The sequence below is a fragment of the Periophthalmus magnuspinnatus genome, chromosome 12 (assembly GCF_009829125.3).
Source record: "Periophthalmus magnuspinnatus isolate fPerMag1 chromosome 12, fPerMag1.2.pri, whole genome shotgun sequence".
Lineage (NCBI taxonomy): Eukaryota > Metazoa > Chordata > Actinopteri > Gobiiformes > Gobiidae > Periophthalmus > Periophthalmus magnuspinnatus.
The window spans coordinates 1758838-1882500 of NC_047137.1; the positions used below are offsets into that span (position 1 = coordinate 1758838).

At 41.9% G+C, this 123663-nt stretch overlaps 5 protein-coding genes across 6 annotated transcripts; 2 read left to right on the plus strand and 3 right to left on the minus strand.

The window, feature by feature from the left end:
- Positions 1-22752: 22752 nt before the first annotated feature.
- phax (phosphorylated adaptor for RNA export) lies at positions 22753-24715 on the minus strand. The gene has a single exon (XM_033976226.2). It carries the CDS (start codon positions 24463-24465, stop codon positions 23257-23259), a length of 1209 nt encoding a protein of 402 aa, XP_033832117.1. The 5' UTR covers positions 24466-24715; the 3' UTR covers positions 22753-23256.
- Positions 24716-24966: 251 nt separating this feature from the next.
- pmpcb (peptidase, mitochondrial processing subunit beta) lies at positions 24967-41532 on the plus strand. The gene is made up of 13 exons (XM_033976049.2): positions 24967-25069; positions 26458-26595; positions 27264-27350; positions 27868-27997; positions 30798-30996; positions 32048-32127; positions 32704-32816; positions 34369-34512; positions 35346-35506; positions 38343-38428; positions 40035-40123; positions 40300-40375; positions 41444-41532. Exons 1-13 carry the CDS (start codon positions 24986-24988, stop codon positions 41506-41508), a joined length of 1452 nt encoding a protein of 483 aa, XP_033831940.1. The 5' UTR covers positions 24967-24985; the 3' UTR covers positions 41509-41532.
- Positions 41533-41562: 30 nt separating this feature from the next.
- dnajc2 (DnaJ (Hsp40) homolog, subfamily C, member 2) lies at positions 41563-58697 on the minus strand. The gene is made up of 16 exons (XM_033976048.2): positions 58498-58697; positions 57154-57344; positions 56526-56601; positions 55520-55618; positions 54233-54455; positions 51608-51673; positions 50466-50557; positions 50055-50176; positions 47991-48140; positions 46913-47001; positions 46763-46832; positions 46360-46541; positions 43784-43884; positions 42963-43073; positions 42144-42298; positions 41563-41714 (listed from the first exon to the last, which is right to left on the minus strand). The coding sequence occupies exons 1-16, from the start codon at positions 58550-58552 to the stop codon at positions 41646-41648; spliced, it is 1851 nt and encodes a 616-aa protein (XP_033831939.1). The 5' UTR covers positions 58553-58697; the 3' UTR covers positions 41563-41645.
- A 457-nt stretch (positions 58698-59154) lies between these two features.
- psmc2 (proteasome 26S subunit, ATPase 2) lies at positions 59155-66311 on the plus strand. Its single transcript, XM_033976249.2, has 12 exons — positions 59155-59318; positions 59589-59626; positions 60034-60115; positions 61289-61388; positions 61695-61826; positions 62280-62352; positions 62622-62717; positions 64286-64450; positions 64724-64811; positions 65280-65482; positions 65889-65985; positions 66068-66311. Exons 1-12 carry the CDS (start codon positions 59249-59251, stop codon positions 66223-66225), a joined length of 1302 nt encoding a protein of 433 aa, XP_033832140.1. The 5' UTR covers positions 59155-59248; the 3' UTR covers positions 66226-66311.
- A 2200-nt stretch (positions 66312-68511) lies between these two features.
- On the minus strand, positions 68512-121312 carry slc26a5 (solute carrier family 26 member 5). 2 transcript variants are annotated; one of them, XM_033976317.2, is made up of 18 exons: positions 121188-121312; positions 118474-118759; positions 117392-117531; positions 114464-114574; positions 102594-102772; positions 93248-93412; positions 92587-92822; positions 91573-91720; positions 90427-90540; positions 85821-85898; positions 85156-85251; positions 83696-83802; positions 82827-82896; positions 77162-77254; positions 76349-76453; positions 74077-74307; positions 72233-72287; positions 68512-71814 (listed from the first exon to the last, which is right to left on the minus strand). In XM_033976317.2, exons 2-18 carry the CDS (start codon positions 118662-118664, stop codon positions 71672-71674), a joined length of 2262 nt encoding a protein of 753 aa, XP_033832208.1. In that variant the 5' UTR covers positions 118665-118759; positions 121188-121312; the 3' UTR covers positions 68512-71671. The 2 variants fall into 2 exon arrangements, with proteins under 2 accessions (XP_033832208.1, XP_055081730.1); XM_055225755.1 differs by having other exon boundaries at positions 69943-71814; positions 121179-121306.
- Between the last annotated feature and the right edge of the window lie 2351 nt (positions 121313-123663).

Here is a 123663-nt window from a genome sequence, read left to right on the forward strand (position 1 = left end):
GCTCCTCCTGAATCTGAGGTTTGTCTATCGGTCAGATTCTCTTCTCCAGTACCCTGGAATAGACCTTACCGGGAAGGCTGAGGAGTGAGATTCCCCTGTAATTGGAACACACCCTCCAGTCCCCCTTCTTATACAGAGGGATCACCACCCCGGTCTGCCAATCCAGCAGCACTGTCCCTGACCACCACGCGATGTTGCAGAGACGTGTCAGCCAAGACAGCCCCACAACATCCAGAGGCTGGAGGTACACAGGACGGATCTTGTCCACCCCCGGAGCCTTGCCACTGAGGAGCTTGCCGACCCCCTCAGTGACTTCAGCCAGGGTGATGGGCGAGTCCGGGTCCCCGGTCTATGCTTCCTTCTCGGAAGACATGACGGTGGCATTGAGGAGATCCTCAAAGTATTCCTTCCACTGCCCAACAACATCCCCAGTCGAGGTCAGCAGCTCTCCACCCAAACTCTAAACGGTGTTGGTGAAGCACTGCTTCTCCCTCCTGAGGCATCGGACGGTTTGCCAGAATCTCTTTGAGGCTGTCCGATAGTCCTCTTCCATGGCCTGCTTGCACTCCTCCCAACCCCAAGTTTTTGCCTCTGCAACCGCACAAGCCACGGCACACTTGGTCCGCTGGTACTCATCAGCTGCCTCAGGAGTCCCACGAGCCAGCAAGGCTCGATAGGACTCCTTCTTCAGCATGACGGCATCCCTTACTTCCAGTGTCCACCACTGGGTTTCGGGGATGGCCGCCGTGACAAGCACCACAGACCTTACGGCCACAGCTATGAGCAGCTGCATCGACAATAGAGGTGGAGAACATGGCCCACTTGGAGTCCATGTCCTCAGCCTCCCCCGGGATCAGGGAGAAGCTCTCCGGAGTAAGTGTGAGTTGAAGACCCCTCTGACAGAGGGCTCCACCAGACGTTCCTAGCAGACCCTCACGATGCGTTTGGGCTTGCCAGGTCTGTCCGGCTTCCTCTTCCGCCAGCGGATAAAAAAACACAGCTCGGGTTCAGATCGGGGAGGCCATTCCTCCCGATCATGCCCCTCCAAGTGTCACTGTCATTACCCACATGGGCAATGAAGTACCCCAGGACAACAACGGAGTCCCGGGTTGGTGCACTGTCTAGCACCCCTCCCAGGGACTCCAAGAAGGCCGGGTACTCTGCACTGCTGCTTGGCCCGTAGGCCAACATAACAGTGAGAGACCTGTCCCTGACTCAGAGGCGCAGAGACACGACCTTCTCGTTCACCGGGGTGAGCTCCAAACACATAGTGGCTGAGATGTGGGGCAATGAGCAAGCCCACACCAGCTCCCCCGCGGTCCCCGCGGGCAACGCCAGAGAAATGGAGAGTCCAGTCCCTCTCAAGGGGTTGGGTTCCAGAGCCCATGCTCTGCATGGAGGTGAGGTCGATATCTAGCCGGTAATGCTCAACCTCCTGCACAAGCTGAGGCTCCTTCTCCCCCAGTGAGACCCCTGGCAGGGTTACTCATGGCAAACAGGTCCTGGGAGACAGGTCAGACTGAGAGCGGTTCAGAAACCCCACATGACAAGTAAAAGAACAAAGCCAGTTATGTCGCCCGGACTGGCGTTACCGGGGCCCCACCCTGGAGCCAGGCCTGGGTGCTCGACAGCGAGTGCCTGGTGGCCGGGCCTTTCTCCACGGGGCCCGGCCGGGCCCAGCCCGAAGGAGCATCGTGGGGCTGTCCTCCCATAGACCTACCACCTGCGGGAGGAGCTATGAGGGGCGGGTGTAAAGAGAAGGTGGTTGCCTCAATGACCGGATCTTCGGACATGGAGACTGGCTCTGGGGACATGGAATAACCAAAATTAACTTAAATAAAATCTAAATCGTACCTGAAATATACTCCCATAAGGTTGATGTCAGAGAATCACAAAAAAGTATTTAGTATTCCAAGTTTGTGGCACTGTAAGGCTAAAGCCAGCATAAACACGAAACAAATTCTAGTTCATCGCCAGTTTTTTGCATTTATTTCATTAATCTGCACCTCTATGCTGCATTTGGGGATGGCTATTGCCAGTTGTATTATACACTGCAAATGTAATTTTTTTTTATTTTGACGGGAGTGGCGTGCATCAATAACAGGAAACTAGATAGCTGGATAGGTCTGTTTTTTGCCAAACGGGTCACAGGTAAGTTGCAATCGCTGGAAATACGGCAGTGTATCACAAGATAAAGTCAGTGTCTGGTGAGAAACTATTATTTTATGTTTATACCTGTATAATGCAATCTTAATGATGATCGTTTAGCTGAGGAATGTCACATGCGCTGCTATGAGCATGCTGCTGATCCTCCAATGACTGTGTGGATGTGCATCCAGTCCCAACTCCTGTGAACTCATTGTTGTACCATTGTTGATTTGATGTAGTACAGTTTTGTTTTTTGTTTTTTATAGCTCCTGCGCCCCCACATCTGGCTGTGTCTTGCGACCTGTGTCACACCCAAAAGTGTCCTGAGCTGCTTGTGCCTGATGGAGTGAGCTTTCCTGGGGAATGCAGAGGAGGCGCCCATAAAGGAAAGATGGAGGAAATATGGAGGAGAGGAGGACAGAAGGAGGTCCACAAGGCCATTGAAAAGAGCAGGAGATTGGGAACAGGGGGAAAAAAACAAAATTGAGGAAAGATGGGTCTATGGGTTTCAGAATGTCACCTATAACAGGACACTGATAGGTAGACAGCCCAAAGGAAAGGTGCACTATGTAAAGTTTCTAGGAGAGGGTCCACCCCCAGCTTGTCTCAAATGATCTGACCTATTACTAGTGGCATCATCTCAGTGTGAGTGAGAGTTCACCCATGTCCGTGTTGTGATGTCACCAAATACTGGAAATAGCAGAGGCTATTGAAGGCAGCACGCACTTAGATTTATCCATTTATGACCAGAAAGTTGCAAGTGTACCTATAGTTTACACTAAAATTGCTTTATAAAATGAAAGAAACAGTAGATAATGCTATTAAAACCAAATGCACAGTTTAGTAATGAAAAAAGTGGATTTAGTTTTTAGTTCCACTTTAATATATCAGCGTTGGTTCCACTTGTCACACTCAAACATGTGTCAGAGATATAGAGTAGTGCATTCACAGAGACTGATAGCTTCATAAAGGTTCTGTTCAGAGGCCTATTATCATAAACAGGAAAGAGCGTTTGATGGATGGAGTCCTCTTCTCTTCAAGGGCAAAATAAACAGGAAAAATGAAGCTCACACTCTAGAGTTCTCATCCAAAACAGCAAAAGAATACATTTCTGTCGTGTCGACAGGTACAGGAGCGGACCATGGAATGCAGACTCGGGGCAATTTTACAGTGTTTATGAACAGTTTGTGAAATAATATGAGTCAATAGTTCATTAAACACACGGGAGGCGAACCAGGCGTGCGGAGTGTTGAGCAGAAACGGGGAACACCAGGACCAGACGAAGACAGGATCGGACTCAGGAACAGAGCAAGCCAAGCGGGGGTAGGGGAGCAGACACGGAGACAGCCAGGGCCGGAGTGAGACAGGACCGGAGACGAGACCAGGGGGAACCGGGCAGGAGTAATCCAGAGAGCGAGGACCAGGGCAGGAGACGAGAAGCAGGCCGGAGACCAAGACAGGACAGGAGGTGAAGACGAGGGGTGGACTGTACCGGAGCTGGAGCGCAGGTTCAGGAGCAGGAGCGAGCAAGGGAGCAGGAATCTGGGAAAGAGCAAAATCCAGTAAGACACGAGTAGGCAGGTAACGGGATACAAACTTGAGCTGGAACATTCACGTTTACACGCGGACAGTCTGGCTCCGAGTGTCATCTGCCGAGCCCTCATATACTCGACAGCAGGTGGTGATGATTGTGCTAATGCGCTCCAGGTGCGCACGGGAGGAGTAGGAACTCCGCCCAGCTCCGGATTCAGACAGGTAGGGGAGGGAGAGAGCACACAGGGATACAGAACATACAGGCTTCATGACAATTTCTTATCATGAAATTATTGGTTATAAATTAATTCTTGCCTGGCAAATCCAGACTGATATCTCTGTATTTTTTATACAGAGGGATCAGTCTGGTCACCGCTCCCTTTGTTGCACCTTGAAAAATACAGAATACAATGATTTGCAAATTCACCCTAACTGAATAAACTACAAAGACATGATATTTAATGTTCAAACTGATAAACTTTAATTTTTTTATGCAAATATTCACTCATTTTCAATTTGATGACTGCAACACGTTCCAGTAAAGCTGGAACAGGGGCATGTTTACCACTGTTTTACATCACCTTTCCTTTTAACAACCACCAATAAGTGCTTGGGAACTGAGGACACTAATTGTTGAAGCTTTGCAGGAGAAATCCTTTCCCATTCTTGCTGAATGTATATTTTCAATTGCTCAGCAATCCAGGGTCTCCGGCCCTGCACTCTTTTACTACGAAGCCATGCTGTTGTAACACCTGCAGAATGTGAATTGGCGTTGTCTTGCTGAAATAAGCAGGGACGTCCCTGAAAAAGACGTTACTTGGATGACAGCATATGTTGCCCCAAAACCTGTATGTACCTTTCAGCATTAATGGAGCCTTCACAGATGAGCAAGTTACCCATGGCCACTAACACACCCCTGTACCATCAAAGATTCTGGCTTTTGAATTTTGCACTGATAACAATCAGGATAGTCCTTTTCCTCTTTGGCCCACACGACACAACGTCCATGATTTTTTCGGGCCCAGAAATGCCGGCGGCTGGTACGGTTTTAACTTGCACTTGGAGATGTAGCGACGAACTGTGTTAACTGACAATGGTTTTCTGAAGTGTTCCTGAGCCCATGTGTTAATAGCCTTTACACATTCATGTCTGTTTTTAATACAGTACTGCCTGAGGGATCGAAGGTCATGGGCATTCAATGTTGGTTTTCGGACGTGCCGCGTATGTGCAGAGATTTCGCCAGATTCTCTTTTGGTGATATTATGGACCGTAGATGATGAAATCCCTAAATTCCTTGCAATTGCACATTGAGAAACATTGTTTTTAGACTGTTGGACTATTTGCTCATGCAGTTGTTCACAAAGTGGTGAACCTCACCCCATCCTTGCTTGTGAATGACTGAGCCCTTTGGGGATGCTCCTATTATACCCAATCATGACACTCACCTGTTTCCAATTTACCTGTTCACCTGGAATGTTCCAAACAGGTGTATTTTAAGCATTTCTCAACTTTTCCATTCTTTTACCCCTGTCCCAGCTTTATTGGAACATGTAGCAGACATCAAATTGAAAATGAGTGAATATTTGCATAAAAACAATAAAGTTTATCAGTTTGAACATTAAATATTATGTTTTTGTAGTTTGTTCAGTTCAATATAGGTTGAAAAGGATTTGCATTTTTATTTTATTTTTTTGCATTTTTTTATTTATTTTTATTTTACACTTTGTTATATATCTTTTGAAAGATAAAGTCCTCAAAATGTAACTCACAGAAAGTTGAAGACCAGGTTATATTCACATTCTAGAATTTGTTGGGTGAAGCCTATACACTGTTACTATGGGAGATTCACTGTTTTTGAAATAAATCTCCAAACTGAAATTGAACCCAGGACCTTCTTGCTGCATGATGATTGCTAACCACTCCACCGTCTTGAGTAGCAGATTTTACCTGCCTTGTTCATGTGAAAAGGGACAGTGATGGTCGGCCATGTTGCTTCTTCATGAGCATCAGGGCCTCAGCAACCGTCACCTGGCAACCACACCTGTTGCTTGGAAACAACTACAAACTAAGTCAAACTGGACCGAGGTGAAACATTTTTTTAATTTTTATTTATTTATAGCTGTGTTGATGAGATTTAGGTATGATGCAAAATACAGAAGGCAATTACACCCTAGGAAAAAGAATGTTGTCTGTAAATGTAGCTCATGTGTCTGAATTTTCCATTTTAAATATTTGTGTTAAATGAAAATATCACAAATTGATACTTTGCAGTGACATCAAGCTGGGGTTATTTTATACACTGCCTGACCAAATAAAAGTCACCACCTGGATTTAACTTAGCAAATAGGTACGAGCCTCCTCCAGTTGCTCAGAATAGTATGTGCTCAAAGAATTAGGTCAGCTGACTACCTGAATATACTGAATGACCAGGTTATTCCATCAATGACTTTTTATTGCCTGATGGCATGGGCATATTCCAAAATGATAATGCCGGGATTCATCAGGCTCAAATTGTGAGTGATTCAGGGAGTATGAGACATAATTTTCACACACGGATTGGCCGCCACAGAGTCCAGACCTTAACCCCATTGAGAACCTGTGGGATGTGCTGCAGAAGACTTTGTGCACCGGTCAGACTCTACCATCATCAATGCAAAATCTACGTGAAAAATTAAACTGGATGGAAATAAATCTTGTGACATTGCAGAAGCTTATCGAAACAATGCCATAGTGAATGCATGCCGTAATCAAAGCTAAAGGCAGTCAAATGTTATTGTGTGACCTTTTTTTTTGGTGGCGACTTTATTTTTTTGGCCAGGCAATGTATGTATGTCTGTGGTGGAATGGCAGTAGTTATCATATCGACACAATGCATACTGTTGGCTAATGCTAGCTTGTTTGTGAATGCAATTGTATGTGTGAGAGACTTATTTATCAGCAAAAATCAGCTCACTTTTGTAGTTCCAGCTAAATCAGCTTCCTATTCAGGTTGGGTTAAAATAAAGCTCAGCTTAAAGTCCAACAGAGCCCCCCCCCCCCCCCCCCCCCCCAAGGAATGTTGACGACATCAGCTGCAAAGTACTAATACTAAAATCCCAAGATTTGCTTTGTTAAAATCATAATAGTGCATATGTGTCTTTAGGGCCCCACGAAAAACATCACAAACCCTACCCCTGTAAACATTGGTGTAGCACCCTTAAGGATTTGGCATGAGCACAAGGTAAAGAAAATGTAGTTTCTTCTTCCCTTTGACAACCCATGAGAACTGTCATGAAAGGAAATACAATAAAATAAAAATATTTAAAATGAAATTCATACAATACATTACATGAAACTTAAACACACAAAATAAAAGGTACGCAGTGTGGTTTTCGTCACGGTCGTGGAACACTGGACCAGCTCTATACTCTCCATCGGGTCCTCGAGGGCTCATGGGAGTATGCCCAACCAGTCCACATGTGTTTTGTGGATCTGGAGAAGGCATTCGACCGTGTCCCTCGTGGTGTCCTTTGGGGGGTGCTCTGGGAGTATGGGGTCCGGGGCTCTTTGCTAAGGGCTGTCCGGTCCCTGTATGACCGGAGCAGGAGCTGTGTTCGCATTGCTGGCAGTAAGTCAGACCTGTTCCCGGTGCATGTTGGACTCCGCCAGGGCTGCCCTTTGTCACCGGTTCTGTTCATTATATTTATGGACAGAATTTCTAGGCGCAGCCAGGGGCCGGAGGGGGTCTGGTTTGGGAACCACAGGATTTCATCTCTGCTGTTTGCAGATGATGTTGTCCTGATGGCTTCTTTGAGCCAGGACCTGCAACAGGCACTGGGGCGGTTTGCAGCCGAGTGTGAAGCGGATGGGATGAGAATCAGCTCCTCCAAATCCGAGGCCATGGTTCTCGCCCGGAAAAAGGTGGTTTGCTCTCTCCGGGTGGGTGGTGAGTCTCTGCCCCAAGTGGAGGAGTTCAAGTATCTCGGGGTCTTGTTCATGAGTGAGGGAAGGATGGAGCGGGAGATTGACAGGCGGATCGGTGCAGTGTCTGCAGTGATGCGGTCACTGTATCGGTCGGTTGTGGTGAAGAAGGAGCTGAGCCCAAAGGCGAAGCTCTCGATTTACCGGTCAATCTACGTTCCTACCCTCACCTATGGTCATGAGCTCTGGGTAATGACCGAAAGGACAAGGTCGCGGATACAAGCGGCTGAAATGGGCTTCCTTCGCAGAGTGGCCGGGCACACCGTTAGGGATAGGGTGAGGAGCTCGGTCACACGGGAGGAGCTCGGAGAAGAGCCGCTGCTCCTACACGTTGAGAGGAACCAGTTGAGGTGGCTCGGGCATCTGCTCAGGATGCCTCCTAGACGCCTCCCTAGGGAGGTGTTCTGGGCATGTCCCACCGGGAGGAGGCCCCGGGGAAGACCCAGGACACGCTGGAGGTACTATGTCTCTCGGCTGGCCTGGGAACGCCTTGGGGTCCCACCGGAGGAGCTGGAGGACGTGTCCGGGGTGAGGGAAGTCTGGGAGTCCCTGCTTAGACTGCTGCCCCCGCGGCACGGCCCCAGATAAGCAGAAGAAAATGGATGGATGGATGGATGGATGGATAAAAGGTACGCAAACCTCATGAACCAACATCCACAAGGGGCTAATTGCTCATCTAGGGCTTTTTCTTGTGAGTGTGCCAACATCGCCAATTAAGGTCGGCAGAACTTTATTTAAAATAGTTTGTTCCGTGTGTGTCACCACTAGGTAGCATAAACGTAAAATATAAAAGGACAAACGCTAAATTAAAATATGTGGGACTGTTACCACCAAATCACTTGTGAACTAGTTATGAATAATTATTTTAGTTATTTTCATTTGAATGGGCCTCTCCAGGTAAACAGGTTTAGAGATATGCTTTCCTTTTCCATCTAGAGTTGGATCACTCATTAGTAGTTTAACCTTTCTCACTCTCTCTCTCTCTCTCTTACTAGGATACATGTCAACAATCTTCGCCAACACTGGTGTTGTGGGGCTGTTTCATCTTGAAAAAGCACAATATCATTGATCTTGACGTTTCTGTGTTGTTTAGTCCATTTATATCTGCTTTGAAGATTCAGCAGGTACTCCTTTTTCCATCTTGTCCAACAGGTATTGGCAAGGAGTTGAACACAACACCACCTCTTTTGAAGATAAAGATCTTCCTTGATAAATTTGGAGAGATCGTGGACTTCATGGTCAGTATGTGGTTTGGTGTTAGAGGTTCTGGGCTTGATGGGTCACATAGTTGATCCATGATCAATGGTTGACTGTTTATCACTGCCATGACTTCATATAGGAATGTTCTTATGGAGGAACTGTCGAGTTGTGCAGCTGATTGTTCTAGAATTGTTGTCAGGACACTTCTTATGGTGCGTATTTGTCGTTCCCAGACACCACCCATAGACTTGAAGCTGGGGTGTTCATGAGAAAACCATATTCCAATTTTCCCAGTTTGGTTTGGTCCTTTTCCTTGAGTGCTTCAGCGAACTCATTTCTTGCGCCAAAGAAAGTTTGTATTTTGATCACACCTTATTTGTTGGACTGAACTTCTCATGGCAATGAATGCACACAGTGCGCAGATGAAGGCATCTGTGGTTAAATAATCAAGCATCTCTATGTGTACTGCTCTGGAACACACGAGGTGCTTAGCAAGCTGCAGTACTTCAGCTCCTTCCTGAGTTCCTTGACGTAAACAGGCCCAAAGCAGTCCATACTGCAGTAGGTGAATGGCACGGTGGTCTCCATCTGATCTTGTGGGAGGTCTGCCATCTTCTGCTGTTCTGTGCTTCCTTTCTTTCTTGAAGATAACTGACTTCACAGGATCTTTTCTTGTGTTCCCTTACCTCTTTTGCAAGCCACTTGAGTCTGGCAATGGCTTTGACCAGTCGGAGAACTTCTGGAAGCAGTCCAGGAGTGACCTTTGTTCTCTGGCTTGTGTCTTGAGTACTTGAACCTTCTTGACTTCTGGGTCACTGCTTCATAACTCTTCCACCTTGATTTCACTGCTAAACATGACTTTCTGCCAGAGAAGGTCTAGACTTTTAAACCAGTTTGAGGCTTCAAGTTGTTCAGCTGTAAGACCTCTAGAGGCAAGGTCTGCTGGGTGGTCTTCAGATGCCACATACCTCCACTATATAGACCGTGTGCTTTGTTTGATACATTCAACTCTGTCTGCGACGAACACATGGAACCTCCTAGTTTCATTTACAATGTATCCCACGACAACCTTTGAGTCCATCCAGTAGGTTTCTTGTGAGAGTTCAACTTCTAGTTCCTTTTTCAGCATATCACCGGTGCGAACAGCCACTACAGCAGCTAACAACTCGAGTCATGGAATGGTTGTGACTTTAGATGGTGGAACTCTTGATCTAACCATAACCCGAGAACAGTGGACTTCACCAGGTGTGCTGACTGCTCTGAGGTAGGTATAGATGCCCTATCCAGATGCACTTGCATCGGAGAAGTGGTTCATAATGCTCTGCCTTGAAGTTAGTTGGAGTGTAGCATCTTTGAATCTTTACCTTTGCCAAGTTTCTCAGATCAAGCAGTCAAGATTCCCACTGAGGTCAGAGACTTTCGGGTAAGGTGTCATCCCAGCTGAGTTTATCTCAGCACATCTGTTGCAAGATCTGTTTTCCTAACAGTATGAAAAGTGACATAAATCCAAGTGGATCGAACACAGAGGCAACTGTGGACAAAACTCCTCTTTGAGTCAGTGGATTTACCTTAACAGTCACTCTGAACTGGAACTGATCTAATTCCACACACCATTCCACACCTAGTGCTCTCTCCATGTGCAATTCACTTAATGCCATGTCCAATTTTTTGGCAGCTACAGCACATTCTTCTTTTGACAGTGAACCTAGGATCTTGGTACTGTTTGAGATAAACTTGTGTAACCGAAGATTGCTAGTAGTGCAGAGTTTGCGTGCCTCTTTGATGAGCTGTATTGCTTGACTTTCTGTATCGACAGTTGCTAATCCATTGTCGGCATAGAAGTTTGTTTAGATAAACTTGATGGTTTCCTCACCCCATGGTGTGGGATGTACCATGCTGGGGTCTTGGTGATGTATTGCTCAGGAATCTTCTCAGCCTCACCGTGAGCTATGATTTCCTCCAAGAACTTCTTGTAGTCCATGTAGTACTGTTTGTTTCTTCTCAGCTTTCTTTCCAAGCACCTAAGCCGATGAATGGGGCATGCTTTGTTGTCAGGCAAGTTTGGCTTATCACTTTTAAGTGGAAGTGGCATCTCAAAATGTTCATCCTCTTTGAGCCTAATACCTTCCTTCATCCTTGCAAGAAATCTGAGATCTTCTTGAGAGATGTCAATGTCTTCTGCAGCCCTTTCCACAAAGTCAGATTCCAACATCTTGATTATGTCAACAGATGAGACCATTTTCTTTTATTTCAGTCCTACATACGCAGTACACTTCACTGATGAAGTTTGCTTTTTTTTTTGCTTCGCAATGACTTGGTGGCTCACTCCGAAAGCATCTCCATAATCAAGAACTGGATTGCCAAAGCCCACAATACTCCAGCGCAGATCAGTCCTTTGTGCAAATGGCTGATTTTCATTTTTCAGACACCACCTGATGAGGAACGAGTGCTTGAGGGCAGTTGCAGCCAATCAAAAGGCCAACATCACAACTTTGAAGAGGAGCAAATTCATTAGCAATGTGTTCGAGATGGGGCCAAGCATTTGCAGTTCCTGGTGTTGGAATATGATCTCAAATTGCTGTAATGAAGTCTCTCGCTTATGCTACTGGCAGAGGAAAGATTTTGTTTGGGTAAAATTGTCTTACCTGCAAACCGGATAGCTTGTGACAGGACACAACTGTGTTTGTTGATGACATTGTGGTAAGTTTTAACTGAACTGGTTCACATTCAGTGTGCAGAGATCTTGCTGTTTAGATGAAGGTTGTGTCATGTTGTATCAAGGAGTGAGTTCACTAGAACTTTGCATTCTGGCTCACTTTCAGCTGAAACCCACACTGAAATGATAGAGGATTTGTGAGTATCCTCGACTTTCTGCATTACTTTATTAGAAGTTGATTCACTTGTTTGTGTAACATTGGTGTCTTGCGAAGTTGAATCTGGTTTCCTTTGCCTTGTTTTGTCACTGTTCTTTGCTTGATTGTTTTTTGTTGAGTTCTTTCTTCTTTAGTGTGAGTAACATGTTGGATGTTTTTTCTTGCATGTGTCACAGGTTTCTCTGTTTTCACAATCTTTGTACAAACTTCAGTCTTTCTTCAGTGTTCTCATTCATAAACTTAAAACACTTCTGTAGACTATGGCCTGCCTTCTTGCAGTAGATACAGCTTAGACTAGGGGTTGGCAAACTTTTTGACCACAGGCCACAATGGGTTCTAAAATTTGACAAAGGGGCCGGGCTATATATATAAAACATTAGAGATTTGGCCTGTAACATGTAGCAAAGCATGAATATGCAGGCTCACTGTACAAATTGTTTACCAAATGCATGAATTAAATAATAATAATTCATTTATAAGATTTCAATTAAATAAACACAGCAGAAAAACTTTGAACAAGGTTTACTTACCTTTATATTTTAATATAATTTGGTCACGTTTGGCGGGCCGGATTAATAAATCCAAAGGGCCGTGTGTGGCCCCCGGGCCGTAGTTTTCCCATGTCTGGCTTAGACTGACAGCCTTTTTATTGGAGCTTATTGCCATAACCTTTTGTTCCATGACTCCTGTTTTGTGGCACCTTTGTCTTTGGCTTCGCATGAGATGAATTGAACAAAGTGGCTGAAACTTGGAAATGTGTGGCTCTCTTCTTGCACTTCCATAACTTTTCTGTTCCACCTTGATGTGAGCCAGTCAAGTAGTTTTGCTAACATTTTTTTTGTTTTCATTGTAGTTACTAAGTACTTCGAGACCTTTACCTCTCTATGCCATGTTTCCAGCTCTCTTTGTTTCTGTTCAATTTCTCCTTCTTGTATTTCAGTTTCCTTTAATTGATTTTATTTGCAGCGACTTCAACTGCTGCCTCTTATCTTTTGATAGAATTCCTACTTGAATGCCTGGAAAGTGTCTTTACAAAAGAAGAGCTACTGTGGTGAGACCTAACACTCATCTTTACTGAGGCCACAGACTTAAACAGTGATTCTGTGTCGTTCAAGACTTCTTCATCTCCTTGACCTTCTGAACTTCTTGATTTTTTGGACCTTTCAGGAGCTTCAGTGATAGTCTTTTTACTGCATCACATGTGTCCATCCTGTATCTTGTGTCATTATCGGGAGAGTCAATGCGTCTTAAATCATCATATGCATTGCAGACATTGTTTGCAGCATTTGTTACCTTGGTGACATGTTCATGGAGAAGATCCTTTGAGCATTGCTGAAGTGCTGTGTGGCCTTCTTTACCTGCTCATCGTGCAGCTCTTGCCCTTTTTCCGTTAACGTACGGACTCTTTGGCTCCTTCGTGCATCTTGTGAGGTAGTGGCGATATCATCTCCAGTGCATTTAGCTTCTGGCGGTTGCTCATTTTACTTAAGTGTCACATCACCATCTTCACCAACTTCGGACAAAACATCAAATTCTGCCATTGTTTAGTTTTGTAGTGATTTAGATTAGTAAGTATTTTGTAGTAAAGGAATAGTTAGGCCCGAGCCCATACAGGGCGTAGGGCCTATTGCTTCCGCAACGATGAGTGCAATTTTCAAAAGTCAAAATTTGCTCCCGTTTGCGCATGCAAAGTCCGATTTTGGTCAAATTCAAATCAGTTGTAAAACTTTAGGGGCTAAAGCTAATCATTATGATAGAAACTAAATTGGCGCGATAGCGCCCCCTACAGAATAACAAATAAATTTATATGGAAGGCAGAAAATTTTGTTTTACCAAATGTTACCAAATTTGACACAAAATTCCATTGGGTCATCCCAATCAATAAAGTCAATCAGACCTATGTGTTTTATTGCTCCGTGTTTCCATGGCGATGCCCCAAACTGCCAATGTTATCCTAATGGGAAACCTCCCAATTTTTCCCATTCATGGGAAAAATATTAGTTTCATGGAATAATGTTAAATTTGGCACCATGACTCTTCATGTCATCCTGATCACAAAAGTCAATCAGACCCATGTCATATTTTTCACTGAGTTGTCATGGCGATGCGCGAAAGCGCCCATGTTATCCTAATGGGAAAATTTCCAAATTTTCGTACATTTCAAAGTCTTATAACGACTTATTACCGTCAACGACGAACATAAAATTTGGCACAGTGATTCTTCAGGTCGTCCCCGACAAAAAAGTCCAGGGGGCCAAGTTTGTTTGTTGCACGGTGTTGCCATGCCGATGCCTGGAAAAACCCAAATTTTGCCATTTTGTGCATCAGCACTTCCAATGTGTTTTGACTTGTTTGGTGACAATTGCAGCCCAAAGCCGCGATAAAAAAGGGACAAGTGGCACGTCAGCGCCACCCACAGGGAGTGCCGGGTTGGCCGAGTGCGAAGCACGGCCCGCGAGGGCCGTTCGATGCCACTTGCGGCTTTAATTAAATGTTGGTTTGCTTACTAATATACCTTTAATTTAAAGGCTCAGTAAATGTCTTAATATTATCTTTCTAATGTAACTTAAATTATGAACTCAATTCACTATATGCTATGAGCAACCGTTACGTGTCTTGAATAAACTAGTACTCTTCATATCATTACCATTACTGGGAGTCATTGGCTATGAACAATATGCAGGTTACTTAACAGATATATGTTACTATCCTATAAAAAAAACACTTCAACTTGAACAGAAGGAAAATAAAATCATCTCAGTCCTTTTGATCAAAACAGAAACAAAAATATCTTATTTCTTATTGCTGTCTCTTTTAAATTTGCCTTATTTTCTTATTAAATAATCTTACTGAAAGTCCTTGATGCAACATTCATTTTGGGAGAATCTGGATTTCCCACGGTTGTTGTGTCTTTGTGTGCGTTTGGCCGTGGCTAATGGAGGCGCTGTCGTCCCTCCCAACGCTGGCACTGGCATCGTCTCGTCTACCCATGTGGAGCAGAAGAGTTCTGAATGTAGCACCCTCAAGGATTTAGCATGAGCATGAGGTAGAGAAAACAGAGCAACCTGTGAGAACTATCATGAAAGGAAGTACAATAAAATAAATATTTGAAATGAAATTCATAAAATACATTACATGAAACTATTATGAAAAATCAATGGCTGAGTGCGCAACTAATTAGGGTCGGGTGGAACTTTATTTAAAATTGTTTGTTTCATGTGTCTCACCACTAGATGGTTCAGTGGTTAGAGCACTCATTCACCAACCAGAAGGTTGGAGGATCTGTTCCCGCTCGGACCACGTTCTGTTGCGCTGTCCTTAGGCAAGAATGTGGTCTGAGCGTTGGTTGTGGGACAGATTGGCACCCCAGAGAAGCTGTAGCTACAATAGTAGCTTAACACTACTAAGTGTAGAGTGAATGAATAATGCTCTGTAGGTGTAGGTGATTGTATGAATCCAATGCATTATTATTGCTATTATGTTGGAAGAGTATATATTCCCATAATGTCACAGAATACATCATTGCTGAATCCATGACTAACATCAATATGTCAGAGAAATGGGTCTCATCAACACCACCCACCTGTTGTTGGTGGGTTGCACCAGTGAGAATAGAACTACAGTTAACAGACAGACCCATTGATTAAATGTACTTACTCCACTTTATGATCCTGTAGTAGCCTATAAGGACCGCTGGTTGGGTAGCTATGTCGTCTGTGCCTGGTCTAGGCCAGATCCTGGTTTAGGTTAGATTAAGTACTAGTTTAGTTCTGGTTTTGTCTTGGTTTGTCTTGGTACAGTCCTAATTTAGTGCTTGTTTTGTCATGGGTTGTTGTGGTTTAGTCCTGGTTATTTTGTTACTTTGTAACCTCTGTAATAGCAGCAGAACACTGTACCTTTCATTCATCCAGAGAGAATCAGCATTTTGTGTGGAGTGTTTTTGATCAGATGCACATCCATAGTCAGGAATCAGAATCATTTCAGGGCGACTCTTTTCATGTGACAGACGTGACAAAAGAAGACCATCGGCTCAGTGAGACAAAGCTTCATTAGATCTGCTCCCTGCTGCGCTACAGTCACCACGGCCCTTCTTTCACAACAGTAGGGAATCAAACTTGCACATTTGTCAGATAAATAGAGACCTGTTTTAGTCCTGGTTTAGTCCTGTTTAAGTGCTAGTTTAGATCTGATTTTGTACTGGTTTAGCCCTTAATCAGTTGTATTGGTTTGACACACATCTGCAGACTACTGTCAACACACAGAGGGAATATGTAACTCACATTTGTCAGATAAATATAGAGATCTGGCTTAATCCTGCTTTAGTCCTGGTTAGATGCTGGTTTAGATCTGATTTAGTCATGATTTGGTACTGGTTTTGGTCCTGGTTTAGTACTGGTGTAGTCCTGATTTATACCTGGCTTTGTCTTGATTTATTCCTGGTTTAGGTCTGGTATAGTCCTGGTTTGGACCTAGTTTATACCTGGTTTCTTTTGATTCACATCTGCTGTTATCACACAGAGGGAATATGTGACTCATAATTGTCAGATAAATACAAAAACCTGGTTTAGAATTGGCTTAGACCTTGTGTAGTCCCAGGGTGATCCTAGACTAGACCTGCTTTAGTTCTGGTGTGGTACTGGTTCAGAACTGGTTCTTTTTGCTTTGACTCACATCTGCAGACTACTGTCAACACACAGAGGGAATATACAGTTGAAACCAGAAGTTTCCAATAGGATTGAGATGCTTCCAGCCATTCTCCATTTGGAAGGCCCATTTACACCTAAGCTTAACTTTCCTGGCTGATGTCGGTACAGTACTCGCTTCACTGTGAATAATGACAAACTCTTACCAAATTCAGCCAGTGTCTTCACAAGATATTTTGCTTTTGTTCTTGGGTTAATATGCACATTTCGGACAAAAGCACATTCATCACTGGGACATAGAACTTGTCTTCTTTCTGAGAAGTATGATGGCTGGACATTCCCATGGTCTTTATACGTGGCCATTTTGTGCTGGCTTGCAAGCCAGCACAAAATGGTGATAAGACACTTTTTATTAAAACACAGTTGTTAGTGTTTTTTCCCACTTTGGGTTTAGAATTTTACTTCCTGGTTGGAAATTATGATTTCCATAACTGCAGGCAACCATGTTGTAGAGTAGGCCAAAATAAATTATTATTTCACAAATGAAAACATAACAGAATACCTTAATATTATTAATGTTTAAAGTATTAGAAAAAATGTTACTTGTGTAAACTGTGACAAAATTTTTGACCAAATCCTCTCAGTGTGATGTCATCAATATATGTTTTAGAACTCTCTCGTTCCTAATCATAATTCTGAACAAAAGGGCAAACCAGATCACACACTATCTACATCGACATTTGCATGGCCAAAATGTCAATGGGAAGTAAAAAAAAAAAATGTGTTTGTTATTCTTTATGTGATCATGGGCAAAAAATTCTTTGGGGACCACACCCTACCACCAACATGAAGGTGGCCATTTTGAATCAAAATATGCAGATTTCCAAAAACTAGCTCTCAGACCTTAATATATTTGTCCTAGAGTTTTGATCCAATAGACTCCAAACACAGGCAGCATCATCTGGACTTATCTGGGATCAAACGTTTGTTAAAATTACATAAGTTTCAGATTGTGGTCTTAACAAACTCTTAACAAATAAAAATTCCTGTAACTTGTGCAAATATTGTTGGATTCAGACGCAGTGCAGTATGTATTTTGATGACCTGAGATGTGATTAACTTCTATTTTTAAACATGGCTCTCCAGCACCCCCTACAAATTTAACATGGGATGGAAACATGTATCTACAATATCACACCAGAATATTGAATCATGTCAGAATAGGGCTGACAGCCCTCCCACTGTAGCGTGCTTTTTGTAGTCACAAAGGTTGCGAGGGCCCTTTGTCAAGGTTTGCAGTTTTATTTCTTACCTTGATTTTGACTGCATGCATACGTTTATTATCTGTGCTTCATGGTGTATTCAAAAGAGTTCCTGTCTATATGACATCTGGGTAATGTGTCTCTGTTTTCATACAGAGAAACCAAAACATTGTGGTCTCCACAAGCAGAAATGTGGCAGCAGTCAGTCTGTTGAGAGCCAGGACTGAGAATGGAGAGCTATCATGATGTGGTTGGCCAACTAATCAAATATTTTCAACAGTGGATAAATCTGTACGCAGTGGTCATCCTGGCTTTCAGCTACCACTTTCTCTTTGAGAAAGATCTATTCTGCACCTGCACATTGTACATGGTTCTGCCATTGGGTATAATCCTGATGACTCAGCTGTGGATGGATAGAGCCTGTCAGAGGGGCTGTTGAGCCACAAGAGAGGCCCCTGTGGCTGCCCCTATGACTGCTTCTGTTTTTTATGTTCACGTTTCTGCAGTGCGATTTTTGCGAGTTGTATTTGGATCATTTCAGTTCTCATAGACAGAGACTGGAGTGTCTGCTGTTTTGACCACTCACACCACAACATCTCCTGTAAGAACAACACCCAGCACCCTGAGGAAGAGTGCGCTATTGTCAGAGGGATCAAAGATGAGTCCAGGGTAAGTCACTCTGTAGCTTAGGTTTATATGTTAAGAACTGCTGTTACTGTCTATATAATCCTTTTCAGTTGTATGACCTGTCTATTCTCCTGGGTTTATTGACTTTGGCATTTGGCTCCTGCTCGCTCACTCAGGTCTGCAGATCTTTTACTGTTAGTGGTCCCAAAAATGAGGAGGAAACTTTGAGGGGACCGGGCCTTCTCTGTGGCTGGTCCCAAACTGTGGAACGCGTTGCCCCTGCACCTCAGACAGGCTGAGTCACTCTCTACTTTTAAATCAGTTCTTAAAACGCACTTTTTCTTTTTAGCTTTTCATTGATATGTTGACTTTTATAGTGTACAGTTTGTAGTTATTTATTTGTATGTCTGTCATTTATCTGTGTTTTGCACTCTGGTCAACTCTGTTGCTTTTAAAGTGCATTAGAAATAAAGTTGGATTGGATTGGAAGTTGGATTTGGCATCATGTTGTCGTAACATCTTTAAGTGCTCACGAGGAGGGGACTGGCAGGAGATAGTTTTGGGGGAGAAGTAGGAGGAAAAGGTTGCTTCTAATGAACTGAGGAAGAAGGCCAAAGAGAAGCTAGAGATCAAACTGGATGAACTCATGAACAGACGAGAATGGGCAAAGTCTGAACGAGGTGATTAGAGAATTGGAATCTGCACCTCCTGAGGCGCTGTCTGGAAGTAATACTCCCACAATGCCCCCCTCTTGAACAGCTTCTAAAACAGCCCTAGTGACCCCCTCTGATACTGGGACACCTGGTGGGACCCCCCTCTTCTCTATCTGATGACAAGGACCTTTGTTAGTCTGATACTGAGTTTTTACCTGAGCACATGGAAGAAGATGATGTCTAATACAAACATGAAACTTTGGTAAGCTTCACCTGTATTTTTGATAGTTATAGATAAAGTTGTCTGATGAAAAGAAAAACAATGTAACTAATGCAACAAGAAAGACAGCATAGAAATAGTAGAGAAATCTGTCTCACTTAAAAAGCACTGATCACCAAGCTCTCATCCCAAGTGTTAATCCAGTGACGCACATGGCTCTTTCTTACAAGTTTGTAATAGATAAAATGTTTTATGATTAGATGAGGACAGTTTGCAATGGTCTGATTTTTGTCGCAAAATTTTACTTTTACAATACACTTGATGGGAAAATTGTGGTAATTCTGCAGAAAAATGTGCGAAAACTGTGTTTTAATACACATTTTAATTGTAAATTGTTAATTGTTTTTTGTTTCCAATCTATGCAACATGTATTTAAAAAAGTTTTTTTTAAGATATTTAGGAAGCTTAAAAATAGATAAATAAATAAATAAATAAATAGTAAAAGTAATAATATTTTTTAAGAAAAACAATGTATCCGTTACCATTTTTTTCACTAATACAGGTCAATGGTGGCTGCCCACTGACCTCCCACTGACTTCCATTTATTTTAGCAGCAATAAATATGGCCCATGCCATTGGCAGGGGTGCTTGATCACTGCTTTTAATGCTGGATAATAGTGAGTATTTTGTTTCAGTTGCATAAAAAATAAGCCCATGATATACATGCACATAGGCTATCTTTACTGCCTGCATTAAAAGTCCTGTAGTCCTATATTTGACAAAATTGACCCTTGTGAGCCTTAAGTCATGTTATAATGTTGTTACCTCCTCAAAAACATACCTGGAATTGTGTTGTGTTTTTCATTCATACATATTTAAGTAACCCTTTATTATTAGTCTGTCTACATCTCTAAGGCTTAAAATGCTCTGTTCCACCTTATAGTTTTCAAGTTACCTTTAATTCAGTAAAGACTGGAATGCTAGGGCTCAAATTATCCAAATGATTCTAGTGAAGGTGTTTGGAGTTTAAAAACACTATCAAGCACATCCTTTATTATTATATGACTTCATAAGATGACACAGAGTCTTTTCTGTTTGAGAGAAGAACGCAGCCTAAATATGCAGGGTTTGTGTGTTAAACATGTTTGAATGAAACAAAACACAACTCCAGGTATGTTTTTGATGACGAAACATTATAACATAGATCAGAAAATAGTGCAATATGGGACTTTTAAAACAAATTAGCAAAACAAAGCTAGAGGATGTTGGATATTTATTATTATCAATCTCAAACCGGGGGTCTCCCTGTTTTGTTTTTTGAAAATCTGGTCACTCTATGTAGACCTCAAAATCAGTGTTCCGAATTGGGGGCCCATTACCACTACCTGCTTATACCACTGGTAAACCTACTGCTATAGTCAAAAATACAACTATAACTTATTTGTGGCTAACTGTCACAAGACATGTATCAAACATAATTTTCATTGTCACCTGTTTTGACCCTGTTATTGTGGCGTGAGCATATTTAAACTTCCTCTTAGAAAACCTGTGCAGTTCTATTTTTGACGATCATTGGTTTAAAGACGAGGTATTGTACTTCTATAAGGTATTGTTAACACATAACATATTTAGCTTACTACATTTTGAAACGTTTGTTTTTATATTAAAAATGTTATATTTGCCGAAAAACATCTACACTGTAGACTTCAGAAAGAACAGAGACAGCTGTGTCCTGGACAAGTTCTCTGACAACTCTGCCATTGTCAGTCTCATCAGTACGATGACGTGGAGTACAGAGAACTAATGTGGGACTTTGTGGACTGGTGTCGGCAGAACCACCTCCTCATCAATGCCCTTTACATGTGTCATCCTCCTGTAGAAATCATGTGCAATACTGTAACAGTGTGAATCATCTCCTGTATAAAACACTGAAGTATCTTCAGTGTTTTATACAGGAGATGATATATAAAACACTGAAGTATCTTTAGCTGCTGTTTGTCATGTTTATAGGCTGCACTTCATAATCATAGACAAAGTCACTTATTGTTTATAATAGTGCTGTAGCCCTTTATCTTATTTTATCATACCTGCACAGGTGTATTTCTATTTATATTGATTTTAATACCTATTTCTATTTTCGTTCTTAAACTGTGTTGCAACACTGGAATTTCCCCATTGTGGGGCAAATAAAGATTCTCTAATCTTATATGTCCCCTTTAATATAAACACAAAAAACATAATTCTGATTTGGTTCATTATGTCTTCAGGTATAATTATAATCTAATAAACAGACCTCTGTTATGCCCTGACAGTTTCAGCTAAACTCAGAGAGTTTCACTCTTCCTCAGAGATGTCATGTGATGTTTAGTGGTCATCTGATGGTGTGACTTTCTCACACCTATGGTCACCCCGCTGTCGGGCTCCTGTGCCATACTGTTGCGCCACCTACAGATGACGATATTCTCTCTTAAAACTGAGACCTGCTGAAAGACAATAGCCAGTCTGCCATCTAGTGGCCACTGCATTGCCCTCCAATACTGTCATTTATTATTTTTTTTAACCAGACCTACTTTGCAAACTGGACTTTTCAGAGCTTTTAAGCATGTTATAGAAGTTTCCCTTCTCATTGACCCACTGAAGTTGTGTTTGGCGTGATTCATGGATGTTTGAGTAATCTCTGTTTTCCTGTCTTCAAGACCACATTGTTCCAATCTACGCCCATTTTCACCACCACTGCTGTACGCTAACTGTGACATACTTTATTTTCCAGTTTTGTCAATCGTTGGTGTGTATCCATTTTTGCTACTCGCTCGTGCGATGTGCATCTCCATAGGAGGGGCCGACAGCATGCAACGCTTTGTTGTGATGACGTTTACAGCAACGTCAGCTCCTATTGGGCATGGCACTTTTCTTAAGCCAGGGGTGCCCAAACTCTTTTCACCAGGGGCAATATCTTGAAAAATATTCGACACGGAGGACCACAGACCAGTGGTCAATACAGTGGATAATTCAGATGGGTGCATTTAACATCTAAAATGCTCACATTTTTCGAATCATTTAGTTCAAAATTTAAATGCTACTGGATATGGTCACAGATGGTGTGCCAGTTTTCCCTGTTTATTCATTGTTATTTTAATAAGAAATATCAACATTTCAGACATATTAAACCATATCATTTATATTCTATGCCATTTAAGTGGCCTCATAAGAATATTAAGAAAACCGCTGTGAGCCTTTAGACGTTTAGTCGATTAATGTGAAGCTGAAGATATGATATTTTTTGGCATTTATAAAAGTCAGATTAAACTCATTGCATTCGTAAAATATAGCAATAATGTCGCTGTTCTTCACAGCCATGCCGTTTATCACAAACATTTCTAATATCATACAGCTCCAGGTGTGAGTTCATCTCAACCATAGCACAGGAAATGGATTTAGATAAACACAAAAGGTAAAAACTATAACATAATATCCCAGCACATTTTATTTAGATTAGTAAGGCAGGATATTTCAGTGCATGTTGTTGTAAAGGGTAAAGACTAAGCTGTAGGGATGTCAAGATTGTTAAATTTCACCATTAATAAACAGCAACAGTAGAATAGTAATATGAACTTAAGAAACAAGAATAGGTAATTTACATATTTTATTTAGAAATGAACACACCTTGATGTAAAGCACGTTTAACATATTAGTGTGAATTAGGACTGTCAAAAGTATCAAAAATCAGATCAATATTGAAACTACACATTTCAGCAGGTATCGATACTGCAATAAATAATCTAGCAGGACAAAATTTGAGCTTTCCTGAACAGTTTTTGCATAATTATGAATTGTATCCGAACAAATACAAGACCTTACGCCAAGATAAAGAACTGATACTGTTATTTTGAAAATGAAAATAACATACTATTACTAAAAAGAAGCAATTGTGGTGTCGTAATCAGAGTGAATTCCTTAGTATTGAAAGAAGAAACTGAAATTTTAATATCGTGACAACACTAGTATGAATGTTTTTAACCAGTTTTTTATTATGTCAATATTATAATCACGAAAATTATTAAGTAATGTTTCTATGTGACCATAATCTAAACACAGTTGGTGACAACCCTAGTTCAGATTATGATTTAAATGAAAACATCAAAACACTTCCAGATCGGCCGCGCTGTACACTACTGGGTTCTCCTCCGTCCCTGCTGGTTTGGGCTCCGGGCTTCCTCCCTCTCCCTCCTCCTCTTCTGGGCCTTCTTCCAAAGCTTCCAGCGCTTCGTTCGTATCACTGGCAAATGTCTCCCGGGACACATCATCATGCTCTTGCAAATTCAACGTCCCTATGGCTTGCTTCATCTTCTTCGCCACTAGATGTCGCCTCCTCTTTTGCGCCGCTTTCTTGCTTTTCATCTCCTGCCTGTTCTCTTCCAAAAATATTTTCTTAAGTTGTGATTTGGTGATACTTGGGGTGTTTTTAAGTAGATTTAGGTACACTCCACCTGGCGTGCGTCGTCTGCTCCCATCCAAAGTATACACGCCACCCGTCTCTTCAAGTGTTGCAGTCTCTCCCAGTAGTTCAATAGCCTTTGCAGGTCCAATTACAGCGACAACTCTATCAATCAGATCTACTTTTGGCTCTCTTAATCTGTGCGCAATTTCGTCTGCAACTTTTTCCGGAGGGTCGTCTTCAGTTATCTCATACCTCCCCTTTATATCCATCTCCGCTTTAGAGCTCAAGCGCTCCTTAATTGGCCGCTTCCTCTTCGCATCACCGTCCCCTCTCTCCTCTGAGCCTCTCCCCTTCATGTAGTCGTCTAATTGTGCATCCAACATGTTAACCTCCCCATCACCTTTGATCTGTCTCTCCAACTCTCTCTCCTTTTCCATCATTTTGCGTGCCAGTACATAATTATACGTCTCCACGTTTCTACTAGACGTGTCCAGTTCGCCATCCATGCCAAATATTCCCAACTCTGCAGCCACTGCATCCTGGCACTGTTCTTGAACCACGGAACCCCAAATATTGTTTACTTTGCGTCCTGTTGATGGCATAGGGTTAAAGGCAGGGGCAGTCATACGAGTCGGTGGAGCGTTGTTGGTTACTTTCTGTCTTTTCCTGCGCCACATCGCTGCTTCATCATCGGAGGAGTCTTGGTCGCTGTCGCTGGAATCGGCGGGGACCGGGCAGCTGCGGTAGCCGGTTGGAGGCGCGTGCGAGGCGGCTGGTCTGCTCTGAAACACCTGCCCGCTGCACGCTGCTGCTGGAGGAGCCGCCTGGGCCGATCCAGGGGCCACAGCCCCGGGTGTCATCTCCGAATCAGACACGGAGAGCTCCCCGTCCTCCAAATCTGCATCCATGATTCGTTATTTTACTGCGGAAGCACAAATGTTGGTTTGTCACGATGCTAACCCCAGTGCATTGCTCAACGCAGCAGAAATGACATTAGCAGCTCCAGAATCAGAAATAAACCGGTTCTAGCGTTTGCAAGGCACAATGTCCTGTCTTGGCTTAAAATATAGCCTGTTTTATGCTTTTAAATTAGCTTTTACTTAGCTTTCTTGCAGAATTATTAGAAAAACTTCCACCGCTTCCTCACAATTTAATTCGCGCGAGAGTATGTCTTACTTCCTTCCAGTGTCAAATGGTCAAAATCTTACTAAGTAACTTTACGTACGGCTCAAAATACTCTTTACGCACCCCTAAAAGCTCATATAAAACTGCAGTTTCCTATTTCTACGTTTATATCGATTCACAGGGTGTCAAAGTGCAGATATATTGTTTTAAAAGGGTTAAATTAGCATGCATGATCTTATTTTGAAGTAATTGTTGTCCGTTGTCGGTGAAAACAGCGCATGCGCAGTTTGGGACTGACCCAACATGGCGGCGTGCTGGAGGAGTGTGGCGTCTGCGGGGAGGACGGTCCTAAAAAGACAGTTACTGGACAAGAACAATTTGAACAGGGTAAGCAGCGGGTTTCAAATCATCTCACTGTATATTTGGACAAAAAAGTAAATAATATGGAGGTGAAACACGTAACTGGTGATGGTTTCAAGGCTACAATGACTTTCATAATAATTCTTCTAATATATTTACTAAAATGCTATGGTAAAACTAGATCGTTACCAACCAGTGATAAAAATTGGGTTCGAGTATTTATATTTTTAGTACTGTTGTACTTATGATCCTATGCCAATTAACAATTTTATTAAGAAAGGAGACATTTTTGCCATTTCATCATGACTAGCAGTTTATCAGCTGATGGCTTTCTAAACAAATCTAATCTTCGACGAATATTGGAAATAATGATAGAATAATTAATTATTGCGAGAGCCATATAATGTAATCATCCCTAGTTCAAGCGTAGTAGTACCGGTAGTAGTAGTAGTGGTGGTGGTGGTGGTGGTAGATTAAATAACACAATTATTTGGATGAGCCAGATAATTTCTATTATTCCTGAATTTGAATATTAATAATGTAGTTTTTATCTTTTTTGCCAGATGTAGAAAACAAACAAAACAAAAAACAACTATAATACAAATTAAATAGTAAAAACATGTTGCATATAATTTGTAAGATAATTATATATAGTTATAATTTGAAAAAGCAATATTTACATAATGAACACCTTCTGCTCTTACTTGAGTAAATACTCTATTAGTGATTAGTAGAGATCAGCACTTATCAGTACAAACTTCCGTATGTGGCTCAGAATCTAATGCATCAGAATGTTGGTTATGTTTGCATGCTGTTGTGGAGTTTCCAATAGTAAAAACCTTAAAAATATAAAATAACAGAAAAGTTGTCTTGAATTGAAAAGTCTGGTTTATTGAATCAATGACAACTCAGGTAACCAATGAAAATACATACAGTTTATTTATACTATCAAAACAATCATACCTGTTTAGTGTATTTAAAGTGGCTGGAGGCCGCTAGATGCACAAAAACAAGAGATACACCTGTAGATAACAACAGATGGTATTACAAAGGTTAGGTAGAAAAGATCCATAACAATATAAATAAAGATTTAGGGTAAAGAAAGCCATAACAATTCCCCCCTTTTGATTATAATAAATCACATTTATTTTTAATCAACTCAATTTAAATATTTATTTTAAAAAAGATTTACATGAAAAACATGAACCCAAAATCATACTTGAAACAAACATTTATTTTGATTCATTATTTTGGTTCATTTTAAAAGTACAGGAATAACATAATTGATTAGTCATACCGATTATGTAACACATGAAAGAAAATTAAACTTGATTGGTAGTATCGATTGAATTACAAACGTCATTATAATTTTCTTTGAGTGTAAGAGTTTAACATTAGATGTATTTTTCTCATAGCTCCCAGCAGGTCTACACAGACAGTTGGCGCTGCAGGCAGCACAGCATGTGGCTTTAAACGTCCCTGAAACTAAAGTCACCACTTTAGAGAACGGACTCCGAGTGGCGTCTGAGGACTCGGGACTCTCCACCTGCACCGTGAGTCAACAGGGCATCATAATGCAATAGTTCTTCCAAATTGCAGTGGTCAAATTCATTACAAAACTATATTTGTTGCTATGGGACAGATAGCAGTTTGCACATTGATATAGCAGGTCTTAGGTTATAATAAAACAACTAATCTTTAAAGGTGCACTTTGTAACTTTTCTGGGGTCCTCCACCATCCTGTCTACATGGAGATGTTATTGCTTTGCCTGGAATGTTCCACTGTTTTCGCCGTTAAACTGATCTATCTTGCATTCATTCATCTCTAGATATTTTTTTTGCTCAAAACCATGCATTCTCATTGTGAGCATTGTCGCTTGTTCAGATATGATCTGTAACTTGGCGTAGTAGTGTCACCTGATTGTCTCTTTGGAGATGGACATGTTCAATGTCATACTGTGGAACATTTCCCAACCAGAAAAGTAATGATTCTGAAATATTAAATCGCACCTCAAAGTGTTTGGATTTCACGCAAGCAAACCATAAAATAAACTGGGGTTGAACGTGGACTAAACTAAACTGTAAATTGTACCTCTACCAATACCAGTTGTTAGCTAGAACAAAATCATGCCATGAGTAAGCCAGGACTAAGCCGGGACTATGGATTTGAGAACCTTACGGTTAAAATGTTATAAATAAGCTGACTGTATTCTTATTACAGGTTGGCCTCTGGATTGATGCTGGAAGTCGATATGAAAATCAGAGAAATAATGGAACAGCACATTTTCTGGAGCATATGGCATTCAAGGTGAGAAGAGAGACTTTTCATTCAAATACAGTGGTCTATCATTTATCGTGGGGGTTATGTTCTAAAAACAACCCCCAATCCACTAAGTAGTCAGCTTTATTTATTATATATGTTTTAAGGCTGTAAAACCCCTCACCACACCCTTTATACACTTTTCCTCACACAGGCATTAACATTTTCTCACATTTCTCTCTTGTTTAAACACTCTCAAAGTTCATATCTTCATAGGCGCCTTTGTCGGTGCAGAACGTTTCATCAACATTGTGGGTTTTGTTGGGGAGAAAACTTGCAAACATATAGCACTTCAGAGTCACACTGCTAGCGATCGAACATTTATGTAAATTTGGCAAGCTGAACACATTCTGTACTGTACAGGAGACACGGCAAGAGGAGATTGGTTGACAGGACACAAAACACAATGCGCGTTCATAAAAAAAAAAAAAAAGCAAGTTATAGTGAGGGACAACAGTACTTAATAACAAAAGTTGTCTGCTTTTCTCTGATATTTTTGTATTAGGGCACAAGGAAGCGCTCTCAGTTGGATCTGGAGCTAGAGATTGAAAACATGGGGGCTCATTTAAACGCCTACACATCCAGAGAGCAGACTGTGTACTATGCTAAGGCCTTCTCCAAAGACCTGCCCCGAGGTACAGGGGGGAAGGGGAGAGTTGGGCTTTGGGTTAGGATGGTATCTTGTGCCATGAGAGTTTGCAATAAAAATATAGCAAGGTGTTGTCATGGCAAGTTGGCGAATGTCACTTTTTTGAGAAGCTTTTGGTAAAATACAACTTTAAAGCTAGCAATGGTAATTAGATCGGCTGACCCACACACATATTCTCACATATCACCACTAGTTGCTATCTATGTTGCTGCAGATGGTGTGCCAGACTGTGACCACAGAGCACAGGTTAGCCTGAACAAAGACCAGGAGAGGGCAGGGGTAAGGGGTCAGGTCAAGTCAGGTGAGGTGAGGTGAGGAGGGAACAGTTTTCGCATCTGCCATCTATTGGTGAAAAAAATCCTACAAACTTTTAAAGTCTTACATTCATAACAGTACATTATTTTTTAAAGATAAGACCATGATTAGCAAGAATAATCATTGCAAAATTTTGTTTAAAAATAAATACACAAAATGTATGTGGGTCTAATTTAGGAATTCAATAGTTTATCAAAATAATTGTGTCTAATCAGCTATCAAAAATAATCATGTACTATAGATTTAGCGTACAAAAGGACCTTTTATCACAAAGACAATGGTATTATTATTATTCCTCCACTCTGCAGGCTACAGCAGCTGTTTGTAACAATTTCATCCTTTATTCCAGCAATAGCACATAAGTGCATAGCTGTTTTTGACCAATTTACACCTGTGTCTCTTTCATTTCTCACTACTATAGTGAAGAATTTAAAACCTTCATCTTGTCCCTCTGACAGTGTCCCCTCACGGCTCTTTAAAGAGGTCTGGCAATCAATTGGTCCTGATGTAACTATGATTGTGAATAGTAGTCTGCAAAACATAGGAACCATTCCTGAGACCAAACAGGCTGTAGTTGAGCCTCTTATTAAAAAGGCAAATCTTGATAGTTCTGTTCTCTCGAATTATAGGCCTATATCTAAGCTTCCTTTTATGTCAAAAATCTTAGAGAAAACGGTCTTGTCTCAGCTACAAACATTTCTGGATATAAACAGCATTTTAGACAGCTTGCAGTCCGGATATAAATCTTTTCATAGCACAGTGTCTGCACTTTTAAAGGTTTTTAATGACATGTTTTTAATGAATGATTCTGGTGATTCAGCCATTTTAGTGCTTTTAGACTTGACTGCTGCTTTTGACACAGTTGACCATGCAACTCTTTTAGATCGATTGGAAAATTGTGTGGGTGTCAGGGGGATGGAACTAGACTGGTTTAAATCCTATTTGTCTGGGCGTTCCTTCTGTGTCAGGCTGGGGTACTCCACCTCTTCTTTTGCTCCGCTGCACTGTGGAGTTCCCCAGGGTTCAATTCTTGGGCCAGTTCTATTCACGCTGTACCTTTTACCTCTGGGGCAGCTACTTAAAAAACATGGCATGTCTTACCACCTGTACGCAGATGACACCCAAGTTTACATGCCAATAAAAAGGAACAGCAGCAGCCCCCTGACACCTCTACTAGAGTGCCTTAATGACATCAAGGTTTGGTTGGCTCAAAATTTCTTAAATCTCAATGAAAATAAAACTTAGGTGATAGTGTTTGGGCCCAGTGTCGGTGCGAGCTCCTCTTTAGACCTGGGACCCCTGGGTCAGTGCACTAAGCCCACAGCCACCAACCTTGGCGTCATTATGGACTCTGATTTTAAACTTGATAAACAGGTCAACGCCGTTGTGAAATCCAGTTTTTATCATCTTCGTCTTTTAGCTAAAATTAAGTCTATTTTTTCTTTTTCGGATTTTGAGCGCGTGATGCATGCTTTTATTTCCTCTCGTTTGGACTACTGCAATGCACTTTATGTAGGAATTAACCAAAATGCACTTTATGGCTTGCAGTTAGTCCAAAACGCTGCTGCCCGACTTTTAACAGGAAATAAAAAACATGAACACATCACTCCAATTCTTGCATCTTTGCACTGGCTCCCTGTTCATTTTAGAATTGATTTTAAGATTTTATTGTTTGTTTTTAAAGCTTTGAATGGACTGGCCCCAGATTACATCTCGGACCTCATCCAAATTTATACTCTGGCGTGCGCACTGAGGTCCGAGGGCCAGCTCCAGCTCGTGGTGCCTAAGACGAGACTTAAAACCAGAGGAGACAGAGCCTTTTCTGTGGCTGGTCCAAAGCTCTGGAATGTTCTGCCTCCTCACGTCAAAACAGCTCCCACTGTGGAGTGTTTTAAGTCTCGTCTTAAGACCCACTTTTACTCTCTGGCTTTTAACTCTGCGTGAGTTGTATGGTCCCCTGTTGTCTTTTATGGATTTGTTCCTTTTGATTTTATTTGCTTGTTTTATTTGATTTTATTGTTTTATTGGTAATTGTTTTATTGCTTTTATATACATATTTATTATTTTAATTTTGCTATTTTATTCTAGTCTAAATGTTGATTTACTTAATTAGGTGTTTTTATTTATATGTGCTGAAATGTGCTATATAAATAAAGTGGATTGGATTGGATTATTAAATCAAAATGTCAAAAAAAAAGAATAAACATTTTCTGACCTTCCTCAGTAATACATTTTAATTGTAAATATCCTTGGTTTAGAAGCCTTCACTTGTCATATTTCAACTTTTATTTGGTTGATAATGTATATAAAAAGTCTTAATGTGCAATAGAAATAATTTTTTCAATCAAAAAAAATAATTGCTCACTGATTCAATAACAGACACGTGACATCTGGTGTTTTCAGATTCAAACATTGCTGAGAAGAATCTGTGCAGAGAGAGATAATTTCCATGTGCTCATGTGCTTTTTTAGCTGTGGAGATCCTGGCGGACATCATTCAGAACAGCACTCTGGGGGAGGCAGAGATTGAGAGAGAGAGAGGCGTTATTCTCCGAGAGATGCAGGAAGTAGAAACAAACCTACAGGAAGTGGTGTTTGATTACCTCCATGCCACGGCCTACCAGTCCACAGCCCTGGGACGCACCATCCTGGGGCCCACTGAGAACATCAAGTGAGGACGGGGTTAAATTAGGCTGTGAAATTACTGAAATGCATTTTCTGCAAAATGTATTTTTTTGAGCAAAAACATACTTTACATAAAATACATACATACTAGTTGTATTTTGCTTCATTCACGCTTGCTTCATTAATCCATTAATCCAAAGTAGTCTTCTCTGAGCCTCAAAAATGCTCTGCTTGCCTTTTGCTCATTTAGTTGTGTCATAGATAAAACTGCAGACTTCTGCCTAGTTTTTAAGCCCATAAACCATCACCGGACTCATTCTGCACTCGGATTGTGTTTACATAGCATTCACAGGCTTCATTTGTTCATTGCATGGTTATTCATTACAGTTGCTAACAGCAGAGGGAGCTTCAGTGCCTAATACCTCATTGGAAACAGAGGTGTTGTTTATAAAGTATATTTTAAATTAGAAAATGTGAAGTACTTACCGTAAGGTGATCAAAAGCATGTTTAAAAAAAGAATTAAAGCCACAAGAATGCATCTTATGTGCTCTTTAATCAAGCTGATCATTGACCACAGAAATGACTAAATCTTGAGTCTTTTTCACGGAGAGATCGACAGCCAATCCTGTTAGTAGAAACATGTGGTTTGGAGTTGAGTTCAAACTTTGTGAGGAGGAAATCAGACAATGTTTTTTTTTTGTTTTTTTTTTGCCATTATTAAGAGTCTCTCTTGTTTTATGTTCAGGAAATTAAGACCCTCTAAGAGCCACTTGTGTTTTATGAACTTGGTTTAGATCGAATCATTATTGCAATTTAAAATGTTCAAAACATAATATAATGAACCACAGGTTTTAACTATAAAGCAGACACAAGCACAATATGTCTTCCTTAATATTGAAAAACATTTTTTTATTAAATAAAATTTAATCGAAATTTGTGATTTTTCCTTTTTTTGTTTGTTTATAATTTATGCAGAGTTCAAATGTCCATGGCACATGTTTCAACTTTAAAGAAAGAAAAAAATCGAATACAGGTATAATATAGTATAGCTCATTACTCATATTATATTATACCTCTGTTCTTTTGTCTTGTATAGGACCATAAACAGAGGAGACCTGGTGGAGTACATCACCACTCACTACAAAGGACCCAGGATTGTGCTGGCTGCAGCTGGAGGTCTGGACTACACTGTTATTGGGCCGAAGCATTCAAATGAATGGCAAGGGGCATTGATCTTCGTGGGTTTCTTATTTTTTCCTGCTGGTTCTGCCACATTTTTTTAATGAAATTCCCCCTGTAATACACATAAAAGACACAATATTGTCCAATTGGCATGAAACTTGGGGAAATAATCGTAGGCCTCAAAACATGCAAAAAAGTCAATAACACCATATCTGCATTATGCTTGACGGTGCTGTTTCAGAACCACAGAAACCCTCAGTATAACGCGGTGGCCACACTACACTATAGAAATGGTGTGTAGGGGGGCAGAGAGTGGCCTGGGCAGTGGCCGAGTGGGGAGAATGTGAGGCGGGGGTGGTTGCAAGTCCCTGGTACTCACTTGGGGGTGGGGGGGTCGCTTGCTTTGTGCCAGGGCATGGACCATCATCGTCGCTTGAGGCTTTAATATTATTTTAATTTGCAATTTATTCAGTGTTTTCTTTTTGGTTTTTTTAAACATACAAGTTAGTTCATGTCACAAATATTAAAACAATACATGAATTTAAATAATTGTTTTATCGTGTCTTGCAGGAGTGTCTCACAGGGATCTGATTGATTTAGCCAAATATCACTTTGGGAAACTCCCAGGTCGATACGTGGGTGAGGCTCCAGCTCTGCCACCCTGTCACTTCACCGGCAGCGAGGTACACACTGTCTATGGACTTCTGTAGACTTAAGAGGGCAAAAACAAAGGACTTAGTTTCATTTAATTTAAACCACCATGTTATAATGTTGTTCTCTCATCAAAAGCATGCCTGAAGAGGTTTAGATGTCATCCGTGCATGCTTGAGGAATCTAGCTATCTCTCCCGGGCCCTATTCAAACCCTCCTTACTGTTAGCTGTAAGATTCTGTGCAAGGCTCCACCCACAAGCTCCCACATGGCAATTCTCCTTAAATATACAAAAAACAGATAGAAAACTACACAGCATTGTGACAAACCTGATGTAATGTGCCATGCTTTTGCTAGCGGGATGCACACTAATTGTGTTGCGATAGCATTCTGAAGGGGGAGTGACTTAACACAGAGAGCAAAGAGAGAATGTAAGTGAAAGTTATAAAACATGTTAACATGTTGTTTTGGGCAAATATAGCATTTTCAAAACAATAAAAGGTAACATGATGATCTAAATGTGTTATGTGCTAGCAGTTAATACCCCATAGAAGTAAAATACCTCTTTAAAGCTACCATCTGCAAATTTGTTTTTTGTTTTTTTCTCCACTATTAGATGGCAGATGTGTAAACTTGCTTCTGCTCCCCTCACCTGACTCCCCAATGATCTTCTGATATGTGAAAATACAACAGCGGCAGGTCGGCCAATCTAATTACAGATGGCAGCTTTTAAATGTAAAAGTAAAATTTTATATTAATTTAAATAGAAAATACACAAATATGTATTGCACCAATTTCCGTCTTCGATTTAAATTTACTCTGGTCAACTAAAACGTATGATGATAAACATGAACGTGCTGTCTACCTGTGCTGGTATGTATCACATATGACTAACTAGTCCCTCTGCTCCTCAGATTTAGGTCAAAGTACAATGTTATAACATGTAAATGATTTGCTTTTAATGTTTGATTTTATGTTGTAAATTTTGTGATATTTTATTCTTGTATGTATTGTGAAGCGACTTTGAGTGTCTTGAAAAGCGCTATATAAATAAAATGTATTATTATTATTATTGTAAAATATGATGAGTATAGAAGGCAAAAACAAACAGAATGTCTGGTAAATGCTGGTAAATATCATAACTAGGGTTGTCAAAAGTATTGAAAATCAGATATTAATTGATACTAAAACTATTATTGAAACTAGATACTCATTTGAGCAGGTGTCGATGTGAAGTCCAATTCACAGGACAGAAATGAACCTTTCCTGAATAGCTTTAGAATGATCTTGAGCTGTATCAGAACAAGTATAAGACCACATAGACTAGTATACGCCCATGGACCACTAAAACCTACCTGGACCACTGAGGGATTACACAGGTATAAAGCCACATGGTAATATAAAAGAAAGTTCTAGCATTTAATATTGAAAGTCACATTTTATTGTCTAAAAAAGTGTTTTTTATTATCATTATGGTATCAGAATCAGTAGTATGGAGTCTGTTCCTTAGTATTAAATTTTAATATTGTGACACTAAATGCTGGTAAATATCATACATGAATACCCTGGCCCTTTGCTCCTCAGATCCGGGTGCGGGACGATAAGATGCCGTTGGCTCACATCGCTCTGGCTATGGAGGCTGTGGGCTGGTCTCATCCCGACACCATTCCTCTGATGGTCGCCAACACGCTCATTGGGAACTGGGACCGCTCGTTCGGAGGAGGGGTGGTCAGTGATTAAGTGTTTACATAGACATTATAATAGGGCAAAGAGAGGAGCCTTTTTGTGTGAAGCTTGCATGTTCTCCCTGTGTATGTTTAGACTTCTGGATGCTATGGTTTCCTCTGTCACTTAAAACATGTACAATAGGCTCTGCTCTGGGGTCAGGACTCATCTGGAAGAGAGACTGAGACTCTCCTGGTTGAATTTAAAAATATAAAATCTTAATCAGTACGGCTAATATTTCAGTCAAATCAATCCCATTGAACCTGTTTAAAATTTTTACTTAAGGTAAAATGTGCTGTTTAGATCATATGTGTTTTATACCAAAATGGTGTCAAATGTTTGTGCAGGTTCAGACAGTTCAATGATGAATATCTCAAAAACAATTGAGGGCAGAGATTAACATGTTAGTCATGTAACAAGTTAGTCTACTTGGATTTTAACTTAATTGTTGACTTTACAATTTTTATGTTTAGGTCTAACCTGGTTTTGACGAAACTTTCAAATGTTGTCTTTTAAACTATTTTTGGACGCTAGCATTGGTATTTCATGTAATAAGGAAAGCTATGGCTCAATCTGGTGGCATACTGAAGAATTTAGCAATCCCAAGGCAAATTTCTCCCATGGGAGACAAAAAAAATCTTATTTAATCAGGCTAAAACAATAGCTGCTTGAGTCCTATGTGGTTAAAAGTAAAAACTGAAAGAAGCACGTTTTGCCATAATGCATTTGCATAATATTGTAACTAAAGAACATTAAATTAATTTACCGGTAATTTGCTGTCTTGTGCATTGTGTACATGTGGGTATGTGATTTGACATACCCTCCTCTCTGGTCAGAACCTGTCGAGTAAGCTGGCACAGATGGCCTGCCAGGGAAACCTCTGCCACAGTTTCCAGTCTTTTAACACGTGCTATACTGACACTGGACTATGGGGGCTGTACATGGTATGTGAGCCCGGCACCATCGGGGACATGATGCACTACACACAGATGGAGTGGTGAGTTTAACACAAACTTCAGGGTATGTCCCATTTCTCTTCATGTTCCTTCTGTAACTCCTCTCGACTAAAACATTTTCTGATAATTATTATTTGTTGTATTGTTTTATAACTGATTGAAAAAAATAATAACAAAAATTTTCAACTGAACCTGGGTTGCCAGAGAGTTAACCTGTAGATAGGACACGCAGGAATTTTTCTTATTGTCAATATATGGATAGGCAACCTGTTGTGGAATTTCTAATAGTCAAAAGCCTTAAAGATATAAAAATCAACAGAGAAGTTGTCTTGAATCAAAAGTCTGGTTTATTGAATCAATTGTGCACAATTGTCAAAGAGCTGTGTCCCTAGCAGTGTCGTCTCGCCCCCAGCTGACAAATGTAAACAATACAGAGTATTTATACCACCAAAACAATCTTGCCAGTTTAGTCTAATCCGAGTGGCCGGAGGACGCCAGACACACGAACAAGAGATACACCTTATACATAACAACAGATGGTATTACGAAGGTTAGGTCAAAATGATCCATAATAATACAAATAAAGATTTATGCTAAAGAAAGCCATAACAAACCCAAATGAGAGTCATGAGATGCTCATTTTGCTTTCTGATTGGATAATCATCTTGAAGTTGTTTTATTATAATTTTGGGTTTTGGTTCATCATGTCCAGTGTTTTTGTAATTAAGAATACCGTAAATTTCGGATTATAAGCCGCTACTTTTTTTCCACGCTTTGAACCCTGCGGCTTTTACAGCAGTGCGGCTTATATATGGAATTTTACTGGATAACGGACCCTGGGGGGCGCTCTCTAGCTGTAAACGTAAAAGTGAGACAGACGTGGGGAAAGATTCTGCTCTGAAGAATTCACTAGTTTTGATTTTGAACGATCATTTTGCGCATCATGAAATGGATATGATGCAGTTTTTAAGATAAAGAAACAGAAAGGAAACAGAGCAGGGGTCGGCCTTTAACACGCAAAGAGCCATTTGGACCCACTTTCCACATAAAATAAAACACTGGGAGCCGCAAATACTTTTTGACATCTAAAATGAAGATAACACTGTATAATAACAATAATGTAACGGAATAATGTAGGTTTTACTTTCACGGACAAGCCTTCTACACGTGGCAGATAAATATGGCAAAAACAACTTAAGTGCATTAAAAAAATACAACTCACCAAACCGCTGCATCATGCATCGCGCTGATTATGTGATTATGTCTACTCTACTCCGCAGTTTCTTTAAAAAAACAACAACAAAAAAACTCGTAGCGTATCGTTTAATCCCAGGTGCTTATTCTCCATGTGCCAAAGCAGTTTTGAAGGTTTCATTGCCTTATTTGCTTTTCCCGTATGTTACGCAGAGCGGACTCTGTGCGTGAGAGTCACCTGTAGCGACAAACCCAGATTTTAAGTAGGCATTGTCTGTTAAATTTATCTTTCTTTTTCTTGGAGGTCGTAGTCTCTTCTTCTGGCTCCTCAGTTGTCCTTTTCCCCTTTGTTAAAAAGATCTCCAAAGACTTTTGTTTTGGCTCATTTTCACTCGCTTGTGGCTCTACTTTTGTGCGTCGTGTCTGATGTGTTATACGTGATACGTCACCGCGGAGACAAGAGCAGATAATAAACTTGCTACTACATCAAATAGATTTCTGTGGCGATTTCCAGCAGGATTTTCATGATACATCTACGGACGAGCTTATTAGTGTGTCATTAGGGACGGGCCAAAGTTGCTCCTGACCCCTGTGCGCACAACGTCTGAAAATCAGGGCTCTTTACGCAGGACTGTGAGCTGTGTCTGTCAGTTCCCAAGCCACGCAGAGCCGCAGTATGAGGCGGAAAGAGGCGCATGCGGCTCCGGAGCCGCGAGTTGCCGACCCCTGAAATAGAGCCACTGCACGTAAGCTCGACATCAATGAATCCAACTTGGTCAATGTAAAAAGACAACAAAAGTTTTCAGAGGAAATAAAAGCAGATTTTCCGTGTTGGTGCAGCTTTATTTTCTAAACCTGCAGATGTGTTCATCCCGTGTTGTTGTCGTGTTGGTGCCAATTTTCAGGCACAGTTTAAAAAAAAGTGTGTCGGTGCACCGTCTTTCTGTGTAAATATCTCATGTTACAATATGAAAACCTGCGGCTTTTATTCAGGTGCGGCTTATATATGTACAAAATTGATTTTCTCTTCAAATTTAGCTGGTGCGGCTTATATCAAGGTGCGCTCTGTAGTCCGAAATTTACGGTAAATCAGCTTGTTATCAAAAAAGCTACATTTGATCTGAGCATGTTTACCTCATATGTGGAGACATACAGAGGTCAAGTTTATGGCATTTCTTTTTACATGAAAATGTCAAAGAATAACCAATTTTTTATTTTCATCAATAATTCACTTAATTTGAAAATATTCTTTATCTCGGGTGTCTAAACTATGGCCTGGGGGCCAAATGCAGCCCTCAGACCAGTTTTTATTGGCCCTCAGGCTTCCTGCTGAATCGGCCCAGTTGATCATAGGCGGTACTTTTAACAGCAAATTAAACTATTTCTACCACTATAATCTCAAACATCACATTGCATTGTGATACAAACCTAAAATTAATGTGTTTCAAGCCTTATTAATATACAGTGGCTCTGTCAAAGCTGTGTTTGAAGCACTGCACTGTATTGATCATCCGTCTGTAGCCCTCCACTTCAAATATGTTTTGAGATGTGGCCCTCGATTAAAAAAAACAAAAACTTTGGGCACCTCTGCTTTATTTAGAAGCCTTCAGTTTCCAATTAAACGTTTACTCCTATAAAAGTATTAAGTGTAGACTTTTTTCTGAATGTTATTTCCATCATCAGGATGTCTCTGTGCACCAGTGTAACTGAGGCTGAAGTGGCCAGAGCCAAGAATCTGCTTAAGACCAACATGCTCCTCCACCTCGACGGTAAGAAAACATTAATGTTTATCAAAAGTTAAAGTCTCTGTACCTGATTTTTACTTAAAAACATAAAAAGCAACTGGTTAATTTTAAACAGTTTACATTGGTCCTTTCCTAACAACATTGTAGCATTCTAGTTATTCACAGCGATGAGTTTATAAGCGCTTTCCACAACTTTCAGAGGCCAGAGTGGAGTTTTGTTGTCACGGTAACAATTCAATTTATTTTATTTTTGTAACGCCCAAAATCACAACAACAGTTGTCTCGAAGGGCGTTCATGTTTTGGTTGATGGGGGAAACCGGAGTACCCGGAAGAAACCCATCCAGACACGGGGAGAAACATGCAAAACTCCACACAGAAAGGCCTGGGCGACCCGGGGATCAAACTAAACCTTCTTGGTGTGAGGCATGAGTGTTGCCACTCAGCCACCGGGCTGCCTACACACACAAACAGGAAAATCAAACAACAGGAAAAATCAGACGAAACAAGAAAAATCGTCCAGGTGAGGAGGAGGGAGGGGGGCAGAGGAGGGCCAGGTGAGGAGGAGGAGAGCCAGGCGAGGAGGAGGGAGGCGGGTGGAGGAGGGCCAGGCGGGGAGGAGGAGAGGGTCCAGCTGTCATCGGGGCATCTGAAAGAGTTACACTCCACAGGGGGACAGGGGACAACATGTGAATAGCATTGCTGATGAGAAAAAGGAGGAAGCAGAGGATAGTGCTCAGGTTGCCATACTTCCCCCAGCTAGTTATCTCCTACTGCAGCCTATCTTATCCCAGGTTTTAATTTCACTCCCTAACTCCCTCACTAAGTAACCTGGTCATAAGCTATACCAAAGAGGAAGGTTTTAAGCCTGGTCTTAAATACAGAGACTGTGGGGGCCTGTTTAACATCAGCAGGGAGTTGATTCCATAGCACAGGAGCTTGGTAACTGAATGCGCTCCTTCCCACTGTACTTTTGGACACTCTAGGAACCACTGAGAGCGGAGTGCTCTGTTTGGCTGGTACGGGACAATAGCATCTTGCAGATAGGATGGGGCCATACCGTTTAGGGTTTTGTATGTCAGGAGGAGGACTTTGAATTTGATTCTAAGCTCGACAGGAAGCCAGTGCAGATATTTTAGTATAGGACTGATGTGGTCTCTTCTTGTAGTTCCTGTTAGGACTCTGGCCGCTGCATTTTGGACCAACTGGAGGCTCCTTATAGTACTTTTGGGGCAGGCGGCGAGCAGAGAATTACAGTAATCAAGTCTGAAAGTAACAAATGCATGGATGAGTTTTTCAGCATCGTTTTTAGGTAAAATTTCTAGTTTTAGTTATATTTCGCAGGTGAAAGTATGCGGTTTTACAAGCTAGGTTTATATGGGCTGTGAATGAGATTTTGATCAAAAAGGACTCCAAGATTTTTTACAACTAGCTTATTACCTGGTTTACAGACACTAAAAAAAAGTTATTATCAGATGCAAATGGTCAGATGCAGTGGTCTTAATTTGACCAAAAATTCGTAATAGTTGCTTTTACAATGTATCTACTGGGACAGAAAAAAATTACTATTACATGAAATAAATGTCAACCCATAATGTCTCACTCAACCTGAAACTCACCTTCTCTGTTTAGGCTCCACTCCAATCTGTGAGGACATTGGCCGACAGATGCTCTGCTACAGCCGCAGAATCCCACTGCATGAGCTCGAAGCCAGAATTGATGTGAGTCCAATGTTATGAATCAGAAGTGGGACACTCTCCTTTCCATCTACTTCGACATCTGACCCTCTCCTCGGCATCCTGTTCCGTCTGACCCTCTTCTCTGCTTCCTCTGGTCCACCTCACCTTCTGTCCTACAGTAATGAATACATTTGCTCTTTTGTTTTCTCTCCTTTTAGGCCATTGATGCCACAACCATCAAAGACGTTTGTACAAAATACATTTACAACAAGGCTCCAGCCATCGCTGCAGTCGGTGAGTTTAGCTAACTAGAACAGAGATACCCTTTTTTTCCCCCCAGCAGGCCAAAGACTAATGACTTTTAGTGGACAGAGGGCCAAACAGTGGTTTTGCATGTGTAAATTGTGTTTACGGAAATGGACTATTCTATTCTTGCAAATATATGCACATTTTAATCAAACTTGATGAGAAAAACTCCAGTGTTTGCAGGAATAATTATCAACTAGAGCAGTGGTTCTTAACCTTGTTGGAGGTACTGAACCCCACCAGTTTCATATGCACATTCACCGAACCCTTATTTATTGAAAAATAAAATATTTTTTTCAAATTCATGACACGTGTTTTACTGGTGCAAAAAATGAACCGTGCATTAACATCACTGTGTTCAAAGAATAAAACCAATACAATGCATGAACTCACAACAAATTACATACCTTTTTACAGACATGACTTTTTAATACTACCACACTGAAATGGTTTTAATTTTTAATCTTATGTATTCCAATAATGAACTTATTGTATTTATGCTATTTATTATTTTTAACATTTTTAACACACACCGTAACTCCACAACCAATTGTGCTCTCATGTAAATTCAAATGGTGTCTCAAAGCAGAGACAAGGGGCTCTTTAAATATGTTACTGTCATTACGGTAATGTGCTTTCATGGTGCCTCGAAGACGACCAATTAGAGCGCAGTTGTCACCGGGATCCTCCCGGTCAATGCCGGGGCATCACTCTGGCCGTGTCTCATGCTGTGTCTCAATTCACCAATGTACCTTGACCTCCGCCGAACCCCTGAGACTGACTCACCAAACCCCTAGGGTTCGATCGAACCCAGGTTAAGAACCACTGAACTAGAGGCAATGAGGGATTGGTCTATTAGTCTTTTACATTTGGGAAAAAATATTAAAACATTTGTGATAAAATTAATCCCAAGAATTGCAGGTATTTCAGAACATGTTTGAAATGGTTTAAACTACAGTGACTTTTAGGTCTCTGCAGAGGGTATTACACAACATAAAACCATTCATATATGGGCTGGTATTATTAAATTAAAATAACACACTTATATTTTCCTAGGTCCCATTGAGCAGCTGCCAGACTACAACCAGCTCCGCAGTGGACTGTTTTGGATGAGAAGTTAAACACGTTTATGTAATATTCAAATAGAGAAATCTGACTTAAGACACAGCTGTAGTTTTGTTATCCTTTTAATGTTTTCTTATAAAATAAAGACAATAACAATAATGATAAAATAACATACTATTTCCACTGCGTCGTGTCATTTTTTACTCTTCCCCGAAACCTGTTCTTGAGCTGCTTTCTTGGCTTTAACCATCTCCACCAGCTCCTGCTCAAGAGAACAAAGATTTTTAGCAGATTATAAATACCAAAATTAAATGCTTGTGACCATTTTTAAAATTATTCAATAAATGTCCTATCATTAAGCATTCCAGTTAAAATACAGGTTAAAGGTGCACAATGTAAGTTTTCTGTAAGTTAATGTAAGAGGATCAGTTACCCAATTGTCTCCATGGAGATGCTACTGCTTTTCATTGAATAGTATGACATTAAAACTTGTCTATCTCTAAAAATAATCCTTCTGCATCGTCTGCTCCATTTGACCCTCTCCTCTGCCCATCTCTCTGTAACTGCAAGCTTTTTCAATAGAATTGGAGTGGACGGAACTGAATCACTTCCTACTTGGAATGCAGCAGCTATCGTCTATGTATACACAGTCTATGATTCTGATTCAAAAAGGGCTTGGAAGGCATCTTACCTTGTACCTCTTCATACAGTCCTTCTTGCTGCGCCCGGGGACCGCTGCAGCAATCTTCTCCCAGCGCTCGGGGGTGCTCACTGGGTACGTCTTTAGCGCCTGCTCCAGGAGTTTCTGCTCCTCCGTAGTCCAAGGAACCGGGTTATTCTCTGTGGCTGAAGGAGGAGGAACAGTCAGATATTTTAATGCACTGGTTGTAGGTTAGGGAGAGAAGTATGTAAGGATTGAAGCTGAATTCTAATATTTTATTAGATAGATTTTATTTATATCTAATTGCAAATTTTCTGACAAGCTTTGAGATTGAACAGAATCTCATCATTAAAACATTAAAAAATCCAAAGTTCACATTTTAAACACGTCCAGAAGAATTGACAAAAAGACTGAAATATGAGCTGACAAACTAATAGAAGAATCACAATTCAGAAGATGTTTGTATAAAAACTGCTAACTATCGGGTCTTACTGTCTCTGTAGTTAAGACCTACAGCAAAGGCATCTGACATACTGCAACATTTCATAACATGTTTTTACAGATCTAAACTACAGGATTAACAGTTTTTGTGCAGAGTAAGACCCCATGGAAACACAGGGAGGGCATCTGACACACAGACATTTCAAAACATTTGTACAGATCTAAGGGTTAGTAGTTTTTATGTACAAGATTTGTTGTGGAGGAAATTATCTTCAAAAATTGCAGCCTTTGTTATTTGCCAATTGCGTCCATTTAAATTGTGATTTAAATTCAGTTGCAATTAACCTTGCAGCCCTAGTGAGAATCCAAGAGTCAAAAAGATTGAAACTGTACTGCTAAAAATCGTACTTTCAAATCTCTCAGAGGGAGTGGCGTTGTCGATGGAGGGAGGGACACAGGTGTGCTCCTTCTTAAACTTCTCAAAGGCTTTTTTGTTAATCTCATCTTTCTGGTTTGGATCTGGAGAGAAACAAAATAATAACATTGGTCTTTGAAACTTTAGTCAAATTTGTTAAAGGTGCACTATGTAACATTTCTGCTAATTCTCATTTTCATGCAGGTTAATTCTCTGTCTGAAATGTTTCACAGTATGACATTAAACTTATCTACTTTGCATTTGTTCAACTACACATTTTTGCCATGGAAATATTGAGGTTAAATGCCATACTGTCAAACATTCTAGGTTAAAGTACATCTCCATGGGAATAAGCAGGTGCGGCATCACTAGAAAAGGTACATAGTCCACCTTTAATTAAACTTTTTTTTTAACTTTGTCAAAAAAAAAAGTATATTGAAGTACATATTGCAGTTCTCTCACACAGAAAACATTGTTCCACCTTGTGTTATGTGGTCATACAGGAAGTGCTCCATTGTGGGGTTTTTTAACTCCATAGGCCTTCACCATATTTGGCAATTCCAGGACTGAAATCTGAACTGACTGAATCAAGCAAAACACAATTCTAGGTATGTTTTTGTGGAGGCAACAACATTATAACATGGCTTAAAGCTCACGTGAGTCAATTCTGCATAATATGGTATCTTTAAATAAAATGTCCCATAAGTTGCCATTTTAAAACCTTGTTATCAAAATCAAGTCCAACCTACAATAGTAACATTAAATACTAGTGACATTAAAATGCGAGTAGTTTTCCATATCTTTCTGATCTGACCGAGTTTCTGGAGGTTCTTGGCCTTGTTGATAACATCTTTGGCAGTCCTTTTGGTGCCGCTGGTCGAATGAATGTTCATGTAGTTGGCGATCACCTCCCACCTGAAAAACAATGATATTTGAGCTCAAACTCCTCCCAGTCCTGGTGCTATAAAATTATATGGAAAAGAAATTATGATTTATGCGTTTTGGAAAAGAGCAATTATTTAAATTATTAATGTTTTTTACTTTCCTTTTTGTGGACTTCATAAGAGAATACTTTATTTTGAACAGTTAAAACTACAGTATGTAATATTTTAGCAAAAGGCAGACTAAAAAACATGCATCTCCACAAACCTAACCTCCTACTCCTTTCCATGAAAATGTTGTTCCTTTGGTTCATAGACTGTATATATAAATGGACAGAGCTAGCCTTTTTGCCAAATAGAAAGTGAGCAGGGCGTACTTCGGGCTCCATCAACACTGGCTGCAATTCATTTTACATTGGAAAACGGTCACCCCACTCTCCGTAACTGCTGCTGTCAGGCTTCATATTAACCTGCTCTACATGATCCTGGTGTTTTTATTTCACTATTGCGCCAAGATATGAACATTAATATCAGGCGACTTCTTTCCTCGACTTCTCTCACACTAGCATTAGCAACAGGTTTGATTGACAGCGTTGCTAACCGCCTACTCCCTGCTAAACCAGCTGTCTGAGCGGGAAGGGGCATTACCGTCAACAGCCTCGCTCCAGATTGGTTCACAGTCCAAATTCCTAAAATGCAACTTGGTCAGACTACCTTATTCCATTTCTATATACAGTCTATGCTTTGGTTACGATCTTTCACAGTATGGCATAAAATATATCTTTATCCGTGAAGAATGTTCCGAAGTATGGCTTTAACGTCCTATTTCCATTGAAGGACGTGACTAAACTTTTCAGGAAGCAGAAAACCCGTAAGGCCACGGGACCAGATGGTGTCTCTCCTTCCACCCTTAGACACTGTGCTGAGGAACTGGCTCCTGTCTTCACGGACATTTTTAACACCTCCCTGGAGTCATGTCGCATCCCAGCCTGCTTCAAGCTGTCCACCATCATCCCCGTCCCCAAGAAGCTCAGGATCACTGGACTTAATGACTACAGACCTGTGGCGCTGAGGTCCGTAGTCATGAAGTCATTGGAGCGCCTGGTCCGGCACCACCTCAAGTCCCTCACCTCCCCCTCCTGGACCCTCTGCAGTTTGCCTACAGAGCCAATTGTTCTGTAGACGACACCATTAACCTGGCCCTTCACTTCATCCTCCAGCATCTGGACTCCCCGGGAACCTACGCCAGGATCCTGTTTGGGGACTTCAGCTCTGCGTTCAACACCATCCTCCCTGCTCTGCTCCAGGACAAGCTCGCTCAGCTCAATGTGCCTGACTCCACCTGCAGGTGGATCACTGAGCATACGGCTGGGGAAGAATGTCTCGGACACTCGGACTATCAGCACAGGATATCCACAGGGCTGTGTACATTCTCCCCTGCTCTTCTCCCTGTACACCAACTGCTGCACCTCCAGCCACGACTCCGTCAAACTGGTTAAGTTTGCGGATGACACCACCCTCATTGGACTCATCTCGGACGGCGATGAGTCTGCCTACAGGAGGGAGGTGGACCGGCTGGTGTCCTGGTGCAGCAGCAACAACCTGGAGCTTAACGCATATAAGACAGTGGAGATGATCGTGGACTTCAGGAAAGTCACAGCCCCCCTGCTTCCCATCACCCTGACGGACTCCCCCATCACCACTGTGGACTCTTTCCGCTTCCTGGGCACCTGCATCACCCAGGATCTCAAGTGGGAGCCAACCATCAGCTCCCTCATCAAGAAAGCCCTTCACAGGATGTTCCACCTGCGGCAGCTGAGGAAAGGCAAGCTGCCGGTCCAGATGATGGTGCAGTTTTACACGGCCATCATTGAGTCCATCCTCACCTCCTCCATCACTGTGTGGTTCACTGGGGCCAGGGACAGAGACTGCAGCGCATTGTGCGCTCTGCTGAGAAGGTGATTGGCTGCAGCCTTCCATCTCTACAGGACCTGTATGTCTCCAGGACTCAGGGGGTGAGCAGGCCGTATAGCAGCTGACACCTCTCACCCTGGACATGGATATTTGAGCCACTTTCCTCTGGCAGGAGGCTACGGTCAATTGGGACCAGAACCTCTCGTCATAAGAACAGTTTCTTCCCCTCTGCCGTTTGTCTCATAAAGTGTCCAGTTTTGTGCAAATATTACAAAGTGTTCATAACACCGGTCACTTTAATAAGTCATGTTTGCACTGTTGTTCTGATGCTGCTGTTGTATATATTTTCTACCTTTAAGTATTTTATTTCATTTTCAAGCATATCTTTTTAACTTTGTGCATGCCCTTATTTGTATTTGTATTTATTCAGTGTGTTTTATGTTGCACTTTATCACCGAAGTAAGTTCCAGTTTGTGAACTGTGTTGGCAATAAAAGGATTCTGATTCTGATTCTGAATAAGGCAGCTTCACTGTTAAACCCCCTCGTAGATGTCTGATGTAGCTGCTCTGATTTGAGGTGTGTCTGATCCCTCACCGTGCATTGGTCCCAGCTGGAAACAGGTTGACGGCCTTGATGAGCAGCTGTAGGTCATCCTGGCTCCACCCCTTTGCCCCAGAGCCCCCTCCGCCTGAGGCCTGCTCTGACACCCGCGACGCCTGCTGGGCTTGCACCTCTGCCTCGCGCTCCCTTTGCAGAGCCACATTCACCTCCTCCACCTACAAGACAGAGCAAAAGGTAAACTACAGACTCAAACTCCTTGGCTCGGTCTGATCCTCTCCTCTGCATCTTCTGCTCCACTGAACCCTTAACAAAATAAACTACAATAAATGTATTCGAGAATAGCAAAGAATTTTAATTTGAGCCACATAACACTCACATCATTCAGTTTCCCCAAAGTTTAGTAAAATAATGTTACATATGATGAAGTTGCCTGTACCTGCTTCTCCACAGCTGCTTTGCTCTCCTCTTTGGAGCCAGACATCAGGACTTCATTCAGGGACTGTAAACTGGTCAGTGATAAAACATTATTTATATATATGTATATGTGTGTGTATATATATGTGTGTGTATATATGTGTATAGTTACCTGGTTAGCTCGAGCCGATCGCAGAGTTTCTCTACCTCCTCCATCATTTTAACACTGTCCACCTCGTTATCAGCAAAGTAATTCCAGTTCTATCAAATTAAACAGAAAACATCACTAGATGATTATTTTGGTTGGAACTAAATTTCTAAGGTTTCAGCGCCAAAGGCAAAGATGCTCTGAAATACATTATTATAATATATTATCTTGTTTTATTTAGCAGTTCAGATTTCAGTCTCATCTCAAATGTTACTGCTCCTAGACTCCTAGTTCAAAATGTTCACGTTATATTAAAAAAAAACATTTTTGTTTTATTCACACATGTTTGAGTAACCCTTTATCAATAGTCTGTCTACACGTCCAAAGCTCAAAATGCTCTGTTCCACCTTGTGATGTCATGACAGTACATTTTACTTCTAGGTCAATAGACATTGGCCATTCCAGGGCTGAAATCATCCATATGGTTCTAGTGAAGGTGCATGGCATTTAAAAACACAGTGGAGCACTTCCTGTATTACCGCATAACATCACAAAGTGGAATAAATGTTTTCTGTTTGAGAGAACAATTCAGCCTAAATATGCAGGGTTTGTGTGTTATACTTGGCGTTGTGTTTTGTTTCATTCACACATGTTTGTTTGTGATGAGGCCACACCCCTCTCACAGCACCCCTAACCATTGATGGGAAGAATACTTTAAGAATGTATTTAGTTATAGAATACTGAATGCCTGTAGTAAAATTTCAACATAGAATTAAAAACAGCTTTTTCACTGTTTGTTTTGTTTTTATTTATTACTTATCAGAGAAGGAAACCTCTCACATGCCTCACTACAAGAGCTGGGTTTTATACATTTCTCACTGATTTTGTGCAGTTTGAGCCTAAATTGTGTGATCAAATACAACCATGTATTCCTTTGATTTTAGTAAAGTACCTGTATTCTGAATACCATAAAATGGAAAAGTAACTGTACTAGAATAGTTACTTCAAAAGAGTAGTCAGAATATGTATTTTTGCTACATGTATTCAGTTACTTTTTCCAACATTGTCCCTAACCCTGCCCGATGACCCAGTGCAGCAGAACCTTGCAGCTTGTGCGGAGCTTCTGCCTCTCCTTCTTGATAGCCTTCTTCTGAATATCCTTCTCCTTTTTGGCCTGGAGCGCAGCCTGTCTTGCCTCCTCCTCCTCCTTCTCTTTGGCCAAACGAGCAGCCTGCAACTCTGCCTGACGAGCCTAGAAAACACAACATAACTAAACATTTAAGCATAACATCAACAACTATTCAAAACACTGCTTCAAAGCTCAAGAAAAAGAATATGACCTATGGCTGCATTTCAGATGACTCCACAATACTCTATAGGTCAATATGATTTAAAAGAGGGGGTATTTTACTTGTTCTGAAAATGTTATATTTGCCCAAAACAATGTATTAACATGTTTTATAAGTTTCATGTTTTTACATTTTTGTCACTCTGAGTCTCCCTTTGCTCTCTGCGTTGTCACTCCTTCAGGGCACTATCACAACATAATCACGTGTGTGTCCAATGAAACTATTGCACATCAAATCAAGTTTGTCAAGTTGCTGTGTACAGTTTTGTATCATGTTTTTGTATATTTATGGACAATGGTTGTGTGGGAGCATGGGTAACGTAAGGTTGTGGGTGGAGCCTTGGACAGAATCTTACTGATAACCATAAGGAGGTTTTAAATGGGTCCCGTGAGAGATCACTAAAATACTGAAACATGCATGGATGACATCTAAAACCTCTTCAGGCATGTTTTTCATGAAGGAACAATGTAGATGTGTAACATGGTAGAAAAATATTATTTTGCATCATACCGCCCCTTTAAAACAGAGATAGCTAAAATGAATATTTCTGTGTAGACCCTCAGTCGTCCAGGTCTGATCCATGCTAAAAGACGAAGTTCAAATCTGTCAGCTGGACAAATTGTTGTAAGAGTGAAGACGTTTCGCTGCTCATCCAAGCCACTTCTTCAGTTCTGGTCAGATTGCTGGAGGCCACTGCCTTATATCTATCTGAGGGGAGTGGCTAACTACACTGAAACTGTAAACAGCTATTGTTTCCAGTTTCAGCTGAGACTACCCTATTCAGCCTTTAATGACCCTGCTATTGTTCTCATTGTTCTGGTTCTGAGGATGGAGTTGTAGATGGGGGAGACATTATGTCTCAGGCCGCCATTTCTGTTTAAGGAAGGAGTGTCTTTCCTAACAAAAATAGCTTCTTTAACTCCTCTCTCAAACTATTTCTTTTCTCTGGCTAAGATCTGAACTTCACTATCTTCAAAGGAGTGGTTAGTGGCTTTGAGATTGAGATGTACAGCAAACTGGGGTCCAGAGGAACTCTCACACTGGTTTTGGTACATCCTCTTATGGAGCTGTTTAGTTTCTCCAATATAATGCTCACTGCACTCTTCACTACACTGAATGGAGTAGACTATATTACTTTGTCTTCACTCCTACAACGATTTGTCCAGTTGACAGATTTGAACTTCATCTTTTATTATAAAAAATGAACATTGTTCAAATGCAGATTTGTGTAATAGTGAGATTTTAGTCACAAATAGAAATGATCAGGTTTGTGAATTTACCTTTTGGATATTTGCTCATTTATCTGATGTACCTGATGTCCTGATGTATGTGAGCTAAACATGTCTCCACCCAGTACCGATATATTGTATAAGCAACTCCTGAGGTCAAAATAAATCAGTTCTGTCTGCATCTACTGTAATTGTAAAGCATTTTATTGTCCAATAAAATTAGGAAGTACATGGTTATTAGCTTTACAGCTTTGTGAAAGACGTATAAAACTTATAAACTCGTCATGGTGAATGGTTAGGATGCTCTGAATTCCTGAGGTAAGGTGAGGAATATCTTTGGGCCACGGCAAAAACTGAAACTAGAAATATAGAAATATTTAAACTAGTTCTCTCTTCACTATTTGTATAGTGGTCTCCTATTTTTATGTATTCATTTATTGGATCCACATTCAGCTGTGCAATAAAATCTTATATTTTAATACTCATGTCCAGTTGACAGATTTCATATTTTTCTTTTACCATTATATTTTACATTTAAAAGCAGGCATTTAAAATCACTAAAATAAGCAGATAAGCAGTGAAACCCACCTTCTCCCTCTCCTCCTGCTCTCTCTTCTTGGCATCAGCTTTGGCTTTTTTCTCAGACTCTTTTCGAGCCTTTTCTTCTTCTTTGAATTTCTTTATTCTAGGGTCACAGCTGTAGGCAGTATCTGCAACACAAACACACAAACAGATGAATACAAAATCTCATTGTCTACCTCAGAGCAGGTGTGGCTACCACAGAGAGGCATCCAATCTGCACCACTGGCCTCTCAAACCACCACCAACCAATCACTCACACCACATTCACACTAGGCAAGCAGAGAAGTGTCTTGCCCAAATACTAAGCACCGGTCAGAGCAGGGTTCGAACCATGGACATTCAGGTTAGTGGCTGAACACGAACTACTGAGCCAGATGCTAGTACAGTTGTCACATTTACAGAGCATTAGTGTCTTACCGACTAAGGTGCGAATGCGGTTCATCTCCTCCTTCTTCCTCTGAGCTCTGGAAGCTCGGTTCTGCTTCTCAATCCACCTCCTCTCGTCTCGACTGTAAACACACAAATTTTAAGTACAAGAAGGTTATGACAGGGTTTCATGTTTTTCTAATTCTTACTCTCGTGGATAGTACTGGTGTTAAATATTTATCATGGCTACACATCGGTTAAGTGGCAGTTCATGAAAAAAGGTTTTGAAAAAAATACAAAAGTACAGGAAACAGCGGTGAGCTGTAAAACAGAATCCCTCTGCATTTTGGATGAAGTCTTCTGTGTAGATGAAAGGCAGAAAATGTATACACAAGGAAGGTTTTATTTTGATTTGTGCAATTGTAACTATTGTGTAATTTAGACAAGTTCTGGCTTTTGTTCACATTATGGGTGATATAACAGTTATGACATACATAGAGGTAATTCCATATCTGATTCCAACCAGGAAGTAACTCTATACATTTCACCAGAATAAAAAAAAGTAGAAAAACTAGGTCAAATGTTGAATATAATCATGCCAACTACATACTCTAATCTGTCATATACACTTTAACCATAGACTGGATCTATAAAATGGACTTGGTGGCTAACAGGTTAGCTACCATGTTCCAAAAAGGAAGTGAGCATGGGCGCACTTCCAGCTCCTATGCCCTTTACATTATAAAACTGTCGCCCCTCTCTCTGTACTGCTGTTGTCAGGTTTGTCATTTTGGTTGGATGGTATTTTTTTTTTATTTCAATATTGTGTCCATGAATCAAGATATGACCATTAATAACAGAAAAATCAGGCACCCTCTTGCCCTGAGGTCGCTCCTGCAGGTGTTGATTGACATCGTTGCAAAGCACCCGCTCCCTGCTAAACCAATGGTGCAGGAAAGGGGCATTACTTTCAACAGCTTGTTCCAGATTGGCTCTTTGGTTGATATGATACTTGTAGTCGGAATTCCAAATATGGAACTTGGCTCCAAAATAGCCTCAATGAGCTTCATTTGACTGGAGAAAAACTCTAAGGGTGACGTCACACTCACTTCGTCCACTTTATTATACAGTCTATGACTTTACATGACACGTTTATTAAAGTGTATTTAGTTTTGAAAGTGCTTTAAACTCACCATTCTGCCTTTTCCTTTTCCTCTTCGTCCAAATATGAGAACTCCCTCCATGAGTCAAAGTTATACCTTCACAAAAAAACAGACTGAGTTAGTGCTGTAAAAGATAATACCAATTGTTTTACCAATCACAATATTCAAACATAGCATCCGGAATGTGCTAAAATGTGCTTGTAAACATCTTAGTTGAGGTTTGAATGTACCACACAATGTGAAGGAATTTTGAAATTTACTACAGATTGCAGATATATCACTTTATACCCTATCATTATTTTTATTATACACAATACATTTTCTAACCGTGGCTCAGTTGGTAGTGTGTTTTGTCCTATGATCTGAAGGTTGGTGGTTTGAATCCTGCTTTCAACATAAACATAATTGGTTGAGCAGTTACATCCACCCCAATGTCTGTGCACAGACACGGGGGGCAAGGTGGGTAAAGTGTCTGTATGGGCGAGTGGTTCCCTGATGTAAAGTGCTTTCAGCCTTGAAGGTGGAAAAACCCTACAAAAATGTGACCATTGACCATTACATTTTGTAAAAATGGAAAATGTATCTCAGATAAAATGTCCGTGACCTGTGGGGTGCCCAAGGGTTCAATCCCGGGACCCCTGTTGTTCAATCTCTACATGCTGCCGTTAGGCCAGTTAATACGGAGCAATAATGTGTCTTACCACAACTGTGCAGATGACACTCAGATCTATGTCTCACTTTCAGCTGGTGAATATGGACCAGTGGATTCACTCTGCCACTGCATCCAACAGATCAATGTGTGGAAGCAAAACAACTTTCTTCAGCTAAACTCAGACAAGACTGAAGTCATCATCTTTGGCCCACAGAAACAGAAAGTGTCAGCAGTCACCTCCAGTCTCTCTCTCTAAAACCTTCAACTCAGGCTAGAAATCTAGGAGTAATAATGGACTCAGACTTGAACGTTAACAGCCACATTAAATCAATAACATCTGCAGCTTTTTACCACCTAAAAAACATTGCAAAAATCAAATGTATACTGTCAAAGCCAGACTTAGAGAGACTTATCCATGCATTTGTCTCCAGTAGGTTAGACTACTGTAACGGCCTGCTCACTGGACTCTCCAAATGAGCCTTAACACAGCTGCAGTACATCCAGAACGCTGCTGCTCGGGTCCTGACTAGAACCAGGAAGTACGAGCACATAAGTCCTGTGCTCAGGTCTCTGCACTGGCTTCCTGTAGCTCAAAGAATAGACTTTAAAGCAGCTCTGCTTGTGTATAAGTCTCTCCATGGCCTAGGTCCAAAGTACATCTCCGACATGTTAGTGCCATATGAACCATCTCACACTCTTGAGGACTTCAGGGACCGGCCTCCTGCTGGTGCCCAGAGTCAGGACTAAACATGGGGAATCAGCATTTAAGTTTTATGCAGCTGAAACCTGGAACAGTCTTCCTGAAGATGTGAGACAGGCCTCTACTTTGACAATGTTTAAATCCAGGCTCAAAACAGTTCTGTTCAGCTGTGCATACGACTGAAAGGTTTTTATTCTGCACTCTTCTGTTTTAATGGTAAATTTATGATGATTATTTGTGATTATTTATGTTTTGATTTGTGTGATTTTAATGTCTTTCTTATTCTGTAAAGCACTTTGTATAGCACCTTCGTACACAAGGTAATTCAAATAAACTTGCCTTGCCTAAATCTTAAAAACAGGTGAGCTATTACTGTTTTGCATTTTCCATACATCTAATATTTCAATTTACAATACTGTACCATGTCACTATTTGTTTATTGTGCATGGAGTTATGTTTTGTTTCATTCACACATGTTTGAGTAACCATTTATTATTAGCTTGTCTTTCCAGCTCAAAATGCTCTGTTCTACCTTGTGATGTTATACAGAAGTGGTTTTCTTGTTAACAGCTCCTTTTACCTATAGTTCAGTTGAGATTGCCAATTCTAGTGAAGGTGTATAGAGTTTACAGAGGTGGAACCGACTGCTTTCGGTTTGAGAGAAGAACTCAATAAATATGCAAGGTTTGTGTGTTAAACATGTGTGAATGAAACAAAACAACTCCAGGTATGTTTGTGATGAGGAAACTACATTATAACAGATCAGAAAATAAGGTAATATGTGTCCTTAAATGAATATTTGTAATAATATGGTAAATATGCAGATTATTGTAAAGACGCAAACTAATGCAACTTTAACCATTCCACAATTGTTTAAGTAGTTTAGTATGTTCAGATATATTGTTCTCACTGCACTTAAGTGTATGTAAACTAGGGGTGGAAGATATATAGAAAAGTTGATGATATCACAATTGTTGTTATAATTAGAACTATAAAAAAGAGCCAAAGAGCTAGTGTAATCTTCCAAACACAGGTATAATGTGAGATTTCTGCACATTTGTGTATGTGTTTTATCGTCCATTCACATTTTGTGTGATACTTGAACCTAAACAAGACATTTACAGGGACATGTAAACACATTCTTCACATATTGTGGAATACTGTTCGAGATTATGCAAAAAATTATACAAATTAATGTTAATATCGCCCACCCTTAGTGTAGAGATTTTTTTTTTTTTTTTTTCACTGTGAGATCAAAGTCTAGTACTGGCTTCTAAGGTTCAGTGACTGCTCAGCGTTTTACCAAAAAGAGTAGAAATTATCCACTTCTTCGAACGTGGACTCCAGCATTCCAAGTTTGGGGACGTGTTTTTTGGAAGACCATCGGGCGTTTCTCTCAAAAACAGGTCCGAAAACCTCAAAGAAGTTCTCTTTTCCTTCACTCTTTGAAGGCACCATGTTGTCAAAGGTCGGGTCCACACTGTCAAACGCTCTCCGCTTCACAGGGTCAGACAGGATCTCGATAGCTGTGGAATCAATGTGTTACAATTAGGAATGGGCAATATATTAGTGCAATATATTAGTGTAGTAGTATCAGTAGCTTTGTTTGCATGCACAGTATAGATCTGTGGGTCAGTTTTTTTCAGATCCGCCTCGCCCAGCCCAAATTAAAATCCAACTCGACCCACCCAACCTGAAGAAATGGACCTAAATGGACCCGACCCTAAACCCACACGCACCAACATTTCAACATTTTCAAATGCATTATAATCATGCTTCAATAGGGTTTTCAAAAGTACTGAAAACCTGATACTAATCGATATTAAAACTAGTATCAAAATTAGATACTCATATGAGCAGGTATCGATACTACTAAAAAGTCCCTTTCACAGGACAAAAATAAACCTTTCCTGAATAGTTTTAGAATGATCTTGAGCTGTATCAGAACAAGTATAAGACCACATAGACTAGTATATATCCACAGACCACTATGGGACCTACCTGTATGGCTGAGAGATTACACAGATTTAATGTTGAAAATCACATTCTATTGTCTAAAGCAGGCATGCCTAAACTGTGCCCGAGGGCCAAATGCGGCCCTCAGACCAATTTTTCTTGGCCCTCAAGCTTCCAGGTGAATTGGCCTATATTACTTTAAACAGTACTTTTTACTGTATATTTCTGAAAATCTTCTTTAACAAGCCCTTATCAAATATTTAATGTGGCCCATTGAGTTTGTAAGCATGAATAAAGGTCTAGTGGTTCAGTCTAACTTGTAATAATAACACAGATTTGAAGTATTCACTGTATTGGTGACCAGTCTATGGCCGTCAGTCGGCCCTCGGCTTTGTCTGTGATTTTATATGTGGCCCTTCATGAGAAAAGTTTGGACACCCCTGGTCTAAAGAAAGGGTGTTTTTATTATGATTGTGGTATCAGAATTATCAAGTCAGTATCAAAATTTTTACATTTTTGTATTGTGACAACAATAGTAGGTTGTTACAGCCCTTGGTCTTAGGCCAAAAGAATCATGTTGTTTTGTCCAATATTCATTTTAATGAGATTTAGTAGTAGTAGTTTTTATTTTTACCTTTAGTGATACAGGTGAAGTAGTCATTGTCTCCTTCTACGATCTGTTCTCCTGCTGCTTTCCTTTTGTCTGGATGATGTTTCAGAACTATGGCCTTATCTGTGCAAAACACAAGATACAATAATATAAAACTGACACATATAAGCACCATCTAAAACATTAGGATATTAGGAAACTATATCTGAATATAAAAGGTAAGTATATACACAAACACCTATTTTAAGGTAGGGTTGTCAAAAGAATTTATACAAAGTTACTAATCAATACTGAAACTAGTATGAAAAACTAGATACTCATTTGAACAAGTATTGGTACTGAAAAAAAAAGTAAAAATCACATTAACTGGACAAAATTGGGTCTTTCTTGAATTGTTTTTAAAATCACCTGGATCTATATCAGAACACATGGCGATATTAAATAATTATATATTATTCTGTATATAAAATCACATGTATTTTTAAAAAAGGAGTGCATTTACTTGTCATTGAAGAATCAAAATCAGTATTAAGTAGGTGAGACAGGACACAATTTCCACAAGACAAGACAAGTTACAAGATGAGAGGGCCCATGAGAACACGACAAGCTAAGCCAAGAGTTTAACATAAATCCTAATATGTCTGTAATCCTTGAGTCATCCAGGTCTGATCCATAGTAAAAGCAAAAAGTAAGCAAGTAAAACTTCTAATATATAAATTATGTGATTGTCAATTTTGGCCTCACATTTTTTATATATTTAATTTTATATTTTAAATACCATTCTAGTACTGCTTTTTTGAAATATAACAGTAACTCGGTAACGCATAATCCTTTTTTGTCCAATTCAAATGTATGAATACGTCTGTACTGTCTTGTGGCAATCTTGTCTCACGAGATCTTGTGCCATGTGAGCTTGTCCCATCCCTAGTATTAAGTATAAAGCCTCTTTTCCTTAGTCTTAATGTCGAGTTTAAAATGTCAGTATAGTGACAATAGTATGAGGAAACCCACAGCAGCAGAAGAGACTCACGTGCAGCTTTGATTTGTTTCTGAGTGGCATTGTATCTGAGGTGAGGGAGGCCCAAGACAGCATAGTGATCCTGATTCTGCAGAAAAAAACAGAACATAATAACTTTAAACTCAAATTAATCAGCAACATGAGTGCTGTTAATTAATTAATTAATTAATCTGAAAGGTTGAAAGAGTAACTCTCCTACACCAAAGTTTAGAATTTTATGTTCAAAAGATCTGTTAAAGTTTAAGAGATAAATCCATTTTCAAAACTGAGGACTGCAGGTTCGTAAGTTAGCTTGGGATGTTTACTCTAAAACAAAACCAAGCCCCTGAGCAATTGGCAGAGCTGCAATTCAATATTATTTTAGTAGTGAACTAGTCAGCAATCTTTTTTTTTCTATTTATTTTTTTTATAATAGTCAAGTTATTTTAAAAAAGAAGTTGACAATTACTGAAAGTATCGTTAGCAACAGGTTTGATTGACAGCGTTGCTAAGTGCCCGCTAAACCAGAGGGGCAGGTTACTTTCAACTGGACTGGAGCTGAACGCTATGGGTGACGTCACACTCACTTAGTCCACTTCTTTATACAGTCTATGTAATGAAGAATCACTTCTGTTCATACGTCGATGGGTCTAGTTTGTACCTTCCACTCTTTGGGGTCTAGTGTTCTGAGGCTGGAGCACTCCTGCAGCGTAAACTCTTCATCATCTGATTCTTCAGAAGACTCTTCCTCTTCCTCTAACTCCTGAAACGATGCTGAAACGTTTCTATTTCTGCGTTTGATGAATGCTTCAAACCAGCGACCGACTGGCTCTACCTGCACCTGCACAGAAGCTGGACACAAAAAACAGGGTAAAGCATGCTGATATCAATACTAAAAAAGCAGAAATAAACCTTTCATGAATAGTTCTAATGATCTTGAGCTGTATCAGAACAAGTATAAGACCACATAGAGTAGAATGGACCACTATGGAACCTAACTGGACAACTGAGGGATTACTCAGATATAAGACCACATGGTAATATTAAAAAAAATACTACCATTTAATGTTGAAAATCACATTATATTGTTTAAAGAAAATGTATTTTTTTATTGTCATCGTGGTGTTGTAATTGGTATGGAGTATTGAGTCTATTCCTTAAAAAAATTTAGTGTCATGATAACCCACATATTAGACTAGTCTCTGAGTAATATTTGAAAGAAGAGTGCAATCTTAACTGCTAAAGCAATACAAAACTTCCCTGCATTTCAGAACATGTTTCAGAACAGGGTTAGCAGCTTTTTGGAATGACTCCACAAATACATAATTAAAGTTTAATTCCCCATGGTGGAACATTCTATGTAAAACAATAGCATCCTGGAGACAAGCAGCTAACAGACACTAAACCAGAAAAGTTACGCAGTGCACCTCTACAATCAAAAACTGGATAAAAAAAAAAAACAGCAATTATTCATTTTTATCATCAAGATTGTTCCATATACTATTAAAATGATCGATTAGACAATTAACTTGTCTTATTATTTGATAAACCATGACGACATAGTTACTATATTTAGGTATAAATATTATAGAATTTTTTTTTTTACAGATATTGTGAAACTTTAGCCTTTCCTACTTAAACAATTGAAGCTAGAATGGTTTGACGATGACATACAAAGTGCTGTTTTACATAGTCCAATAATCATCATAATCATAACCATTCATGTTTTGCTCCAAAAGAAGTACAGTGTGAAATGCAGTGAAGTAATTTTGGACACAGTCATTTGAACATGGGGTCAAATGCCCCCAGCTGCCACCTGCTCCACAACATTATGTAGAGCAGACACGATCAAGCACAATTAACCCCTAAATCATAATTCAATTACCCCGTACGACCCCCAAATAATTATTCATAACTCCCGTGTCATTTTCACACGAATGCCGGGTGCTGTCCCATTACAAATAGCCTAACTAGCTCTGTGACTTTAGCCCAATTAAATGCTCACCTGCTACTGATGCGAACACCTCCGTTTGCTCCCCGTCCTGCGCTTCTAACAACATTTTAATCCGCTCTTTCTCACGAACATTCAGGCGTAGAAACAATCCAGAGAAGACTTTGTAAAGTGCTAAAGTGTACGGTCTGCTTCTTCTTTGCAAACCACATGGGCCTGGTACAGCGGAGAGGGAAAGTGCCTGTTAGGCGCCTAACAAAGGTTCCGCTTTCCGCCATATATTCTTTTATTTTTATTCATATGCGTGTTTATTAAATACTATCATTATTACTAAATATATGAAGAAATATTATTTATACTAACAAATACTATTTTAGCTATAACTTAAGCATTTCCCAAAATAACTTCTAATGTATTAGGCCTACATCTCTAATACTACTATGATGTTTACATGTATTATTTATTTTTATGATGAATAATGATCAGCAAATATTTTAATACTAACAAATATGAGCTGACTCATTCTTTTTAATGTTATTATTATATAGTGTCAAACATAACTTCACTACTAGGCCTTTATTATTTTGACAATACAAATTCCAAACTTTTCTTATTACTTTTACAGTGATTAAAATTATATTTATGCATACATTTTGCCAAACTGTGCTCTGTGATAAAATTTCCGACGTGCATTTCCGGTTGTTGGTGCCCGTGGGCGGAAGTACAAAGCTGCTGTGTAATGCTCCAGTGGAATTAGCATCCGCAGCCTCTGTTTTCTTTTTGTATTTTTGGATACATTTTAAAGATGCCAGATTATTTAGGAGACGATCAGAGGAAGATTAAAGAAGAAGAGAAAGATGACGGCCCCATCAGAGGTAATTAAACTACTTAAACTTAAAACTTCTATATTACTGGTTTTAGCAGCCGCAGCAGCTAAGTCAGGTCAAGGCTAGTCAACGCAAGATTATGCTTTTAAATTGCTCCGAATTGTACGTCTTGCCTTCTCGCGAAACATGAAATTGATAAATGCTGTTTAAAGGTATTTTCATATTTTTAACGGGTTTTTTTTTTAGTGAACGTTTGAATCTAAGGCCCACTCAGACTGCAGACTCATTCTCTAATGCTGTGTTTTGTTTCCGTTTCAGCTTTGGATGAAGGAGATATTGCCCTGCTGAAAACATATGTAAGTACCAAACAGGTCCTTTTATCTCTTGAGTTTTGTTAATTACTATAAATGCAAATTAAAGTTAAACGTTATTCAATGTGTTTTCTCATTTGGATGGGCTGTCAATGGTCCTTTAAACATTCTTCAAATCTGTTCAGATTTCAGGCCAAAAAGCCAAGTTACTGTTTGGACCTTACATCTGACAAGGAGCTAATTTAATCTGACAGACAAAACACAAAATGGTTCCCACAGCCTGTTTTTTCCAAATTAGAAAAACTAAACTATAACCTCTTCTGCTGTTTCTGCTGGATTTATAAATGTGTGGCCATCTGGATGTATCTGTATATACTGTTTGTATTTTTTTTAATCTAGTGAGATGAGCCAATTGTTTACCATCTCTAAACTTGCGTCTTTTCCTTGTACAGGGTCAGAGCACATACTCAAGGCAAATCAAACAAGTAGAAGATGATATTCAACAGCTGCTCAAGAAAATCAATGAACTCACAGGTGAGAAAGCATAAACAAACAGGCTCACGTTCAGGCTTGGGTGAGGTTATTTGTACTTGTAGGTAGATTTATGTTATAGCAGTTTTTAAGTTTTGCATCAATACACATTAAGACAATACAGGCACACAATCAAACATTCAAACGTTTACACTGGCTCAGGATCTAATAAATATATTCTAAATTATTATGTTTTTAGATTTTTTCAAGTGCTATGATTTGTTCATAAGGATAGCTGCTCACACACTATCGCTGGGTTTCAGGTGACATCACAATATTTTATAGACCAATAATATTTAACACAAATGAGGGCAGCTAAATGAATATTGTTCAAATAAAGTTTTTTGTTGTAATACAGTGAGTTCTTGAGCCTAGTCACTGATAGAAATAATCAGGTTTAATATGGGTGAATTAAAATATTTTGATATTTTATGGCAAAGTACAGTGTAATCAATAGGGAACTCTGTCACTTGGGAGTATCGTCACATTCTACAATATAAAAACTACCAATTGGGACCAGGAGCAAATGGCAAAACCCTCTAACTGGTAGATGTGCTAAACATCCATAGAGATGAGCAAAAACAATATCACAAAGTAAACAAAGCTGCTGGGTTACTGCTGGTGTATTTACTGCTGGTGCTGGAAGGTACGTCAAAAAACGTACCTTGGAAATCTGTCATGTTTGTGGCAGTAGCGCAAAACTCTTACAGAGATATATTAAGCCAAAACAACATTATAAAGTAAACAAAAGCGCAGTGGAACAACCTGATAAACTGTTCGGTCACTGCTGGTAACTAGATATGTCAGAAAACATTTTAATGGACGCTGAGGCTAGTGTATAGCATCTTAAAATCTCCATTGGTTTAACATTAGACTCAATGAAAATTATGAGGCATGACTAACTCTATTGCTGTATTTTCATTAATCCTCTACTCCACTCTACTCGGTTCAACTCGGCCCTAATCAGGCTGTCCATGGCTTTCAAACTGAAGAAACATTAGGACTATTGCCATAGTAATTATCAATTCAAAACAAAATTAAGTTAAAAATCCTCAAAATGACACTGGTAAACAAGAAACTGAAGACCATGAATAGTTATGGGAATATATATAAAAAATAATAATAACCCTTTTGTGCAAATTTAAATTCAGACTTTTGTTTGTTTTTTTTTCTCAGGCATTAAGGAGTCAGACACAGGCCTGGCTCCTCCGGCTTTGTGGGACCTGGCGGCAGACAAACAGACTCTACAAAGTGAACAGCCACTGCAGGTGGCAAGGTACATTAAGTATTACTCAGGTTACTACAGAGATGACAAGGGAGAGAATTATACTATGGACATAAATATATTCATATTTTCATATTCGATGTAGTTTGTTCATGAATGTGTTGCCATAGGTAGGTCCTGTGTCTGGTCAAGGTTAGGAAAATGCTTTGGGCTTGTCTTGAATATAAAACAATTCACTTTTGTGACGTTACATTGAAAACGGTGGTCTTTTGGCATGGCGGCCGGTTGTTTACTTTAAGAAATGTGTGGATGGAGGTCTGCAGACGGCTCCCACTCAAAAAGTCTGTTTTTCCCCAGATGCACAAAAATCATCAATGCCGACTCTGAAGACCCCAAATACATCATCAACGTGAAACAGTTTGCAAAGTTTGTGGTGGACCTGAGCGACCAGGTGGCTCCCACAGACATTGAGGAGGGCATGAGGGTCGGGTGAGTGACTACGCAGTTTTAACATTTATTTGAAGAATTGAGATTTATAATTCTCTATTGGTTTCCACTCATCTTGGTGGTTCAGTTTAAATGTAAATTAAAGCATTAACTAATTACTAGTGTTCTGTGAATACATAATACAGTGCAATAATAATACAACAGTCCCTTTCTGCAGCAATGACAGCAGTGACATTATTGAACTTGAACTACAACGAATTTGACAAATATATAGATATGTCTAGTCCCACAACTCTTTGTCTAAACTTTGGAAGACCAATCTAAACTACTTTTAAAAAACATTACAAGCAAGAGAATTAAACTTTGTTGAATATTTACTCTTAAAATACTAAAAAAATATATAATGATTATTATTATTAATAATTTTAATAATGATGATGATGCAGTTAATCTGCTAATAACATCTAAAATCTGTTTGATTTTTGTCTTTTTCAGAGTCGACAGAAACAAGTACCAGATCCACATCCCTCTGCCTCCAAAAATTGACCCCACAGTCACCATGATGCAGGTACAGTCTGAGGAGCATGGTCACACAGTTATTTCAGTTTTAGTTAGTTTTTTTTTTTTAGTTATTTTACTTTGAAAGTTAAAACATTTTAATTGAGGTGATTTGGAAGTGTAAATCTAAGTGTGATCTGATTCCTGTGAAATGCCATTTGTGAACTTGTGTGAACTTTCAGAAAATTACTTTATTTATTTAAAGGTGATATTAAGAGTTGACATGAATTGTGCTGAAATTGTAATAAAGTCGTGGTCATGATTGGCTGTTGAGTGCAGGTGGAGGAGAAACCTGACGTGACCTACAGCGACGTCGGAGGATGTAAAGAACAGATTGAGAAGCTCCGAGAAGTGGTAGAGACTCCGCTTCTCCATGTGAGTTTGTTATTCAGTTCTTAAAGGTCATGTGTCAGGGTTTTTTAAATTGACTTGGTTCGGTGGGATAATACCATAGACCAGGGGTCGGGAATGGCTATGGCTCACGAGCCAGACGTGGCTCTTTTGATGACTGCATCTCACTCAGATAAATCTTAGCTGACATTTGTTAACACAATAAGTAATGAATAAATTATATATAAATACAGAAGTAATAAAATCAAGTAATTCTCAAAAATAAACAATACTAAGGTAAGAAAACCATTTGGCTCCGTCTTTATGCGCTGCTTCAACTAACACATTATCACGCGTGCTGTTTTTCCTCATGCGTGCTATCGCTCTTAAAGTGACGGTAACATACAGTATTTACGTAAAACTCAAATAATGACAATCCTAAGATATTTTACAAAATCAACATTAATGCAATAAAACAAGTGTAGCTTATACATATAAATCAAATATTAACATAAAACATAATTTATTAACATTAACATATTAACACTCTGAATTTGCATGCATTACAATTTCAATTCATTTATTTTTGTAACACCCAAAATCACAACAACAGTTGTCTCGAAGGGCGTTCATGTTTTGGTTGATGGGGGAAACCGGAGTACCCGGAGGAAACCCATCCAGACACGGGGAGAAACATGAAAAACTCCACACAGAAAGGCCTGGGCGACCCGGGGATCAAACCAAACCTTCTTGCTGTGAGGCATGAGTGTTGCCACTCAGCCACCGTGCTGCCTACACACAAAAACAAAACAGGAAAAATCAGGCAAAACAAGAAAAATCGGCCAGGCATTACCAAACATTAACCAAAACTTGGCTCCCACAGATGTTATAAAAAAAATATTAACAATACATTCAGAGACTTCTTATACGCTAAAATTGTTGGTCTTGTTTAAAAATCCACACATTTAGTTGTATTCAGAGTTTAAAAATATTGTATGGCTCTCACGGAAATACATTTTAAAATATGTGACATTTTTTGGCTCTCTCGGCTAAAAAGGTTCCCGACCCCTGCCATAGCCTGTATATTTAAATGGATATACTTAACGTGCTAGCCACCACGTTCCAAATGGAAAGTGATCATGAGTGCGCTTCTGACTCCAATTAACTTTACATTTTCTAATCTCTCTGTAACTGTTGCTGTCAAGCTTGTCATTTTGGTCCTAAGATGTTCGTATTAACTCACTCTACATGATCCCGGTGTAATTTATTTTGCTATCTTGTCCGTAAATTAATAACAGACAAATTAGCTTTCTTCTTTTCCCGAGGTATCTCCTGCTAGCGTTACCAACAGGTTTGTTGGACAGTGTTTCTAAGCATCCACTTCCTGCTAAACCAGCGGGGTGGGTGGGAACTCTGGATTGTCTCCCAAATAATTTCCAAAGCAATGACAAATATGGAATTTTGCTCCAAATTGGCCCCTATAACTGCTAGCCTCGATGAGCTTCATTTGACTGGAGCCGAAAGCTATTGGTGACGATGAGTCTCTGTTTAAAGTTCAAGCTGAAGCTAAAATGTGATCCTCATATTAAACTTGACCTCTCTTGTGTTTGTAGCCCGAGCGCTTTGTGAACCTGGGCATTGAGCCTCCCAAAGGTGTGCTGCTGTTTGGACCTCCAGGAACCGGTAAAACTCTGTGTGCTCGAGCTGTGGCCAACCGCACAGACGCCTGCTTCATCAGAGTCATCGGGTCTGAGCTGGTTCAGAAATATGTGGGAGAGGTGAGGACTGGGACTTTTGTGTTTGCCTCTGTGTGACTTTAGCTCTAAATGGAAAAGCCAATCAACAAGCAATTTGGAAAGAGCACTGGGGTCTCATTTATAAATGGTATATAGTATGTGACTCTCCTCGTTATGCTTGTGATCTATAAAAGGAACTGGTGTGTGTTTGGGCTTTCAGAGAGCTTGGAAATTTGTGTTTTGTCCGTAAGTTAGTACACTTTTGGAGAGAAATACATTTTTTAAACAAGACAACTGACCATGTTCTGTCTGCAGGGGGCGAGGATGGTACGAGAGCTGTTTGAAATGGCACGTACAAAGAAAGCCTGCCTCATCTTCTTTGATGAAATCGATGCCATCGGAGGTAGGGCCGGGGACAGGGCCGGGGACAGGGCCGGGGACAGGGCCGGGGACAGGGCCGGGGACAGGGCCGGGGACAGGGCCGGGGACTGGGCCGGGGACAGGGCCGGGGACTGGGCCGGGGACTGGGCCGGGGACTGTTGATCCACATTCTGCAGGTTAGAACTCACAGATTGTATAATAGAATGAACTAAGTGAGTGTGACGTCACCCACAGTTATAGCAGCTAATCAGCAACCAGGGCCCATATTGAGCCCTTTGGTTCCTATGATACTTGTGCTTGGATTTCCAAGCCAGGCTGTTGAAGGTCACACCCCTTCTTGCCCGTACTGCTGATTGGTCTGTTTTATAATGTTAATATTTTGATTTACGGACAAAATAGCAAAATTAAAACCAGGATCATGTAGAAATGAAATGGATTAAATTGAGACCAGGACCGGACTATGTCTCATGTGTTGCCTCTTGTTGTGCAGGTGCTCGTTTTGATGATGGTGCAGGCGGAGATAATGAGGTCCAGAGGACGATGTTGGAGCTCATTAATCAGCTGGACGGCTTTGACCCGAGAGGAAACATAAAGGTCCTGATGGCCACAAACCGCCCGGACACACTGGACCCGGCTCTGATGAGGCCTGGCCGTCTGGACCGAAAGATTGAGTTCAGCCTCCCCGACCTGGAGGTGAGGGCACTCTAAGAGACACGAACGGCATAACAAATATACAAGGCTAAATAAAAAGAATATCACATTAATTTTTTTATTTAGACGCGCTGTCGTTTTATAATTGGGACAGACGAAGGTCTGGCCATTTACTCTGTACCTCCCAAGTTGGTTACATAGTGACATGGAAACCTCATAATGTAAAAATATGTAAATATCTAAATATCACTGTAAATTGTTATTCTGAATTAAAACTTAATTATAATATACCTGGTTAAATTAGGTGTGTTTTTAGTATGTAAATATATCACATTTTGAGATACATTTTGTCACACAAGTAGCTCTTTCAGTTCTGAATTTGTTGACAGTTAAATTCGGGAGTTGGGTATGTCAGCCATAGCACTATGCCTGATTTGTTTTTTCTCAGGGGCGCACTCACATCTTTAAGATCCACGCTCGCTCCATGAGTGTGGAGAGGGACATCCGCTTTGAGTTGCTCGCCCGACTCTGCCCCAACAGCACAGGTTTGTTTGCTCTGCTCCTCCTCTGACTTGGCTCTGCTCTGTTCTGCTCTTCCTCTTAACTTTTTCATAAATGTCCTCACAGGTGCTGAGATCCGTAGCGTGTGCACAGAAGCTGGCATGTTCGCGATTCGAGCCAGAAGAAAAATCGCCACTGAAAAGGATTTCTTGGAGGCTGTGAACAAAGTCATCAAATCTTATGCCAAGTTCAGCGCAACCCCAAGATATATGACTTATAATTAAACCCATCTAAAACGTTGTACTGTCTCTAAAGCAGAAAACACAGTCTGGATTTTGTTGTTGTTTAAAAATAAAGTTTATTCAACATTTCTGAGTATTTTGTTAGTGTTGAAGGCATTTTAGTAACAGTTTTTTTTCTCCACAGTAACTATTTTTGCTAGTTTGAGAGCTGAGGATTAAAGAAGCATAGATGACGCTTCACTCAAAGGTCCTATATTACACAAAATTGACTTGTGAGCTTTAAGCCATGTTAGTGTTTTCACCCCCTAAAAAACTATTTATTATTAGACTGTTTACATCTCCAAAGCTCAAATCTCTGTTCCACCTTGGGATGTCATGAAGGGGTATTTTTGAAGTTAATAGCTGCCTTTTTTCAGTAGAGCTTGGCAGTTCCAGGGCTGAAATCATCCAAATTATTTTTGTGAAGGTGTATGGAGTTTAAAACACTGGAGCACTTACTGTATTACCACGTAACATCACAAGGTAGTGTTTTCCGTCTGAGATGAGAACTCAGCCTAAATATGCAGGGTTTGTGTGTTAGGTCGTTTTCACACTGCCACTAGTGAGGTTTGGTGTCTGGTTCAGATATACTACCTCAGAATCACATGATGGTTTTACAAAAGTATGTGATAGTTTCATGTTAAAACGGGATAGAAAATTATCATGAAATTATGTGATAAACGAGGAACTACAGTAGAGGATCTATCCACTTTTGCGCGTTTGTATGGTGAGATATAGGCTATGCTACTGATGTTGGCATGTAGTAGTAGTAGTAGTAGTAGCAGTAGTAGCAGTAGTAGCGCCTCTAGGAGTAGGACTACTGCTTGTGCGTAAATGACAAAGCCGCATCAGCAGTGGTAAGATAAGCTCATGAAGGAGCACTGACAGGACTGAGACATGTCCGTGTCAGTGCTGTGAGCTCCTGTTGCTCCTCCATCAAAGTCTGTGGCTGAGTGAACTCCGCTCGGAGCTGAGAGACTCGAGTCTCTTTACACAGACTGTGCCCACAGTCTACAGCTGTGCAAGAACTCGCTATTTTCCGTTGACCAAACACCTTCAGTAAAATGAATCATACATGTAATAGCACCTTCTTAAGCCTCTGTGTCCTCATTCAAAATAAGGACGATTTCGAGTCCTTTATCCCGTGAAGCTCATCCTCCTGGGCCAGCGCACCGGGTACTGCACAGAGGCACAGCCACACACAGGTGAAGGGCTAGAAACTACTACTACTACTACTACTACTACTACTACTACTACTACTACTACTACTACTACTACTACTACTACTACTACTACTACTACTACTACTACTACTACTACTACTACTACTACTACTACTACTACTACTACTACTACTACTACTACTACTACGTCACATACTAAGTCATGCCAACATCAGTAGCATAGCCTATATCTCACCATACAAGTGTGAAATTATAATTTCATGATCTTTTTGTCCATCCATCCATTTTCTTCCACTTATCCGGGACAGCGAGTCTAAGCAGGGACTCCCAGACTTCCCTCACCCCAGACACGTCCTTCAGCTCCTCCGACGGGACTCCGACTCCAAGGCATTCCCAGGCCAGCAGAGAGACATAGTCCCTCCAGCGTGTCCTGGGTCTTCCCCGGGGCCTCCTCCCAGTTGGACATACCTGAAACACCTCCCTAGGGAGGCGTCCAGGAGGCATCCTGAGCAGATGCCCGAGCCACCTCAACTGGTTCCTCTCAACGTGTAGGAGCAGCGGCTCTACTCCGAGCTCCTCCCGTGTGACTGAGCTCCTCACCCTATCCCTAAGGGTGCACCCGGCCACTCTGCGGAGGAAGCCCATTTCAGCCGCTTGTATCCGCGATCTTGTCCTTTCGGTCATTACCCAGAGCTCATGACCATAGGTGAGGGTAGGAATGTAGATTGAGGTAAATCCAGACCTTTGCCTTTGGACTCAGCTACTTCTTTACCACAACGGACCGATACAGCGACCGCATCACTGCAGACGCTGCACCGATCCGCCTGTCAATCTCCCGCTCCATCCTTCCCTCACTCGATTAAATTTGGCAGTTGTACGCTGATATTAAATTGTACAGATTGTAAAATTACAAATTTTGCGATAAAGAATAAACTTATGTGAGGGTTGTTCGTGACTGTCCAAATCGACTCAATTTATTTTTATAAAGCCCAAAATCACAACAGCAGTTGTCTCTTAGGTTGAACATGAGAATTGATTTAATCAACATGTTAGAATGTTTGTTTCTGGTGTAAGCGTCATAAAGAGGACCAAGAGACTGAAACATGAAGTCAGAAAGTTTAATGAGTTCCACACAGGTAAAGTGAACAATGAAGTAACACTCTCCGGAAAGGATCAGAAGAGAGCCCTGAGATGTGCATGTGACAGCTTTTATAGGGTCCCCCAGTGTGAGGGTGTGGGTATGAGGAGGGATCCTTCTCACTGCACAGCGTCTTCATAAGGCCCACGCTGCTCTGCACATCTCCATGAGTTCACACGCAGTCCATAGGTCTGCGCCCCCTGGTGGTCGCGTGTTATTGACCTTAGCGTTAGTAAATCAAGATACCAGTTTGATGTAGTGGTACACTGCTAAAAGATACAAAGTTAGAAAATCAACAAAATCAGAGAGGGCGCAGGCAGAAAGAGCGCGAGCGCTGGAAGGTAAACAGCGCGCGGAGACGCGAGCCCCGGGCACTGTCAGGCACATGTGCGCTCGCATTCACATTTTCACCGCTCACTTTTAGTTACCGCGCCCTCAACTTAAAGAGAGTCAAATGACGCTATAGTTAGGTGGTCGTAAAAGAGCGTGCGCTCCGAGAGCGGTGCGCTTGGGCCGGTGTGACCCCAGCAGGCGCACTCTGGAGCGGGGCGAGTGTGATGTGAACATGGCCGACCTCCTCAGTCCGTTGCCACAGTAAAAATGCTTGGAATTGGGAAAATAAGGGCTTGGATCAGTATAAGCTATTTGGTTAAATGGGCGCAGCAGAGCCGCTGTTTGGCACTTTTGCCTGACAAAGACATTTGGATGAACCAGTCTCCTGCCTCTGTGTGCGCAGGTGAGTAGGTCTGTCTGTGTGTGTTCAAAAAGCTTTTTCTCCTTCGTTACCAGCGTTTACAGCCTCAGTGCATTTAGCCACAGGGTAAAGAAAAGATCAGCGCCTATAGGGGAAGTGAACTGGCTCTGTCTGCTCCAAACGAAGGCACAAACATAAGTTCTTTGATCAGCTGATGGCCTGTCACGTGGCTCATGGTGCGCGTTTGAGGCGAATAGCGCGCGGTGTATGTGAACAAGACCTACCCAAAAGTAAAGTAAATACAACTGAATCGCACTGGGGTCGGTCCACAGAACGTGCCTAAATCTGTCACCCTCTTGTCTAATAGCATTAAACGTACCAAACTTGCATTTTGTTTTTCAGTTTCTTGAAATACATTGAAAAACATTCAGTATGAGCAGGTTCACCTCTCACAGATCTGACCTGTAACTACCTGTAACTGCATATTTAATGTGATACTGTGGGACATTCCAGGATGACCAATAACGTCTCCACATAAACAAGTAGATAGCTGACGTGAATTCTCAGCATTTAGACATGACACTAAAACTGCTGGTTTTACATAAATTCATACAAAAATAGAACAGGACTAAAACATTATAACATTTATAACATACAGATCAGCATCACTCTAGACATAGGTTCACATTCAAAATAAAAAGTAAGCTTAGGGCTGTATTTAAAAGTTAATGATTCTTGACCCTCTGAGGCTGCATAGTTTAACCAAAAGTAATGAATATGAGTACGAGTTGAAGAAGGGATTTTAAATGTAAAACAGTGTATTAGGAAAGAACTCCAATTCTTTGACATGGTTCAAGTCTTCTTTGAACCTGGTTTAGACTTGGTTTGGACCTGGTTTAGATTGGGTTTCCTCCAGGTTGAGTCTGGGTTAATCTTGGTTCAGTTGTGTATTAGACCTGGGATGATCCTGGTTTAATTAGAGTAGACCTTAAACCTTGTTTAGTGTAGTCCAATAGCAAAACTAGAACTAGAACAGGGCCAAATCAAGTCTATATCTGGACTAAACTGGGCTCAAATCAGGACCAAAGCAGGTCAAGTTAATGCAACCTTAGTTGTGTTTCAAATCAGGTATAATTTTGGTTTAGTTCTGTTAGGAATCTACTTTAATTCAAAAGATTCAATTATAGACCTGGTTTAGTCCTTGTTCTGGTTTATACCTGGTTTAGTCCTGCACCTGGTTTAGTTCTAATCCTCATTTAGTCCTAGTTTAGTCCTAGTACTGGCAGAGTCTTGGTATAGAACTGGTTTAGTCCTGGTCCGACAGTAGTGAATGAAACAGGTATGTCAGCTATAGCACTAAATTAAAAAGCTTTTTTGTGTGTGTGTTTTTTTGGGGTTTTTTTATTAAAAAACATTAAAGCATGTGAAATCTAGTAGCTTTGGTCCCGTTTTGTTTTCACTGAATAAAAAAAAATCCACTTTCAAATACAGCCAAAGTTCACAAAAAACACACGTGTTATATTTAGCAACAGTTCTAGTTAAATACAAATAGTTGCTCTTTCTCTAATAATAATAAAGTGCAGTTCTAAAAAATTACACATTTGGATGCACAGCCTGGCTGGTCTTTCTCATAGTATTCTATGGAAGAAAAACACTCAAACTTTATTCTTCTATAGCTACATTTACTCAAGTAACTTTTTCATTTTTAGGACCCCATACTTTTATTCCTATTTCAGTAATGCACTGTACAGCGTAACAGTACTCTCACTTGAAAAATTTACCGTACAGTGTAACAGTACTCGTACATGAAAAATATATTGTACAGTGTAGTAGTACGCTTACTTGAATAATGTTGTGATGCCATCTGAAACCCAGCAATAGAATACACCTGCACTCAACACAAGAGCAGTGTTTTATATTTTTCTCACTAGCTACCTGCCATATTCAGAATGGAATACAATAAGAAAGACATACACAGCAGTAACAAGTTTAAGGCTTCAGGAATGTCCCGTTTGGATTGTACAAAATATAACTTCAGTGTGAGTTTGGAGTGTCAGAAACTGCAAAGAACTCCACGTCTCTCTAAGAGATAACATCAACATTAAGATGCCCGTTTAAAGCCGCATTGTGTAACTTTTTGAAGGGTGTAACATCAGCCTGTCTCCATGGAGATGTCATTGCCTTGCCTTGAATGTTCCACAGTATAGCATTAAGCTAACTTTTCTTTACTCAAATGCAGTTTTTTTTATTGTCCAAAAAAAAAACAGCTATTCTTATTGGGAGTGGGGTCGCCTCTCCACACAACTGTAACCTGTAAGTTGGCCTTTATAGAAATTGGTAAGTTGGATCATTCCAGGTAAAGCATCTCCATGGAGACAAGCCGGTGACAAAAGTTACACAGTGCGGAAATCTCCAGTGTTGACAGTGTGAATATTAGACACAGGTTTCTGGACCTGTACTTGGACTTGAGTTGAGATCCTGACAGTGTAAAATGGCGTCATGGATCGTTGGGAAAAATATACTTTTTTTCATTTCTGTGAAGAACTGTAACCTCTCCAACTCATCCAGAACACCTCCTGTAGGGGGCAGAAGACAGGAGATTGCACTTAAAAGAACTGTAAGTAAGATTTTGATTTTAAATTCCATAAACATGACCCATCTGTGCCCGCTATGAGATAATGTTTAAATCAAATAAAGCTTTTATAATGTAGATTTATTTTTAATTACAAACACATTGGACATGTTGGACAAGTTGTTTGCTACAATTTGTATTTTTCTCTTGCAGTTTCCCTCTGCATTCATAAGATGAGCATTAAAGCTGAAAACTTCAACAACTGTCATCATTGAATCAGAGCTTAGCTCACTGTCAGGCTGGAACTGCTAACATCTCAGCGAGGGCAGTACAGATATTATTACCGGTAGATTCACTCTATAATTCTGATGGTACAGGTGTTCTAGCTGGACCATTTCCTTTTCCTTAAACAAATTACTTACCGTTGCATCTGGCTATAACCACACTGATATCCACTGCTGCATATTCCTTTATGACCTACAGAGACAGATAATTTGATTATTGCTGTAGTTTAGGTAGCGAAAACAACACTAATCAAATACAAGACCAGAACATCCTATAGATGTTTAGAATGGCTCATGCAAAAAACAATTATCCTTTCAAGCTTTTAAGGCACTGTACCAAATTTTTTCCCCATGTATTTGATAAAAATGTGTATTGCTCACTAGAGATATACTGTCTACGCAGCTCTTGAGGTAAAAATAAGTCTGATGTGTATTATCTGCATCTAACTGTAAAGCACTTTATTGTTAGTAGTATTATTAGGAAGTGCGTGTTAGCATGCTGGTTGTTGTTAGGCTTATCATGGCAGCAAATCTCCACTCTGGTCTCTGAGACTGGTGAAAAGTGCTTATGATCTGAGTGCTGCCTTTGACACTGTGGATCATGGGATCCTCTTACAGAGACTAGAGGACTGGGTGGGCATCTCTGGTATGGCACTAAACTGGTTCAAGTCCTATCTAGAAATCAGGGAGTACTTTGTTGAAATTGGAAAATGTGTCTCAGATAAAAATGTCCCTGACCTGTGGAGAGCCCCAGGGTTCAATCCTGGGACCCCTGCTGTGCAATCTCTACATGCTGCCATTAGGCCAGTTAATACACAGCAATAATGTGTCCTACGACAACTATGCAGATGACATTCAGATCTATATCTCACTGCAGCAGGTGAATATGGACCAGTGGATTCACTCACTGCATCAACAGATCAGTGTGTGGAGGAAAAACAACTTTCTTCTGCTAAACTCAGACAAGACTGAAGTCATCATCTTTGGCCCACAGAAACATAGAGAAAGTGTCAGCAGTCACCTCCAGTCTCTCTCTCTAAAACCTTCAAATCAGGCTAGAAATCTAGGGGTAATAATGGACTCAGACTTCAACTTTAACAGCCACATCAAATCAATAACATCTGCAGCTTTTTACCACCTAAAATCATTGCAAAAATCAAAGGTATACTGTCAAAGCCAGACTTAGAGAGACTTATCCATGCATTTGTCTCCAGTAGGTTAGACTACTGTAATGGCCTGCTCACTGGCCTCTCCAAACGAGCCTTAACACAGCTGCAGTACATCCAGAACGCTTCTGCTTGGGTCCTGACTAGAACCAGGAAGTACGAGCACATAAGTCCTGTGCTCAGGTCTCTGCACTGGCTTCCTGTAGCTCAAAGAATAGACTTTAAAGCAGCTCTGCTTGTGTATAAGTCTCTCCATGGCCTAGGTCCAAAGTACATCTCCGACATGTTAGTGCCATATGAACCATCTCGCACACTGAGGACTTCAGGGACCGGCCTCCTGCTGGTGCCCAGAGTCAGGACTAAACATGGGGAATCAGCGTTTAAGTTTTATGCAGCTAAAACCTGGAACAGTCTTCCTGAAGATGTGAGACAGGCCTCCACTTTGACAATGTTTAAATCCAGGCTCAAAACAGTTCTGTTTAGCTGTGCATATGACTGAAAGGTTTTTATTCTGCACTCTTCTGTTTTAATGGTAAATTTATGATGATTATTTGTGATTATTTATGTTTTGATTTGTGTGATTTTAATGTCTTTCTTATTCTGTAAAGGACTTTGAATTACCTTGTGTACAAATTGTGCGATACAAATAAACTTGCCTTGCCATGAACTCATCGCAGTGATTATGCAAAAGAATTTGAGGGATTCTTGATAATCATTGCTAAAGCCACGTTATGTAACTTTGTATCCAAAAAAATAAGACTAAAATAAGTGGACCCCCATCAGAAAAGTTACACAGTGTAGCTTTAATATTTTTACCTGTTTGATGGCTTTTGCTCCCACAGAGTCGATGAAGCCCACACAGTTCCAATCCAGGACAATGGAGTGGATCGAAGAGGAGTAAGTCTGAATAAAAACCGCCTTCTCTGAGTCTGTGTCTGCACCTGTCAACTCTCCCTTCACCTGTCCGTTCACCTGTTCTAACTCCGGCCTCTCCTCCTCTTTGTTAGGGCTGTGGGGATTTGGCAACAACTTGTGGCTCACTCCTCTCTGCAAAAATGATTACACGATTAAAAATAGATCGAAAACAAGACAGTACTGACAAAAAAAAAAAAAAAAATAGCTGAAAATAATTTTAGCTGTGAGGGCTTGGCAATAACCCTCCTGGAGATTTCAGATTTGGGGCGCTTAAAGGAACTGCTTATCAAGCCAAAAACATGTCCCTAGATACAAGTTAAACATGTACAAATCAAATAACTTTTTAATCTGCTCTTGGGTTATTGTGTCAGAGGCAAACATTTGTTTCAGTATTATCATTTATTGTCTACATTTACTTAAGAAATATATCGCATTTCAAAATTTGTTATCGTGACAGGCCTACACTGTATGAACAAGCGACAGAGAGTAATTCAATATTCTGGGAAATAAGGAAAACTGATGAAATCTGACCAAAATCTCAAGAAAGCCCAAAAAGTCCGTAGTTTTACATTTCACATTGTGTGCAAGAGGTGTGCTAAAAGGGCTCACTCTGAATGGCCAATTACACAAAAGAGACTATTACTATATAATCTTGCAGCTCTTTTTAATAATTATATTTATACTAAAATCAGCAGAGACATTCATATCCTGGCAATATAAACTAAAACTGAAAAACTGGTCAACAACATATCACATTTTACAACCTCTCATTAACCAAACATTAACACAGTGGTCCCTCGCTATATCACGGTTCACTTTTCACGGCCTCGCAGATTTTTTTTTGTTAATTTTGCATGCTTTTTTGTGTATGAAGGCGCATTGTGTTCTAAGTCCTGATTGGCTAATGGACGTGCCATGTCTCCTGTACAGTACAGAAAGCCAAATTTACATAAATGTTCAATGTTAGCAGTGTAACTCTGGGGTGTTAAGAACGCGTTGAACACCTTTGCATTTGAGGACAAACGCCTCAGATGCGCATCATGGACGCTCGAGAGCCTAGAGATGAGCCCTCATTGATGTCTATGGGTTGAAGCATTCAAAAGTTATGGATTTTTTTTCCAAATGTTCTCCAAGTGTCTCCATTTGGATAGGTTTGGAGAGGTTTGAATAAATTTGGATACATCAGAAGTCCCTCCACAAAAACACCTGGATTTACTACTAATAAAAGAAGATCTCATTTTTATAAATATTATCCTCAAATTTGAAATGTGAGTGGTCAACAATATTTTCAGTTAAGATTTCAGATAAGTATTTTTGTCCCCAGCTCCCTACTGCAGCTTTCTACACCAACATCTTAACAAAAAAATTTAGGCGAGGATGAGAAAAAAAATTTTTTTGATGTGTGTTCCAAAGTGTATAAATACAGACAAACTTACAGTGATTTTGACACCTGTGGGTAAAACTATAGGTGTGTTACCTTTACAAAGACCCAAACTTGTGTATATACTACTGAGGGTTCAATAATGATTATCATTTTAACTTGGAGAGGTCAGAACAAAGGCAATTTCACCAAAATTACCAGGAATTCTAAGGGGGTTTAACAAAGATGCATAAAGGGCTGCAACCATCATGCGGATGGAGTCTGCTTTAGCTTTGTGGATCAGTGACTGCAGGAAAAAGAACATTATGAGACATTACAGGGGAGAAGCACAAGGACGAAGAGGTTCAGTCAGAGGAACTGTGAAATACGCACTGTCACTGTTAATTATTTCTTGTGATGGTATCCAACCTTGTAAGTTGATCATTAAAATTTAATTTGTTACAGTATTTCTAAAAGCTGTCATTTTTATTTACAGCACAGTACAGAATTTGGTTTTGTTCTATAATACCGTGCTTATTTTTTTTAAATCTACAAAGGTTTGAACTTTGAGACTGTTTAAACAAGAGAGAAATGTGAGAAAATGTTAATGCCTGTGTGAGAAAAGTGTATGAAGTGTGTGGAGACGGGTTTGCAACCTTAAAATATGTATAATAATAGTAAAAAATTTAGTTTTCTACTTCACGGATTTCATTTATTTATGGAATGTAACCCCCGTGATAAACGAGGGAACACTGTATTATAGTCATATATTATCTGTGATAAGACCTGTGCAGATGTATCCGGATCACTTACCACTGCATTTGCACAAACCACCAGAGTGTGGTTCTCTTGGGACTTCCTGGTTTTCTTCTTCTGCGCTTTCCTTAATGACTGGATATGCTCTGGCCTCACACCAGTCTGAAGAGAGGTAAAATAATGGAAAAATATGAGGATTTTATAAACGAGAACCAGGCATTTGTCCATATTAGAAATTCCTCAACCATTTTTAAGTGAACCAAATAGTAAAATCATAATATTCAAATTTGGGACTCAACTAAAGGTAAAATTTTGTCAAATTTGGTGATGTGTTTCTAAAACTACTTTCAATTTTTTGGGGAGATTCTTGTTATTTATTGTTAAACCTGCAATACTGTTGTGCCTTCATCAAAAACATATCTGGAGTTGTATTTTGCTTTCACAAAGTGGGGGTATTTACACACAGTACATAAAGAATTGTATATTTTATGTAGACTTTTAGTTTTAGTTGAATTAATACAAATTAATCTAACAAAATACAAAATACGAAATAGTGATTAGATTTGAGATGCTTTTAAATTACTCAGTACACAGTGATTATTTCAACACATCCAGGGGATTAACATTTGAGACAAGACTGAAGTCTGAATTGCTAAAGCAATCCAAGAATACCATGCATTTCAAAACATGTTTGTAGCGGTCTAAATGACAGGGTTAGCAGCTTTTATACAGAATAAGACCCCATGGAGACACAGAGAGAGCATCTGACATGCAGGGACATTTCAGAACATGTTTGTAGAGGTCTAAACTACAGGGTTAGCAGCAAATGTGATCAAACCAGAACCAGATTATCCCAAAGTCAAACATCACCTGCTCCTTGAGACTGGACACATAGCGGTCACTGTTGGCAAAGTAGATGGAGGAGTTGAACTGGAAAATCTTTACTCCCTGCTCCTCGGATGCCTGAGAATAAAGCAAGAGCCAGAGGATTAAACTAAGGTTTAACAGATCAAAAGAGTTATTATCAGATTAGGAAATAAATTCTTGGGAAAGATATTCTCAAACTTGCACATAAACTGAGACACGTCTGGGGTGCTTTCACATTTGTCCTAATTTGGTCTTGATTTGAACGCGTTCTGACATAGACTTGGTTTGGTCCAGTTTTAGTTTAGATTGTGTAGTACTATGAATTGAGTTCTAAACATATTGATCTGGGATGACTCTTGCTGAAAGTGATTGAGACCTATCAGGACAGCTGATTGGTTGAAACGTTAGCGGAAAAAAGCTGAAAAATCAACATTTTGTTAAATCCAGTTGGGCTTCAGCCCAAACGTCAATGCTGCTCTGTGATTGGTCCACAATTTGTTTAAATTAGGCCTGTCATAATAACTATATTTGAAGCACAATATATACAATTTGCAACAGAAAATATCACCTAGATAAAAGTTAATATTGAAGCAACTTTATGCAGCTGACACGATAACAATACAGCAGGATAATCCAATTATTGGTGGTTTTCAGATTCTAGAATGTAATGATGTCATACTCCCAGATTAGGGTAACGGACAGTTTTTGGTATTGACATTGTACCACAGGAGGAAATATTCAAAACGTAAATTCACAAATGTTGAACCTGATCATTTCTATTAGTGACTAGACCCAAAAGCTCACATCACAACATAAATCCGCATTTGAACAAGATAAATTTTACTTGTCCCCCCATCTGTATGGCCATATTCAGAATGGAATACAATAAGAAAGACATACACAGCAGCACTGTTCCCTCTAAGCTGCGCGCATGCGCAACTGCGCACAAAAAAATCGAACCGGAGTTGAAAATAAAATAAACACACAATTCATTCTGCGCTATTTTTCAATGTGAGTCAGTGAGTGTGACCGGGGACGAGCTGCTCCAGACAATTATGTGATTCACATACGTATTTGCGCAGCTTATCCACGACATTGACAGGCATCCTCATGTCCCGCTCCCAGTGTCTGATGTGACCGATGTGGGCCGTGTCTCAATTCGCCAAACGCACCCTTTGAAGTGTCCCTTCGAAGTACTCTTCAAAGTGTAGTTTGAAGGTTCCAGTCGAGAATCTGCCCTCCTCAGTGTAGCCGCCATCTTGCTGAAGTGGGACAGGTCTATACCACGGACCGCACTTCCACCGCTGTCTTTGAGCGTACGATACGTACATTACGTACGTTATTTTTAATGAGTTATTATTTAATAGAAGAAAAGTCAAGATGTCGTCGTCACAGCCGTTTCTTTCTGTTTAGATTAAATATCAATAGGCAAATATAACGTTTCTTATTGCAGTAATATTTTTTTATGATAATAATGTCTTCTTATTGTCTAGCAATATCTGCACATTCCTTTATTCCATGTAACTCCCCTCCTTTTTAATCATCAAACACACTGTACAGATCTTTATTCAGATTTAACAGTTTCATGTCACTCTGTTGTAGATGAGGTAAACCAGTACGAACATTTGAACGTGTATTGCGCAGCGGACTCCATTTTCTTCTCTTTTTTGCGCAGCCGCGGTGCATGATGGGATATAGAAGTGCGTGAAGTGTGCACGGATGCACGCTTCGGTTACATCCGATCTCCATGGAAACGGTGCAAAGGAAAGGGCAGGTTTTCGGCCGCATTCAGTAGGGTGGGTTGAAATGGGACAGCCCTTGTCGCACCGGAAATTACGTAACTGCCCTTCGAACCGCCCTTCCAATGGTGATTCTAAAGCCAGGTGGGCGAATTGGGACACGGCCTTAGGATCACCATTGGAAGTGTGCGTCGAAGGTCAGTTACGTAATTTCCGGCGCAACAAGGGCTGTCCCATTTTAATGCACCCTACTGAATGCGCCCGACAAACCTGCCCTGCCCTTTCCACCGTTTCCATGGAGATCGGACGTAACTGAAGCGTGCATCCGTGCACACTTCACGCACTTCTATATCCCATCATGCACCGCGACTACGCAAAAAAGAGAAGAAAATGGAGTCCGCTGTGCAATATACGTTCAAATGTTCGTACTGGTTTACCTCATCTACAACAGAGCGACATGAAACTGTTAAATCTGAATAAAGATCTGTACAGTGTGTTTGATGATTAAAAAGGAGGGGAGTTATATGGAATAAAGGAATGTGCAGTTATTGCTAGACAATAAGAGACATTATTATCATAAAAAAATATTACTGCAATAAGAATAATGTAAGAATGTTCGTTTCTATTGTAAGCGTCAAAGACCAAGAGAAACATAAAGTCAGAAGAGTTTAATGATCCACACAGACAGAAGAGAGTCCTGAGACATGCACAAAATCTTCATGAGTTCCAGTACATTCCATAGGTCTGCGCCCCCTGGTGGGCACGTGTCAATTACCTTCGCGTTAGTAAATCAAGATACTAGTTTGATGTAGCGCTGCACTGCTAGAAAATTCCTCACAATAATAATATGGAAAGAACTGGCACGGCATAGAAGGGAAACAGCGCCCTCTACTGTTATTAAAGTGGTGTAGACACTGGCCAAAATACCGAATCGTTAAACTGCAATATCCCACTATATGTACAACTAATCAGTGTTCTCTGGTTTATAGACTATGAATGTGAAAATTATATTTTTACCTCTGTCTCTGTTATTACGTTTTCACAAGGTATATTTTGTTAACCCTTTAAAGTTATGAAGTAGCTACAAATGAGAAAAAAAATCACCTTGAACGTTATAATTGCCAATTGATATTCAATCTAAAAAAAAAAAGAAATGGCTGTGATGACGACATCTTGACTTTTCTTCTATTAAGTAATACATCATTAAAAAATAACGTACGTAATGTACGTATCGTACGCTCAAAGACAGCGGTGGAAGTGCGGTCCGTGGTGTAGACCTGTCCCACTTCAGCAAGATGGCGGCTACACTGAGGAGGGCAGATTCTTGACCGGAACCTTCAAACTACACTTTGAAGAGTACTTCGAAGGGACCCTTCAAAAGGTGCATTTGGCGAATTGAGACACGGCCGTGGAGTGAAGACTCGCTGATGATTCTAAGTGCTGTTTAACCCCTTAACGTTTCGACGGCCCACCCTCGGGCACAGATCCGAGCGTTCCACTGTTTTGCGGCAGTTTTGCATTTTAAACATGACGAAACGGACAAAAGAAAGGAAGTACGCGACCGAGGACACTGTGGATGTTTGTACAAGTTAAACTAGAGGCATCTCGGACCCGGAGCCGTTCGTGGAACTGAGGGAAGATCTTATGATGGACTTAGGAGCAGAGGACCTTATGTGCTGATGGACTGGATGCTGTTCCTGATCAGTAATCGTGGTTTATTCTGCTCTTGACTTAATTGTGGGTCAAATGTGTATTATGTGTAATCATTAGCATTGGCTGTTGCCAATCTGCGCCCGACCACCACCAATCATCACACACCACTTGGGCGAATTGTCTTGCCTAAGGACACAATGACAGAACTAAGGACACAATGACAGAAATTGGTCCGAGCGGGACTCGATCCTCCAACCTCTGTCACAGAATGACTGTCACACTGTCACATGTACAGTGTATTTTTAGTTTGTGTGTGTTTGTTTACATTTTGAAGTGTGTGTGTTTGTTCACTGTTTGTAGTGTGTGGTTTGTAAATATATATTTATTTTGACCCATACCACTTGTTTTGAATATATTTTATATACAAATATACATTTTATATTGTGTTTTGATATGATATATAAACGTACAGTAATAGAGCAGCTGGGTGTGCAGATACAGAATCCTCTCAGTGTGTTTTGGTCATTAAATACTGTCACTAGTTTATGAGTTGTAAAGATCAAATGATCGTGTCATATACTGAAAAAGAGTAAACGGACTGTCTCCCAGACACAGTAGGACAATCTCACTCAGTGCACAGCAAAAGCTTCACACAATGGAGCATTATACTCATAATACAAGTCAGAGCTTTATCATAAAAATGTTAATTGTGTTTTCAACATTGGAGTTTACAGTTGTCTTGGTTTGGTTGGAAGCTCATGTTTTGCCATAGTTAAAATTAAATATTTATACTTCCAATAGCATTAACATACTACACAGGTCATGAGCAAGATTTTTGTCATTTTCATTGTATAAGTGGCTAAAGCACTTAATTAAAAGTCTTATAACAGAAATGTAAATGCGGTAATCTGATTCTTTTAATAAACCATTTAACTTGGATGGATGCGATGCAGCATGACCACAGTGCACACGTCTGATGTCACTCACAGTGGTCCATGGGACCGCTCAAGGAGTTTGTGTGTTTGCTCAGACTCGTGAAAAATTAAAGGGAACATTGCACAGCAGTAACAAGTTTAAGGCTTCAGGAATGTCTCGTTTGGATTGTACAAAATATAAACTTAACTGTGAGTTTAGAGTGTCGAAAACTGCGAAGAACACCATGCCCACAGCGCCCATTTAAAGCTGCACTGTGTAACATTTTCTGCTGAAGGGTCTGCCTTCTTGTTTCCATGGCGATATCACTGCTTCGCTCACTTACTGTTCCACAGTATAGCATTAAACTTACTTTTCTTTATTTTTTAATCAAATGCTGTTTTTATGGCCTTTTGAATGTTGTGATGTCATCTGAAACCCAATAGCCCTTTTTACATACAAAATGTGTTAAAAACTTGAGCTGCAACAAATAAATAGCAATGAAACCAGTAGTCATTTTGTGTCAGTTATGATACAGAGAAGTTACCTTTGCAACCTTCCACAGCTCAAATCTTGTACTGTTGTGATGGAAATGTGTGTGTATTATGTTGTGAACAAAATATTCTTATTTGTCTTTGTGTAAATGCATTTGATCTGTGTCATTCTGTCAGACCCAGACCAGACATTAACATGTGTGAAAGGTCTGTCTCATCTTCCTGGAAAGCCTTATGCTGTTCTACGTGTCTAAGTGTAAAAGTTGACTTAACACATGACTGAACAGATGTGACTCTCCTTTGGTAATGTTTGATGTTTTGTCATTCTGGTATAAATACTAAGAGCTCAGATACTCTGGGGGGAGATGGAGAAGAGACAGGCTTGGGATGCTAGAAGGTTACCAGTCTGTGGCCAGGGCAAGCCTGGACCCTGTCCTGCCATATCTGTTGTAACAAAGAATAAACATTTTTGCATTTCATAACTCTCCAGGCTTCACAAATGGATTATTATTCATCAAGAGACATACATTTTGGTTTAGACCTGATTGAGACTTGGTTCATACCCAGTACAGACCTGAGTGAGTCCTGGTTCAGTTGGGTTGAGTCATATTAACATAGTTAAGTCATAGTTAGTGGTTTAACCCGATTTAGCCCCGGTTCAGTCCTGGTTCAGACCTGGTTTAGTCCTTGTTTCATCTTGGTTTAATCTTGGTTCAGTCCTTGTTTAGTCCTAGTTAAGTCTTGATTTAGTCCTGATTGAGTCCTGGGTTAGTCTGTGTTCAGTCCTAGGTTCAGCCCTGTTTCAGACCTAGGTTCCACCTTGTTTACGCCTTCATAATAGTATTCAATAAAGGTGTGTGATAGACTCACTTCCTCATATTGGTCCACAGAGACGTAGAGGGCTGTGTCAGGAACATGACCCAGAAGTGAAGTGTGAGGACTGAAGAGAAGACACAGGGTTTAATACAGGAGCAAAGACAGAGCACAAATTCAAATAAACTGCTGTCCATATTTTGGGCCAATGTGTAGGGTTGATATTTCTTTTTTTTCCCCCCCAGATTATCTCATTTGAATTCAGTACAAACCCACCCATGATGTTGTTTTAGTACAAACTGGATAATACAGTAGTGTACATTTCTGCATACCCTTTTGGACTCAAATGTTGAAATAAAATTTTGTGCATACTCATTCAGTTGGTTGGACCAAATTAAATATTGGCCACTACATAAAATGTAGAAAGTAGTAAAAAATAAAGGCACTGGTAGTGTATCTCAAATTTCAATGCTTGATGTGTAGAGCACACAGTGACTGTAATGATGGTACAAGAGGTTGGAGATAAACAGAAAAAAATATCGTAGGTTTTGTTTTGTAAAAAATAAAGGCACTGGTAGTGTATCTCAAATTTCAATGCTTGATGTGTAGAGCACACAGTGACTGTAATGATGGTACAAGAGGTTGGAGATAAACAGAAAAAAATATCGTAGGTTTTGTTTTTTTGGAAATTTGCAGTAAATTTGAATATTAAGTATATAGTTCATAATTAAACACTTAAACTAAAAAACAAAAACATGCACTGTTTTCTCAAAATAATAAGGTTTTGTATGTTTCTGATTGATTATGATTATTATTTGAATATTGTTAATAAAATAAATGTAAACAATAAAGATAGGTGGTATACCTTTAACCACCTGTCAACATAAAAAAGATTAAAAATGAAAATGTTCTGAATGGACTCTTACTTCTGCGTTCTGTAAATGACAGTGAAGATCCCGAATGTGATGGACACCAGGAGACCCAAGTCCAACCCAAGCAGCACTGAGGAGACGAAGGCTATCACCCAAATGGTCTGAAAAGAGACAGGATCATTTAGACCTAAATAAAACTCCAGGTAAGTGTTTGGTTAAAAGGCTTTCTTTAGTATTTAGTCATAAGCTTTCACATATGTAGAAAATTATTATAATATTTAAAAATATTGATCTAAAACGGCTTACTCATAAACTTCCTGTTTATAACTGCAGAATGGGATCATTTTTAAAAGATTAAAAAAAACTTTATACTATATCTAAATTGTGAGTCTAAATTGTTGGTAGACTCATAAGTAAATAATAGGCTATGGGTAGGGACAGGGGGTAGATGAACACAGTGTTTGGTTTTTTTTCAAATGCAGTTGAAAAAAATGCATAATTCTTTTGTTTCTAAATATTTTTATTTTATTTTTTCAGAGCATTCAGAACTACCCTTCTGAAATTAATATGAGCAAATATAGCACCCAGGAACGAACCCTCATTGTACAGTGGTACTTTGAGTCACATGGGTAAAATTTAGAAACCCAGCGGTGTTACCGTCGACATTTTAATACCAGAGATCCCCCAAATGTAAATGCCATTGAAGGAATAATAAGTCGTTTTCAAAGACAGGATGCAGTATGTGATCTCCCGAGACCTGACTAGTCCCAATTTCTTCCTGTGGGGGTATCTTAAAGAAAAGGTGTTTGTGAATAAACCTCAGACAATAAACGACTTAAAACATAATATCGAGGATCAAATAAGAGACATAAGCCCGGAAATGCTTTGCAAAGTTATGCAAAGTGTGTTGGATCGGGCTGTTCAGTGCGAAACCGAAAATGGTAGACACTTAAAAAACATCATTTTTAAAAATGAGGTCATTTGTACTTCCCCTTCTTTAAGTAGTGATAAGTTCAAGTGTAAGTGAACACTTATAATCGTATATATTGCCAAAAATCTCGGAAGATTCAGTTTACCTACTGCTAAAATTTGGTGAGTATAACTTAAGAATTATAGGAGCTATTGAAGATTTAAAAGTGTCAGTGACTTTTGGGCCACCCTGTATAACTCTGAGTAAGTTTAGTTAATAAGGATAAATGGTAAATAGTAAGTTCTATATAGCTCTTTTCCACTTGCAAGGCACTCATAGAGTGCACCAGTGTACAGACAGTGGGGGCAAAGTGGGTTAAGTGTTTTGCTTAAGGACAAAACAACAATATTAATTTGTTGGAGCTGGAATTGCGCCGCCAAACTGTGGGTCAGTGGATCTGAACACTAACTGAGCCACTGTCGCCCCAATGATGATGATGATGATGATGATGATGATGATAATGCTGAAGGGAAACCATTATGACATAGCCAAAAACTTTAACAGAACTGTTAAAGAGTTAAAATGAAAGTATAAAGTGACAGACCAGTTCGATCTTGGACGTCCTCCACAGATGATGAATGTCTCTGAACTGTTTGAACATCCCCAGCAAGTTCACTATGATGATGGCCGCCAGTGCAGTCTGACAGGAGACAGAGGGTTAGACCGGTGTTAGACTGGGGTTAGACCGGTGTTAGACCTGGGTTAGAGCTGGGTTAGACCCGCTGTTAGACCCGCTGTTAGACCCGCTGTTAGATCCTCTGATAGACCTAGGTTAGACCTGGGTTAGACCTGGGTCAGACAGAGTTAATACTGGGTTTAGACCGGGTTTAGACCATGTTTAGACTAGGTTTAGACCGGGTTTAGACATCAATCAGACCTGAGGCCTTTGTTTTTTCAAATATAAAACAGATGGACACAATGAAAATAGGTTGTTGTGAATTAGGCACTAGTGCTTTAGTAGTTCATATCCAGGTGAAAGGCTGAGGTTACGTGTGCAGAGATCAGTGTTATCAGTGCGTTGGACTGCATTTAAATTATATTTACTCCACAAACAGCTCTCACAGGACACACAAGGACCCTGCTGCTGTTTGCGTCACTCCTGAGCTCGTCTGGGTCAACGAGAACAGGAATAAAATAGACTATGTTTACTTTTGACAAGTACTTATTATTGAAGTAACTCCTTCCACCATAGCTCATTCCTTTGCTTACCTGAGGCAGAGGCTCAAACACAAACCCAATGGCCACCACCACAAGAAGCACGACCATAGAAGCCAGCAGCCCTGCAATCTGAACATAGGAAATAATTACTTCAACTTAACTCTACTTTATAGCCTTGGAATATGCGCATTTTTTATTTTAAAATCAAGTTTAAACAAAGATTCTATCTGCAATAGCAAATGTAAACTGTAGATTGATAAATGAATGATTGATGAAAAACTGAAATTATTCTGCATAAAAACTTAGTTTAGATCTGTACAAACATGTTCTGAAGTGTTATTCTTTTATATTTCAGTCTTGTAAATTCTTCTGGACGAGTTTAAAATTAACCTTTTAATAGAATCCTACTATTAAAACTTATTAGTACCATATGAACAATCTCGAACTCGGAGGACTGGCCTCTTGATGGTCCCCAGACTCAGGACTAAACATGGGAAGCATTTCAGTTTTATACAGCAAACATTTGTAATAGTCTTCCTCAAGATGTGAAACGGGCCTCTACTTCGACAATGTTTAAATCCAAGCTCCAAATGGTTCTGTTTAGCTGTGCATATGACTGAAAGGTCTTTATTCTGCACTCTTCTCTTTTAATGTTAATTTTATGATGATTATTTGTGTTATGTTTTGATTTGTTGTATTGTGATTTTAATGTCTTTCTTATTCTGTAAAGCATTACATTAATTGTGCAAACAAAGAAACTTGCCTTGCCTTGCCTAAAATATAAATGGCAAATCTCATCAGAAAAATTCTAATTAGATATTTTCCCAAATTGTAAGCCATATAAAGCTATCCATCCATCCATCCATTTTCTTCCGCTTATCCGGGGCCGGGTCGCGGGGGCAGCAGTCTAAGCAGGGACTCCCAGACTTCCCTCACCCCGGACACGTCCTCCAGCTCCTCCGGTGGGACCCCAAGGCGTTCCCAGGCCAGCCGAGAGACATAGTCCCTCCAGCGTGTCCTGGGTCTTCCCCGGGGCCTCCTCCCGGTGGGACATGCCCAGAACACCTCCCTAGGGAGGCGTCCAGGAGGCATCCTGAGCAGATGCCCGAGCCACCTCAACTGGTTCCTCTCAACGTGTAGGAGCAGCGGCTCTACTCCGAGCTCCTCCCGTGTGACCGAGCTCCTCACCCTATCCCTAGGGTGCGCCCGGCCACTCTGCGGAGGAAGCCCATTTCAGCCGCTTGTATCCGCGATCTTGTCCTTTCGGTCATTACCCAGAGCTCATGACCATAGGTGAGGGTAGGAACGTAGATTGACCGGTAAATAGAGAGCTTCGCCTTCCGGCTCAGCTCCTTCTTTACCACAACGGACCGATACAGCGACCGCATCACTGCAGACGCTGCACCGATCCGCCTGTCAATCTCCCGCTCCATCCTTCCCTCACTCGTGAACAAGACCCCGAGATACTTGAACTCCTCCACTTGGGGCAGAGACTCACCACCCACCCGGAGAGAGCAAACCACCTTTTTCCGGTCGAGAACCATGGCCTCGGATTTGGAGGAGCTGATTCTCATCCCAGCCGCTTCACACTCGGCTGCAAACCGCCCCAGTGCCTGCTGCAGGTCCTGGCTCGAAGAAGCCATCAGGACAACATCATCCGCAAACAGCAGAGATGAAATCCTGTGGTTCCCAAACCAGGCCCCCTCCGGCCCCTGGCTGCGCCTAGAAATTCTGTCCATAAATATAATGAACAGAACCGGTGACAAAGGGCAGCCCTGGCGGAGTCCAATATGCACCGGGAACAGGTCTGACTTACTGCCGGCAATGCGAACACAGCTCCTGCTCCGGTCATACAGGGACCGGACAGCCCTTAGCAAAGAGCCCCGGACCCCATACTCCCAGAGCACCCCCCAAAGGGCACCACGAGGGACACGGTCGAATGCCTTCTCCAGATCCACAAAACACATGTGGACTGGTTGGGCATACTCCCATGAGCCCTCGAGGACCCGATGGAGAGTATAGAGCTGGTCCAGTGTTCCACGACCAGGACGAAAACCACACTGCTCCTCCTGAATCCGAGGTTCGACTATCGGTCGGATTCTCCTCTCCAGTACCCTGGAATAGACCTTACCGGGAAGGCTGAGGAGTGTGATTCCCCTGTAATTGGAACACACCCTCCGGTCCCCCTTCTTATACAGAGGGACCACCACCCCGGTCTGCCATTCCACAGGTACTGTCCCCGACCGCCACGCGATGTTGCAGAGACGTGTCAGCCAAGACAGCCCCACAACATCCAGAGACTTGAGGTACTCAGGACGGATCTCGTCCACCCCCGGAGCCTTGCCACCGAGGAGCTTGCCAACCACCTCAGTGACTTCAGCCAGGGCGATGAACAAGTCCGCATCTGGGTCCCCAGTTTCTGCTTCCTCCTCGGAAGACGTGACAGTGGAATTGAGGAGATCCTCAAAGTATTCCTTCCACCGCCCGACAACATCCCCAGTCGAGGTCAGCAGCTCTCCACCCGCACTGTATACAGTGTTGGTGAAGCACTGCTTCCCCCTCCTGAGGCGTCGGACGGTTTGCCAGAATCTCTTTGAGGCCGTCCGATAGTCCTTCTCCATGGCCTCCCCGAACTCCTCCCAACCCCGAGTTTTTGCCTCTGTGACCGCCCGAGCCGCGGCACGCTTGGCCCGCCGGTACTCATCAGCTGCCTCAGGAGTCCCACGAGCCAACAAGGCTCGATAGGACTCCTTCTTCAGCTTGACGGCATCCCTTACTTCCGGTGTCCACCACCGGGTTCGGGGATTGCCGCCGCGACAAGCACCACAGACCTTACGACCACAGCTACGAGCAGCCGCATCGACAATAGAGGTGGAGAACATGGCCCACTCGGAGTCCATGTCTCCAACCTCCCCCGGGATCAGAGAGAAGCTCTCCCGGAGGTGGGAGTTGAAGACCCCCCTGACAGAGGGCTCCGCCAGACGTTCCCAGCAGACCCTCACAATGCGCTTGGGCCTGCCAGGTCTGTCCGGCTTCCTCCTCCGCCAGCGGATCCAACTCACCACCAGGTGGTGATCAGTTGACAGCTCAGCCCCTCTCTTCACCCGAGTGTCCAAGACACGCGGTCGGAGGTCAGATGACACGACAACAAAGTCGATCATCGACCTCCGACCTAGAGTGTCCTGGTGCCATGTGCACCGATGGACACCCTTGTGCTCGAACATGGTGTTTGTTATGGACAAGCTGTGACTAGCACAGAAGTCCAATAACAAAACACCGCTCGGGTTCAGATCGGGGAGGCCGTTCCTCCCAATCACGCCCCTCCAAGTGTCACTGTCGTTACCCACATGGGCGTTGAAGTCCCCCAGGAGAACGACGGAGTCCCCGGTTGGTGCACTGTCTAGTACCCCTCCCAGGGACTCCAAGAAGGCCGGGTACTCTGCACTGCTGTTTGGCCCGTAGGCCGACACAACAGTGAGAGACCTGTCCCCGACCCGAAGGCGCAGGGACGCGACCCTCTCGTTCACCGGAGTGAACCCCAACACGCAGCGGCTGAGCTGTGGGGCAATGAGCAAGCCCACACCAGCTCGCCGCCGCTCCCCGCGGGCAACGCCAGAGAAATGGAGAGTCCAACCCCTCTCAAGAAGTTGGGTTCCAGAGCCCAAGCTGTGCGTGGAGGTGAGGCCGACTATATCTAGCCGGTAACGCTCAACCTCCCGCACAAGCTCAGGCTCCTTCCCCCCCAGCGAGGTGACGTTCCACGTCCCCAGAGCTAGTCTCCATGTCCGGAGATCCGGTCGTCGAGGTCCCCGCCTTCGACTGCCGCCCGGATCTCTTTGCACCCGCCCCGCATGGCTCCTCCCGCAGGTGGTGGGTCCACGGGAGGACGGCCCCACGTCGTTCCTTCGGGCTGGGCCCGACCGGGCCCCGTGGGGAAAGGCCCGGCCACCAGGCGCTCGCTGGCGTGCACCCACCCCAGGCCTGGCTCCAGGGTGGGGCCCCGGTAACGCCAGTCCGGGCGACGTAACTGGCCTTGATCTTTGTCTGTTCATGTGAGGCTTCTGAACCGCTCTTAGTCAGACCCGTCTCCCAGGACCTGTTTGCCATGGGTGACCCTACCAGGGGCATGAAGCCCCCGACAACATAGCTCCCAGGATCATTCGGGTGCTCAAACCCCTCCACCACGTTAAGGTGGTGGTTCGGGGAGGAGCAAATTGTAAGCCATATAAAGCTATCATGCATGTAAATGGCTATTCGGTCTTACGGTTGTCAAATTATCGAAAATCCGATACCAATAAACACTGAAACTAGTATCGACACGAGATACTAGATTTGAGCAGATATTGATACTAAAAAGGTCTCTTTCACAGGACAGAATTGAACATTTCCTGAATAGCTTTAGAATGATCTTGAGCTGTATCAGAGCAGTCAAGTATAAGACCAGATAGACTAGTATAAGAGAGATTACACAGATATAAGGTCACATGGTAATATAAAAGAAAATATTTTGATTTAATGCTGAAAATCACATTCTCTTGTCTAAATAAGGAGAGTTTTTACTATCATTGAATTATCGGATTCAGTATTGCGTATCGAGTCTATTCCTTAGTATCAAGTTTGAAATGTTAACATTGTGGCAAGATTCATCTGTCTTCACCTGAGTCTTTCCACCAGTACTCTCCTGAACCAGGCTTCTTGACATGGAGCAGGTCACGACGAAGGTTTGGAAGAACGAGCTGATGAAGTTGCACAGGCCGTACGCCAGCATCTCCTGAGAACAACAACACAATAATATCACAAAGTTTTTAGAATAGAGTGGGTTCACAAGACATCACTACATTCTATTATTTAAAACTGAGATGGAGGACAGGTCAAAATGATTTGGGGCACCAATGAGGTTCGTTTGGTCTTCTGATAATGTATACATTCAGACAGATTCCTTTGTTAGACCAACATTTAGTTTTCCCTCAGTCTTTCTCAGAATGGCTGTGTGATGTTGTTGGTACATGTCTGGTCAGCTGATTTACGCAATTAAAGTGGGTAAGCTTTTAAGCTTTTAAAATCCATAGCAAGGACCAAATTTATGTTAAAAGGTCCTACACACATTTGAGTAATCCTTGTTTATTAGTCTGTCTACATATCCAAAGCTCAAAATTCTGTTCCACCTGTGACGTCAAAGTGATAATTTTCAAGTTAACAGCTATCTTATACCTTTAGCTCAGAAGAGATTGGAAATTCCAGGGTTGAAATTATCCAAAAGATTCAGGTGAAGGTGTATGAAGTTTAAAAACACAGTGAAGCACTTTCTGTATCACCACATGACATCACAAGGTGAAACAGAGTGTTTCCCAAGAGAACGACTCAGCCTAAATATGCAGTTTGTGTATTAACGTGTGACAAAACAAACTAAATACAACTCCAGGTAGTAATGAGGAAACAACATTATAACGGAGATCAGAAAATAGTGTAATATGGGATCTTAGTCATAGTAAAGTTCACAAATGAACTTTTTGCTTTTGTGAAAATAATAACAAAATGTATTTATCTGGGGTATAAATTAATATTTTCACTCATGAGCGTGTTTAAAATGCAAATGTTGGGGAAAAACTGGGAATGACAAATGAGTACACACAAGTGGGGCACGTAAAAATATTGATCCGAAATAATTGCAGAATTTTCTATATTGGACCAATACCGATATCTGCTCTAATATCGTTGATAACTGATAAACTATCCCTAATTAAATTGATAAAATTGTACTTTATATCTTTACATAATCCATGTTTCAGTGTCTGGGCCTGACCTGATTGCCATCCACTGTGTACCCATGTTTCAGAGCGAAGATCTTGGCCAGAGAAATGCCCATGGAGTAGCCCACAATGGCCACAGCAAAGGCGTCTGTGATCAGGTTTGAAGCAAGGGAGAAGTCTGGGAGAGTCGGAGCCCGCAGCCTGGAACAACAAAAAAAACCAAAAGGCAATAAGTACATTTCAGTTAAATGCTTTCTAATTAGATGCGGTAGACACAGTTGACTTATTAAGAACTGTTTACAGGATATGTTTATAAATAATTACATTTTTAAAAATCAGGCGCAGTCCCTTTAAGTATAATGACAATAGAATTGTCCCTCCGATTTTTTTTTTTTGCTTTATTACTTACGTACTCATACACACATACATACACACGCACCCACACCCACACACACACCCCCACACACGCACACACACACACACACACACTTACACTCCCATAAAAGAAGAACAGACGCCATTCTTATTGTCTTGTCACCCTCTTCAAACCTGGATATATGCACTCCCTATTGTCTCATGTCAAAATGTCTAATGTTTTTATTGTTTCTATTGTTTCTAATATACGGAATCCCTGGGCGGCTAGAAAAAAAAGAAGGCTCATCATGTGTTTTTTTGTGAGCTTGCAGGCTATACCTTGTAGTTACAGCTCAAAAAAATGTTTCTCATCTTTTTCCAGCTCTAAAACATTTTAATTATTATTTTATACTTTTTTTTCCACAGTTGGTGTGGTTGATGAAAAAAAAAAGTAACATCTAACACTCCAGAACCTAAAAGTTTTCCCAGTATATTTTTATTTATTTTATTTTATTTTATTTTATTTTTTTTTGCTATTAGTGCAAAAAAAGGCCTGCAAGCTCACATTGGAAGGAAAAAAAACTTGGAACCCAAACAATGAGCCTTTTTTTTGCTTGCCACTCAAAGCCTCTGTAATATCTATCTATCTATCTGTCTAAAATTATTATTACTATTATTACTATTATTATTATTATTAAAACGATAGAACTGACCCGGTTGGTATGTGTCCCACGATGTCGACCTGGTGCAGCTGAGACAGAGACATGCCATACGTGACCCCCGTGGACACTATGACCACTATGATCTCGCCAGGGATGGGAATGGGCAGCCTCTTCTTAAAGCGCTCGTTCAGGTCTTTCACGATGTACAGGAAAACCAGGCAGGACAGGCCCAGCAGCAGAGTCGGGATGTTCGTCTCACTGATTTGACTGAAGACCGCCTTCAAACTCTGCAACAACAGATGGAGGGGATAGGAAGAAGTTTAAAGAACTGATTTGTGAAAGTCATAGATATTCTGGTCAACTAATAAAAAGGGCAGATGTGAGGGGAGAGGAGGGGGGATCTGGCGAACTAAAGGGGGAGTGAGAGAGAGGAGAGGTATGGAGTTGGGATGCACTGAGCTAATACTGGTATTGGCTTCCAAATATTGGTTCAGTTGATACCCTGGTAGGACATATAAACAGATGTACTAAGACTATATTTCAAATGTCAATTTGACCTGGGCCTGGGTAACTACTGAACATTCCACCATAGACATACATATAGAACATCCCCAGTGTGATGTCACTGCAAAGTATCAATAGTTAAGCTAATGTTAAATACAGGAGTAATATACTTTTAAATGTAATTGACAATAGAGAATCACATTCTCACATAGACGACAGACAGGGCACCACTGTATCTGTGCGTCTTCACTCCGAGCAGATACTTGAGCTGAGAAACGACCACGTGAACCGCGGCTGCTGTGGTGAAGCCCCGGACTAGAGGCTCAGAAAGGTAGATTGCCACAAAACCAAACCTCAGCAGCCCCAAGACAATCTGGAACAAACACAAAAACATAAACAGAGGAGGTAAAGGAAGAGAAACAAAGTTAAAGAACAGGGGGAGTGGAAGAGACTATGGTGGCCCAGGAAATACTTATTTGGAAAAAATGAAAAATACTAATTTTGGAGTAAATGTCACTTCTTGCCTCTTTTAATCAATAACGGCCTTATTAAAGATTAAATAAAGTTACTTTATATATTATATATATTTATGATAATACAACAACCTAAAAGTGTTATTTTTAATATCAATTTATCAGTTTTTCATTTAGAATATAGGGGCAAAATTTTGATTATTGGGAGCCACCATAGTTTCCTCTATTAAAGGGTACTGAGAGAGAAAAAGGGGGTAGGTGGATCAGCTATGGTTTAGTCCTAAATTTGTTCTGGTATCGTTCAGTCTTAGTCCTGGTTTAGTCCTGGCTTTTTCCTGATCTGGTCTACTTATGCTTTGGACCTGGCTTAGAACTTGTTTAGTTCTACCTTGTCGTAACGGTGCGGATAGGACCAAAGGATGCAGACCAGAGCAGTTTTAACAGTGTTTATTTACAGCGGTGAAAATGCAGTCTTTAAACAGGTCACAAGAGCAGGTACAGGAACCGGGGAGCGGGAGACGGGTCAGGCGGGTGCGGTGCAGGTAGAGGCGGGCAGGACAGGACCAGGACGGGGATAGAAGCAGGTGCGGTACCAGGGCAGGCGGATCAGACGAAGACCAGAGCGGGGAGCGGGTGACAAACCAGAGACCAGGACCGGACAGGAGACGAGACGAGCAGGAGACGAGACGAGCAGGAGACGAGACGAGCAGGAGACGAGACGAGCAGGAGACAAGACGAGCTGGAAGCGATACCGGGACTGGAACGTGGCGGCAGGAGCTGGGCGAGTAGAGGCAGGAATCTGGAGGGTGCATAAATCCAAATGAGCATTTGCCGGAAAGTACCATATAACAAAGCTTAGCAAGAAACATTCACGTTTTACACGCGGACGGTCTGGCACCGAGTGTAGACTGCCAAGCCTTCTTGTACTCAGCAGCAGGTGGTGGTGATTAGGCTGATGCACCCCAGGTGTGCACGGGAGGAGTCAGGCACTCCACCCAGCTCCAGACACACAGGTAGGGGAGGGGGAGAGAGCACGGGAGGACAGGGAAAACTGACATCATGACAGTACCCCCCCCCTAAGGTCCACCTCCTGGTGGACCCCCAGGCTTGTCAGGATGAGCGCGGTGGAAGTCTCTCACCATGTCGGGATCCAGAATGCGTGCCCTGGGCACCCAGGATCGCTCCTCCGGACCGTAACCCTCCCAATCGACGAGGTACTGGAGGCCCCTACCACGGCGACGAACGTCAATCAGGCGGCGGACGGTGAACGCCGGGTGGCCGTCAATGACTCGGGCGGGCGGTGGGGGATCGGCCGGAGGGCACAGGTCGCTGGTCCGGACTGGTTTAACCTGGGAGACGTGAAAGGTCGGATGAATCCGGAGAGACGGGGGTAACTGGAGGCGCACCGCCGATGGATTTATGATCCTCATGATCTTAAACGGTCCCAGGAATCGGGGGGACAGCTTACGGGAGTCCGTCTTCAGCGGGATCGTCTTGGCGGAGAGCCAAACCATCTGGCCAGGTTGGTATACGGGCGCCGGGACACGGTGGCGATCGGCCGTCGCCTTAGTGCGCGCTCCAGCCCGAAGAAGGGCCGCCCTGGCCTTCTTCCAGATCCGGCGACAGCGCTGGAGATGGCGCTGAACAGACGGGACGGCGAGGTCCCTCTCCTCCGTGGGGAAGAGAGGGGGTTGGTATCCCAGCGATGCCTCGAAGGGGGACATACCAGTGGCGGAACTCACGAGGGAGTTGTGAGCGTACTCTATCCAGGGCAGGTGAGTACTCCAGGTCGCGGGGTTGGCGGAGGCTGTGCACCGTAGAGCCGACTCCAGGTCTTGGTTGGCCCGCTCCGTCTGCCCATTAGATTGTGGGTGGAACCCGGACGTGAGGCTGACCGTGGCCCCCAAACTGTCGCAGAAAGACCGCCATACCTGAGAGGTGAATTGGGTCCCTCTGTCGGACACGATGTCCACCGGGATGCCGTGGAGTCGGAAGACATGGCTGGTCAGCTGGTCGGCAGTTTCTTTGGCTGTGGGGAGCTTAGGCAGGGCAACGAAATGGGCGGCCTTGGAGAAGCGGTCCACAATGGTGAGAACCACCGTGTTCCCCTGGGAAGGGGGAAGGCCCGTCACGAAGTCCAAGGCGATGTGGGACCAAGGGCGACGAGGAACTGGGAGAGGATGCAAGAGACCAGAAGGGGGTGAGTGGGAGGCCTTGGCCCGAGCACATACCTGGCAGGCGGCGACATAAGCCCGGGTGTCTGTGTCCATCGTGGGCCACCAGAAGCGTCTCCTGAGGAGGGAGAGAGAGCGACCGGCACCAGGATGGCAGGCGAAACGGGAGGCATGGACCCACTGGAGCACCTGAGACCGGACAGAATCGGGAACAAACAGTTTATCTGGAGGGCCGTTACCTGGGTCGGGGTCGTTGGTCTGGGCCTCTCGGACGGTGTCCTCGATTTCCCAATGGACCGCGGCCACCACACACGAGGAGGGGATAATTGTTTCTGCGGTGACCGGGCTATCCTCCAGGGCGAACTGGCGGGAGAGGGCATCTGGTTTGACGTTCCGAGATCCGGGGCGGTAGGTGAGGAGAAAGTTGAAGCGGCTGAAGAAGAGGGACCAACGAGCTTGACGGGGATTGAGGCGCCTGGCGGACTGGATGTACTCCAAGTTTTTATGGTCGGTCCAGACGATGAATGGTTGCTCCGCCCCTTCGAGCCAGTGGCGCCACTCCTCCAAGGCCAGCTTTACGGCAAGGAGCTCCCGATCCCCCACGTCATAATTGACCTCGGCCGAGGACAATCGCCGGGAAAAGAAGGCGCAGGGACAGAGGCGGTTGTGGGGGTCGAACCTCTGCGAAAGCACGGCCCCCACTCCCGAGTCGGAGGCGTCGACCTCCACGATGAATTGCCGTGAAGGGTCGGGCTGGTGCAGGATGGGAGCGGAGGTAAATAGTCTCTTAAGCTTCTCGAAGGCTGTCTGCGCCTCAGGGGACCAGGCAAACTGCAAAGCAGGAGAGGTGAGTTTAGTTAAGGGCGAGATAACCCTACTAAAATCCCGGATGAAACGTCTATAAAAATTGGCAAAGCCGATAAATCTCTGGAGCTGTCTCCGGTTGGTAGGAATGGGCCACTCAGTGACAGCCTGGATCTTTTCAGGATCAGCTCTTACTTGGCCCCGCCCCACAATGAAGCCCAAAAAGCTGACCTCCTCTGCGTGAAACTCGCATTTCTCAGCTTTCACGAACAGTTTATTCTCGAGGAGGCGCTGGAGAACCTGGCGAACGTGCTGGTGATGCTCCTGGAGGGACCGCGAGAAAATCAAGATGTCATCCAAGTAAACAAAGATGAATCGGTTAAGGAAATCACGGAGCACATCGTTGATGAGGGCTTGGAATACGGCAGGGGCGTTGGTGAGACCGAAGGGCATAACCAAGTATTCGAAATGTCCCAGGGGTGTCTTGAAGGCCGTCTTCCATTCGTCTCCCTCCCTGATGCGCACCAGGTGGTACGCATTCCGCAAATCCAACTTGGAAAAGATGGTCGCACCGTGGAGGGGCGTAAATGCCGAGTCCAGTAGGGGTAGCGGGTATTTATTCTTTACAGTTATATTGTTCAGACCCCGATAATCAATGCAAGGCCGCAGGGATTTGTCCTTCTTGGCCACAAAGAAGAACCCCGCTCCCACGGGTGAAGTGGACGGGCGGATGATTCCGGCAGCAAGGGACCCACGGATATAGTCCTCCATTGACTCGCGTTCAGGTTTAGACAGGTTATATAGCCTGCTAGATGGTAGTGGGGCACCCGGCAGGAGGTCAATGGCGCAGTCATATGGGCGGTGGGGCGGTAAAGAGAGGGCCTTGCTCTTGCTAAAAACCTCCCCCAGGTCGTGATATTCAGCAGGCACCGAGGACAGATTGGGGGTGTCTGGGGACGGATCGGCGACAGGAACGGACCTCCCGGCCGGAGGGAGGGCGGACCGAAGGCACTTGGCGTGGCAATCGGGACTCCAGCCCGAAACTCCGCCCCTGGCCCAATCGAAAACAGGGTTGTGGGCGCGTAGCCAGGGGTAACCAAGGACCAGAGGAGAAGCGGAGGAGGACAGGACATGAAACTGACGGTTCTCTTGGTGGTTGCCGGACAGAATCACGGTGACAGGTTCTGTGATGTGGGTGATGTGCCCCAGAAAACGTCCATTGAGCCCCTGGGCATTTAAGGGGCGTTCGAGGGGCTCCAGGTAGACCCCGAGCTGCTCCGCGACTTGGGCATCAATAAAGTCCTTCTCAGCCCCGGAGTCGATAAGGGCGGAAACGCATAAAGTCTCTGTGCGAACGCACAGGGTGGCGCTGAGCCGCAGTCTATTAGTAGAGTCCAGGATGTGTTGCTCGCCCACCAGTACTCCCAGCGCTACTGGTGGGCCCCCCCTTTTGGCCGAACTGGGCAAGTGACCACATAATGTCCGCGCTCACCGCAGTAGAGGCAAGCCCCGGCCAGGCGACGCCTCCGTTGACGCTCCTCGGCCGACACAAGGGTCCTGTCGAGTTGCATGGGCTCATCTGGCGGGGGCGGGGCAGCGCGTGGCTCCGGCGGGACCGGTGACCGGCGTCTCTCTCGGCGACGAGCCCGTAGCCGGTTGTCAATACGGTGAGTGAGGGAGATGAGGCTCCGCAGGTCGGGGGGTTCGTCCCGGGAAACCAATTCATCTTTCAAAGTCTCGTTCAGGCCCCGCACAAACACAGCCCGCAGCGCGCTGTCCGTCCAGTCCAGCTCCGCCGCATGTGTCCAGAATTCAATGGAATAATCCGCTACCGTCCTGGAGCCCTGGCTGAGAGTCAATAACCGGGAGGCAGCATTGTCCTGGTAGTGCGGGTGGTCAAACACCAGCTTAAACGTGGACACAAATTCATTAAAATCCAGGCTATCCACAGACGTCTTCATTAGGCGCGCCTCTGCCCACTGGAGAGCTCTGCCCCGGAGTAATCCACATATATACCGGATCTTGGTGGCCCCCGAGCTGAAACGAGAAGGGCATTGCTGGAACATGAACTCGCACTGGAACAGGAATCCGCGACAGAGGTGAGGTTGTCCAGCATACGGCTCCGGATCCGTGCCTCTCGGCTCCGGGAGGCGTGGCGGCGCTCCAGCTGCAGCAGGCGGGGTGACGAGGAGCGCGGCCACCTGGTGGTTAAGCTGTGCCACCTGCTGGGACAATGTCTGATTTAGCTCCAATAGAGTTCGAATGGATTGTTCATGCTGACCCAGCACCGCCTCGGGGTGAGAGTGCGTGAGGCGGCGCGTCTGGTCCGGGTCTGAGCCTGCTTGGTCCATAGTGGCCAGACCGTTCTGTCGTAACGGTGCGGATAGGACCAAAGGATGCAGACCAGAGCAGTTTTAACAGTGTTTATTTACAGCGGTGAAAATGCAGTCTTTAAACAGGTCACAAGAGCAGGTACAGGAACCGGGGAGCGGGAGACGGGTCAGGCGGGTGCGGTGCAGGTAGAGGCGGGCAGGACAGGACCAGGACGGGGATAGAAGCAGGTGCGGTACCAGGGCAGGCGGATCAGACGAAGACCAGAGCGGGGAGCGGGTGACAAACCAGAGACCAGGACCGGACAGGAGACGAGACGAGCAGGAGACGAGACGAGCAGGAGACGAGACGAGCAGGAGACGAGACGAGCAGGAGACAAGACGAGCTGGAAGCGATACCGGGACTGGAACGTGGCGGCAGGAGCTGGGCGAGTAGAGGCAGGAATCTGGAGGGTGCATAAATCCAAATGAGCATTTGCCGGAAAGTACCATATAACAAAGCTTAGCAAGAAACATTCACGTTTTACACGCGGACGGTCTGGCACCGAGTGTAGACTGCCAAGCCTTCTTGTACTCAGCAGCAGGTGGTGGTGATTAGGCTGATGCACCCCAGGTGTGCACGGGAGGAGTCAGGCACTCCACCCAGCTCCAGACACACAGGTAGGGGAGGGGGAGAGAGCACGGGAGGACAGGGAAAACTGACATCATGACATACCTTAAAGAAGACCTATTGTGCTTTTGTCTGCTACACACGTGGACAAAATTGTTGGTACTCCCGGTTAATGAAAGAAAAACCTTTTTACATTTAACACAAAATCATCCTTTTAGAGCTTTTAACCATGTTATAGTTGTTTCCCCTCTCCATTTACACATCCAAAGTTGTATTTGGAATGATTCATGCATGTTTGAGCAATCTTGGTTTACTTACTTTCAAGACACCATATTGCCGATAAATCCCTGTTTTCAGCATCCCTTGGTACAGAACTGTGATATATTTACTTAATTCTTCAGTTTTATTTTGTTAATTAAAAAAATAAATAAATAAAAATGATGTGAAGCTATCCATAGGAGGGGCCGACAGCATACGGCACTTTGTTGTGATTCCCATTGGGCGCAGCAGTTTTCTAACGCAGAAGTCAGCGGACCTATTTCTTTTATTAGGCTGTTTTAGATCAATATTGCGATTTAAACTGTGCAAATTATACTATAATGATCCACATGAGTCATAGATTATAACTATATACACACGTGGACAACATTTTTGGTGCCCATCAGAAAAGCTCACAATGGTCACAGAAATAACTTGAATCTGACAAAAGTGACAATAAATAAAAAATTATATGAAAATTTAACCAATGAAAGTCAGACATTGCTTGTCAACGACTCTTCAACAGAATTATTAAAAAAAAACAAAAAACTGAAACAGGCTTGGCCAAAAATGATGGTACCCCTAGAAAAGGGGTGTTAATCCAAGCTGTGGCCACTAATTAGCATCACAGTTGTCTACAATCTTGTAATCAGTCAGTGGGGCTATATATAGGGCTACAGGTCGTCACTGTGCTGTTTGGTGACATGTACCACATGTCGTGTACCACACTCAACATGCACCAGAGGAAGCAAAGGAAAGAGCTGTCTCAGGAGATTAGAAAGAAAATTATAGACAAGCATGTTAAAGATAAAGACTATAAGACCATCTCCAAGCAGCTTGATGTTCCTGTGACTACAGTTGCACATATTATTCAGAAATTTAAGATCCATGGGACTGTAGACAAATCCCCTGGACATGGCCGCAGGAGGAAAATTAATGACAAATCAAATAGACGGATAACAAAAGAGTAACTAAAGAGATTAAAGGTGAACTTCAAGCTCAAGGAACATCAGTGTCAGATCGGTCATTGTTATAAAAAAGTGGACTTAATGGGATACGACCAAGGAGGACACCATTGTTGAAAACAAATCATAAAAAAGCCAGACTGGGATTTGCCAAACTACAAGTAGACATGACACAAAGCTTCTGGGAGAATGTTACATGGACAGATGAGACAAAAATTGAACGTTTTGCCAAGACACATCAGCTCTATGTTCACAGATGGAAAAATTAAGCATATCGAGAAAAGAACACTGTCCCAACTGTGAAACATGGAGGAGGCTCTGTTATGTTCTGGGGCTGCTTTGCTGCATCTGGCACAGGGTGTCTTGAATCTGTGCAGGGTACAATGAAATCTCAAGACTATCAAGGGATTCTAGAGAGAAATGTGCTGGCCAGTGTCAGAAAGCTTGGTCTCAGTCGCAGGTCATGGGTCTTGCAACAGGACAATGACCCAAAACACACGGCTAAAAACACCCAAGAATGGATAAGAGGAAAACATTGGACTATTCTAAAGTGGCCTTTTATGAGCCCTGACTTAAATCCTATTGAGCATCTTTGGAAGGAGCTGAAACATACCATCTGGAAAATGCACCCTTCAAACCTGAGACAACTGGAGCAGTTTGCTCATGAGGAGTGGGCCAAAATACCTGCTGAGAGGTGCAGAAGTCTCATTAACAGTTACAGGAATTGTTTGATTGCAGTGATTGCCTCAAAGGGTTGTGCAACAAAACATTAAGTTAAGGGTAACATCATTTTTGTCCAGGCCTGTTTCATGAGTTTATTTTTTTTTTAATAATTCTGTTGAAGCATGGTTGAAAATCAATGTCTGACTTTCACTGGTTAAATTTCATAGAATTTGTATTTATTATTACTTTTGGCAGATTCAAGTTATTTCTGTGACCTTTGTGAGTTTTTCTTTCATTAACCAACGGGTACCACATGTGTATATAGTTATAATCTATGATATCCGTGGATCATTATAGTATAATTTGCACAGTTTAAATCGCAATATTGATCTAAAACAGCCTAATAAAAGAAAGAGGTCCGCTGACTTCTGCGTTAGAAAACTGCTGCGCCCAATGGGAATCACAACAAAGTGCCGTATGCTGTCGGCCCCTCCTATGGATAGTTACGCATCACACTTCACTTTTTTTTTTTTTTTTTTAAATTAACACAATAAAACTGAAGTTGAAAGTAAGTGAACCAAGATTGCTCAAACATGCACAAATCTTTCCAAATACAACTCTGGGTGTGTAAATGGAGAGGGGAAACAACTATAACATGGTTAAAAGCTCTAAAAAGGATGATTTTGTTTTAAATGTAAAAAAAAAAATGTCAAGGAAAGTAGCCCAGTCCCAAGTGTTGATTACATAATTAAAATGGTCACATTTATATCATGCTTATCTACCTTCAAGGCACTCAAAGCGCTTTAAATCAAGGAACCACTCCCCCATTCACACACACATTCTTACACCAGGGTACACAAACACTCAGGGTAAGGTGGGTTAAGTGTCTTTTGCCCAAGGACACAACGGCTGTACACATCTATGCGAGCTTGATTCCAATGCCAACCTGTGGGTCAGTGGACCTAACTGCACTACCAATTATAATTTTGTCAAGGGCATGATTGGAACTGCCAACCCTTGGAACAGAGGACGAGCACTTAACCAACTTAGCCACTGCCACATCAGTTACCCATTTTAGAACTCATCGCTACCTTTTGTTTGTTTTTTTTTTACTTTTCTTCTTAACTTTTTTCCTCAAATTAGCATTGGAGTAAAATTATGCAAATATTTAGCACAGGCATTATCCAATTAAACCAGTGGATTAGGATGGATGGGTCAGGCTTAACACGAAAACCTGTCATATGGCCTCTAACATTGTTATTGTGGTTGTTGCTGACCTGTATTATTCCAGTGATTGTGGTGAAGACCATGGCCACCTGGACCCTCTGTGCGTCTCTGGCCTCTGTGTCCAGAACGGCAGACATGTTTGACCCATTGACCTGGACGTAAAACTTGGAGTCTGGAGCTTCTCTCACCACCACGCCTCCGATCATCAGACTGATCACTGCAAATGTGCCTGTGAAATACAACAGAGACATCCATCCATCCATTTTCTTCCGCTTATCCGGGGCCGGGTCGCGGGGGCAGCAGTCTAAGCAGGGACTCCCAGACTTCCCTCACCCCGGACACGTCCTCCAGCTCCTCCGGTGGGACCCCAAGGCGTTCCCAGGCCAGCCGAGAGACATAGTCCCTCCAGCGTGTCCTGGGTCTTCCCCGGGGCCTCCTCCCGGTGGGACATGCCCAGAACACCTCCCTAGGGAGGCGTCCAGGAGGCATCCTGAGCAGATGTCCGAGCCACCTCAGCTGGTTCCTCTCAACGTGTAGGAGCAGCGGCTCTACTCCGAGCTCCTCCCGTGTGACCGAGCTCCTCACCTTATCCCTAAGGGTGCGCCCGGCCACTCTGCGGAGGAAGCCCATTTCAGCCGCTTGTATCCGCGATCTTGTCCTTTCGGTCATTACCCAAAGCTCATGACCATAGGTGAGGGTAGGAACGTAGATTGACCGGTAAATCGAGAGCTTCGCCTTCCGGCTCAGCTCCTTCTTTACCACAACGGACCGATACAGCGACCGCATCACTGCAGACGCTGCACCGATCCGCCTGTCAATCTCCCGCTCCATCCTTCCCTCACTCGTGAACAAGACCCCGAGATACTTGAACTCCTCCACTTGGGGCAGAGACTCACCACCCACCCGGAGAGAGCAAACCACCTTTTTCCGGTCGAGAACCATGGCCTTGGATTTGGAGGAGCTGATTCTCATCCCAGCCGCTTCACACTCGGCTGCAAACCGCCCCAGTGCCTGCTGCAGGTCCTGGCTCGAAGAAGCCATCAGGACAACATCATCTGCAAACAGCAGAGATGAAATCCTGTGGTTCCCAAACCAGGCCCCCTCCGGCCCCTGGCTGCGCCTAGAAATTCTGTCCATAAATATAATGAACAGAACCGGTGACAAAGGGCAGCCCTGGACTCGGACACTTCTGAACAGCAGCCCACAGGTCTGTTCCTATTTGTCCCTGCCTGGCTCCGTTTGCCCCTGTCTGCTACTGTCAGCTCCAGTGTGCTCCTGCATTCAGCTTTCACAGCCGTAAACAGGGAACCTCAAGGCCATAAAAATGTATACTCTTCTAGGACCAGATTTAAAGACCAGATTTAAAAAACAAACTGAAAAGCAGAACTAGCTAATTTTAAACAGTTTGGGGGATCCACAGTTATTCCTCACTTACTTTATGCATTCAGAGCATCCTAATTATTCACCACAATGAGCTTGTTAGTGTTTTTCACAACTCTGAGACCAGAGTGTGGTAATGCTAGTAACAACAAGCATGATAACTGTAAATATTTTATAATTAGACAGTACATAGTGGCACTTACTTTGACCTCAAGAGCTGCTTATATATAGCTGTACTGGGGAAAGACACATTTTGCTACATGGGAAAAAAATGGGTACCATAGACTGTATATATAAATGGACATAGCTAACCTGCTAGCCGCCGCTTTCCAAATAGGAAGTGATCATGGGCTGCACTTCCAGCTCTATAGACTCTGGCTCCAATTCGCTTTACATTAGAAAACTGTCACCCCTTTCTCCATCTACTGCTGTCAGGCTTATCATTTTGGTCTTAAAATGTCTGTATTGACCCATTCTTCGTGATCCTGGTATTTTTATTTTGGTATTGTGTCCATAACTCAAGATATGAACATTAATAACAGACAAATCAGCTTCATTTCTCTGGAGCCGAACTTTACAGATGATGTCACACTGACTTGTCCACTTCATTCATTCATTCATTCATTCATTCATTCATACATTCATACATACATACATACATACATACTATGGTACAGGCCCTTCAATACTTTGTCTTTTTGATTAAAAATATTAAAAGTTTGTAAAATTAAATTTATAGATTTCTATAATTACACAATGAATCTGATAAGTTACTCAGGTTCTAATGTACCGGTAGTTTCATAATAGTCTCTGTGCACAACGGTGTCCAGCTAGTTCCACTCAGAGGGACAGTCAGCGCAACCATTTCCGATGTAATAAAAAATCCTGACAGATCAGGCAGTGGACAGTTAGCTGCGGGTGTATGTCACTGACAACATATTAAACACTTTACATATGTGAGGAAAACTTCACCAGAGCACACTTCTGTTTTTACAAAGGTACGTCTTTGTGTGTCAGTGCTAATGGTAATGCTAATTTTGGAACCTAATAAAAATGTAAATAATGCCACTGACTGAAATAATCTATGCCTAAAAATAATTGGGTCATCCTTACAACAAATTTAATTGTGTTGTTATGTTACATTTAACGTTTTAACATCAGCATTAGCCCTGACACACAAAGACGTACCTTTGTAAACAGAGAAGTGTCCTCTAGTGCAGTCAGTGACATCCACCCACAGCTCTCTGTCCACTGTCTGACCCCTAACCCCCTGACCCACCCGCTCCCAGTCCACTGCCTGATCTGTCAGGACTTAGTGATTTTAGTACAACTCTGCAAAAACATCATACACACGCTAACTGTCCTTCTGATTGGAACTAGCATTGTGCAGTTGATTGGAAGTACCGTTGTGCACAGAGTCAATTGGAGAGCAGGACTTAAAGGTTATGGCTGACACTTGAGAACTGTGAATAAAATTATGCTTATATTTTGAATTGAGTTCTACGTCGGCCAGTTGACTATGATCTGCCCTTTAGACCAGATTGACGACATCTGACATCTGATCTAACTACCACACGACCAGACAAGTGTAAGTAGTCTGGGATTATGATTTAAAGAAAGAAAAAGAAAAAGGCCTAAAATTTAAAACAACTAATCTGGGATTAGTTTTTGGATCCAAAGGTTAACCCGATTCGGGGACTCAATAACCAATTTCAGATTAGTTTTTGGTCAGGGACCAAATCTAAAGGTTAACCTGAGTCTGGGACTCAAATGACTGTATGAGTGTGACGACTGTGAATGAGTGACAAAGATACTTGATTTAAGATTCATTAATGGTGTTAACATAGGTCCCATATTCCAAGAATCACAGTGGATTTTTATTAAGGCCACAGTGAGAATAAACTGGTGGTTTAAAACGTCTCGGTATCCTTGTGAGTAAAAACACCCAAGAGAAACTGGGCTGGGAAAACCAGTCTAGATGCTTGTTTCTCAAAGGATCCGTCACGGCTCAAAGAAATACTCCACCGAAGTGATTTCTCAATTGCTGTAGTGACTGCGACAGTGACAGGACAAACACCATCATGGGGTCATCTCATCCAAAATTAGAATATGAAGAAAATTGTAGATATCCATCCATTTTCTTCCGCTTATCCAGGGCCGGGTCACGGGGGCAGAAGTCTAAACAGGGACTCCCAGACTAATGAACAGAACCGTTGACAAAGGCCAGCCCTGTCGGAGTCCAACATGCACCGGGAACAGGTCTGACTTACTTACAGGGACCGGACAGCCATTTGCAAAGAGCCCCGGACCCCATACTCCCAGAGCACTATTGGTCGGATTCTCCTCTCCAGTACCCTGGAATAGACCTTACAGGGAAGGCTGAGGAGTGTGATTCCCCTGTTATTGGAACACACCCTCCAGTCCCCCTTCTTATACAAAGGGACCACCACCCCGGTCTGCCAATCCAGCAGCACTGTCCACCGACCGCCATGCGATGTTGCAGAGACGTGTCAGCCAAGACAGCCCCTCAACATTCAGAGACTTGAGGTATTCGGGATGAATCTCGTCCACCCCCGGAGCCTTGCCAACGAGGAGCTTGCCAACCACCTCACTGACTTCAGCCAGGGTGATGGACCAGTCCGCCTCCAGGTCCCCAGTTTCTGCTTCCTCCTCGGAAGACATGACGGTGGGATTGAGGAGATCCTCAAAGTATTCCTTCCACCATCCGACAACATCCCCAGTCAAGGTCAGCAGCTCCCCGCCCACACTGTAAACAGTGTTGGTAAAGCACTGCTTCCCCCTCCTGAGGCGTCGGATGGTTTGCCAGAATCTCTTTGAGGCCGTCCAATAGTCCTCCTCCATGGCCTCCCCCGAACTCCTATCAACCGAGTTTTTGCCTCTGCGACTGCACGAGCCGCGGCACACTTGGCCCGCCTGGCCCGCTGGTACTTGTCACCTGCCTCAGGAGTCCCACGAGCCAACAGGGCTCAATAGGACTCCATCCCCTCCATCCCGGCATCCCTTACTTCCGGGGTCCACCAAAGGGTTCAGGGGTTGCCGCCGCGACAAGCACCGCAGACCTCACGACCACAGCTACGAGCAGCCGCATCAGCAATAGAGGTGGAGAACATGGCCCACTTGGAGTCCATGTCCCCAGCCTCCCCCAAGATCAAAGAGAAGCTTTCCTGGAGGTGTGAGTTGAAGACCCCTCTGACAGACATTCCTAGCAGACGCTTGGGCCTGCCAGGTCTGTCCGGCTTAATCCTCCGCTAGTGGATCCATTCACGACCAGGTGGTGATTGGTTGACAGCTCAGCCCCTCTCTTCACACGAGTGTCCAAGACACGTGGTCGGATAACAGATGACAGGACAACAAAGTCGATCATTGACCTCCAACTTAGGGTGTCCTGGTGCCAGTGCACTGATGGACACCCTTGTGCTCGAACATGGTGTTTGTTATGGACAAACTGTGGCTAGAACAGAAGTCCAATAACAGAACACCGCTCAGATTCAGATCAGGGAGGCCATTCCTCCCAATCACTCCCCTCCAGGTGTCACTGTCATCACCCACATGGGCACTGAAGTCCCCTAGGACAACAACGGAGTCCCCGGTGCACTGTCTAGTACCCCTCCCAGGGACTCCTAGAAGGCCGGGTACTCTGCACTGCTGGCCTGGCCTACTGTTTGGCCCATAGGCCGACACAACCGTGAGAGACCTGTCCCCGACCCGAAGGCGCAGGGACGCGACCCTCTCATTCACCGGGGTAAACTCCAACACGGCTGTGCTGTGGGGCAATGAGCAAGCCCACACCAGCTCGCTGCCTCTCCCCGCGGGCAACAACAGAGAAATGGAGAGTCCAGCCCCTCTCAAATAGTTGGGTTTCAGAGCCCAAACTGTGCTTGGAGGTGAGGCCGACTACATCTAGCGGATAACGCTCAACCTCCTGCACAAGCTCAGGCTCCTTCCCCTCCAGCAAGTTGACATTCCATGTCCCCAGAGCCAGTCTCCATTTCCGGAGAGCCGGTCATTGAGGCCCCGCCTTCGACTGCCACCCAGATCTCTTTGCACCCTCCCCTCATGACTCCTCCCACAGGTGGTGGGTCCACGGGAGGACGGCCCCACGACGCTCCTTCAGGCTGGGCCTAGCCGGGCCCCATGGGGAAAGACCCGGCCACAAGGCGCTCACTGTCGAGCACCCACCATAGGCCTGGCTCCAGGGTGGAGCCCCAGTAACACCAATCCGGGCGATGTAAACGGCCTCGTTGTTAAACTCATCATGGGGGGTTCTGAACCACTCTTGGTCTGATCCGTCCCCCAGGACCTGTTTGCCATGGGTGACCCTACATCATTCGGGTGCTCAAACCCCTCCACCACATTAAGGTGGTGGTTCGAGGAGGGGAGATTGTAGATATATGGAAAAGAAACATAAAAGGTCCATAATCTATATTCAAAGATGGGTAAAGAAATATGGGTTCAGTGGAAAACTCATAGTGAAAGATTGTGAAGTTCTAAATAAGAAAGTACTCTTACATAATAAAACCAAATTACAGTAAAATATCAACAGTCAAACAAAAGATGGAAGAGCAAGTGTTGAGTGGTGTGGATAAGAATAAACAGAATAAGGAAAAAGTTAAGTTGAAGAGGGCTTGGAGAAAAGTGACAGGAAAGTTTTGGAAAGTGACGAGAAAGTTTTTAGACTGTGCAATAGTTTTTAAAGAATGCGATGGAGGGTTTTTAAAGTGTGAGAGAGAGAAAGTGAGTAAGAAAATGGGTGAGAGAGTTGCAGATAGGAGGTATGTTAGGGCAAAATATTATTATATTGTTATATTATTATATTATATCACAATATACTTAAAATAGTAAAGAATATTCTAACAACTGTCAGTGCTGCTTGTGACTCCACTAAAGCTGCATTTCATAGATTTGTAACTATCTCTGGTTAGAATATATGAAACATGGCTGCATCACACATAAACAAGCATGGTTATAATATATAATTTGAATTCGTATTCAAATGTGCCAAACTAATGTTCTTAACCAAAAATGAAGGATAAATGATGAATACATACATTTCCTCCAATATTTGTGTCACCGTGAGCGGTTTCAAATGAAGCAGTTTATCAAATAATGATCCCAGCAACACAATAAAACTTTAACCACACCTACATGATACAAGACCAATGGTTAAAGTGCCACAGTTGATTTTGCTTTGTACAATGCAGTAAGTTTTAAACTCTTCTGACAGTGATGATTTTATTTTAGCAATCAAATAAATTTTAGATTTTATGTTTAATAATATCATGCTGAAATTTAAATAAACTGTTCAAGCAGTATCTTTATAATTGAGACCAGAGGCTCTCTGGTGCATCTCTCCAGCTCTGAACTGAAAGGTCACATGACCTCCCCGTCCAGCCAGTCTCCCCAGGAACAACGCATCCATTTAGAGATAAAGTTCAAATCTGTAGAGCCACAGCCTACTCAAGATTCAGGGACAGAGGGGAACTCATGCAGGACAGGGTAGGGCATCATCCAGCCAAGTTCCACCCACACTGGTCAACAAAACTGGGGTGCAAATGTCTGATTTGATGTATGGTATATTTATTTCAATTTATTTTGATGTAAAAGTACCAATAAGAGCACCGTTAAAATACCAGATCGATAAGAGTAGTAGTATCGATAAATCCTTAATGATACCCATTCTCACTTGGGACACTTGAACACGAAAGGGCAAAAGAGCATTTGCAAATTAGCTCAAAAGCTAGTAACAACTAGCATGATAATCTGCATTTCCTGATTCTCAAGCAATAAAACACGGCACTTACTTGGACCTTAAGAGCTGCTTATACAATATATAAGTACTAAGACAAGACAAGCCTGGGGCAAGCTGAAATACAGGAAAAATAATTGATTACAGACACTTAAATGCTTTCTCTTTTTTATTAAAAATATAAAAAGTTTGAATTATCTAATTAATTGATTTCAATAATTGCACAGTGAATTTGAGAAATTATTGCAGCTCTAACATAACCTTGTAATTGGAAAGTAAGACTTAAAGGTTACAGGTGACACTTGAGAACTCTTGAACAGTTCATGGAAAAGAAAGATGTCCGTTTTCACACAGAGGGAGGGAAGAGGGAAGGAGGCCAGGGGATGACACGTAGAAGGACAGGAGGGAGGGCAGGAGGGAGGGTGGGAAGGATATGGCCGTTTTGCAATCTCATTTCTCAAGTCGACACACTCAGAGATCACATGCTTTAGCACATTCAAGTACATATGACAGGTTTTTATGTTTTTCCATTACTACTATTCTATTATGTTTATCAAAGTTTTACATCAGTGAAGTGGGAGTTTGTGGACAAGGCTGACAAGAAAAGCACAAAAACACAGGAAGTAGTGCTGAGTTGTAAAACAGAATCCCTCTGCCTATGTCATTAACAAGAAAACTCCATCCAAAATGCCCAGACAATTTATGTGCAAGGGAGGCATTTTTCTGACACTTTAAACCTTCATTTCACTAAATACAGGTGTTGTCATGTATTTGTATTAGTCTAATTATAACTAATGTGTGATTTGGCCCTTGTTTACATTATGGTTGCTAAGTAACAGTTATGGAATTACTGTCATATCTGCTGCCCGTGCCCATTAACTTCACCAAAACTAAAAAACTACTCAAGATTTTTAGTAAAACCTTAAATATAATTACATTAACAACATTTTGGTGAAATTAGTATCCAACCTGTCATATGCACTTTAAATGCACTGTAACATGATACGCTAAATTAGCTCTGTGAGAGTACTGTGTCCGAGGTATTCAGGGACATGACCCCAGGTGACCTCAGTACTGACACTTAAAGAGACAGGCAGGGTTCTGAATATGTGTGTAGGAGAAGTGTAAAATTGCACTTGTAGATTTGTCAATGTATAAACAAAGCCATAGAGCAGGAGAATCCTATGGGAACTCCATGGGGGTCCTGAAATGATTTCAGGGGGTCACCAGATGATATGGAGAAACTGTACTAGCACTGAACCACTCCTGGATAAATGAGGGATTACACATCTTGATATAGAGAAACATTGATAATGTATGAAATAATCTTATGTATACATAATCTTATGTGGTTCAGATCACAGCGTTAGGAGTGCCAGGTTTACATTTCCTCAGTGTCTTTTAAGCGTTTCAAGCATTGCGTCTTGAGTTAAGAGTAAAATGAAAAATGGCTCATATGCAAAAGTGTTAGACCATGGTGTCAAAATCGTTTCAGTCTCTCGGCTGGCCTGGAAAGACCTTGGGATCCCCCCGGAGGAGTTGTAGGAAGTGTCTGGGGTGTGGGAAGTCTGGGAGTTCATGATCCTACGACCCAGTCCCGGATAAGCGGAAGTGGATGGATGGCTTGAAGGTAACGTTTAACAAAGCTTGACACCATTCAAATGCAGTGGTAAATGTGGATTTCTATTTGTTGGACCAAATGAATTCATCTAGGCTGTGTGCTGAAAATATGACCAAATATTAAACATAAGGCTACTTCATAATTTTGCATAAGTCTTTAGTGTTAGTCTTACTATAAGGGTACTGAAACAGGTCAGGTTTAGACAGAGAATGAAAGCATGAAACACCCTCTTTAATTGCATGTAGTTTCTATCTGGTACAGTCTGAAGACTCAGAGACAACAGTGTCAAGGATAACTCCATGACTACAGGCGGGCTGGGAGAAAGAATGCACCTCCAAAACACATCAGACAGTGAAACAGAATCAGAGCCCCATAAAATCCGAGACTCTAATGTAAAGGGATGACTTCTAAAAGGGTTACATGGTCAAATCATAGTTTATAAAACTATTTCAAATTCAGAACAAAAGCACCTGAGGTAAAGATAAGGAGGTCTGTCCAATGCATTTCAGTTCAATTCTATTTATTTTTGTAAAGCCTAAAATCTCAGCAGCAGTCGCCTCTTAGGGCTGAACAAGTTCATGGATTTAACCAACAGAGAGTTAGAAAGTCCAACAGTGAAACAGACATTGGTTAATAACAGACAGACAGATTAGTCAGCATTCATAGAAAACATGCAATTGGACCTTCTTGAACCACCACCTTAACGTGGTGGAGGGGTTTGAGCACCCGAATCATCCTGGGAGCTATGTTGTCGGGGGCTTTATGCCCCTGGTAGGGTCACCCATGGCAAACAGGTCCAGGTCAGGCTAAGAGCAGTTCAGGAGCCCTTTATGAAGAGTGAACAATCAAGGCTGGTCCAGCATTACCAGGGCCCCACCCTGGAGCCAGGCCTGGGAGAGTGCTCGAGAGCAAGTGCCTGGTGGCCAGGTCTTTCCCCACGGGGCCCGGCCAGGCTCAGCCTGAGCGAGCGACATGGGGCCGTTCCCCAGTGGACTCACCTCGCTGGGAGGGAAGGAGCCTGAGCTTGTGTGGGAGGTTGAGTGTCACTGACTGGATATAGCCTGCTTCACCTCCACGCACAGCTTGGATTCTGGAACCCAACTACTTGAGAGAGGCTGGACTTTCCATTTCTCCAGCGTTGCTGGAGGGCAGGGGTGGCAAGCTGGTGTGGGCTTGCTTATTGCCCCATAGCTCAGCCGCCACGTGTTGGGAGTTCACCTCGGTGAACGAGAGGGTCGCGTCCCCGCTTTTGGGTTAGGGACAGGTCTCTCACTGTTGTGTCGGCCTACTGGACAAACAGCAGTGCAGAACACTTGGTCTTTTTGGAGTCCCTGGGAGGGGTATTAGACAGTGCACCAACCGGGAACTCCGTTGTTCTCCTGGGGGACTTCAATGCTCATGTGGGTAATGACAGTGACACCTGGAGGGGCGTGATCGGAAAGAATGGCCTTCCTGATCTGAACCCGAGTGGTGTTTTGTTATTGTACTTCAGTGCTAGTCGCAGTTTGTCCATATGGAAGATCATGTTCGAGCACAAGGGTGTCCATCAGTGCACGTGGCACCAAGACGCCCTAGGTTGGAGGTTGAAGTTCGACTTCGTTGTCATGTCATCTGACCTCCGGCCACGTGTCTTGGACACTCGGGTGAAGAGAGGGGCAGAGCTGTCAACCGATCACCACCTGGTCATGAAGCCGGACAGACCTGGCAGGCCCAAGTGTATCTTGAGGGTCTGTTGGGAACATCTAGTGGAGCCCTCTGTCAAGCAAGACTTCAACTCGCACCTCCAGGAGAGCTTTTACAGGATCCTGGAGGAGGCTGGGCATATGGATTCCAAGTGAGTCATGTTCTCCACCTCTATTGTCAATGCGGCTGCTCGTAAGGTCATCCATCATGTCTTCCGAGGAGGAAGCGGAGACTGGGGACCTGGAGGTGGACTGGTCCGTCACCTTGGCTGAAGTCACAGAGTAAGCTCCTTGTAGGCAAGACCCTGGGGGTGGACAAGATCTGTCCCGAGAACCTCAAGCCTTTGGATGTTGTGGGGCTGTCTTGGTTGACATGTGGCTGCAACATCGCATGGCGGTCCGGGACAGTACCTCTGGTCCTGAAGAAGGCATTCGACTGTGTCCACGAGAGGCTCTTTGCTAAGTCTCTGTATGAATGCAGCAGGAGCTGTGTTTGCATTGCCAGCAGTAAGTCAGACCTATTCCCGGTGCATGTTGGACTCCACCAGGGCTCCCTTCTGTCACCGGTTCTGTTTATTGTATTTATGGACAGAATTTCCAGGTGCAGCTAAATGCTGGGGGGGGTCTGGTTCTGGAACTGCAGGATCTCATCTCTGCTGTCTCTGCTGTTTGCACATGATGTTGTCCTGATGGCTTCATCGAGCCAGGACCTGCAGTAGGCACTGGAGCGGTTTACAGCTGAGTGTGAAGCGGCTGGGATGAGAATCAACTCCTCTAAATCCTTCTCAAAGCTCTTGATTTACTGGTCAATCTATGTTCCTACCCTCACCCTGGTCATGAGCTTTGGGTAGTGACCGAAAGGACAAGATCGTGGATACAAGCGGCCGAAATCGGTTTCCTCCGCAAGGTGGCTGGGAGCACCCTTAGAGATAGGGTGAGGAGCTCGGTCACACGGGAGCAGAGTAGAGTAGAACCGCTGTTCCTACATGTTGAGATGAGCCAGCTGAGGCAGCTCAGGCATCTTTTCCAGATGCCTCCTGGACCTCTTCCTAGGGAGGTATTCCGGGCATGTCCCACCGGGAGGAGTCCCCGGGGAAGACTCAGGACACGCTGGAGGGACTATGTTTCTCGGCTGGCCTGGGAACACCTTGGGGTCCCACCTGAGGAGCTGGATGACTGGGGTGAAGGAAGTCTGGGAGTCCCTGCTTAGACCGCTGACCCGGCGACCCAGCCCCGGATAAGCAGAAGAAAATGGATGGATAATAATAATAATAATAATAATAATAAATTGTATTTATTAGTCACCTGGACACCCAACTTACAACAATAAACAAATACAAAAGCTTTATTATAGAACAAAAGTTAAAGTTTCTAGTTCCATGGAGTCATGCAGGTGACACAATATTTTGGGGGATTTTTGGTGTTTGTAAGTTTTGATAGAAGCATGTGAGAGTTTGTTGTGATTCTTACCCACTGAGACGTGCCGAGATGTGCCAAAGAAAGTGTAGAGCAGGACGGGGTAGAAGGAAGAGTAGAGGCCATAGACTGGAGGAACAGCAGCTAGCAGAGCATATGCCAGACCTGCCATTCAAAGAAGAGGACAACATGTAAACAGAAATATCGGTATTAAAGGTAACGTTTTTTTATGCTTCTTTGTTAAAAATCAAATATCACACATGGTTGCGCCATTTTAATGCCAATTGCTAATCCTCATTATCTGGATCACAGAGCATAAAACATACCAGCTGTAGAGAAACAGGTTTTAGCACATTTTGATACATATTTACTCATTCTTTCTTCTTTATTTGTCTGGGACCATGTACAAATGTATTAATTTTAAAAAAGAAAATTAAAATATGAACATTAATAATAGACAAACAAGGTGCCTTTGTTCTCTGAGGCCGCTCCCGCTTGCGTTAGCAACAGATTTGATTGACACTGTTGCTAAGCGCCCGCTTCCTGCTAAACTAGAGGTGTGCACAGGAAGAGCTGTTACTGTCAACAGCCTCGCTCTGGATTGGCTCTTTAGTTGCTATGATACTTGCAGTCGGAATTCCAAATATGGAACTCGGCTCCAAATTTGCTCTTATAACTTTACGCTCACGTTCACTTAGTCCACTTCTTTATCTATGTCTATGGGCAAGATGCATTTTGCTCAAATACATGGGGAAAAAATAAAATCAGGTACAGGGCGTCGGTGAATTCCCACTCACAGACATCATATCAGAATTGGAACTAAACCAGGACTCAAACAGGACCAAACCAGCACAGATATGAACGCGCCTTTAGTCAACATAATATGAATGTCAGCGTTATTGGACCAATCAGTGAGGAGGAGTGGATCAGTTCTACAAAACCAGCCAAAAGTTTGAACATACTTTTCACTTATGTTTCTTCTTCATTTTCATGATTATTTACACTGTAGATTCTCACAGAAGGCATCAAAACTATGAATGACACATACGGAACGTAGTAAAGAAAAAGAGTAAGTCAGAATAACTCCAAACTTCTTTTAGAAGCCACTTTTTGCTTTGAACCCCGGTTTGCACTTTTAGCATTTCTTGAGCCTTTACCGTGCTCATCAATCACTGAAAGAAGGCCAAGGGCTTGGAGTGCTGGCAACAAAGCAAAGAGTGGCTAAAAATATACATTGAGTCCAAACTTTAACTGGTACTGTATGTTTAGGTTTAAGGTTGTGGCTACTTGACCTTGTAATAATATTATCAGAACTTCACAGCAGTTCTTCAGCTGCCTGTGGATAGTCTGTTTATCCAGATTTACAAGAGAGTTTTAAACCACTGTAACTGCACTGAGGGACCCACATTTCGTCCTAGTCTAGTCTTGGTTTAGTCCTGAATCACTCCTGATTTAGACTTGAACCAGTCCTGGTTTAGTCCTAGTTTAGTCCTGGTTTAGACTTGAATCAGTCCTGGTTTAGTCCTGGTTTAGTCCTGGTTTAGACCTGGTTTAGACCTGGTTTAGACCTGGTTTAGACCTGGTTTAGACCTGGTTTAGACCTGAATCAGCCCTGGTTTAAACTTGGTTTAAACCAGTGCTTCTCAATTATTTTCTATCATGCCCCCCCATAAAGAAGAAAAAATTTCGGGCCCCCCCCCCCCTGAAAAAATTAAATAAATGAAATGATATAATGAAATTTAATTAAATATCAAATACAAAATAAAATAAAATAAACATCAAATGACTAAATTAAAATTAAATAAATATCAAAATAATACATTAAAATTAAATAAATATCAAATCAAAACAAGTAATTTAGCAATTTGGTACGACACCTTACATGATGCTCAGTGCTCGCTGCTTTAAGTGACATTCACAAAGTGGATGATTGTTGTTAATATTTGACACGTTTACGCTGAAAAACTCCAGTGTCTTATCAGCGTGACTGAGGTGTAATGAGGCGTCTTATTTGGCTTCACACTGTCCACTGTCACAGCAGACACCGGTCTGTCCTCGTGTCCCACCGGAGTCACGGTGAAGCCAAGTGCTAAATACGCTTCATCAGACTTCCTCGTCTTATTTTTCGGGTGACTTTACCTCCGTTGATCTCCGCCTTTCTTTTCATCCCTGTTAAAATGTTTTCCATAGTGTCTCTTTAGCAAAAGTGTTTCTTGTTCACTGCCCTGTGTCATGATCTGTTCGCTCTCTCCTGCTCTTTGCTGTGCGCGCGCTGCTTACGCGCTGCGTACAGTACTACAGTGTACTACAGTGCCCCCCGGCATCTCACCGCGCCCCCTGCCCCACTATTTGAGAACCACTGGTTTAGAGCTAGTTTATACCTGCTCTAGATCTGAATTAGTCCTGGTTTACACCTGGATAAATCTTGGTTTAGACCTGAATCAGTCCTGGTTTAGTCTTGGTTTTGACCTAGTTTAGACCTGGTTTAGACCTGAATCAGTCCTGGTTAAGTCCTGGTTTAGACCATGTTCAGACCTGATTTAGACTTGAATCAGTCCTGGTTTAGTCCTGGTTTAATCCAGGTTTAGTCCAGGTTTAGTCCAGGTTTAGTCCAGGTTTAGTCCAGGTTTAGTCCTGGTTTAGTCCTGGTTTAGTCCTGGTTTAGTCCTGCTTAGTCCTATTTTATACCTGCTTTGTTCCACCTCATTTACCTTATGCATTCTGAGCATATAAATGATTCATCACGATGAGTTTATAAGCTCTTTTCCCAATTTACAGAGACCAGAGTGGCATTTTGCCATCATGACAAGGTTCAACAACTGCCACGATAACAAGCAATTCCTGATTCTCAGACAATAAAATGCAATAATTACATGCTAAAAGCACATAGTGGACTAATTTTGACCTCAAGAGCTGTTCATACAATATATCTGTAAATTTTTTGGGGAAATGACACATTTTAAATTTTTATGTTTGACTGACCCTGAGGCAGCTGCACCACTCCAGTACTGAGTCCCGACACCACATCCGAGAAAATGTACTCTTTAAAGGGGTATGACGGGAGCCATGACAGCACCGGGAGCAGGCTAAAGAGGGCCGCCCTGGCTCTCTGCACAGAGCACCTGACCAGAGAACAGGGACAGAAGGTTAATATGAAGTTACAGAGTACATGTACGGTCTTAGGTGCTTTAAAAAAACTAGTGATTACTAATCGATATTAAAACTAGTATCGAATATGCATTATTATCATTTTAATATTATGAAAAGAGTCCATATTCAAACTGCTGTTATAGCACTATACTTTGTTCTAAGTGCAAAAACAACATTGATCTAGAAGAGATCATCAGGAAGAAGTAGCATTTTGTGGACATTCTGGTGATATAATGCCATGACTATCTTTTTGTTGGCAATTATCACAATTATATAAAATATCCCACAAATGATTATTGTAGATCCTTTTTATCATGCTAAATCATATTTTTGTTCATTGTACCATCCCTACACAGCAGTAATTACAAAGCAAATGAACAAAATCATACATTTTGAATACAGGGCCTTTAGCTTAGCAAAAGACAAAGTTCAAATCTGTCAACTGGACAAATTGTTGTAGGAGTGAAGACGGTTCACTGCTCATTCTTCCGTTCTGGTCAGATTGCTGGTGGACACTGCCTTATATCTATCTGAGGCGAGGGGCTAACCACACTGAAACTGTAAACAGCTATTGTTTCCAGTTTCAACTGAGACTACCCAATTCAGCCCTTAACGACCCTGCTATTGTTCTCATCTGGGTCTGAGGATGGAGTTATAGATGGGGGAGACATTATGTCTCAGGCCCCCATTCCTGTTTAAGGAAGGATTCTCTTTCCTAAACAAAATAGCTTCTTTAACTCCCCTCTCAAACCATTTCTTTTCTCTGGCTAACGTCACATCCTTAAACAGGATGAGCAGCGAAACGTCTTCACTCCTACAACGATTTGTCCAGTTGACAGATTTGAACTTCGTCTTTTGCTATGGATCAGACCTGGACGACTGAGGGTCTACACAGACATCGGCCGTTAACTTACTGACACTGCTGAGTGATTCTCTGTCTGAAGGTGACCAATGACTTGTCCTTCTTGTGGAGCTGTGACTCAAGTTTTTCCTCATCATACACGGGTCTGTTCACGCTGTACACCACAGCAGAACAGTCCAAGGGGTTGGAGGGGTTGGAGGGAGCAGAGGGGGCGGATGGGGCTGAGGTGGGCTGGTCCTTCATCTCACTGCTGAGAGAGAGTCCTGATCAAAGCTGTGACGTCAACATCAAGTCATTGCTGCATCTGGGTAAATCCTTATTCCACTGTTATCAAAGAACTGCAAGAGACAAGAGCAAGAAACATTTATCAAACACTGTTAAAATGAGAATTGTAATTGGTCTTAATTAAAAGGCACTGTGCTTGATTTTTTAACATGTTATAACATGAAAACAGAACTAGTTCATTTGAAACTATTTGCAGTGGTCCAAACTTATTCCTCAGTTTCCTAAGACATTCCACAATGAGTTCATCAGCACTTTTTACAACTTTCAGAGACCAGAGCTGCATTTTGCCTTCACAGTAATGCTGACACCAACTAGCATGCTAACAGCGCACCACTTGGTTGAATAAAATTGCTGTATAATTACATGCAGACAGTACACAGTGGTCTCATTTTGACCTCAAGAGTTGCTTTTAATGCTTTATATAAAGAAATCTAATTACAAATTTTAAACCTGCTGTTTTTTTAGGATATTAATAGAATAAATAGAACAGTTTTATTCAGTATATATTTTTTTTCCTTTTAATTTATTTTTGTTTTAGCCCAGAGACCAGTACCACAGTTTGAGAATCACTGGTTAAACCAAATCAGTCACTGCACAGAGTTTAAAAGAAAACACGGGCTGCGAGAGTTTGTTTACATTTTCTGACAGATAAGAGCCTGAAGCTTTAGTGCACTTTTCAGGCTGGGATTCGTTGGTCAAATATTGGTCATTGGTCGGCGCAAAAAGCAAAGAGTTTGGAACTCTTCTGACGTCAACCTTCCTCACTGTTACTCAAATGTTGACCTGCACAGGTCAGTGGAAATATGGGACAACACAAGACACATTACAGTCACTATAATATATTTCTATATATCTATATTTATCTATATACACATACATATATACATTTTCATTGTACTCTAGAGATGCTAAAAATGCTCCAACTTTGTACTACTCGATTTCGATTCTAAGAAATAGTGATCCATGAGCCTATACAAGTTGACGTTCTGATACAACTCAAGATCATTCTAAAGCTATCACCACCATAATTATATACATTTTCTTTTTTGTATTCGAATGGCAAGATTCAAACAATAGCCAATTCATCAGAAATGCGCTAAAATGTGCATGTAAATGTCTTGGTTGAAGTTCAATTTTGACACAACAAGGTAAAGGAACTTTATAATTAACTTAAAAAAAAATAAAACATTTATTAATTATAGATCAGTGTTTCTCAAATTGTGGTATGCAAGCTCCTTCAGGTGGTGCATGGATTCTGTGTTGCTGAATTTAGAATCAAAATGATACACATTTTTGCTTAGTTTTGGTTAGTCCTAGATTACTGCTGGTATCATAATGGTGTAGTCCAGATTATAGACCTGTTTTAGACCTAGAATAGTCTTGTTTATGACTAGGTTTAGGTCTGGTGGTACTCTGATAGACAAATATTCAGCTACTTTGTACAAAACAACAAAAAATTGTCAAAGAAGATGGTTCAAAACTGGGAGCAACTTGTCATTAGTAACACTACTAGTAAATCAACTCCAACAGCATTCCTTAGTACAAGACTCAAGTTTAAGAGGTAATAGCAGCAACCACAGTAGTAATAGCAGAAGTAGTAGTAGCAGTAGAGTAGAGTATACAAACATCACAGTTAAGTGTAGGGTTGTCAAAAGCATTAAAAATCACTTAATAATAAATACCTAAACTACTACCAAAATGAAAAATTCATTTGAGCAGGTATCAATACTAAAAAAAGTCACATTAACAGAACAGAAATTAACCTTTCCTGAATAGTTTTATAATGATCTTGAGATGTATCAGAACAAATATAAGGCCACATAGATTAGTTTACGCCCATGGACCATTATGGACCTATCTGGATGACTGAGGGATTACACAGATACAAGGCCATATGGTTATATAAAACAGAGTACTACCATTTAATGCTGAAAATCACATTCTATTGTCTAAATAAAGAGTGTTTTTTACTATCACCGTGGTACCGGAATAAGTATTGATTTTCTACTCTATTTCTTTGTATTAAAATCGAGTTTGAAATTTTAGTGTCAAATTCTTCTTAAAGTTTCTCAAATACATTCAACAAATACGACACTGGCGAAACTATTTTAGTCCACGAATTTAACACTGGTAAGAAGTGTATTAATAGTAGTAATAGTTATAAAATAAAATACATCAATTACACACACACATTTCCAATACATTTCATTGTGGTTGTTTAGTTTATTCGTCCTTGTCACGTGTCCTTTATCTTTAATAACGTCTTGCTAGCTAAAAGAGAGCGCTATGATCTTATTACAAACTAATGGCAAAATTACTTACAAATCTTGTGCACGCAATTATGTGTAATAGAGTCATAATAAACGTTGTATTTTGGTAAAGTTTTAATAAAAATACTGAAGGAAAATTCACAGAAAGTACGAGTCTATAGACCAGACGGAAGCTAACGCGCGGGGATGCTAGCAGATTTACCCGGCTTACTTCTATCGGCGGCTGGGAGGATGCTGCGGATTCGGGGGCAGTAAATGAAGTCCCGGTGATCGAGGTTAAAGTTTCACCAGGACGAGAGCAGGAGCTGGATCAGAGCAGAGGAGAAGCAGAGACAGCAGAAGTTTGGAGAGAGGAGGGAGAGAGGGGCTGTAAAAGACACGGGCAAAGATCCGGTCTGAGTAGGACGAGTCACTACATAGCACCGAACAGCATATAGTAAAACACGCAGCAGTTTATATATTTTGTTTTGTTTAAATTTACTGTAATTTCCTATTCATTAATTGTAATTTTATATATTTATTAATAGGTTGTCTTATACAAACGTTTTCGGGATTGTGACGTCACACCTCACAGATTTTTTTTTTTTTTAGTCATCCTAATGTTAAATCAACGGAGATTTGAAGGTGCACGAGAGTGTGCACAGAGTGAGACATCTTTGTGATGATCTGTGCACGCACGGGGCGGATGATGACGCGTTGCGTCACGAGGCTTGAGTTTGGAATGGGGGTCCACGTGAAGCACATCGCGGCACCTTTGCAACCTGTATGTTCTGTCGTTTTCAAAGGCCTTCAATGCTGTCTTGTACCTATTGCTGTCTGTCACTACGGTTTGGCTTTCGTACCCATCACTTCACAGACACTGCCTTGTGCGTGTTAACAGAAAACATAAAGAGCTTGCTTGATAGGAGTCCCTGTGTTGGGGCTGTCTTCGACTCCGTAAACCATCAGGACAATATTATTTAATATAGATGGAGGCACGCAAAATTAAAATTAAATTGTGAGTTGTTGAATCTAGTCACTTAGAAATGATCAGGTTCAACATTTGTGAATTTATTGTTTTGGGTATTTCATTGCAAAGTACAAGAATAACCAAAAAAATGTACTCAAGTAACTTTGAAGTACAGTTACTCATGTTAGAGTAGACTAGGAGGTATGGCTACAGGAAACTGCTCAAGTTAGAATAAAGCACAGAATGGTATTTTCAGACACAAAATGAGGAAAAACTAAGTATCTAAAGGAGCGGTGCAAGAAACACGAATGTTCACATCATTTTATATTGTCAGGATAAAGCTTTTGTCACTTGTAGACTTACTCACAGTGGGAAGAGGAACCACAACTTTTACTCAAGTAAAAATTACTGTTACACAGTACAATATATTACTCAAGTAAAGGTAAAATATGGGGTCTGAAAATTACTATAGAAGAACAATTTTATTATATATTTTTGTTACTCCAGTTACTCAAGTAAATGTAACTGAGTACTACTTACCACCTATGATAATAACCGGTAGTAAGTGGTATCATTAGAAATCATTGCACTTTGCACCTGCACCTTAAAGCCTGTAGAGGACAGCAGGGGACTAGACTGTAACTTCTGCCAGACCTGTATTCTGTCAAACTTTTCAGGACTCATGACTCGGTTTGCTCCATTACTCGTTTGCTTGGCTAGAGGAAGGTACAACAAGACTAACAAAGTCTAACAATTAAGCTTAAGGTGCATATATAACAGCTTTTCATGTTATTCTACAACCCCAATTCCAATGAAGTTGGGTTGCTGTGTAAAAAATACAGAATACAATGATTTGCAAATCCTTGTCAACCTATATTGAACTGAATACATTACAAAGACATATTTAATGTTTAAACTGATAAACTTAATTGTTTTTATGCAAATATTCATTTTCAATTTGATGCCTGCAACATGTTCCAATAAAGCTGGAACAGGGGCAACAAAAGAATGGGAAAATTGAGAAATGCTTAAAATACACCTGTTTGGAACATTCCACAGGTGAACAGGTTAATTGTTAACAGGTGAGTGTCATGATTGGGTATAAAAGGAGCATCCCCAAAGGGCTCAGTCATTCACAAGCACAACCATAATATCATCAAAAGATTCAGAGAATTTGGAGAAATCTCTGCAAGTAAGCGGCAAGGCCGAAAACCAACATTGAATGCCCGTGACCTTCGATCTGTCAGGCGGTACTGTATTAAAAACAGTCATGAATGTGCAAAGGATATTACCATGTGGGCTCAGGAACATTTAAGGAAACCAATGTCAGTTAACACAGTGTGTCGCTACATCTGCAAGTGCAAGTTAAAACTGTACCATGCAAAGTGAAATCCAAATATCAACAACACCCAGAAATGCTGATGACTTTTCTGTGCCTGAGCTCACCTGAGATGGACTGACAAAGTGGAAAAGTGTGCTGTGGTCTGATGAGTCCACATTTCAAATTGTTTTGGAAATAAAATCAAATTGAAAATGAGTGAATATTTGCATAAGAACAATAAAGTTTATCAGTTTGGACATTAAATATCATCTTTGTAGTTTATTCAGTTTAATATAGATTGAAAAGGATTTACAAATCACTGTATTCTGTATTTTCAAGTTTTACACAGCGTCCCAACTTCTAAACTTCTGCTAAACATTTAGCATAGTATTACATCAGTTAAGTGTCAGTTTGTGG

Bases quoted from the DNA above. Each gene is read 5' to 3' on its own strand.
- slc26a5 (XM_033976317.2), bottom strand. From the start codon at position 118,664: ATGAAGGACCAGCCCACCTCAGCCCCATCCGCCCCCTCTGCTCCCTCC. The intron at 82,897-83,695 runs GTAAGAGTCCAT...TCTTCTCTTCAG, and splicing joins GTCATTTACAGAACGCAGAA to TCCTCACACTTCACTTCTGG. The intron at 76,454-77,161 runs GTGATGTTTGAC...ACCTCTCTTCAG, and splicing joins TGTCCAGTCTCAAGGAGCAG to ACTGGTGTGAGGCCAGAGCA.
- psmc2 (XM_033976249.2), top strand. From the start codon at position 59,249: ATGCCAGATTATTTAGGAGACGATCAGAGGAAGATTAAAGAAGAAGAG. The intron at 60,116-61,288 runs GTGAGAAAGCAT...TTTTTTTCTCAG, and splicing joins GAAAATCAATGAACTCACAG to GCATTAAGGAGTCAGACACA. The intron at 62,353-62,621 runs GTACAGTCTGAG...TGTTGAGTGCAG, and splicing joins CCACAGTCACCATGATGCAG to GTGGAGGAGAAACCTGACGT.
- dnajc2 (XM_033976048.2), bottom strand. From the start codon at position 58,552: ATGTTGTTAGAAGCGCAGGACGGGGAGCAAACGGAGGTGTTCGCATCA. The intron at 47,002-47,990 runs GTTCTGCTGCAC...TTAATTTGATAG, and splicing joins AGCTCCGCACAAGCTGCAAG to AACTGGAATTACTTTGCTGA. The intron at 43,074-43,783 runs GTCAGATCAGAA...GTTTCTCTCCAG, and splicing joins CAAGAACCTCCAGAAACTCG to ATCCAAACCAGAAAGATGAG.
- pmpcb (XM_033976049.2), top strand. From the start codon at position 24,986: ATGGCGGCGTGCTGGAGGAGTGTGGCGTCTGCGGGGAGGACGGTCCTA. The intron at 27,998-30,797 runs GTACAGGGGGGA...GTGCTTTTTTAG, and splicing joins CTCCAAAGACCTGCCCCGAG to CTGTGGAGATCCTGGCGGAC. The intron at 32,128-32,703 runs GTCTGGACTACA...CGTGTCTTGCAG, and splicing joins TGTGCTGGCTGCAGCTGGAG to GAGTGTCTCACAGGGATCTG.
- phax (XM_033976226.2), bottom strand. From the start codon at position 24,465: ATGGATGCAGATTTGGAGGACGGGGAGCTCTCCGTGTCTGATTCGGAG.